The 144179-nt window shown below is 27.1% G+C and overlaps 1 protein-coding gene across 2 annotated transcripts; it reads right to left on the bottom strand.

Moving 5' to 3' along the window:
• Window positions 1-27417: 27417 nt before the first annotated feature.
• Window positions 27418-116302, bottom strand: LOC135931997 (protein farnesyltransferase/geranylgeranyltransferase type-1 subunit alpha-like). 2 transcript variants are annotated; one of them, XR_010573247.1, is made up of 9 exons: window positions 116158-116302; window positions 116003-116117; window positions 115857-115961; window positions 115705-115815; window positions 58166-58327; window positions 57850-57912; window positions 34792-34999; window positions 27886-28000; window positions 27609-27732 (listed from the first exon to the last, which is right to left on the bottom strand). XR_010573247.1 is itself a non-coding variant. In XM_065469321.1 (8 exons), exons 1-8 carry the CDS (start codon window positions 116291-116293, stop codon window positions 27643-27645), a joined length of 990 nt encoding a protein of 329 aa, XP_065325393.1. In that variant the 5' UTR covers window positions 116294-116302; the 3' UTR covers window positions 27418-27642. The 2 variants fall into 2 exon arrangements, 1 of the variants encoding a protein (XP_065325393.1); XM_065469321.1 differs by lacking the exon at window positions 27886-28000 and having other exon boundaries at window positions 27418-27732.
• Between the last annotated feature and the right edge of the window lie 27877 nt (window positions 116303-144179).

Genomic DNA, 144179 nt, shown 5'->3' with positions numbered 1-144179 from the left:
TGGGCTAAAATAAGCATTGCTAACATGTTTAAATAAAATTTGAAGATGTACCCTAGATAAGTGACAATTGTCATAATCGTTGTTTTTAAAGTTTTTCGAATTTTATTGACGTAAATGGGCTAAAATAAGCATTGCTAACATGTTTAAATAAAATTTTAGTGAATATGTACCCTAGATAATTGACAATTGTCATAATCGTTGTTTTTAAAGTTTTTCGAATTTTTTTGACATAAATGGGCTAAAATAAGCTTTGCTAACATGTTTAAATAAAATTTTAGTGAAGATGTACCCTCGATACAGGGTTTCCCATTCAAAAAAAGAAAATCATAATATTTTTTAATTTTTAATTTTTCTTAAACTTTTATTTATTTTAGTTATTCCTTTTTAATTTATTTCTAAATTTTTGCGATTTCTTTACGTTTTTTTTCTTACTGTATCTTTTCTCAATTTATTTCTAACCTTTTGCGATTTTCTTTACTTTTATTTTTCTTTATCTTCTCTCAATTTATAAATATAGGTCCATTTTTTTAACAATTTACGTTTTTTTTCATCATACATACAGATATAATATTCTTTTTATGATTTATACAATTTCTTGTTGGGACTGTGATGATTGTACAGCTGAATATAAATAACTCGAATTAAAATCCATGGAAATATACTTAAAAAAATTAAATTTATTTAGTCTGTCTTCCCTATTGTTTTAAATAATAAAAATTTTCTAATGCGTTTTAAAAATAAGAATTTAAAAATGATTATTTTTTATTAATTTAAATATCGTTTGGTATTACAGTTAAGGTAAACCAAACGATTAATATATAATTTAGCAATTGTAATTATATTGTCTGCCAAAAACTTTAAATATAATTTTAAAAAATAATTATCAAAAATGAGAAGAAAAAATAGATAAATGCTTAAAAAAATATAGATTAAAAATGACCAGATTGAAAAGGTTAAAAATGTATGCAAAAGATTAAAATGTATAAATCATAAAAAGAATATTATATCTGTATGTATGATGAAAAAAAACGTAAATTGTTAAAAAAATGGACCTATATTTATAAATTGAGAGAAGATAAAGAAAAATAAAAGTAAAGAAAAATAAAAGTAAAGAAAATCGCAAAAGGTTAGAAATAAATTGAGAAAAGATACAGTAAGAAAAAAAACGTAAAGAAATCGCAAAAATTTAGAAATAAATTAAAAAAATAAATAAAAGTTTAAGAAAAAATGACAAAAAATTAAAAAAATATTATGATTTTCTTATTTTGAATGGGAAACCCTGTATCTAGGGTACATCTTCACTAAAATTTTATTTAAACATGTTAGCAATGCTTATTTTAGCCCATTTACGTCAAAAAAATTCGAAAAACTTTATAAAACACGGATTATGACAATTGTCATTTATCTAGGGTACATCTTCACTAAAATTTTATTTAAACATATTAGCAATGCTTATTTTAGCCCATTTACGTCAAAAAAATTTGAAAAAGTTTAAAAACAACGATTATGACAATTGGCACTATTCTACTGTACATCTTCACTAAATTTTTATTTAAACATGTTAGCAGGTCCGTGAAGTTGTAGGAACGATGTAAGGATCAATTACCAAAACCTATGTCATTATTTGGAGTCTTAATTGATCCTAATTGATCTTCAAACCAGACATCAGCGGAATCAAAGGTTATTGAGTTATAAGCAAAATAATGAGAGTGCGAAGATTTGCAGCTGTAGGAATGATTTGAGGATCAATTACCGAAATTTATACCCGTTAATTGATCCTAATTGATCTTCTATCCGGAAAGCAGCGGAATGAACCGTTACTGAGTTATGAGCAAAATAAGAAAGTGTTGGCACTTTGCCAAAACCGAAAATATAAAAGATCACGATCTGAAACTTGGCAATTATTTAGGCTTTAATTTGTGCGTTAATAATTTCCAAAGATAACGATATCACTAACCGCCACCGAGTTATGACATGTTTTTAAAGCGTGATGTTGTAGGAATTTTTTAAAAAGTGAGGATCAATTACCAAAAACTATACCAAATTTTGGTGCGTTAATTGATCCTCCAGAATCTTTAAACCGCATATCAACGGAATAAACCGTTCCTGAGTTATAAGCAAAATAGAAAAGTTTTGGCATCTTGCCAAAATTAAAAATTTGAGCAATCATTTTTTTAGTTGTAGCCAATATTTAGTACCTTATTTGATCCTCCGTATTCTTCAAACGGAATGTCAAAAAAATTTAAGGCTATTGAGTTATAAGCAAAATAATGAGAGTGCGAAGATTTGCAGCTGTAGGAACGATTTGAGGATCAATTACCGAAACTTATACCATTGTATAGCCCGTTAATTGATCCTAATTGATCTTCTATCCGGAAAGCAGTGGAATGAACCGTTACTGAGTTATGAGCAAAATAAGAAAGTGTTGGCACTTTGCCAAAACCCAAATAATAAAAGATCACGATCTGAAATTTGGCAATTATTTAGGCTTTAATTTGTGCGTTAATAATTTCCAAACCGGATATCGATATCACTAACCGCAACTGAGTTATGACCTGTTTTTATAGCGTGAAGTTGTAGGAATTTTTTTAAAAAGTGAGGATCAATTACCAAAAATCATGCCAAAGTGTGGTGCGTTAATTGATCCTCCAGAATCCTTAAACCGCATATCAACGGAATAAACCGTTCATGAGTTATAAGCAAAATAGAAAAGTGTTGGCACTTTGCCAAAACCTAAAATAAATAAGATCATAATCTGAAACTTGGCAATTATGTAGTATTCAATATGTACATTAATAATCTGCAAACCGCGTATCCGTATCACCAACCGTGACCGAGTTATAATGGTTTTAAAAACGTGAAGTTGGCGGAATTTTTCTTTAAAGTGAGGATCAACTACCGAAATTTATTCCAAAGTGTTGAGCGTTAATTGATCCTACAGAATCTTTAAACTGCATACCAAGGGAATAAACCGTTCGTGAGTTATGGGCAAAATTGAAAGGTTTTCGCATTTTGCCAAAATTTAAAATTCGAGCAATCATTTTTTAGTTAAAGCTAATATTTAGTGTTTTAATTGATCCTCCGAATTCTTATTTCAAGGTCAAATTTCGACCCGACAAATTATGGATATTATTAAATTTTATCGATTTAAAAGGACAATGATAAAGCTCGAAAGCCTATTATAAAGTATATTCCTTTTTTATTGATAGATCTTAACTATTTTAAAAAATTAAGTAAACTTGAATTACAAGTAGCTATCTAGAAAAATTATGTATTATTTAATTTATCCAAGTATATCGGCCTTTATGGCTTTTGTACTTGTCGTTATATTTTAATCTGTCGAAGATTTTTTATGTAATATTATAGTGAAGGAATGGTGAATAATATTATGTACGAATAGTAATATATAAATCAGAAAAAGCAACAACAGTATAATTTGTTTTAATCACGACGATATATATTTATTATAAGCGTAGGGGCGTTGTGTTCTAATTAATTAATGTTGTTAAAATTTTTCGGCCATAGGAGATATGTGGAATTGATTGAGATTTCATCCAATCGTCAGGTTGTTATTATTTCGACTGGCTTTGAATCCGAAGAGGGATATCTCTTAGTTGGCTTGATCACTAATTTATATGCGCAATAGAGTGCATAGGGATTATTAAGTGCAGCGCTGCATCTGTAGCGATATATTATCATAACCCCAGTAGTACGATGAAGTCATTGGAAGCGTCAACGTAGACAGTGTTTAGGTAGTGCGATTTTAGCTTAATGGGATGCTGAAGGGCACCAATCATAACTTCCTATATTAAAATAAAGTCGTAGTATATTACATAAAAAATAAATATTGTAAAATATGTATGGTAACTACACTTTATAACGGGCCGAGCCCCAGCCTTAAATTTTTTAAGCACCAGACTTGGGTCCAAATACAAATATTTCTGCGGTTACAAAAGCAAGAAACGTAGTACCTCTTATTGTCAAAATATAATATAAATATATTTTTTGTTAGTGAAGACTATTTTACTATATTTTTAAAAGGTATTAATTATATTAATAAGTAGGGATTAGTAGAATTAGGGATAGTCAATTAGATTAACCTTACAAACATTATTTATTTTATTCTACTTATTAAAATAAAAAAGTATTTATTACCATATATGTATATCAATTCTATATAATAATGCAATAGAATTACATTAATGATGATTTTGAAAAAATTGCGCTCTATATCCCTTACTTTTATGTCAAAATATCGTTGCTACAAAAATTTATTAGTCCAGACAATATTTATTTTTAAAAAATGAGCCCGCCCTTGGTTCAGGCTAGTTACCCGGTACTTTAGCAATTATTTATTTACTATCTTTGTTACTAAGATTTACATTATCTGTGGGGGGGGGGGGGGGTGTTATTCTTTACGTAACAAGAAATTACTCTATTTTTTTAAATTTACATAAGACAATAAATTATTTAATATATTTTGATTTATAAGCCAAAATGAAAGGTTTCATTAATTTAATGTTTAAAATTAGGGCGTATTCATTAAATACAGTGTGAGCAGTTAAAATAATTACCTTTGTTTTAAAATAAGTGACACAAAATTCACTTTATTTAACTTTCACTAGAAATTATATTAAATATAAATAATGATATATTTACTTCTTTATGTATTTCCAAAATATCTAAACAATTATTTCTGTTTTGAGACGCATTGTAACGTGTGAAAGTGATTACCGTGAGATTTCGAATTCTCACACCATCAAAATCTCACGGCTGACACCGTGTGAAAGTGATTTCATGAGATTTTGATTTTTATCGCTTCAAATACATTGGGGGCCATTTAAATCATCAAAATCTCACGGCTATTCAATATTTCAAAATCTCATGGATTTTTTCAAAATCTCATAGATATTTTTAAAATCTCGCATTATTAATTTAAATATACTTTTAAAACGTCAGATTTGAATGAGGCTGTCAAATTATAAATATTTCTATATAATACAATTTAATTTGAAATTCTTTTTCATTATGAAGTAACAATAAATATCAAATCATTTGCTTTTTCATATTTAACTTCAATTACCAAAAATTAATTTCTTTTATTTACCCTTCCTCTATTAACATGCCATTAAATAAAAAATTAATCATCTACTCTCTCAACATGCCAGGTTTGCTCAGTAAAATCACAATTCTAAGAAAACTCTTGAAAAATATGATATTAACATAATTATGACTCAAGAAACATTAATAAATGACAATATAAAAAAAAAACTAAAAGGCTATACTGTTTTTAATTCTAATCATCCCACCAACCACAATGGCGTCGCTTTCATCATTAAGGATTCTATTCTAAAATTCATTACAAATTTCATACCTATAAATGACAGAATCGCTTCTATCACTTTAATCTCCAAAGGTAAAAACATAAAACTAATTAACATATACGGCCCTGCTAAGTCTACAGAATATCCTGCTTTTATCTCCTCCCTAAACAACCATCTTAAACAAACTAATCCTAATTGGAGGTGATTTCAATATGAAAATAGGTAATGAAAATATAAATAAAATCATAGGTTTTTGCCGCCCTCAATCAGAAAACAAATCAAAATGGCCACAAAATTATTGACATCTAAAATAAATTTAATCTAAGAATTACCAATACCTTCTTCAAAAATAAAAATAATGACTACTGCACATACTACAAACCTAACTCATCTTATAGTAGTCAATTAGATTTTTTCCTTACCAGTATTAAAATGAATTTCTATATTCAAAATGTATCCATCCTTAAAGAAATTGATTTTCTTTCTGATCATCGTCCCATTGCCCTAAACCTCTTTATTAAACCTTCCCTTCTTAAAAACCTCAATATCAAATCTAAACAACCAATCCCCCCTCCAACAAAAAAATACTATATTAATAGCTTAAACAACCCTTCATTAGTCAATAAATTCCAAACCAGCCTCAAATCTATCAATAACAACTCTCCATGGAATAATATTCAAGACTCAATCATCAATTCTGCCAACCTCCATCTTAACATCAAAATAATCTACCCTGATTGGATTAGTTCCCACACTTCAAACCTTATCAATCATTACCAAATAAAAATAAAAAAAACTAAGAAAATCAAATTTCATTAAATCCAAACTTAACTTAATTAAAAAATCCATTAGGAAAGACAAACGTAATTATCTTACCAACAAACTCAATAATATCTCAGAATTCAAACGTAACAATGATCTTTATAATACCTTCAAATCACTTAAATTTATTACTTCCTCAAACGACAAAAAAATTAACAACGGCCGTCTAACTATAAAAAACCCTGAAGATCAACTCAATATCTTCGTCGATCACTTCAGAACTATTTTCAATAATAAAATCCCCCGCCCTACTTCTCTTCTCTCACATCAACTCATTACAACCCCCCCCCCCCTCTTTTATCCTTAATAAAATAGATTTTATCAATATCATTAAGAAATTAAAAAACCATAAAGCCTCCTTAGGCTCTATCAACAACGAAATTTTAAAAATTTTCCCTGAAATTACTACTGATCTAATCTTCCCTACTCTCAATAATATATGGAATTCTTCCATCATTCCTCTTGAATGGTGTAAATCCACCATCATTAACCTTCCCAAAATTTCCAATCCCACCTCAATCCATGATTATAGAGGCATTACCCTCACCTCTCCCTTTTACAAAATACTTACTACCTTCATTTTCAATCTTATAATCAAAGACATTGAAAAAAACACCCATTACTCCATCGCCTCCTTCAGACCAGGTCGTAATACCAAAGAACTAATTACATCTCTTAAAATTAGGCTTGAAAAAGCTACTATCTATAAAACCGATACTTATGTAATATTTATTGACATTTCAAAAGCATTTGATTCCATCAAACACCAATACCTATGGAATACTCTATTTAAATACAATATCAATCCTCATTTAATAAAAATCATTATGTTCATATATGAAAATAGCTATATCAACATTAAACACAATAATATTCTCTCCTTACTTTAAAATAAAATGCGGTATCAAACAAGGTTGCCCTCTCTCCCCCCCCCCTTCAATTTAATAATTAGTGATCTAATTAAACTTTGCAATCTCCAAAATGTTGAATGGCTATGTTATGCAGATGACATTTGCATCATAACAGAAGATTTCAATAATTTAAATAACATTCTAACCACAATTTCCTCCAATCTTCAGCTCATGAATCTAAAAATCAACTTCAATAAAACAAAAATCCTTTCTAATTCTTCAATACATCACAACTTTTCCTTCAACAACATAAACATCCAATTCTCTTAAATACCTAGGCATCACCTTAGATTATAAAGGCTCCATAAATCCTAACACTACCACCATTCTCTCTTCAGCTACAAAAAAATACAACTCTCTTAATAAATATGGCACACTAATCTAATTTCTAACAAATTCAAACTTCAAATCTTTAAAATCTATATCCTATCTTCACTAACCTATGGTATTGAAACCTGGGACAATTCAAATTCAAACTTAAAAAAAACTCAAGTTTTTATCAACAAATCTCTAAAAAATATTCTCAACATTAAATATCCTTTAATTATCTCTAACTTTAGTCTTTGAAATTTCTGCAATATTCTTCCTCTATATAGACTTCTAACCTACCGCAAATTGGAAATTTTCTGTCATTCCTTTAGACACTCCCATCAAAGCACCATATCTTTCGCTCTTAAACACAAACCTTCAAACCAAAAAAATAAAAAAAATATCACACATATCAAAAATCATGGTTTGGCCATGCCATCAATATTCTAAGAATAAATAATGTTAGCAATTTATTTTTAATAAATATTTCCCAAAATAAATTAGACCTCAAATCTTGGCTTAATTAAGCCATTCTTGATTAACTATGAATTATACTTTTTTTTCCTTTTTTCTTTTTTCATTTATAATTTTTCTCACCTCATTATACAAATAACATCAAAAAACATTATAAAAAAAAAATAAGAAAAAAAATAAAAATAAAAAAAAATAAGAAAAAACAAAACAAAAAAGAGAAAACAAAACAAAAAAAATAAATAAATATATTACAAATTACAAAAACTAATTCTTCTTCCTCTTTACTCCTTAATCACCCCCTCCCCCTCCACTTTTTTTTCTTACATATTCCTATCTTATCTTTTATAATAAATAAACATTATTTACAATGTGGATCCTGGCTTATCCACGAGTGGTACCCGTCATCCCACTCAAATTAAACGGGACCCTGTCAGTAGGGTAAATTACTGTCAACTTTGTGGATCCTGGCTTATCCACGAGTGGTATCCGTCATCCCACTCAAATTAAACGGGCCCAGACAGTAGGGTAAATTTTCTGCCAACAGTGAATGCAAATTCACTGCACTGGAGATGCCCTCTATGGGGTGGTGGAGTGCCCACTTAATTGTGGAATGTCTCCCCAGTGTATGATACGATACTATGAAGTAAATTTTTAACGGAAATATATTTTTATTTCAGAAATATTTTAGCTCAAATTATAATGATATATATGACTTCCTTGTATTCTCTAAAGTTCCGGTGAATGTTAATAAGGCTAATTTTCTAAGAAAGATAACCGCCTTCAAGATTATAGAAAATCAATTATTCTATGAGGAAAGTAAATTTTAGATATGTCATGATTAATTTATTAAAATTAGCCATTATAAGTTAAATGGAATATATTATTTTTTAACATTGAAAAATGCTCAGGCCATTTATTATTATCTTTTTTTCATCTAAAATTAATTATAGCTGCAAATGTAAGTGTATATATATATATATGTAAGAACATTTAATAAAATTTTACATATATGCATTATTAAATTCTATTTTACAACTAAAATTTAATTTAGATTATCACATAAAGATGAAAAGTAAATGTTAGATACTTTTAGGGGAAAGTAAATTTTAGATATGTCATGATTAATTTATTAAAATTAGCCATTATAAGTTTAATGCAATATATTATTTTTTAACATTGAAAAATGCTCAGGCCATTGATTATTATCTTTTTTTCATCTAAAATTAATTATAGCTGCAAATGTAAGTGTATATATATATGTAAGAACATTTAATAAAATTTTACATATAGTCATTATTAAATGCTATTTTACAACTAAAATTTAATTTAGATTATCACATAAAGATGAAAAGTAAATGTTAGATACTTTTATTATAATGTATATTGGGCTTATAAATGATTGCATAATTAATTTATTAAAGTTAGGTATTATAATATATACAACTAAAATTGTATGACAAAATTAAGTGCAGTTTATTATTCTAGCCATTGATTATATATATTTTTTCTGCATCACAAATATTATTATATATATAATTTAATGATATTTTAGAAGAAAGAAAAGTTATACTGACAGGAGATGAACAAAAAAAATAATTAAAACAATACATGAGGGGGGTGTATCTACAGTTGCAGGTATTGCTATGGGAGGGCATCTGGGGATTAAAACTAATCAAATAATAGCTAAAAGTAAAAATTTGCAATATTCTTTTAATTATTTTTTTTAGGCTTTTATTGGTTGGGGAGTAATAAAAGTGTTAGAGAGTTTATCAAATCCTGTGAGGTTTGTCAAAAATCAAGCAGTCGTTTTGATAAAACCTCAAATGTCTTACACAATATTAAAGTTGTGCCAAAGTCTTGGTATCAAATTGGCATCGATTTAATCCAGATGCCAGAATCCAAGGAAAAATACAAATATATTTTATGTGCCATATGCTATTTTTCAAAATATTTAATGGTTATTCCTATTAAGGATAAAACAGCTAAATCTGTTGTAAAAGCCTTATACATCATTGTCAACACCCACCAATGCTATGAAGTAATAAAATAAAAATACCAATTTTAACTGAATGTTATTATATTAATATATATTTTTTTAAATTTAATAAAACTAAAATATATATTTATTAAAGATTCAGATAAATGATCAAGGCAGGGAATTCTGTAACAATGTTTGTACAGAATTCCATAAATATTGTGGGATTGTCCAGAGAGTAACCTCAGCCTACCACCCACAAGCAAATGGTTTGGTTGAGCGAGTTAACAGAACAATCCAGAACCGAATAGCAAAATCGGTTTTGGATATCCCAACTGACTGGCCATATGCTTTGGTAGGGGTGTGTGGCACCTACAATTCTTGCATACACTCTTCTACGGGATTTTTGCCCTATGAACTGATGTATGGTCAGAAACCACGACGCCCTCTTACAGTAGAAATAATTTTTAATGTTATATTTTTAATTATTATTTAGTTACAAAACAAAATTGAGGATGTATTAGCCTTGCCAGAGGTTATGGCAAAAATAACAATTGATCATTGTTTAAAAGAAGAGTTAGAAATTAAAATGGCTCATCTTAAAAAAATAACCGAACTGGCTATACAAAATATTGGTATAGCCCAGCTTAAACAAAAAAAGGATTACGAAAAAAGATCAAATGGTTCTAAATCTTTTATTTTGGGACAAAAGGTTCTTGCTTGGAACCATAAAAGGTCAGATAGGAAAGGGGGGAAAATGTTGAACCCCTGGATAGGCCCTTATTTGATCAATAAAATATTTGATAAGGGTAATAATTTTATATTATATTAATTATTACTGTATATCAAGGTGTATATGAATTAATAACCACGGATAATCTCATATTAAAAACAAAATATAATTTATCCAATTTAAAAGAATTTATTGTAAGAAACCATGAATATCCAGATGAAAATGGTAATGATTTTTAAAAAATTACATTTTTTATGAAGTAAAAAAATATTTTTAGATACAAAAATTAATATTTAATAACATTATAATTATTTTTAAATTAATGCATTGCCTTTAGATAGTAGTTCCCAAAATGGCCTTTATGATCAAATTATTCCACTTGCTATGGAGTTTGTTGATCCAAAGTCTCCCAGAGGTATTGTATATAGGATATATTTGAATTATTTTTTTGAAAATAAAGCAGCAAATGTGTTACCTATAGATAGTGGTTCCCAAAATGTTGAGTTTGAAGATAAAAATATTCAGCTTGACAGGGATTTTATCAATCCAAAGACTCCCATAGGTAATGTTATTTCTGATATATATTTGATTTATTTTTTAATTTATTACGTATACAGAATTGGATGATGATATTTTGATGATAAATAAATTAGAAAATATCTTAGATATTTTTTTCCTACAACAAAGGTATGGAAAAAATATCTGCTAAAATATATGGTCTAAAGCCTCCCAAACGTTGTCGGGATGTAGACTATGGGAAACAACTTGGTGAACCCACCATCCTGGTGCAAATTGAAAGTGATGGGAATTGTTTTTATAGGTAAAACATATTAATATAAAATTTTATTTTATTCTAATTTATATAATTTAGGGCGATTATAGAGCTTACTGGAGCTCAAAATTCCCATGTTATTCTCAGGCAATGGTTGGCACAATTTATGCTAACATCCAAGATGGGAAAGGTAATTGAAAATTATCTTTACGAGACGAAAAAAAAATAGACATAAAAACTTATGTCTCAAATAATGTAATGACACAGCAGATATGGGCTTCTGACACAGAAGTCAGGGCGATGGCCACAATGTTAAATACGGCTATTTTTACTTATATTAAATATAATGATAATTTTGTATGGGCCCGATATGACCCATTTTATATTCGCGACAATATTAAAATATTTAATTATAATTTTATTTATATAAAAAATGGGGGGAGTCATTTTGAAAATGTTTTAGATTGCGATTTATCTTCCATCTAATCACTATTTATTATTTTTATTAAAAAAAATTTTTTATATAAAAATATATAAATATATTTCATTCATATTATAATTTATCGCCTTATATATATATTTTTTATGAAAGTTGTAGTTTATAAATAATGTTCAATTACATTCTGATATGCAATATATGATAATAATTATATTTTTCCATCATGTTTTTATTAAATTTAAAATTATGTATAAATATTTATATCAATAAAGTTCTTCGTCTATTTTCTTTACTAAATAAAGTTTTATCTAATATTTGTGACCCAATTCAGTACAAAATAATATAGAGATGTATTATCTTTAAAACATTATATTAGGTAAACAAAATAAGCATACGATTAAGCCATTTAAGTTAAGAATTTATCTTACTGTTTCTTTGCAGTGATTTTTAGAGGGTTGGGTAGAAAAGGCGGTTTGCCTCTAGTAAATTTTCTGTCATATATGAGCTTTGTCTAAATTAATGTCTATCGAGAAGATGTTTGTATAAGAAATATCATGGGATCGGAGTATTTGGTTATTTTATAAATTTAATGTTCTGTAAATTAGCATTTTAGTAAGGATCTCTTCCCTACCTAAATATTGCTAAACTTTAATTATGATATTGATTGGAGCCTCCTATCAATAATCTGAACTAGAGGTCTGGATTGGGTGGTTTTTTCGCCCGTACTTTAAAAAAAATATTTTCAACATTGGGCGAGAGGGTTAAAAAATTTGGGAGAATTTGATATTTTTCAGGCAAAATGAGCAGAACAGTAAATAGTTTTTCATAATATTCCATATTATATGTTTAATTAAAAATACATTAAAATAAATAAAGAGCCAAACCAGCCATAAAATAATTTTAAAACAAAATATATATAAAAAAATAAGTGAGAGCGAGGGCAGGTTAAATAAATCTTTTCGCTAAAAACCCGCCCATTACAGACCTCTAATCTGCATATCTTATCACACACTATTTGGTATGATATGCAGACTAAAAATATAAATTTAAAACTATAGAGAGGCGGCGACTATTTAGATAAGATAGATAAAAAAAAACATTTATAAAAAATGTACGCTACATGGATTTGAACCCGCAATTTGAGGATATGTAATGTAAGTCTTACTAACTAGACTAACCACCACACCTTATAATACTTAATTTTATTTGTTATATATAATCTACTTTTAAATTAAATTTATATATATCAAAAAGAGAAATTTTATTATATTGTTAACTTTAATGATGTTAAAATAAAGATGAGCTCTTGAAATGAAACAATATATTTTACAAAGCATTACTAAAATATTATTTTAAAACATAGATTATAATTAAATATTTAGGTGTGATACCATTATTGTCTCTATATTATATTTTATATCCTTAACTTTAATGATGTTCCTTGATTTTACAGCTCTCATTATTCGACTTAATCTTAAAAAAATAAAGATGATTTCTTAAAATGAAACGATATATATATCTTGCAAAGCATTATTAAAATATTATTCTAAAACATAGATTATAATTTAACAGTTAGGTTTTATACCATTATCGTCTCTATATTATATTATCATTTAAATTCATGTCATGAAAATTTTTGCTTTAGATTTATCGCTTCAAAAACATTGGGGGCCATTATCATCAAAATCTCACAACCCATCCGTGCAATGACATATATAATACCTAGACTGACGATTCATTTATTAAAATGCATTTTTATGGGTCTTTGAATGCAAATCAGCTGGACCCGCCATTTTAGTAACCCATATGATAATTATTCTCATGTTAACTACTATTAAATTGATAACTTGCTTCCTTATTACCTCGATGATCAGGTAATTCTTTAATAAAGTTTGCATCAGATATAGGAATAAATTAGGCTCTCGTTTAAAATTTTAATAATGATTACTATAAGCAAGATGGCGTCCCCAGCTAATTTGCATTGATGTACACTTTTAATGAATGAATCGTCAGTCTAGGTAATATATATGTCATTGCATCCGTGTGAAAGTGATCTGTGAGATTACACCGGGCCTGAAATTTTTTTTTAAAATACCCGTGCCGGGCCTGATAAATATTTTTTAAAAAACAAGTCGGTCCTAAAATGAATTATTATATTCGTCAATAGATATGGTTATAATGATTATATATAGTTATTATAAATATAATGTTCTCAAAACGAGCCGTTTAACAAGATTAGCTAATATGCCTGCTTATTGAATGATAATAGAGCGGGGATGGTTGGACACTTTTCGTTCAAACCTTAATAATTTAAATATTAATAGACTAATCTGAATAATTAAAACATCTTCTGAATCCCAGAAGTATTGGCTATTTGAAATAATTAATATATATTTTATAAAGATTATATTTTTTTAGAAAATTTAATTTAAAAAAAAATTTTTTTTTTGCAACAACCATGACAGACTCTGTGTACGTTGGGACACACATATGTGATAGTTGGGACACTCGTGAAATAGAGGTCTAAATAAATTTAAAAATTTAAAATCAATAATCCAGTAAGACTAGATATAACAGATATGATTTTATTGATAGTGTAATTCATAATCAATAACTATATAAAAAAAATTTAGCAAAATTTAGGAAATTTATTTTGAGAAAAAAAAAATTGTAAAAAAAAATTTCATTTAATCATAAACATAGTGAAAGATAAGTATTTAATTATTCATTATTCAAAATACTAAATTAATAATAAAATTATAAAATGAGCTAAAATGGCGTATCCCAGTTATACTATGACCAACTATGACCAACTATGACCGAGCCCACTAACTTTATAAATATCAACCAAAATCATATTAATTCATGTTTATTGATTCCAAAAGTTTGCCAGATTGGGAAATAGGTTTAAAATTTCCTAAAATCTATTTATTATGATTTTTGAAACTATAAAGGCAAATATTTTATATTAATTTTGGTATGCCAAAACTTCTTCTGTAAAAATTAAAATACTAAATATTTTTCAAAATTTTTTTAGCTAATCATGTATGACGTAATTATCTATGTTAAGCTCAAATTTCCAGTCTTATAAATAATAGCTCAAATTATAATCAGAGTGTCCTAACGTTCCCTTGTACTAAATGTACCCATATAATTTAAAAAATAAAATTTAAAAATCTTACCAAATTTAATTAAGATGGAATATTTATTTATGATTTTTAAAAGAATTTTAGTAAATGAAAAAAATTGATTTATTAACACATCTGGTTAATATTTAAAATTAATTAAACATTATAATTAATAAAAAAATAATTTCTAGGATATTTATTAATATTATAAAATAATGATATTAATCACAACAACATTAATTAATTAGAACACAACGCCCCCACGCTTATAATAAATATATATCGTGATTAAAACAAATTATACTGTTGTTGCTTTTTCTGATTTATATATTACTATTCGTACATAACATTATTCACCATTCCTTCACTATTATATTACATAAAAAATCTTCGACAGATTAAAATATAACGACAAGTACAAAAGCCATAAAGGCCGATATACTTGGATAAATTAAATAATACATAATTTTTCTAGATAGCTACTTGTAATTCAAGTTTACTTAATTTTTTAAAATAGTTAAGATCTATCAATAAAAAAGGAATATACTTTATAATAGGCTTTCGAGCTTTATCATTGTCCTTTTAAATCGATAAAATTTAATAATATCCATAATTTGTCGGGTCGAAATTTGATCTTGAAATAAGGATTCGGAGGATCAATTAAAACACTAAATATTAGCTTTAACTAAAAAATGATTGCTCGAATTTTAAATTTTGGCAAAATGCGAAAACCTTTCAATTTTGCCCATAACTCACGAACGGTTTATTCCCTTGGTATGCAGTTTAAAGATTCTGTAGGATTAACGCTCAACACTTTGGAATAAATTTCGGTAGTTGATCCTCACTTTAAAGAAAAATTCCGCCAACTTCATGTTTTTAAAACCATTATAACTCGGTCACGGTTGGTGATACGGATACGCGGTTTGCAGATTATTAATGTACATATTGAATACTACATAATTGCCAAGTTTCAGAGTATGATCTTATTTATTTTAGGTTTTGGCAAAGTGCCAACACTTTTCTATTTTGCTTATAACTCATGAACGGTTTATTCCGTTGATATGCGGTTTAAAGATTCTGGAGGATCAATTAACGCACCACACTTTGGCATAATTTTTGGTAATTGATCCTCACTTTTTAAAAAAATTCCTACAACTTCACGCTATAAAAACAGGTCATAACTCAGTTGCGGTTAGTGATATCGATATCCGGTTTGGAAATTATTAACGCACAAATTAAAGCCTAAATAATTGCCAAATTTCAGATCGTGATCTTTTATTATTTGGGTTTTGGCAAAGTGCCAACACTTTCTTATTTTGCTCATAACTCAGTAACGGTTCATTCCGCTGCTTTCCGGATAGAAGATCAATTAGGATCAATTAACGGGCTATACAATGGTATAAGTTTCGGTAATTGATCCTCAAATCGTTTCTACAGCTGCAAATCTTCACACTTTCATTATTTTGCTTATAACTCAATAGCCTTTAATTTTTTTGACATTCCGTTTGAGGATCAATTAAGGTACTAAATATTGGCTATAACTAAAAAAATGATTGCTCAAATTTTTAATTTTGGCAAGATGCCAAAACCTTTCTATTTTGCTTATAACTCACGAACGGTTTATTCCGTTAATATGCGGTTTAAAGATTCTGGAGGATCAATTAACGCACCACAATTTGGTATAGTTTTTGGTAATTGATCCTCACTTTTTAAAATAATTTCTACAACTTCACGCTTTAAAAACAGGTCATAACTCGGTTGCGGTTAGTGATATCGTTATCCGGTTTGGAAATTATTAACGCACAAATTAAAGCCTAAATAATTGCCAAGTTTCAGATCGTGATTTTTATATTTTCGGTTTTGGCAAAGTGCCAACACTTTCTTATTTTGCTCATAACTCAGTAACGGTTCATTCCGCTGCTTTCCGGATAGAAGATCAATTAACGGGCTATATAATGGTATAAATTTCGGTAATTGATCCTCAAATCATTCCTACAGCTGCAAATCTTCGCACTTTCATTATTTTGCTTATAACTCAATAACCTTTGATTCCGCTGATGTCTGGTTTGAAGATTAATTAAGACTCTAAATAATGGCATAGGTTTTGGTAATTGATCCTTACATCGTTTCTACAACTTCACGGACCTCATGTTAGCAATGCTTATTTTACCCATTTACATCAAAAAAATTCGAAAAACTTTAAAAACAACGATTATGACAATTGTCACTTTTCTACTGTACATCTTCACTAAATTTTATTTAAACATGTTAGCAATTCTTATTTTAGCCCATTTATGCCAAAAAAATACGAAAAACTAAAACAACATATTCTTATTATAATTTTGTTCACATTAATCATTTTCCCAAAATTTAGCAATTTACCAGATTTTATAAAAAAACAAAAAAATTGAGCAGACCTAACGAGTCCAATACACGAGCCGACTACATGCGCCGACTAAGTGAGTCGGCTCATTCGGCTCCTTTATCGGCTTGAGTCGGAGCCGTTTCTTACGACTACGACTCGAGTCGCAAGTCGTAAGAACTCGACTTTTTAAGAACACTAGTTAAAACATTAATATAGGATCAGTAGAAGAGTGTATCTTAAATACAGATACATTTATAATCCAAATAAATGAATTTTTAATTCATCATGCAGCACTTACTAATCTGCAAATATTACTTCCACAAAAGCCTTTCCAACCTTTTTCAGATGGTGATAGAAAAAAAAAATATTTGTTGGATTTTTATTATGAAGATGTTAAAGTATCTTATGATGCCTTACTAGCTGAATAACTACGTTTATAAGATTAACAATGGTTGATATAGTCCCAAAAAATGCTTTGGATGCTCTGCATTATTTCAAACACATTTTAGATTAAATTCCCAATGTATTAAAAGGGTTTATAAACTCTTACCATTAGTAAACTAATGAGAGAACATTCTCTTTTTTAAGAAGAATAACAGAGGCCTGCAGAAATACCATTTGCAGGGCACGGCCCGGATTTTTTACGGCCCGGCCTAGATATATTTTAAAAATTTTAGGCCCGACTCGGCTTTTTTTAAAAAATTTTCAGGCCCGGCCCGGCTTTTTTTTAAATAAAATTTTCAGGCCCGGCTTGGGTGTTTTTTTAAAAAAATTTCGGGCCCGGCCCGGGTATATTTAAAAAAATTAAAATACTGTCCAGCCCGGGGACCGGGCCTCCAGGTCTCTGAAAAGCATACCAAGAAGTGAAGTACAACATCTGAAAGTAGATTGAAAGGTTTGGATCTTTTGAATATTCATAGGCATTTGACGACAAGCAAGGATGAGATAATTGAAAAATTAGCTCAATCACAACGAAGATTGGATTTTACATTGTAAATATATAACATATAAAATGCAATTATTCCTAAGAAACTTTTTGTGTAAAGGCTCAAAAAATTCAAATTTCTATTTTGGGGCATTTAAGTGATTCTTTACATATAATTTTTTTATAATTCACATAAATTTAAAATTGTGTATTAGAAATAGTTATTAGTCCTAATAAATTTATGCTTGATATTTTTAAAAAACAATAATATTTCTTAAAAAATTTTATTATCCCCCCCCCCCCCCCAGACCAAATTCCTGCATACGCGCCTGGAAATAAATGATAGGAAATAATTGGAAAATGTCATAAGTATGAACTATTTTATAAATATGTTATTTGTTTGAGAAATATTAATGTATTGGATATTTTATGAAATTAAATTATGGATAAAGATAAAATTATGGTTGATAATGAATTTAAATTAGAAAATATATTAATGGTATATGAATGAATTATGATCATGAAATCTGATATTGAGATAATTATGAAATGAAACAATTATATCTGATTTAAAATGAACAAAATAATGAATTATAATAATTGGTAATGAAATGTATCAAAATAATTGGTAATGAAATGTATCAAAATAATTTATTGAAAACTATTAATTTAATATGATATATATATGTTTTTCTATTTTTATAAATTGTAATAAATTGTAGCTTTAAGCAAATATAAAAAATCAATTTATTTAAATACATTACAGTTCTCCCCACTATAAATTGAATTCATCATAATAACGTAATGGGGGTTTCGAAACTCTTTTTTCTAGAGTTATATTTCCATTATGTTCTGCAATGTCCAAATCCTCAGTCATTGTTATGGGTGTTTCTTTAGCTTGTACATGAGCTTCCCTCAGTTGGTCGGTATGCTTATTTTTTACAATACCCTCAGACTCAACATCATACAATATCGCACTTTTCCGTTGAACCACTGTTCCTTCATGCCATCCCACAGTCCTTTCGTTTTTTACCCAAACCTTTTGCTTCTCTTTAAATTCACGGGGCTCAACGTTCCTATCATAATTTTTTTGTTTCCATAACGCGTTTTTAGTCCTTTCTCTCGTAGATAATTTCCATTGATCTAACGTTGTCCTGAGCGGCCTTCCAAACATCATTTCGGCAGGGTATTTACCGGTAGTTGCGTTTAGAGTATTTCGGTGTGTAATTAAAACATTCGCTAAATTTAACTGGTCCGGAATCCCACTTTTCCTTCCAGCGTAGAAACGTGTCTTTATCTTACGTATATAACGCTCAGCCAAACCATTCGATTTGGGGCTATAAGGGGTCGATCTAAAATGTTTTATATTATTTTAAAAAAAAACGTTTTGAATTCAGATCCAGTAAACTGAGTATCGTTAACTGAAATGTAACGAGGTAAACCAAATCTAGCGAAATAATTACGCAGATTATTTATTACACTAGTCGAATTAATATGTGTTAAAATTGCAACTTCAACCCATTTAGTGAAAGCGTCTACGCAAATTAACCAGTACTTTCCAGACATGGGGCCTGACAAATCAACGTGTATTCTTTCCCAAGGTCGGGTAGGAATATTCCAATTGTATAATGGTACTTCTCTGGCTCCCGGTCTTCCTTGCTGACAACTCTTGCAGTTTTTGACGAATTCTTCAACATCTCGATCAAGATTTGTCCAGAAGACCATAAGGATTTCATCCTTACTATCCCCGGATGTCCTTGATGGATAACATTCAAAACCTCTTTTTTTAGGTTATCAGGAATGATGATTCTATCATTATAAAATAATAGCCCTTCTTCGAAAGAAATATTATCTTTAATTAAGATGAATATTTTTAAACTTTCCGAATAATTATTCATATTATCAATATGCATGATTTTTTATTAATTTAATGATCTCTTTTAGATTTATATCATTGATCGTTTCACTTATAACTTTACTTCGAGTGAACGATAAATCTTCTATTAAATTTATCTTTACTTCTCTAATTTCATTTTCAAATTTTTTTTTTAACTTCATTAATCTTCTCTCTCTCTACCCCCAAAAGGGATAGAGCGTCGGCGCATCTGTTTTGATTACCCGGCCTATGAATTATCTCATAGTCGTAATTTAAAAGCTTCGTGGCCCATCGTATTAAACGGTTATTTGTTATTTTATTTAGGTCTCTTTTATCACCTAAGATATATTTTATGATCTGTAACCAAAATAAAATGTCTTCCATAAACATATCGATGAAACTTCTCGATAGCGAACATGATCGCCGAAGCATCCCGATCAATAGTGGCGTAATTATTTTCAGCCGCCGAAAGTGCCCTCGATGCGTAAGCAATCGGTTTCTCCTGGCCAGTAAGAAATCGGTGTTCAATAACAGCTCCTAGACCATCTTCGGAAGCGCCACAAGAAATCACGACAGGAATATCGGTTGAATAAGGAATTATTGTATCTTCTTTTGATAATATTTTTTTAACTACATTAAATATTTTATCTTCTTTAGCTGACCAAAACCAACTCACATTTTTACTCGTTAGTCAACGTAAAGGTGCACAAATAGAATGTAAATTTTTAATAAACGATTCATGATAATTTACCATTACCAAAAACGAACGTAATTCTTTAACATTCAATTTTTTTATAGCATTAATCTTATCTTCGGTCGGATGAATTCTAAATTCATCAATAACATGACCTAAATAAGTAACTGACTTTTCTCCAATTTTAATTTTATCAGTCGTCGTTGTCAGTCCAGCCTTATCAAATCTTCTTAATACTTCTTCTAGATTAACTATATGATCAAAATTTATCTCGCCTGCAATAATTACATCGTCTAAAAAATACACTAACCATAGGAATTCCCTTTAATAAGTTTAGCATAAAACGTTGAAATATTAGTTAAAATAATTTATATATCTAAATTATTTGGAAAATAAAATTTTTTAATTTTAATTAAATTTTCAGTGCCTATATAGGCCAATAATAAATCTTTTTTTTTATTTTGGTCGAAAATATTTTTTACCTTGAAAATGAGTTCTATATTATATAGGTAATCCTGAATATTAACTATCTTTTACGAATTCTGGAATATGAAATTGAGTAGGTGTTGATGTTTCTTCGTTTTTCTTCAGAAATATTTTCTTTAGAGTCTTCGTTAGGGTATAGTTTAATCTTTTTATTTAAAATAATTCATCGTCGTCAAAAATGACTTGAAAATAAATCGTCGCTAAATGAAATGTATCAAAATAATTTATTGAGAACTATTAATTTAATATGATCAGATATATATATATGTTTTTCTATTTTTATAAATTGTAATAAATTGTAGCTTTAAGCAAATATAAAAAATCAATTTATTTAAATACATTACGGTGACAAACAAAAATTGGTTGACGAAGGAATTTGCAGAAAATTTTATAAAAATAGTTAATTTGGTAAAAATGAAAAGTTCATGCTGATTGATAACTAATTTGAATAAAATTGCAAAAGAATAAAGCAGAAAAATTTTGAGAAATGTGAATCTTTGGAAATTTGTTGATAAAAATTTAACAATCATTTGAATGTATATGAAAATATGGTAAAATCTATTACTTAAGGGCAGAGTTGTTAACGCTCCTTTTTAAAAGTAGCTAGCTCCCGCTCCAAGTAATTTAGTGCCACTCCGTAGCCGCTCTTTTGATTTTCATTTTTTTAGAAAGTACACGAAACCAAATCATATTTTTTTATCAAAAAAGTTTTATTTATATTTAATGATATATCAAAATATTTATAATCTTTTATTAGCTTTTAAAAGTGATAAAGTTTCGAAATTAGAATCTAACAAACATCCCGACTTCGCCCCTAAAACCTATTTAGCAATACTAAACAGGCGCATTAGAGGGAAGCGGGGTATTGCATTTTATAAAAATATTTTTTAATTCAGGAAATTTATCAAAAATAGTAATTTTGAAATCATTATTTAAAAAATATTTGTGCAATATATTCTTCCTGATGATCAATTTCATGGAATCCTAAAAAATCTTCTAAATCATTGCAAGGTTTCCATGAACTAGTAGCTATTTTGCATCAAAAATTTGTTTTCTTAAAAAAAATTAATTAATTTTTATTTTAGTTCCATATTTTGGGTACATTTTGTCCATTCCCAATTTAATTTGAATGCAGGATGGATAATAGCCGAAATGATATTTTGATCATTATAAACATTTTAAAATCTGCAATAAAGGTATTTAAATAGATAATTTATTTTTTATTTCGATTTCGATTTCTTCTTCTGATGTAAACTATTTTTAAATTTGACTCACGAAATTTTCCAAGAAATTTTCAATATAAAAAGAAAGAAAAACTTGATGTTTAATATTTTAGATTAGATGAAAAACCAATATAAAAATCGGCTCAACATTTATTATGCATAAATAAAATAAAATTTCATTTTTATTTAATTTTAATTAATAAATAGATTTAAATTTAAAAAATAATTTAATTTATACATTAAATTTAAAAGAGCGGTGGAGCCCAGCCCTAAAAGGAGCTAGCTCCTGATCCTGATTTTTAAAAGGAGGTGCAGCTCCAGGTATTTTTTAAAAAGTGTAACGCCGCTCCTTAACAACTCTGCTTATGGAAATGTGGTGATTGGTGGAAATCGATTATTCTTAGTGATGAACATTATTGGAACAATTATATGGGAAAACATGGGATTATTAATGATAAAATATTGGAAAAAAAGATAACTGATAAAAGAACCTGGCTTTGGATTTTGAGAAAAAGGTTACTGATAAAAGAACCTGGCTATGGATACTGATAAAGATACATGGCTAATTAAAACATAAAGATTTAAGGACGTTGGGCTCTCAAATCACGTGACCTATGAAAATTAATGTGGCTTCCGTATAGGTCTGCAATGGGCGGGCGAAGGGTGGGTAAAAATATTTTCGAGAATGGGCAGGCAGGCAGGCGGGCGGGTTAAAAAATTGAAATTATGGGCGGGCTGGGTGAGCGAGTTAAGAAATTTAAACAAAGGGCTGGCGGGTTAAGGAAATTTAAAATTTTTGTTCAAAAACAAACTAAAAAAAATAATTGTTTAAATGATCTATAACAATATTTCTTTTTTTATTGTACCAATCGTTTTTTTTTAAGTGAAGAACATTAACCATATTATGTAATAAACACAACAATAAAACTTTTTTCTTAGAATAAATAAACATTTTTGTCTATTAAAAATTTCCTTTTATGGGAATGTAATAAAACTTTTCTAGTGCTTCTTCCGAACGCGGATTTAGCATTGCTAGAAGATTTTTAGAACAAAGAAGAACGTGTTTGAATCCAGAAAATGTCGATTCATTATTATTTTTGCATTATAATTATATATAATATTAATTTTACATTTATATTTTTTTCATAAATATTCAATTTGATTAAATAAATTGTCCATAATTTACATTGATTATTTTTATACTTAATATTAATTTCCTAAATTATAAACTTTTTGTAGGTGTAATGCTGAAATATTTTTATTAGATGCTCAAAAAAAATGAAAGAATGACCATAATTAAATTTTATAAGCGGTCTTGGGTTAAAAAAAATTTTATAAATGGGCGGGCGGGTAAAGAATTTTAGACAAATGGGGGGGGGGCGTGTGGATATATATTTTTTTGAAAACTATGGGCGGGTTAAATTTTTTTTAAACATTGGATGGGCCGGCTTTTGGTCCAAAAACCGGCCCAATGCAGACCTCTATGCTTCCGTGAGCCAGTTGTAGCCGTATATGGGTTAAAGAACTAATAGTCACTTCTTGTTCGATGTAGGGATATGATCTCATAGGCCATCCAAGGATGATAGCGATCTATTGGCCAGCTCTAAAATAATAGTGATCTCATGGGCCATCCAAGGATGACATCACTCTCTTGGCCAGCTCAGGATAACGGTGACCTCGTGGGCCGTTCAAGCACAATGTCGACCAATCTATAATGGACTTGGTAGCAATTACGGTTGATACTCTAGGTATGTCAATAAATTGCTAAAAATAGACCACGCCATTTTTTACCTCGTATATTCATTCTATATGTTGACACTAGGTTATACCACAGATCAACGCCATCCATATTGGAATTATATGAAGATTTGGTTGTGTAATTTTTATTTTTGCGAAAATCTTAAAACGTTGCATAGATGGCTAGGAGCTTTACATGTTGTTGGAACTGTCACCATTGAACTATCATTACATCGAACTACAAATATTTCATATGACTTTTCAAATCGGTAGTCGTAATAGCCCCTTTCTTTTTTTTGCCATAATTTTAATAGTTTCTAGGGGAGAATTTTCTCTTAATGTCCCAGTTGCGAAAAATCCAAGATGCTTCAAATGTGATAAAAGCCTTAGAGATGTAAAAAAATATAGAAGTAAATAGAATGCAAAGAAGGTACCTGGATAACTTTGAGTAAAATTGTAACAACCGTACCTCCTAATCCAAGATTAGAAGCTATTGGGCTTTTATTTTCACCTTAATATATATTAACTGAAAATATATCCATTGGAGGAAGCAAAGATCCATAATTTATATCCATTGAAGGAAGCATAGGTCCATAATTTATATCCAAATCGAATTGGTTTACCTTTGATAAACATTTTATAGGAATGTATTCCTCGATCGGTATCATTTGCTTATCTGTGTATAAATTATGTGAAAATATACCGAATTGTTGATAAAGATTATCCTTTTCATCAAAAGTTGAGTTACTACATAAATGTAGATTCCTTTTGATATCGCGAAATGTATGCTGTGAAATTGAATTCCTAATGATTGGTATAATAATATCATTGTCATTCCACTGATACATTCCTTTTTGTGGTAGGAATGATATAGTTAGCGAAAGAATTCCTATAAATTTTTTCATCTCTGACTAGGTTGTGATAAAATTTGGTCTATTGTTTTGTTTGGAATAAATATATGATTGATCTACATTAATTAAAAATATTTCTATTGAAGTTTTTCGATCAAATTGGAAATTCGATAACACCTTATCATTATCAGTAGGTCAAGATGTGTAAATTGGATCAATTTTTTCCATTTAAAATTATTTCGAAAATTTAATTTGTAGATATTGAGGATTCCGAGACAATATCAATGTCTGCTAGATTATAGATTTCGATCTCCCCTGCAGTATCTAGAGGAAAATTAGGTGTATCGGTTAGATCGTTCATCGAAATCTTCTTCCTAATTAAAGCAGCATTAGGAGGTATAATTGCAACCATCTGTTTCATTCCCAGGGCCTTCATCGAAAAGCATGGATAGAGCTTTATCAACTGTAGAAATTGTTTTGTCATAATAATATTCTAATATTATTTAAAAATTTGGAAAATGAAAAAATATGAGAATTACAATAAAATCGTGAATTTTCAATAATTTTTTTTTATAAATATTAATATGGAAATATAGTATTTATGTTTAGTAAGAATATAAAAAAAATTTATAATAATATGCCAAAAAATATTACTTTTTTTGAACCTTTATGTGGCAAAGTTGGATAAATGGTACAGTAAGAAACATATGATGATGGGCCAACATTAATTAGAATAGGTTAAGGCATCTATAAGGAATAAATTTATGTCAATTGTATTTAAAAGGAATAAAGACTCTTACAACGAGGGAGGAACATATGGCATTTTAGTAGTCCAAAATTGTCGAACTTCAATGTCATCAAGCGCACTCAAAAATAAATTTTTTAAAAAAAGGTTTTTCGTACAATCTTCGAGCTATAAGAATCATATGTGAAATTATTTTAATTCAAAAAATTTATATGTGAAAAATCAATAAATAACTGTTGCAGATATGGTACGTTGACCATTAATTGGTTAAATCAAAATTTTATCAAAAATGTTTTTTTTCTGATGGTGTAATTTGATTTTGGAATCAAAGTGAAATGACATTTTTGTAACAGCCCACATAGGAACAGAGGATAGTCTGAGACGGATGTTTACAATCCCATGTGAGTCAGGCACATCTTATATGGGACTTGACTTGTGTCTCCTCTTTCCCATCAGACAAAAATTCTAGTGAAAAAATATTTAAAATTATCAAACTATGTCTTCACTCCAAACATATTATCACAAACAGGCATTTTTCTCCCTTAACATACAAATTTTTAAAACTTTTAAGCTCAAATATAGGCATTTAATAATGAATCAAGAGGATTTCTCTTTCTAGGCAAAAAATGCAAATTGATATGTTCAAATATAACTATGACTCTTTTGGTTATTTTTATATTATTATATGTTTGATTTTTATCAATTTATGTATATATTTTTTTTATATAGTTTTTATATTTTTAAAATTTTTTTTATATAAAAACTTTATTAAAATAAAATTTAAAAACTATATAAAAAAATAAGATGTATTAAAATTTTAAAAAATTTCTATGAAAATTGCATAGAATCGTGGATTGATAAAAATTTGATTAACAATTTTTTAAGTAAATATTCTGGCCCATATGTAAGTATTCTTTAAGATCGCCAGAGAACTGAAAAATTTTTCCCTATAGATTTTAAAGAGGTGAGAGCTTCATGTCCGCAATTGCCAAGTGTCGTGGCGATCATGGAAACAAAGTGAACATGTTTAGCAATGATTTATATTTTTTCCTGTTTTCAGCTAGAAAAATAAAATTTTCATGTATAATCCCAAGAAGAAAAAGTCCTTTATTTCAAGGTATCAGAGTCAACCCATCCGGCGTTTTACAAAGAATTTATCTAAGGAATATGGGATATTTTAAAAGCTTTTTCAATGATATTGTTTATGGCGTTACTTAATGAAATAATTGACAAAAAAGGAGGGGAGAACTATAAGATTTCAGGGGGCCAGCCTATATTGTACAAATGTTACCATCGACCTTGTCCAACTCTAATTCGGTATGCTAACCCGGATAAGGGCGCCCACCCTAATAAAATTTTTCACGGATATAAAACTCTTATTTATATTATAAATGTCCAACAAAAATAATTAACATAATCAAATTATTTAAAAACCAACCTATTATTTTTAACAGGCAAATTAGTTGCCTTTTCAGGTAATTAATTACTTTACTATTGTTTTCTTCTTGGTAAATTTTTCTAAAAAAATTTTTATCTTGTAAATTAAAATATTTTAGATGGCGTTGATATTTTTGATTTCATTGTAAATTATGGCTTCAAGTGTTGTTATTTATACAATTTTCGGGTTTTATTTGGAAGGGGGAGAGGTATGATAAATAATTTGCAAAACAATGATTTTTATAAATGATTAACATATAAGAAATCCATTTTGTAGAAATTTGCTTGCCTTTATAAACATCAAAATAACTAAGCAAATAAGACCAGTTGAAACCAAAATTAATTTATAAAAAAATATGTTCTTCAAATAAACAAATATAAACGCGTATAGTCAAATCTATATATTATTATAATTCTTAATTATATTTTAGCCGAATTTCTTGAGCCATATAATTCCAATAGTTTTTTCTAATTACATCGTATTCGTCCGCCAATTTTTGGCATAACTATATTTATTATTTTAAATTGTTAAAAAAATATATAATAGCTAGGATAATTAATGTTAGATATTATGCAACTAATATTTGTAAATATTTATAGATTTTTTTTTAAAATGAAATTTTGATTTTCTTAAAAGTTATATGGAATTGATTGCTTACTTTACGATGTTAATTATATAACGCAAGAGCTGCACCAATATCAAAAATAAATCGAATCGCCCAGTACATTCTCTTATGATACATATCACCAGTATAGGCTAATATCGAAGGATTTCTTTCAGAGTTTAAAAAATAATCTAATTCGATTAGATGCTTACTTCATAATCATAAAAAATTTAAGAATTTTTTGCAATATAATAATATACTTGACATTAAAATGATCGTTTCATTTTAATAACTAATTGTTATTTACTCTCTTTTACCGATAATTGTAAATATATCTATCTTATCTCTAACTAGATTAAACCTAGTCCATGAGATAAACTCTATTATAGCTGGCCATACTGCAAGACCTCGTAACTGATATTTTTTCGAATTTCTTTATAATAAATAAGTTTTCTATTATCATTTTAAAACAACTATCTTAATAACGAATAGAAACCTTTTTTTATAAATTTAATTTTATAAGTTATTTTATCTCTTCAGATACATAATGTAACTTCGAGGTGTTGCAAGTAACCAGAGCGGTTGGTAGAGCCTTTCACTTGGAGGGAAGTGAAGGCAGCAAATTATTTGAAAATTGAATTTTAGAATAATATTATGAATAAGTATGATACAATCTATAAGTGATTGATAAAATTTGTTATAAAATTATCGATCATAAGCATTAGAATTAAATTTTATTTTCGATTATCTTATATCGATACATATACTCATGCTCTATCCTTTTGAGTGTTATGATTATAAACGGTACATAAAGCTTGTTGACACTCCAATTGTTAGGGCCGTGTAAAACATATAACTGTTTAAACACATGCCTATTTTTATATATAGTTTTAAAAATATATCTTGTATTAGTCTTTCGATAATCATCAGTTAATATTGGTTTACATTTCGATATTGAGACAAAGGAAGGTAGATATTAGTGCCAATTGTTCCAAGATAAAATAATTTCTTATGTACATGATTGCGTTTATTTTAAACGAATTTCACTCTTAAAATATACTTTTTGAAAAATTGAGTATAAAGACCCTATTTAGTAATTTTTTCAAAGATTTTTTTATATTATCCAAATGTGCCTCCTCGTCGTCGTTATCTCCAGTTATAAGCAGGTCATCGATGTAAATTATGACATCGTTTATGTCATCAAAAATTTGTTCCATAGTCTGTTGAAATATATCTGATCCTGTTTTAAACTAAATGGTAATCTTGTGAATCTGTAATAGCCTTGGTGTGTCGAAATAGTGAGAATGTCTCTTGAGTTTTTGTGTATCGGTGGTAAGAAGTCACAACTTGATTTTGGTGAATTTCTTCCCTTTGATAATTTTAGCAATTAAATTGCTCATACGTGGTATCGGATAATCATGTCTTTGAATTTGGCGCAATGCTATCACTTCGTAAGCAGGAGTAATTATCGATTCCTGTGTAGGGTATTCTTTTAGGTGGTATTATCTTAGGTTTAACATCATGTTTTAAGTGTAATATTATATTTGATCTCAAGATAGGTTTATTCTTTATTTTTAATTCATAATCTTTTATTAACTTTTTTAGGCCGTCATTATGGTCTAAGTTTATCATATTCATAATTTTTTTTAAAATGTTCCCAAAAGATTTTAGCCATGTTCTTCCTACAAATGAAATTTTATTGCTGTCTACAAACGCTTCTTATAATTGGGTTTGACCTATATAATTGACGTTGACCTGCATTGTACCTATATTGTTGTTCAATTACGCCCATTAGTTTTTTAACGGATTTCCATATTCTGCTTATGATGACGCTTCTAGCTCAATCATATCCAAAATTTAAGGGAAAGCATTTTGCCCGGAGAGCATCTTACCCAAAATGCTTCATTTTTTCGACCTTTAGAGGCACGTATCTCAGCCGCTGTTTGGAGTTGGAGGCGAAAAAGAATCTTAAGATTCTAAGACTCAAGATTCTAATATTATCTTTTATAATATATTCAAACTCCAATAAAAATTTTAGAAAATTCTGAGAGTCGGGTTGAACTCATGTTGATTTTATTGGAATTGGCCATTAATGTAAATTTAAGTAGAAATGGCGAAAGAGGCTGCAACAATAAAAATTATGGAAGACAAGGAAGTATACTAAAGTTAGAAAAATTCTCAATATCATTAAAATAAGAAAATAATAATGATATTTGAATATATATGTTAGCGTCAATGTGGTAGGCAGGATGAATTTTAGGCAATGTATTCTATTTTACAAATTATAAATTTATTATTTATTTGATATTAATTATTTTTATAATTAATAAATTTTGTTAGATATATTTTATAAATAATATTTTTATGATTGTTAAGGTTTTTTGATCTTATAGTATTTTTTTAAATATTGGACGGTTAAAGTTTATTTATCTTATATTATATTTTAATTATATTTTTTTGAGATTTATTTTGATGTATTATTTTATTGATATAATTAATTTTATATTGTTAAATTATTTTTTAATATATTTTTTTGAGATTTTTTGTGTTATATGATTTTTTTAAATGATTTTTTCTATATATATTTCTTACTATCTTTTGATCATTTTTAAATATAGATTTTTTTAATGTTTTCTACATTTATTTTTTACTATCTTTTGATCGTTAATATTTTTAAATTTTTTAAATGATTTTTTATATATTTATTTTTTCAGTGAAGATATACTATAGAAAAGTGACAATTGTCATAATCATTATTTTTGAACTTTTTTAAAGTAAATATGTAAAAATATGTTGCATAAACATGTTAAATTAAAATTTCAGTGAAAATGTAATATAGAAAAGTGACAATTGTCATAATCGTTATTTTTGAACATTTTTGAATTTTTTTAAAGTAAATAGGTAAAAATACATATTGTAAACTTGTTAAATTAAAATTTCAATGAAGTGTACTATAGAAAGACAATTGTTATCATCGTTATTTTTAAACTTTTTTAAGTTTTTTAAAGTAAATAGGCAAAAACATGTTAAATTAAAATTTAAGTGAAGATGTACCATAGAAAAGTGACAATTGTCATAATTCTTATTTTTGAAATAATTTGAGCTTTTTAAAGTAAATAGGTAAACATATGTTTTGTAAACATGTTAAATTAAAATTTCAGTGAAGATGTAACATAGAAAAGTGACAATTGTCATTTATTTTTGAATTTTTAAAGCAAATAGATAAAATACATATTGTAAACATGTTAATTTCCGGCTGCTAAGAAAAGTAAAGTTTAATCATAATAGTTAAATTTTTTAATAAATCTCACCAAAATTTTTATATCTCGAGTTTTTATCAAATCAAGGCATTGACGATTTGCAGGAAAATAACTCATCTATTAATTTTGAATATTGTTTTAATAAACAAGATTTAATGAAATCACGCATTATGCGATTTTCGACTTTGAAAGTGTATATCTTTAAATTTGGTTGAGCTGGCGATCTAAAATTTGGATTTTATTATGCCAAGTTTCATTCATTTTTGAAATGGTCGGCCTAATCACTGGTCGATTTGTCATGGAATAACACAAATAGCCCAATGGTTAACGGCTAAATAGTTTACAATTCATAAGATAAGTATTCTAAACATGCCGGAATACATTTCCGATACTTTAAATTTAAAAAACACTCAAAAAATGATTCAAAGTTGTGTCTGAAACGCTAAAATATATTTATTTTAAAATTTATTATACATATGAAAAAAATGGGGATAGATTATGTTTAATATGTTATATATTTATAAGTTATTTTTTGCAAACGAGATTCCTTAAAATCTGCCATCATTTTATCCTAATTAAAAAGAAGTAAAACTTGCTCATAATAGTGGCAATTAACCCACAGTCATCGAATTTTTATAATTATTAGTATTTGTAATAGAAAATGAAGATAAATATTCATGAATCATGTTGTTTATTTTCAGTTTCCTCTCACCATTTTGGAACATTTTATATTATTACCTTACAATAAAGGTATAAATTACTAAATCAAAATATCAGAGACCTGCAGAGCTCGGGTCCGGATTTTTTTTTTTAAAAAAATTTCAGCCTGTTTTGGTTTTATTATTTTCAGGCGCAGACCAGGCCTGGATTATTTTTTAAAAAAATTTTAGGCACGGCCCAGGTATTTAAAAAATAATCATTTTAGGCCTGGCCCGGATATATTTAAAAAATTAAAAGGGCTTAGGGCCGGGCCTGCAGGTCACTAAATTTTGTGATAAATGATTATATAAAAATTTAGCATATAATGACTCGAATGAACTTGATGTTCAAGTTAACAAAAAATTCCCCCGAAAGGGTTCATTTAAGAACAATATGGGTATAGTAACAAGATAGTGAAAAAACTGCTTGAATCATGTAAGAGCATTATAAAAATGTGAAGGATGAAATTTCTCCTCTTATTAATAATTTAGATTCCATTAACATCTGATTAAAAAAGTTGAAATAAAATTGATTTTTTTCAAACCTAAATCATCAAATGTATAAAAACTAATTCTAAACATAACCTATTAATATAGGATTTGGATGATTCTCTGTCAAATCGATCATCGATCTGACAGCCATTTTTAAAATTAATAAAACTTGGTGCGTTCTTGCGTTTGTCCTATATATTAAAAATTTATATAAATCAAAATTTTAAAGCTCTAGCTCAAATGGATCTAGAGTTATGAACCCTCAGTCTAGTACAAGCAGGGACGAGAACCCTCCTTCTAAAAAAAATGGGTTCGGGTTTGGGTTCAGTGAAAAATCTCTGAACCCGGTTCGGGTTCAAGTGGGTTTAGGGTTCGAAGACCAGAAAAATAATGACTTATTAAAATTAGTTAAAATAACAGAAACATCATTTTTTTTTAAATTTATTTTAATTAGTATCACCATATACTACAATATAATTTAAAAAATTACTAAATATAACAAAAACACGAAAAAATGATCAAAAAATGTTTTTTTAAAATTAATATATAAATTTTTTTAAATTAAAAAAAAAGCTTGAACCCTGAGAACCCTAAATTTTAAAAAAGGGTTTGGGTTTAGGGTTATGTTCAGCAAAATATTGAGGGTTCAGGGTTTGGGTTCTCGTCCCTGAGTACAGGTGCGATTTCATTTTCAAAATTTTTAAATTACTTAATAAATATTTGATCCAAATGTATAAATTATATATCATTTTGCAGCCCTTAAAATTCTCTAAAATAAAATATAGAAATATTTTTAAAAAATTTGACAGTTTGTATTCCCGATAATATAAAAATATGTTATTTTAAGAAGGCCTCACTAAAAGACGATGTAACTCTCAAGAGGTTATAAATATCTAGGTAAGAATTATTATAGAATAAATAAGAATTCAAATATTATTTCGTTTTTCATAATTTTGGGAATAAAAAAACTAAATATAGAGAGCGCTATCTTTAAGAAATAATTGTAATAATTTTTTTTTATTATAATCCTATTTTTTATCGCAATTCAATATTGTAAAAACACCCATTACAATTTTCTCAAGATATCTAATGTGTACATGATACACTTACAGATACGCTTATCTATCATGGATGCCATTGTTAAAAATAAAAACAAGCCCCTTCCCATCGGCCTTGAAATTGTCATAATACTTGTGGATTAAATTTATCCTGTTTTAAATGTAGGGGTCGATGGCATAAAGCCGTTGAATGCCCAAGTGGTGCAAGTATTCCGCAACATGGGATTTCTAATGGTCATGGTACTCAAATGTGCGTCTTAAATAGTCAAGAAAGATGGCAGTCTAGTGGTCCACCAAGAAGGATTATGACAATTTCGGTGAGGTATAGAGAAGGGGAAATGTTGAAAGGACTGATACAAAAAGGGTCTCAACGAGATTCCATGATAGGAACAGCAATCTTTACAACAGGGAAGAAAATCTCCGGAGCTGGGGCAACAATACCGAGGATAACAATCCGAACACGAGAACAACAAATTCCATGAAACAGAAACAGCAATCTAAAAACAGGGAAGACAATCTCCGGAACGGGGGTAATACCCAAGATCAGGGTTGACCCGTTTGGCACCTGGTGTGATGATAGGCATAGACGATGGGAATTCGCCAATGAAGGAGGAGATACAAAGCCAAATGGAGGAAATGTTGTTGAGCAGCCCGGGAGAGTGAGTTTAGGTCTCATATTTTAATCCATTTGTAGTTTTTAATATATTCGTCATATTTAAATTGTAGTTTTTATATTAATTGACTCATATTTTAATCCAGTTTGTAGTTTTTAATATATTCGTCACACTAAAATTTTAGTTTTTTTTATATGTGGAAATTAAATTGTAAAGGGAATCTCAGGGAAAGAGGTGTTATAGTGGAATATACATATATTGGTGTTTTGTAATTATGTATTGATTTTTTGGGGGAATATTTTATATGTATATTAATGTATTTATTATTTATAAAAAACAAAGATGAAAAAAAAGGGGGAATATATTTTTTTCTCTTCAATTTTAAAAAAATTGCGCTTTTTATTTCTTTATTTAAAAAATATTTGATTGGATTAAAATTTAAATACAATAAAAGAAATAAGAAAAAACCCCGTATCCTGTGTCTTATTCGCTATTATATCAATAAGGTGATAAAAGTTGATTCCCCCTTTTTCTTTCATCTTTCTTTTTTATAAAATAATTAATACAATATTATAAAAATAAAATAATTCCAAAAAAAATCATTATTACAAAACAACAATATATGTATATCCCACTATAACAATGAAATCTAGTGTATTTAATATCAATCCTTTTAAAAAATTTCATAGGCTAAAAATTTAACAAATCAGCTTATTATGGCTATTTTTTTATATATTGCGAGGGCAAATCAATAAATAATATAAGTGCAGCCCTAGCATTCATTTACGCGCATCTAAAATCAATTTTATTGCAAAAGAACTTATAGCATATAAATTACATTTAGAATATGCTTCATAATGTCGGCCTTATCCGATATGATAGAGGTATTGATCGAAGTATTTGGGCCAATAGACTTGGTTATTTGATCTTCGTAATAGTAGAGCATAAAAGCCAGAAGGTGGGGCGAATTCGACTTGAGTCTCATTTCATTGCAGAAATCTATGATGTTAGTAAATTCCTTGGATACGCTCCGCTTAGACAATATACTATTTTTTATTAGATTATGAGTTTAGGGTGGATATATGAACTATTGTTTTGAAAATAATTCTTTTTTTTATAAAAGAATTTGTCGATATGAATTTAAACCCAAATTAATTGTCAATTTAGAGTCAACTAGTGTTCTGTCCTTTTTTATGATATCACTGGCAACTGCAATTTACCTAAACCTGAAAATAACTTTTTATTAGAATAAGGATGTAAAAAAACAAAAATATTTGTCTTTTCAATCATAGAAAAAACAGAAAATCAAACTTATATATCAATTTAACGAAAAATTTTTGAAAAAAAACTAAGTTAAAAGGTCAAAAAATATAATCATTTTTAAAATAAGGCCAGACCAATTTTTAAATAATAAATTTAAATTATATCAATTAATCAATTGGAAAAATATATAATGAAGCGTTTAATATTCATTTACTGCATATATTCAATTTTCCCAATGAAACAGGCAAAAAAGATCAAAAATAAAAATCCGAGCTGTGCCAAAATATTTCTTAAAAATCCCGGACATAGCTTAAAAATAACTTTTTTTCAAATCAGACAAGCCAGCCTAAAATTTCGATCACAGCCGGTCTCTGGCTCACTCGGGTATCGAGATAAGATGGGTTCACGCAAATGATTAGTTTGTTGTATATTTTGCAATAATGCTGCAAACATTTCTGAAAAATTGAATTGGCCCAAAAAAAAAGGAGCGTGTTCAGGTTCGTTCAAAACTTTACAAATAAATACCGTATATTTTTTAACACAATATATTAGCCATATTTAAAATTAATAGTTTTATTTTAAGTCAATAAAAAAATATTTTTATTATTAAAAAAAAAGTTACTATTAATTTTTAATATATAAAAACTTTTATATATATAATATATAATTTAATTATTTAATAATATATTTATCATAACGTTAAATTATGCTGTTTAAATATAAAACCCTTGGTAATCATACTAAAAATAAATAAAAGAGATATTAACATTTTATATATTAGAGACCTACAGAGGTACCATTTGGATGGCCCTGTCCGGATTTTTTTTAAAAAAATTTTAGGCCTGAGACGGCCAGGGTATTTTAAAAAAATAAATTTTTTATCCTGTAAAATATCAATATTTTATGATTTTTACTATCTATTATAATAATCATAATAATTTAATAAGCATAAGAAATACAACAATATAGAATAAATTAAACAGGATACTTAAAATAATAAATATTATAATAAAGTAATGATTTTATACTTTTAGGACACATTTTACATTTGGTAAGAATCGAATTAGTTTATTGAATATATGATATTACTATAAAGTATTTATTATATTTAAGCCATGGTAATCTTAATTCATTTGATTCTGAATTTTAGAATCAGATAATTATGATAAAATAACAACATTCATAATCTATTAATAATAATATTCAATTAATAAACTATATTATGGGACATAAATAGAGGCTGGTTAAAAAAAATCAAATGCGAGAAAACAACCGATTAAAAATTTTTTCTTAAAAAATTTGGAATAATATTAAGTTAATATTATTTATTTTCAAAATGTTAGTCAAAAATAAAAGGAACGTTCATCATTTTTTACAAAACAACGAACTTGTTTATGAAGGCGTTCAAAAAATTCATTGGCAATAATAAATGGAATATACCGAGTTTCCCATTCAAAAAAGGAAAAGTCCCAATCAAAAAGGAAAAGTCCCAATCATAAAAGGAAAAATCCCAATCAAAAAAGGAAAAATGTCAAACATAAAAGAAAAAGGTTCAATCAAAAAAGGAAAAGTGTCAATCAAAAAAGGAAAATTCCCCAAAGGAAAGGGAATGTGTCAATCAAATAAGGAAAATCGTTATTTTTTAAAAAAAATTTCTTGTCAATTTTCTTAAATTTTTATTTATTTTATTATTCCTTCTTATTTTATTTCTAACTTTTTGTGATTTATTTTTCTTAATCTTTTCTCAATTTATTTTTTTTATTCATTTTTAATAATTCTTTTGTCTTTTTAAAAATAATTTATAAATTTTCCCTGTTATTTTTTTTCACTTCTATACACCATTTTTTTTAACAATTCTTTCTTTTTTTTCACCATACATAACAATATTTTGACTTTTCATGATATATTTCTCCTTATAATGTTATCTTTTACATACATTTCTAACTTTATCAATCATTTAAGTCATTTTTATTCTTTATTTTTCTGATCTTTGCTCAATCTTTATTTATTCTCATTTTTGATAATTTGTAATTATTTTTAATTGTCACTTAATTTTTATTACTCAATGGCTGACAATTTTTTTATTTTTCATATCATAATATTTAATTACAATTGCTGAATTAAATTCATCGTTTGGTTATAATGTATCTTTTTAAAATTAAATAAGTTTGAACTGTAATACCAAACGATATGTAAATTAATAAAATATAATCATTTCTAAATTCTTATTTTTAAAATTTTATTGTCTGCCATTAAGAAATAAAAATTAAAAAGAATTACAAAAAAGAATTATCAAAAATAAGAAGGAAAAGATCAGTTAAATAAAGATTAGAAATGACTTAGAGATTGAAAAGGTTAGAAATGTATGTAAAAGATAACAATATAAGGAGAAAAAATCATAAAAAGTCAAAATATTGTTGTATGATGAAAAAAAAAGAAAGATTTCTAAAAATGGTGTAGAGAAGGGAAGAAAAATAACAGGGAAAATTTATAATTTGTTTTTAAAAAGATAAAAGAATTATAAAAATGAGAAGAAAAATAAATTGAGAAAAGATAGTAAGAAAAATAAGGTATAGAAATAGCAAAAAGTTAGAAATAAAATAAGAAGGAATAAAAAAATAAAGGAAAATTGACAAAAATATTTAATAATGATTTTCCTTTTTTGAATGGGAATTTTCCTTTTCTGATTGACACTGTCCTTTCCTTTTGGGAATTTTCCTTTTTTGATTGACAATTTTCCTTTTTTGATCGGGCCTTTTCATTTTTTGATTGAATCTTTCCTTTTATGATTCACCATTGAAACTTTTCCTTTTTGAATGAGAAACCCTGTAAATATGATTAAATTTCTATTTATTTTTTACTTTTATTTTAAATAAATTAAGTTTTTATTTTCAAAAAACACCTCATTTTACTGTATTTTGCACATTAGTTTTAATTAATTGCTAAATTTTATTATAATAAATGATGTCCTGTTGTGTCAATCCTGAAATTATTTTTTTGGTATAATAAACGCCTATTATATGCTGTTAAAGGATTCGATTTCTAAAACAGCTAACCCAATAATTAGCCGGTATGACTAAATACTGCATTGCTAAAATGCGTTGCTAAAAAGTAATTAATCATAATCAATCAAAATTATATAATATAGTCTTTTTTTTAATATAATTTTCAAACATTTTTTTTAAAATACATTCAATTTTTTTAAATTGAGATTAAATATGAAATAATTTATAATTCATTTTTACTTAATATTAATGGAAAAAATATATTTACTAGCTTATTACAACTCAATTTTATTTTTCAATCTTAAAATTTAACAAATATATATATCCATAAAGGGCTTTAAATGTATTAATGAAAATATCATCTTAAGAAACCAGAATGATTATTGGTTAGCACTTTTTATAAACCTAAAAAAAATTTAATTTCTTAGACATTTAATTTATGTGTAGGTTTAGAATCGAATAGTAGAAAACTTGTAAGGAACATATTGCTAGCGTTATTGATCAAAATCTCTTCATTTTTGGTTTATATGTGTACATTTAGGTGTTCTAACATATATTTTGAAAATATTATGATTTGACTAAATGCCGAGCTCAAACCGACCACTTACTAAATATTCGATAGAACAAATTTGCTAGTAATATCAATTGAGGTCAAAATATATCTCAGAGACCTGCAGAGGTACCATTTGTACAGCCCGTCCCGAATTTTTCTTTAAATTTTTTTTCGGCCCGGATTTTTCAAAAATTATTTTTGGCCCGGCCCGGGGTTTTTTTTTAAAAAAATTTTCAGGCACGGCCCCCGATTTTTTTTAAAATATATTTTATTTATTTTTGATTTTTATAGCAAATAATGGCGATTTCAAATATTTGGTTTTAAAATATACGGCCCGGCCCGGGTATATTTAAAAATATTAAAATAAGGCCGGGCTTAGGGCTTGGCCTGCAGGTCTCTGATATATCTATAAATACATTAAAATTAGCCCAATGTTTAAATACTGCATTGTTGGCGTTATCCATGGAAAATTCTTTATTTTTGTACATGTATATTTAGGTGTTAAGCATTATTTTAAAAAATATTTTGAAAATATTATTATTTGACGGAATGTCGAGCTCAAACCCGATCACTTACTAAATATTCGAGTGACCAAATTTGCTAGTAATATTCATTGAAAAATGTTTATTTTTGTTTTATATATCTATACGTGTAAAACATTATCCCAAAAAATATTTTAAAAATATCATGATTTGACCGATAACCCTTTTGAAACTGACTCAATGACGAAATACTGCATTGCAATGCGTTATATGGAAAATTCTTTATTTTTGGTTTTTACGTGTACATTTATGAGGTGAGCACTATTATAAAATATATTTTGAAAATATTATGAGACCTCAATTGATATTACTAATTTTGGTCAATAGAATATTTAGTAAATGGTCGGTCTTGAGCTCGACATTCTATCAAATCAAAATATTTTCAAAATATTTGTTAGTATAATGCTTAACACCTAAATGTACACGTATAACCAAAAAATACAGAATTTCCCATGGATAATGCCAGCAATGCAGTATTTCGGTTTCAGATTGGTGATCGATCAAATCACGATATTTTTTTAATTTTGTTGGGGGATAATGTTTTACTTGTACTTATAGAAAAATAACAAAAATGAACATTTTTATATTGATATATTACTAGCAAATTTGATGAATCGAATATTTAGTAAGTGGTCAGTTTTTAGCTCGGCATTCGGTCAAATCATATTATTTTCAGAATATTTTTCAGAATGCTTAACACATGAATGTATAAGCAGGGTTGGCATGTCGGTCAAATACTCTAAAATATTATTTAAATATTTTAATAAATTAACTAGTATGCATTAAAAGCATGTTTATCAATCTTATTAAGTTACAATTTATTTTAAAATATATTTGCATCATAAATAATCCAAAACAAAAGAATTTTTTTGTTACTAAAATAAATAAATACAATAATTTAGCTGTCATGGTTTATTATGAATTTAAATTTATTTAATATTTCGCCCAGAATAAATTATATTAAATCTCATTTGTTTTACTTCCACTTGCTACATTTGAATATAAAAATTAATTTTCTTTTTATTTGTTCCGGTCAGATTTACAAAATAATTTATTCAATTCTGGTAAAATGTTATATATTTTATTATATATATATTATATTATAACATGGGCGTAGCCAGGGAGGGGGACAAGGAGAAATTCCCCCCCCCTTCAGAAATTTATCACTTTTTGTAAATATCATTTTTAGCTAATAAAAAATATCCCCCTTAGTCCTCCCCCCACTCCCTGACCCTCAAATATGTATGCATATATCTTAAATAATAATTTAAAAGAAAGAATGTAAAAGTTGATATTTTTTTATAAAACTATTCATCATAATTTATAGATTTTTGGGAAAATAAATTTATAAATATATAAAATGAACCAAAAATGCCAAATTATTGAAATAATTAGCGATAATTATAAAATAATTAAGTTTGATTAACTTTACAATAATCAAAATCTTTTTTAATTAAATTTCCATATATTATAGGGATTATGGTCAAACCAAAGCATCAAGTTTGGAAACTTTTTAAAGTACGCGATGGAAAATCAGTTAAAGTGGTATGCAGGTTTTGTAAGATGTCCTATATTACCCACGTTGATAGAATGGTCAAGCATTTATTAAGCAGCTGTACTATGTGTACTGCCATAATTAAGGAAAATTTTTTTTCAAATTCCAAAATTTTAACCTCTACAAAAAATCCCATAAATGTAGTCTGAATTCTAGCTCTGATGAAGAAAGGGGTGAAATTATCGAGAATGATTATCAAATTGACAATATTTTGTCTTGTAACTCAAGAAAATTTGATTCCATTATCTTCAATCAATCTACAAACAAGGCTTAAATGTAAATCTCAATCTTGTATAACCAGTTTTATAGATAGAATTAATCCCAAAGAAAAAAATGAGCTAGATCAATTGCTTGCAAAGGCTGTATATGCGAGCAATTTACCTTTCCACATCACTGAATATCCCTACATCCAAGAATTCTTTAAAAAATTATGTCCTATTTACACTTTACCCAGGCGAAGGCAGCTGACTGGTTATCTTTTAGACAAAGCGTCAGGAGATATGGAGGCGAGAGTTGCAGATATAATAGAGAAATCTCCTCACTTATCAATTGTATCAGATGGCTGGAACAACATCAGAAACGAGAATATTATTAATTTTATAGTGATGACGCCTGTTCCAGTATTCTACAAATTTTTAAATACTGAGGAAAGTCGTCACGGCAGATTATATTGCCAAGGAATTTGAAAATATAATTCATGACTTGAATCCGGTAGTTACTGATAATGCCGCTAACATAAAAGCAGCCTGGAGAGTTCTAAAATCTGAATCTATTTATAATCATATACAATGTTATGGTTGTGCAGCGCATACTTTGCAGTTATTCTTTCGCGATTTTGAACGATTGAACGGCTTCAGTTACCATATTTCAATAATTAAAAAAATTGTTAAATTTTTCAAGAATAAACACACATCTGCAGTATTTTCCCGTAATAGGAATCAACATGGTATACCATCTACATTATGTACACTTAGCCAAACAAGATGGGGATCGTCAATAAAATGTATGGAGCGAATACAAATATGTAAGAAAGCACTTAAAGCATCAGTTGTTGAAGAATCTGTATGTGATATTTGTCCTATAGAGATTACAAATAATATATTAAATGAAGAAATATTTTGGGCAAAAAATTTATAATTTTTAGATATACAAACCTTTAGCTACCTCATTGTTGAAAGTGCAAGGGGATAAATGTATTTTAGCTCATCTAAAAAACGAAATGCTTAATTTGGAAAAACACATAATACAATCATGCCATGATTCTATATTTTCTCCATCTGAAGGAAAAAAATTAAAGTTATGTTTGAAAAGAGAAAAAATGATCTAAATACATGTGCTCACAATGCTGTTTATTTATTGGACCCTTAATATCAAGGGGAGCATCTTACTAGCACTGAATTTGATGAAGCATGTAATATGATACAAGAATTAGGTATTTTCCAAGGTGGTGATAATCAAAATATTTTAAGTGATATAATAAATTTCAAAAGTAAAAGCGGCATATTTAATAGCCAAAATATGTGGAAAGTGGTACAATCAGATTTCGCCCTCAAGTTGGTGGAATGCACTTTGCCCATTAAGAAAAGTAGCTAATATATTACTAACATTTCCTAGTTCAACTTCTTCATCAGAAAGAAATTGGTCGGTTTGGGGAAATATTCATACGAAAAACAGAAATCGTTTGAAGATTTCTACAACAAGAAAATTGGTAAGAGTATACCATAATTTAAGATTGATTAAAAATATTAGAGAAAATAATAATATTATCTATGAATCGGAACAAGACTCTTCTATGGAGGACGAAACAACTATAGAATGAATTAAAAAAATATTATGAAATTTAATATTACATACATTTATTATAATATTATATATATACAAAATAAAGTTAATAATGGCGTAAAAAACATTTATTTGAATTTGACCGGTCAAATATTGGTCAATTGACCGAATCGTATTTGACCGGTCAAATGCACAACCCTGTGTATAAGTATACACCAAAAATAAAGAATTTCCATGGATAACGCCAGCAATGCAATATTTAGTCATTGGGCCGGTTACAAATCGGTTATCGGTTAAATCACGATATTTTTAAAATATTTTTTGGGATAATGTTTTACACGTATTCTTAGATAAATAAAACAAAAATGAACATTTTTCAATTGTTATTACTAGCAAATGTGGTCAGTCGAATATTCATAATATTTTCAAAATATATTTCAGGATAATGCTTAACACCTAATAAATGTACACATATAAACCAACGAAGAGATTTTGATCAATAACGCCAGCAATATGTTCCTTACAAGTTTTCTATTTTTTCGTTCTAAACCTTATTTACACCCAAATATAAAAAAGCGTTAACCAATAATCATTCTGGTTTCATTAGATGATATTTTCATTTATGCATTTAACGCCCTTTTATGGATATATATTTGTTAAATTTTAAAAGTGAAAAATAAAATTTGAGTTGTAATAAGCTATTAAATATATTTTTTTCCCATTAATATTAAGTAAAAAAAAAGAACTAGAAATTATTTGATATTTAATCTAATTTTTTTATTTGATTTACACTACCGGCCATAAATGACTGCCCACCCTGCATTTTTACATAAAAAATTAATAACTTAAAACTTTTTAACTTATTTGGGTAAAAGCGAATTGATTAATTAATTATTGATATGGCAAATACTATCATCTATCCATGAAACGAAAACATTAATTTTTTAATTATTTTTATCATTCATAAAATTAATCCAATTACTTACCGACTAACGTGAAAATCATTTCTGTCTCTTTGGCCCATCATTGCCTAGATGTGAAACAATGTCAACAATTTGCAATATTTGTGCTAAACTAATTAAAGTGACAAAGGCCAATCTTTTATACAAACATAGTTACAAAGGGTCAACATGTCCTTCCTCTCAAAAATGTCCAACCAATGAAATTATAACAATACCCAAACCCTTATTAAATATTATTGAGCCTCATCCTCCCCCTATTAACACAGATTTTCTTGAAAGATTTTTTGAGTGGGAAAAAGGGCCCACTTTAACACATCTACCAAATAAATCTAGAAACATAATTTCAAATTTTGTTACTAAACTTATCATAAAAGTTAATGATAACTTAAATTGTTTAAAATCATGGGAAGACTTATTAACCTTCTCTAACAAATGTCTTATACGTCCCACTAACAAAGAGACCCCATTACATGAACAAATAAAATCAAACATTGATAATTTTGACACTATTCAAATGATTAAGTACAATCATAATGTTAAAAAGCAAGTAGATGATATAACACACAAATGCAAAATAATATCAAATAAAATAGATCAAGGTGACATTGGTGGTGCAATTAAACTTATATCCTCAGATAACCATCTTTCTCTTATCAATGAAGAAACATTACAACTATTGAAACAACTACATCCTGAAGCTTCCACAGATAATCTACCCATCTCTCCAATCCACCAGACTGTAATTTTTACCAGTTATGAAATAGTCAATGCTATCAATTTTTTCAATAAAAACTCAGCAGGTGGACTTGATGGTTTCAGACCCTACTATTTTCAATACTTAATTAATTCAAAAAATCCTTCCCATAGTTCTGTCATTAAGGTTTTAACAACTTTTTGTAATAACATAATTAATAATGATATTCCAATACAAACTCACCAAATCCTTTTTGGTGCACGTCTAATTGCTTTATCCAAGCCAGATGGTGGTTCCCATTGCAGTAGGCTCCTTTTTCAGAAGATTAATAGCCAAAATCATAATCGAACACATTAAACATGATGCTGTCAACATTTTAAACTCTTATCAACTAGGTTTTGGGATCAAGGGCGGCTGTGAAATAGCGGCTCATACCTTAAGAATTTACTTAGAAAACCCACCACCTGATTCTGTAATATGTAAACTAGATTTCAAAAATACCTTCAATAGCCTACATCGTACCTAATTTTTAAAATTCTTCTATGAAACTTTTCCCTGTTATTCTAAATTTATTGAATCCTCATATGGCTTTCAGGCGCCTTGGATCTTTTCAGATTTTATCCCAAGAGGGCATCCAACAAGGGGATCCATTAGGACCTCTTCTTTTTTGTTTTGGAATCCATCATTTCATCCACCAAATAAAATAAAATTTCAACCTAAACCTTAATCTATGGTATTTAGACGATGGGACCATCTGTGGCCCTTCAGCTAATGTACTAAGCGCCTTAAAACACCTGGAAATCAATTCCCAAGCTATCGGCCTGGTACTCAACATAAATAAAACAGAATTATGTTGCTTAAACAATAAGCCACAAAAGTTGGAAGGATACAAAATCATTGCTACTGACAGCTTAACCTTACTTGGGTCCCCATTAGTTAATGCGACCAAGTCAGAAGATATCCTCCATAAGATTTTTAAAAGATTTTACATTATGGAGCACATTCTAAGTCTCCTTCCAGCACATCAATCTTTATTTTTAATACGCAAATGCCTGACATACCTAAATTTTTGCACATTTTCCGATCGAATCCCGGAAAAAACCCCCAGGAAAAAAAACCCCGAAATTTTTTTTCGAATTTACTTAAGATCTAATAATATCGGTATATTTTTATTTGGATTTATATAACAAATTAGTATTTACGAAAAAAATATTATAAAAATATAATTTAATAATAAATTATATACATAATAATGATTTATCAATAAAATAATCAGATTGCAAATTTTGTCAAATTTAATCTACATAATATTAAGGATGGATTTTGTATTTATTACTATAGCAAAAATTTTTACGAAAATAAGTAATACATGAGTTATTTTACTGGGATATTTTTTCCCCAGTACTAATTTGAACATCAGCATTTTTTATTATTTAAGCACTGCGATTTTGTTTATGGTGTCCAACTACCTACACGCCATCGTTCTAGTTTGGTTTTATCGACAGCCACCTCGCATTTCATTTTTTTAATCAATACCCAGATTAATGGGTGTTTATTCCTAACCAGATTAGAAAAACGATGATTCGAACCTTCGTATTGATTATTTATGAGTTATTCGTTGGATAGAGTGCTCTGAATCGCGTTCCAAGTTTCTGGAGGAAATCGAGGCCCAATTCAACCTGTCTGGGATTGAGAATTGCTTCTTGTGACCTCCCTTAATACTCCATTGATGTAATTTTTATCGAAATATTCAAGAATATCCTTACCATTGCTCGGAGTAACCGATCTAAGGAATGCCATTGCATTGCCCATATCACATAAAGGAACAAATGCTAAGCCATCCATCATGCCAGAAAAGAAGCTTAGGGCTTCATCGGTTCTGTATTGGCTTAGACCTAGCTTTAGAATTTTCCTATGAGTACTTTGACACAAATGGTAAAAGCATCCTCTGATTATGATGTGATCCCCTAATTGAAAAAATAAATATAAATAATTTAACATATTAATAATAATACCAATGACAGTTTTAACAGCGCTCATAGCAGACTATTCGAAATCCATGTATATATAATGGATCAGGAAATAAATCCCGTTCTTGACATTTAGACATTATTACTTTGAATATTTTTTCGTAAGTATTTTGTGTTTTTTTTGGAGTTTAATAGCTGTTAATGATTGTGGAATTCGCTTATAAAATTATTTATCAATATTAATTATTGCTAGGTTTTACTAAAAAAAATTAAGTGAAAATTGAGAAGAAAAAAATTGAGAAAAGATCAGAAAAACAAAGATTATAAATGACTTAAAGTAAAAAAGGGAAGAAAATAATAAATTGAGAAAAAAATTTAAGAAAAATTGACAAGATAAAAATTTTAAAAAATAACGATTTTCTTTTTTTGTTTGAATTTTTTTTCCATGAGGTTTTTTTCCGGGGTTTTTTTCCTATTACCTTTCTGTTGTGTTTTAACTAGTTTATAATAGTTATTATGTATTTGTTCCAGTGATATGTTTTTATATTACCATTTATATTTTTATTTTCTTTATTCAATTAGAAGTGATGTGTTTTTTTTTCTCATTATCATGTATATCTTTTTTTTTCCTTTGTTCACGTATACCAAGCTTGTTTTGATTTCATCCTCAAAACTGGTTCTAGCCAGTTTTCGAGATGGGCCTGCATTACTAACATTCTTTTTTTTATTATTTTATTTTATCTATATAAAGACCACGAAAAATGAAATTCGGGATAGTGAAATTTATATACATTTTTTTTTGATTAATTATTGGATAAGTTTGATTTTTTTTACTTTTGCTTTGTAACTCCGACTTTAATAAACTTTGAAAATATTATTTCCACTACGTTGTCCGAGTCATATTCCCCAAAGAACCATACGCGATAGAGCCCATAACACCGTCCTACCAACAGCAACACCAAATCGTGACCACTATCACCAACCTGCCCCAAGCCGTCAATGACCCTATCAAAATGATCAACCCCCGAACCCCACTTTTCTCTGCAATAGAATTCCTCAATTTCATCACTGAGGTTGAGAAAGAACTCTCAAATCCACCGACCCAAAGGGCAAACCGTAGCGACTCCGATCAAGCAAGCTCAATAATTTACGAGGAAGAACCTGCAAACCCGTCAGAAACCCTTCCCGGGGGTATCATATTTTAAGCGGGGAGGAGCGTAGAAATCTCACGAAACACCGTTTCTTTTTTTATCGCCCACTAAACTAATAGATGGTTGACCTGATGGTATGACAACCATACCTTGGGCCCTCGGCAAATCACTCATATGGGACTACATGTGTGTCTCATCATTCCCTTCAAACATAAATTTCAATTTAATAACACAGGCAGAAATTAAAAAGACCAACAAATACAAAAATTTTAAAAACTTCATATTCACTCCAGTAGTGACTTCTACTAACGGGCATTTTTCGCCTTCAACATTTATGTTTTTAAAAAATCTGGGTAATAAATACGACTTTTCACAAATGAACCCAGAGAATTTATTTTTATTCGACAAAAAATGTAAAATAGAAATTTTTAGACACAATTATAGTTCCTTTTTGGGGACTCAATTATAGAATTTTATTTTTAATTATATAATTATAAATTTATAAATTATAATTTTTTTAATTAGGTTTTATGTAAAATTTTTTTAATAAAATAAAGAATAAAGTAGAAAAAAATTTAATATGTCTAGACATATTTAGAATTAAAAAACTCGGAAATTCTAGTGCCGATCCAGATATTTTTCATCGATCCGATCCGATTTTCCCGATATTGCTTCAAACCAGATCTGATACCGATCCGATATTTTATTCTTATTTTTAATCATCCCCGTTTGAACCAAATGTAATTAAGAAATCAATATTTTTTATGCAAAAAATCGAATTATGAATTTAATTTAATTTTTTTATTTCTACAATTAAGACTATAATAAAAAAATATATATTTAATAATACATCCATTTTATGTTAGTATGAATTATATAATATTTCTATAATTCAGATACCATATTTAAAAAAATTCTTTTATTTAAAGTATAAATAAAAAAATTGGCGTTATTTAAAAAGATTTAAAATAAATAAAACTTTGGATGTTCCTTTCTATTTTTATAAAAAAAAACTTTTAAAATACTATAAATCTATTTTAAAAAAAAAATAAAATTTAAAAAATTATTTAGAAAATATTATATTCTATAAATTTTTCTATGAAATTTTAGCCTTTGAAAACAACATGTCAAAAATGAATCAACAATTTTAAGTTGCCCATTTTTTTTGGAAGAAAGTCAGTAATCATATTCTAATCTGCTTATTAATACAATACCCATTTTTAATTATTTTAAAAAAATTCCTAGATTTTTTTGTTTAAAATCATTGTTTAAAGAAACTTTTAGTCAGAGTTGTTAACGCTCCTTTTTGAAAGTAGCTAGCTCCCGCTCCTACCTTCTCAAAAGGAGGTAGCTCCCGCTCCCTAAAATTTATGAATTAATTAGCACAAGAAAAAGATTTTGAAAGAGCCCTTGGTATGGGAAATTATTATTTAACAAAAAAGTATGAATGATGTGACAAAAATTCGTCATGAATGGGACCAGATATTGGACGATCAACGTAAAAATATAATATTAAATGTGCTTAACATAGTACAAATATACGAAAAAAATTTACCTCGACATGTGGTGGATTGACATTAATTCAACCTACAGGATCTAAAAAAAACCGTGTCAATCTAAAAGATCTAGATCAGATAGAACTAGAGCCTAGTTATTATAGTTCCTACATAAAAATTAACCAGTAGGCACTAATTTATTTCAGAATTAATTTATCCAAAGGCCCTTTTTAGGGCCATAACACCCAAAGGCCCTTTTTAGGGCCACTCAACCAAAAGTTCGCTACAAAATCCAAAGACCCTTTTCATGGTCATTTAAACAATAAAATTATATTACTATAACGATTAACTTAACAAAACAAAATTTGTAGAAAAAGAAATACATGGACGCTTAACCCACCAACAATTCTCATTAGATATTCGCCGACGTTAAAACCCCAAGTTATTATATCTCAGAGCAAATCAAAGTCTTTCGAAATCAATTGAAAATTCGAACAAATAACTTAAAACCAATATATCATTTTACAAATAAAATATAACGACATTTATAAAATTACCGGAATCCCTTATCTAAATTATATATTTCCCCTAAAAATGGTAAATCTTTATACATTATATACATTTTTATGCTAGGTGTAAAATAATCTTTTATAAACATTATATTTTCGATAAAATTTTTCTGTGATATCTTATTTATTAGAATGATATTATTGTATGGTAATATTGTAATTGTAATAATGGCAATAAAAACAAAGTGGCTATTTATAGAAAAGATCAATATCAAGTATGCAAAAATTATTTTAAAGAATTAATTTATCTTACTTTAACCATTAAAATGTATAATATGTAATTTAAAAACCTATATTTGTTCTTGCAATTTTTCGAATGATAGATAATATATGGAATTTAGCTTACTTTTTAAGTAATAATACAATATTAGAATATAATAAAACAAAAATAATTTTAAATTTTTTTAAACTAATAATACGCCATCTTGCGGATTTAATATTATTGAAATTTAAAATTTAATTATTAATATAATTATATTAAAAGATTAAACGATTTATTATGAGATAAAAGATAATTCAACTATTAATGTATATTTCTTTATTATTGAATATATCTAAAAATTTAATTTTTTATAAGTCTATATCATAGGAAAATGGATCTCATGACAATTAAAAGATAATATATAGGTTATATATGTTCTAGTTATATCAAAGACGAAATTTTAACCAGGGATGTGAACCCGGAACCGGAACCCTCGTATTTTAGCTGAACCCGGACCCTTTTAAAAAGTGGAGGGTCCAAGGGTTCAGGGTGTTAAAAATTTTTAACTTAAATTTTTTATTTTAAATTAATGTAAAAATATAATTTTTAAATAATAATATAAAATTTTTCTAATTTTATTAATTTTTTTCGTGGAATCTCCATAAAAAATAGTCACTTTTAAACTATAATTGATAAAGCAAGGGATGTTGTAAAATATTTAAGAACTCCCACAATTGTTAGAATATTAAAATCCATGAAAAGGTAAATGGCAATTTTAGATTGCACAACACGTTGGTACTCTATGTGTATGATGCTAGAGCGATTATTAACATGTGAAATCATTTTGTGAGAAGATGATTGGAATCAAGTAAAAGAGCTTGGAATCAAGTAAAAGAGCTTGGAATCAAGTAAAAGAGCTTACTAGTGTGCTGGTTCCTTTAAAAATAACAACATTAAGAGTGCAAGCTGAACAATTATGTTTATCGGATTTTTATGGCATATGGTTAAGATGTCGATTAGAGTTAGGGAGATTAACAAGTTCTTTTTCAAATGAAGTATTAGAAAATACGAAAATAAGAGAGCAACAATATTTACAAAATAGTGTTGTATATGCTTCGATATATTTAGACCCGTGATATCAGGTTTTATTAAGTAGTGAGCAAAAACAAATGGCTATAGACCATCTTGAAGATTTATGTCATACCCAAAACTCTATTATTTACAATACATTGGTGGTTACAACAATATCTACTGGTTGTAGCGATAACAATGATAATGATAATTGATGATCTGGAAATTTTAATATTAGATAGAGAAAAAAATTAAATTATCATCTGATAGAAAGGAGCAAAAAATATCTATTGTATCTTTAATAGAAAAGTTCTCGGAAGTTATGAGAATAAATAAAGATGCAAACATTTTAAAATTCTGGGAGGAAAATTCTTCAATATTTCCAGAATTATATACCTTTTCTAGAATCGTCATGGCTGTACCGGCGACACAAGTACAATAATTTATGTATTATAAAAATGACTATCTATTTTAGGTAAGCGTAGAACGTGGATTTTCATCGTTGACTAATTTACATGGAAATCTGAAGAATGATATTTTAGAAGATATCATGATTGTGCTATTGAATAAAATATTTAAAATATAAATTATCTCATTTCGAATTATAAATGTGTATATATTGAAGTATAATAAAAATGAATGAAAAAAGTCTTATTTTGAGTCATTATTTTTATGTTTCCTCTGAACCCAGACCCGAACCCTGGACCCGGGTCGTTTTTAAATTTATTACCGGACCCGAACCTGGACCCTTTGTCGAAGGGTTCACATCCCTGATTTTAACATTAGTTGTGATATTTAATAATGGGGATTAAAGGTAAAAAATCGATTTTTTTGTGAACGTTTCAATGCGATAAAAGGCTACCGTTTAAAATCATTTTCATTTTACGATTATTTCCAGGCAAAACGTTCTTACAAAGCGGTTTTCTAGGCATGCTTCCCGTAAATCCTTATTTATTGTTAGGATTTGGTTTGATTTTTATTAAAGATTAAGTGGTGTCTGGGAGAGATTGCAAGGGATTTTTTTTTAAACATTGTAATTGTACCCGTTAAGCCCAAAAAATTTAGGCTCGGCTTGCAGGCTCCGCTGTGAAAGTCTCCAAAATACGGGATAAATGCTTTTATTGATTATCAAGAGAAATTAATTAATAAAAACGATTTCAATTTAAAAATAAGATACAATATAAACTAAATTAAAATAAAATATATTTTAAAAAAAATTAAAATTTTATAATAGAAAAGTGTTCAAAAAAACGTGATGGCGCTGTGAATTTATATATAGTGCGAAATAAATATTTCAATCAAAATCCGTTGCCGTATGTAAAAAAATGAGGATTATCCGAAATTAGGAGCATTTTCTGGAGAAGTGTTTTGAAGAAATCCCTGTCTCTGGATCCGAATGGGTATTAAGGTTATATAAAGAATATCACTATATTTATTGATTTCGGGTATAAGTAAAGAATTAGAGCTAAAGGATGGCGAAAAACGATCTACGCATGTGTAATCTCAAACTAGCGGGATTCCGTAGGCCCATGGAATGGGTGGCATTCCATCAGGTCTAATATTGTCTTCGAAATTAAATTCTACGGGTTCACGTTGCTGGAATATTAGCTGAGAGGAGAACTCTAGCAATAATCGAATTTACTATTTGGTGGCTGCTTTTTGAGCGGCAATGAAGAGGGTGATGGCCTAAATTGTCGACGGGGAGATGACAGAGTTTGCCAGGTGAGGGTGTGACGATATCACACACAGTAAAAACGAAATCAGAAGTTCTTTGTTGGAAAGAAGCAACCCAAAGTAGAGCCTTGAAACATTCATAACCTGAGTTGAAATTTTGAAGAAGAAATCACCTTTGATCTATTGGGGAGATTATATTGGTTAAAGATAGAGAAAAGACCCTTCAAAGCAGCGTTCGAGTAAAGAAATTCAACGGAATGCTAGATTAGGGATAAATCCCAATCTTTATGTTAGACGATAAAGGCAAGGAAACATTTGAGGCGTTTGACAGGTCTAGAGCCAACGCGGATAATTGTTTGACTTTTGTGTATGACGAGAGAAAAGCTGTATTACTCAGTGAGGCAGGGGATAGAACGTCCCAAATTTGCTAGGGAGAGCAACTTGGATCCATCAACTGGACGAGAATTCGGGGCTGAGTAGTGATTAAGGCTGTGCCTATCCACAAATTTTTTGTCGATCCCATATTACTAAAAATTCGATATCGATCCGATGTTTATATTGAATTTTATTTACCATTCTTTGAACCAATGTAATAAAAATATCAATATTTCCCATTATAAAAAACCAAAAAACTTTCACGAATGATTAAGTTTATTTTATTTTATTTTTCAAAAGTTAATAATCTCTTTTAAAATATTTGCAATGTTTTTATGGCTTATGGGTATGTAGTGTTGTTAAACAGCTTCACTTAGTCGATTTTTGCCAATAGAAGTCTAAACCATTCTGTCACCTGTGAACAAAATAAATAAGCTTGAGTAATTTATGTGTGACCAAAATTTTGAGTTAACCGTTTATATAAATTGGTAAAATCGAGCCTTTAACAACACTAGCTTAAGTGATTTGTTAAATATTTTAAAATCCTTTTTGAGGATAATATAATAAAAAAATTTGTAACTTTTAACCAGGGATGTGAACCCGAACCCTTGTATTTTGACTGAACCCAAATCCGGACCCTTTTTAAAAGTGGAGGGTTCAAGGGTTCTAGGTGTCATAAAAATTTTAAAAATAAAAAAAAATTTTTTAAAAATAATATAAATTTTTTTAAATTTTATTAACTTTTTTTGTGGAATCATTTATTTTATCTTCGCGTTTTTCTTTCAATTTTCTTCCTGGACTTCTATTTTATTTAAGATTGATATCATTAGTTTAGGTAATAATATTTTATTATGTAAATTTTTTAATATGCTATGTTATAGAAATACGTTGATTATTTTTAAAGTGAATTATGTAATAATATTTTAATTTTAATGATAATGATAAAATATGCACAACACGTTGGCCCTCAATTTGTATGTTTCTAGAAAGATTAGTAAGTTTGAAAGATTTCTATAATGATTTTATTATAGGAGCATGTGAAGTCATTTTGTCGGAAGATGATTGATGCCAAATAAAGGACCTTACTAGTGTATTAGTTCCTTTAAAAATAACAATATTAAGATTATAATCAGAACAATTATGTTTATTTGAGTTTTATGGCATATGGATTAGATGCCGATTAGATTTAGAAAAATTTACCGTCCTTTTTATACGAAATATTAGAAAACATGAAAATTCGAGAGCAACAATATTTGCAAAATAGCGTTGTATACGTTTCTATATATTTAGACCCTCGATATCAAGTTTTATTGAGTATTGAGCAAAAACAAATGGCTAAAGATCATTTTAAGGATTTATGGCATATGCAAAACTCCATTATTTACAATATATTGGAGGTTACGACAATACCTACTGGTTGTAGTGATAATAATAATAATAATAATGATAGCAACATTGATGATCTAGAAATTTTACTTTTAGATAGAGAAAATAAATAAAATTATCATCAGATAGAAAGGAGGATCAAAAAATGTCTATTGCATCTTTAATAATTAAGTAAAGTTCTCAGAGATTAAGAGAATAAATAAGGATATAAATATTTTAAAATTCTTAGAAGGAAATTCTTCAATATATCCAGAATTATATATCTTATTTAGATTCATGGCTGAACTGGTGACACAAGTAAAATAATTTAATAAAGATAATGATCTATTTTAGGAAAGGGTAGAATGTGAATTTTCATCTTTGAAATATTTGTCTACTTTACGTGGAAATCTCAAGGATGATATTTTAGAAGATATTATGATTGTGCGATTGAATAAAACATTTAAAATATAAATTATTTCATTTTTAAATTTTTCATTTGAGTCTTCATTCTTGGTTTGAATGGGTATGACTTGGTCTGGGTGTGGGGAGGGGGTGTATGGAGGGGGGTGTAAAAATAATTTTTTTTGATATGGGTATCAAATAAAAGGTAATAAAAATATTTTTTTATTGTAATAATAATGATCCCTCATATAGAGGGCGGGTCTAGGTCTTGGGGGGTCAGGAATATTTTTATCACCACAAAATATCGATATGAGTATCAAATAAAAGCTAATTTAAATATCTTTAGATTGAAATTATTCATTTTTTTGTCTTGATGGGTATGATTGTCAGGCTCTCAACATATTAACAAAATGTCTAGTTGGATAGAATTTAGAGAAATAAAAGAGAATGAAGAGAAAACAATTTTTTAAATCTTTTTTCGGTTTCACAGTCATACCCATCAAGACAAAAAATGAATAATTTTAATCTAAAGATATTAAAATTAGCTTTTATTGATACCCATATCGATATTTTGTTGATAAAGATATTTCTGACCCCCCAAGACCTAGACCAGCCCATTATGGGGGAGAGATTGACTTCCAGTTGAATAGATCTTTTGATTAGCTATCGATTGATACCCTATGTTAGACATATCTTATTTGATAAGGCCAAAAAAAAACATCATTGAAAATTAATGAATAACAATAAAATTAAAAAACGAAACGAAACGAAACGAAACACGCGAAAAATGCCTTTTAAAATAAGATTCTTCTATATCATGGTTCAAACGTGATAATGGCATGTAGTTCTTTATCCTTTAAAAAATTGAAATTTTAAAGGGATCCCTTTAAATCCAGTGAAGATCCCGGATAGTTATGATCCCTTTAAAAATTACGACATATGTATGATGAAAAAAAAACGTAAAGAATTGTTAAAAAAATGGACCTAAATTTATAAATTATTTTTAAAAATACAAAAGAATTATCAAAAATGAGAAGAAAAAAAATTGAGAAAATATATAGTAAGAAAAATAAATTGAGAAAAGATACAAATAAAGTAAAGAAATCGCAAAAAGTTAGAAATAAAATAAGAAGGAATGACAAAAATAAATAAAATTTAAGAAAAATTGAAAAATTTATAATTTTTTTTAAAAAATTGCGATTTTCCTTTTTTGAATGGGAATTTTCCTTTTTTGATTGACACTTTTCCTCTTTAGAGAATTTTCCTTTTTCGATTGACACTTTTCCTTTTTTGATTGGACCTTTTCCTTTTTTGTTTGACACTTTTCCTTTTTTGATCGGACTTTTTCCTTTCTTTTTGGGAATTTTCCTTTTTTGATTGATACTTTTCCTTTTTTGTTTGGACCTTTTCCTTTTTTGATTGAACCTTTTCCTTTTTTGTTAGGACCTTTTCCTTTTTTGATCGGACATTTTCCTTTTATGATTGAAACTTTTCCTTTTTTAAATGGGACTTTTCCTTTTTTGAATGGGAAACCCTGTATTACATTATATGAAAGAGTTACATATTTTTTAAATAATTCCACAACATCTTCAACAGCTTGTTCCAAGTGATGGACGCACATATGTCGTAAGGTTAGTTTTAAGGTCCAATATTTGTCAGAAATAAGAATTTTTCCTGGAGAGGGTTATTATGGCATACATATTATATTTCAAGAAATGTATATTATCTAGATCCTCATTCTTGCAGATTATATTAAAACCCGTTGCGAATATGGGCCAGTTTATGGTATCGGCTATTATGATATAGCTAATACAAAAAAATGATTTACAAAATACCAATCATGTGATATCGTCATATCCTCATTTTGCAAACTCTGTCAGCTCCCTGTGACAGTCTAGGCCATCACGCTCTTCACTGCCGCTTTTGAAAAGGTTGCCATCCACGCCACTAAGAAGTAAATTCTATTACTAGAACTCTCCGTTCAGCCAATATTTCATCAACTTTGGAACCTTTAGGACTTAATCTAGAGGACAATGAAGAGAAAATATGCGTGAAGTAATATAAAAAAATAAGAAAAGAAATTAAGGTGGTTAGTAAATTTAAAAATAAAAAAATACATTTTAAAAAAATAAAAATTAATAGTTATTTTAACGAATTTCCATCAGTTTTCGGCTAGGATAAGTTGTGACACATTATGGTGAACAGAGTAGATCGATTAAACTGTTCTTGGACATACTGTTGTACTTGTGGAGGAAGTGGGGAAGAGTTGATACCAATTAAAATGTCAACTTGGACATACTCAACTAAATGAGAGAAAATAGGAAGATGTGAAGAGGTTGAGAGTAGAAAGAGCGGTTTCATCCAATTTTTACGAATCTTGAAATTATTAAATTATATTTCTTTTTTTAAGAGCGGGATAATGCTAACGTAGGAAACAGTGAATATAGATTTATGAGACAATATGAGCGAAATGAATAAATCCGTCCTTTTCATAATATTCATTCGAAAGGTTTGGGGAATCAAGTGCATCAATAAATGCGAAGATGAAATTATAAGTTACCTATATCAAGTAACATGTGACGCGGAAAATGAGAAGGTGAGGAACGGAGAATATAGATTTATGGAACAATATAAATGTGCAAATTTATAGTCATCTTCATAATATTCATGAGAAAGTTTAGGGAATAAAGTGAATCAATAATCCGTGCAAAGATGAATTATAAGCGCGAGATCGAGGATTCAATGGTATATTTTAAAAAATCACTTAGATTAAATTTATTACTTCATATTTATATACATGTGTTCACAAAAATTATATTAGATTGTATTTATATGTATCAAAATAAAACTATTAATTTTAAACATGGCTAATTTAACAAATATTAGGCATTTATTTGTATTAATTAAGTATTAAATGAAATTGTAAACAAATTAATTTATCATAAAGTTTTAAACGAACGTGAACGCCCATTTTTTAAAGGTGAACGTTGAATGCGTTCGATTTTTGATGAATGTTGAACGCGTTCAATTTTTTTAGTAATATTTAAAGCGCTACTAATAGTAATCCTCAACTTAGGCATATTTTATAATCCATAACTAAGCAACCGCGCAATTATATATGTATTTTAAAATTAGATTTTTTCAAGTAAATATTTGTAAAATGTTTAAAATACACTTTTTCATGTATTTAAATTAAAATATGAAGGTATACCTCTTTAATATGAATAATATATCATGAAAAAATGTAAAGTTTAAAATCTACCCTCTAAGATAGTTCCACGAGCTTTCATTCTCTACAACTTTTGTTATCATATTTTTGGTGAAACTATATATATTTAAAAAGGTATATAAAATATAATCGAATGAATATTTTTTTAAGAATACTATTTAAATTTCCTAATATATTCAAAAAAGGATAATTTAAAAGATTCGTATGTTCAGAAATCTGTAAAAACTAAACATTGTTAAAAATAATTTAATCATGCCTAATTGATAAGATAAAAGATTTATTATATTTAAAAATCACATTTTTATAATAAATTTTATCATATATTTATTGTTAAAAAAATTTTTTAAACTCAATTTCCTTGATGAGAATGTCGGTTAAGAACCCAGTAGTATTCTTGATAACAAAATATCGATGATTCCAAGCTGAATTATTCCTAACATCATCTTTGATCATTTGAGCAGTGTATTCCAGTTCACCTTGCCACATATTAAAATTTTTAATCACCCATTGCCTATTTATAATAAAAATTATTTGTAAATAAAAATGTTACTATATTATATGATCGACAAATTATATAAAAAATTTACCGGATCCCTCAAATATAAAATAAATCACAATATTCCATATAAAAAGAGTCAATCTAAAATATATCTGACCGAGGGACTAAACGCCAAGTTTACTAATCTAATAAAAAAGCAATGTTTTTTTTTGGCTAAATTATTTATAAACAACGTTATTCATCTTTTTTTGGGTAAAATGTTTAATTATTAATTTATCATTTAAAGATGTAGAGGTTAAAGGGTCTAGCATATAGATCTTGAAGATTAATGATAAGCTTTCCGTGGAATTATATTAATTGTATAATTCCAAATAATATATTTATCGTTAAAAAACACCTGAAGGAATGTCCCAGTCTCCCATATACCTTATTTTTATAATTAAATCTATATATAAAAAAGTTATATTGTTTCAATAAATTTTAAAAAGAATATTAAAAATAATTGTGAAAAATATAAAAATTTGATAAATGAATATGATAAAACATAATAGATTATAAGAATAGACTTAAGATCCAATTATTTTCATAGAACAGATTGAACCTCATTTAAATTTTTAATTCGGTTTCTAAGTTGGGCAAGTCAATCATAATATATGTTTCAATTAAATTTTCGAAAAAATTTTGAGTAAATAATTGGAATATATCAGAGCCCTGCACGAATCTATTGGAGTATGACAAAACCGAACTTGAGTGGCGGACCCCTGACAAACATTTTATCGGGCTCGGTTCAGCCAGACGTTGATTATAAATTATATATCTAACAAGAATGGATTCAAGCCTATGAAAAATTTTAAATTCTTTTATATTCAAAGCTTAATTATATTTAATATAAATTGAGTGTCGAACAGAATCGAACTATTTATTTTAAAAAAAAGGAGCTAACCCGACCCTTTATAAATCTATAAATAGGTTTAATTATGTTCATATAGGTTTTATTTTAAAAATATTAAATAATGTAATTTAAAAAAATTTACAAAATATTTTTTTTATTGTTTTATCTGTCTTTTCTTTAGCATATTTATCTCTAGGTGGTATATTTTTTAAAACTATTATGTTATGACTTATATTATTTCGTTCAGAATAAAAACTGAAACGCTTTGAATTTTTTCCTTCAATTGCTCAGAATTAAAAAATACATAAAGCTATGAATTTTTACTGTTTTTCACAAATTTTTTTCTTATAATCTAAGACAATTTTGCTAAAAATTTTGATTTACTAAGAAATATTAAATCACTCAGCAATTTTTGCTATTTTATTTTAAGAGTATTTAGTTAGCTTAAGTGTTTATTATAACTTATATTATTTGCACATTTTTTGAGGCGAAATTATGCATTAGGGGGTCAAGGCCTGTAATTTCTATATATATCAAATTAATTCTAATCAAAAGAATTTTTGAGTTTTATTAATCTATGCCCTCGAGTCAAGGTCAAAGAAAGAGGAATGAGAGCAAGCATTTTATAATATGCCGAAATGGTCACGAAAGCTATTATAGAATAATGACATGGGTATCAAATGAAAGATAATATAAAGATATTTTGAATATTGTAAATTGTGAAATATACTTTTTTTTAGATAATTTACATATTTGTTTTATTATAATTTATATTGTAATTCATTATAATTTATGAGTATTTGTTGAATATATTTTTATATTTAGTTGTAAAATATTATTTTATTCCCAAGATCATTATTAGTATATAACGTCCACTTTAAATTTTTCAATTTTTTAACTTTATATTTTTTTAATTTATAACTTTGGTATGGCTTCTTTTAATTTTTTTATACTATGAAATAAATTGAGATGAACTTCCAATTATTAATTATTTTTATTTATAGGTACTTTAATTTAATTAACAATTGGTGCTGAATTATGAACTATTTATCATAGACCCAAGATCGGAAATTCTAAAAAAAGGGTAAGAAAATACACAAGTTATTTATATATTAATATAAGAAGATATGGTAGTAGTATTCTAGATATAAATAACGTTCTTTTATATAAAAAAAATTTGATTTAGGAGGAATATCAAGTTAAATTATTTTTTTTTAAAATCGTCTAAATTCTGGAAGAGAAGTTATGAAAATGTTAACCCTATAAGTTCCCTCATAAAATTAATATGATGCAACGTATTTATTATATTTATTTTATTGATTCATTACGCCCAAAAAAAATTTTAATTTAAATTTGAGGCGCTCTCTGGTGGTTTAAAATTTATATAATTGATATTTTATGGAAACATTCGAAACGGTTTCTATTTCTATTTATACATAGTGATATGTTGCATAATTTGCACGACCATCTTGTTCTACCGAGATTTAACTTTGTAAGGTACACCTCTGGGATGTTCATTTCTGAGGTTAATGATCTGAGTTTTTAGTCTAATTTCTGGAAGGATATAAAGCTTATTATTTTTTTCTTTGCATTGATATATAATTTATCATTCTGAATATTATCACCCCTATCAACATTTTTGCAGTTTGCCAATTCGTTAGAAATTATTTGGCTTGGGAATTCTTTCGATGAGAGTTTATGGCTGTAAGAATTTTGTAGATTATGAATGAATTTATAATGGCCCCATCTATCCGTCAAAAGAATATTGGCAATTTCATGTAAAGACTTTAAATGGTCAACAGACCATAAAAATTCCTTATATTTCTTTATCATCTTTGGACATTTTACGCTAAATACTTCCCAATTTTATTTTTCTCTTCACAGTATCCTGTGATATCGTATCAATATAATTGGGCATTATAAATGTCTCGATCTCGCCATTTAATTACACTTATCGTAATATGGCACTTCTCTAATCAAACTCACCTCATATTAATTTTGTTTCCATATTCTTCATGGGCAAGTATCTCCTATTTTTGTTTAGTGTTCCAGTAACATATGTACCTTTGTTTTTTAAATGGGCATTAGAATATAGCTGGTAAAATAATTATCAATTTTTTTTTATGATTCAAGTCCTTCACAAAATTTTGTTGCGACATTAAAACCAAGAACACTTTAAACCTCTTTATCTTTCCCAATATAGATATCAAAATAATTAATATATCCGAAATTATCACATTTCATCCAAGCCCAAAAATAATAGTTTATTCGAATTAAATGACAAAATTCAAACATAATCTTGAAACAGCGTTTCATGGGTTTCTTAGGCAGATATTGATTAAATCCTATATGGCATTTGACCTAATCATTCCTTCGTCAATTGCATGATATTCCGAAGGAAGTGTGGAAGTGAAGGAGAAAGAAAAAATTTGAATATGTAATTTTGATGAATTTATTTGAATAAACGATTATTATTATTTCTGCGGTGAGAACTAATATTGTTGAGTGCAAATGTGATGTTATATAAAAGTTGAAAAAAAATTTATAATTTAGTATTAATTTTTTTATATATTCTTTTGCTTTTGTATTTTTTTAATAATTTGTTTTTATAAATTAATATAGTCCCATTAATCTGGTTAAATAGTTGATATTTAAAACAGGAAGAAAATATTTTAAGCAAGAGAAATGGATATTATCAATTAATGGCCTTATTTTGTATAATTTATCAAAATTATCACTTCTCGATAGTTCTAAGATATTGTCATTTATATGGCTGTGGCCCATATAACGTTTTTATGGATGAAACAAAATTTTAATGGAATTCTGGTTTAGAACTCAGATAATTATTGTAATTCGCCATCGTTTTAATTCCAAGAATTATGTGAAGACATAAAAATTTTCTTATTTCAGTAAGAGTTGTTAGTTGATATTTAATATTTTTTTGTTGGGCATATAAATTGGTATTGAATGTATTTGTATTGATTAGAGAATCATTAATAATTTTCGTCAGTTTTTAAAGATGATATTGGACCCGAATTTTATCAAATTCTAATGCTTGTTAATCGACTAGAGGACGAATAGTTCTATGAACTTGAACCGTCGACTAGAGGAAGAATAGTTCTATGAATTTGAGTCGTCGACTAGAGGACGAATAGTTCTATGAACTTGAGTCGTCGACTAGAGGACGAATAGTTCTATGAACTTGAATCGTCGACTAGAGGACAAATAGTTCTATGAACTTGACTCGTCGACTAGTGGACGAATAGTTCCATGAACATGAGTACTAAAGGACGAAGATTTTATAACTTAAGATTTCCAACTTGAGTCGTTATACGAAATATAATATACTAGAGTCGATTAGAGGACGAATAGTTCTATGAACTTGAGTCGTCGACTAGCGGACGAATAGTTCTATGAACTTGAGTCGTCGACTAGAGGACGAATAGTTCTATGAACTTGAGTCTTTGACTAGAGAACGAATAGTTCTATGAACATGAGTCTTTGACTAGAGGACGAATAGTTTTATGAACTTGAGTCGTCGACTAGAGTACGAATACTTCTATGAACTTGAGTCGTCGACTAGAGTACGAATAGTTCTATGAACTTAAGTCGTCGACTAGAGGACGAATAGTTCTATGAACTTGACTCGTCGACTAGTGGACGAATAGTTCCATGAACTTGAGTACTAAAGGACGAAGATTTTAAATTAGTTATTATTAATAAAACATTTGTTTTTTATTTTTAACTTAAGATTTCCAACTTGAGTCATTATACGAAATATAATATACTAGTCGATTAGAGGACGAATAGTTCAATGAACATGAGTCGTCGACTAGGGGAAGAATAGTTCTATGAACTTGAGTCGTCGACTAGCGGACGAATAGTTCTATGAATTTGAGTCGTCGACTAGCGGACGAATAGTTCTATGAACTTGAGTCGTCGACCAGAAGACGAAGATTTGAAATTAGATACTTTTGTCGACTGTCGTGATTATGTAGATAGTTAGACAATATTATTTTATTTATGCAAATATTTCTTGTTATGAGTTCGTTTAATTATATTATAATACTTATCGATATATTCAAATTTTTCTTATAAGTACGTTTAATTATATTATAATATTTGTCGATATATTCAAATTTTATTTTGTGTAATTTTCATGTTTAACGGTAGATTATATTTATGATAAACAGAAAGAAGCAAATTGAAAAGAGATTTGAATATTTAGTTTTTTTTAGTTTATAAATTGTTTAAATATATTTTTGAATAGCGATAACTGTAAATAATTTAATTTATGAGTATAAAAACTCTAATTTTTTACCATTCGATATAATTAAATTTTTTATATAATTTTTTCTAAATTTTATATTTTATTCACTATCGATATAAAATAGTCAAGTTCATTAATTCGTTTTCTTTTTATATTATATATATATTTATCCTAATTTATTTAAATATATTTTATTCTTTCTTTATTTAGATTCCACTATAATAAGAATTCTAAGTGAGAGATCTAATTAACATCGATAATAAATTAATCAACTTTCTATACACAACTTCAACTCAAGCTTGCACTCACGCAACAATTGGTGCCGAAGAAAAAAGTCGAACCCTGTACCTTAGATCATCAGTCTAATAATTAAACCATTACATAATATTTCGGGGAACTAAAGCGTTAAGAAAATTCAATCTAATTTATACCAGGATATTTAAGGTAAAAGAAATTATATTCATGATATATTTATTTTACTTTTTAATTATAATATTAATAATTGTTTTATATTTAATTAATTTTGGTAGGATTTTTAAATTTTTTTAATTAGATATTTATTAAGCACGTTATAATGTATATTAATCAGATGAGTATTTGGAATTTATTTTTAGAAAATATAATTTTAATAGTTTTTGTGGTTATGATTTTAGTTTTTACATTAGGTTTAATCATAGGGAGAAGTACAGCATATATTAAGATAGAGAAAGAATTAGAAAAGGTAAAGAATATATTGAGAGATGTAGAGAAGAAGATAAATATAGATAATTACAGACGGACAGATAATTATAGACAAATAATTTGTTTTAGTTGGGGCCAGCCGGGTCATATGTCGCGACAATGTGATTTAACGAAAGATTTAAAATGCGCGAGATGTGGCAAGAATGGCCATGTAGCTATTAGATGCAGATTAGACAATTTGATATTAAGATATAATACGTGTGGTCAAGATGGACACACACAAGAGAGATGTAAGAAATGACTAGTAGAAGGAAATGTTAATTGTAATGATAATTTGAATGATAATTTTAATAATATTTTGAATGATAATTTTATTGATTATTTTTATGATAATTTTGGTGATAATAATAAATTTTTTAATTTTGTTAATTATAAATCAGGTATTAAGAGAAGTAGAGATAAAATGAGAGACATAAAGATAGAGAGGAGAAATTTTGATATATATAAATCGAAAGATGCAACTTTGGTAGACGTACGAAAGGTTGAATTAGAGGATTTTTTAATGAAAAATAGATGCCCGAGAATAAAGATAAAGATTGAGGGAGCTGAAATATGTTTTTTATTAGATACAGGAGCAGAAATTAGTTTGATGAGTATAAAGGATTTTAATAAATTTTGGCCAGGAAAAGAATTTGTTATAAAAAAGATAAGAGCCAAACAATTAGATGGTAGCGTAGTGAAAATTTTAGGTTATTACAGAAGATTACCTGGAATTAATAGAGGTATAACTTTATGGATAACTACTTTGAATATTGAGCCAATTTTAGGTTGGGGAGATATAAAAATATTAGACCCGGTCTTTATTGAAAATATCTTGAGAATGAATGATGAAAATAAGGAAACGATAGAGAGTGATTTCGATAAACTTAAGTTGCATAATATAGTAGATAAACAAGATGTAGTTCTCGATAAACTTAGAAATCGAACTCCGGAGTTTTTAATTGAATATAGAGACGAAGAAAATAATAGTTCTAGAGGTATAAATTCTATTGAGGCAACACCAGTTGAAATCTGCAAGCAGAGAATTAAGAAGATAACAGAACAGGAAGAGATTGTTGAAGATAAATGCAGCCATGAAATAAGTATAATTTTAGATCAATACATGGAGGTTTTTAAAGAGGAGTTAGGTACGCTAAAAGATGTTGAAGTAGATTTAAGATTATTAAGAGACTACCAGCCTAAATTTTGCGGAGTAAGAAGATTACCGTTTTCTTGGATAGATGAGGTTGATAAGGAATTAAATAATTGGTTGAAGAAAGGTATAATACGACCTATAGTGCATAGCGACTGGGCGACACCGTTAGTCCAAAGCAGATAATAGTTTAAGACTATGCATAGATTATAGAGTTTCGTTAAATCCATGGATTATCACAGTTAGTTATCCATTACCGAGGATAGAACAGTTATTAGCGAACCTGAGAGGAGCTACTTTTTTTTCGAAGATAGATTTCTCGAATGCATATTTACAGATTAAAGTGAATGAGAAAACAAGTAGATTGTTAACTATTAGAGGATTATTTGCTTTCTGTCGTTTACCGTTTGGATTGAAAGTTTCAGCTGCGATATTTCAAAGAACGATGGCTTCTTTATTTCAAGGTTTAGATGGAATGTTTTATTTAGATGATGTTTTAATATCAGGTAGAACCGAAGAAGAACATAATACTAGATTAGTTAAAGTATTAGATATAATATTAGAAAATGACTTAAGAGCTAATATGAAGAAAAGCGTTTTTGGAGTACGAGGAATAAGGTATTTAGGTCATTTTATTAAAGGAAATAAAATTACTCCAATTTCGAAGAATATAGACAAGATAGTGAATATGAGAGCGCCAAATAATAAATCTGAATTACAGTAGTTTTTAGGGGCTACGAATTATTATCATCGTTTTATACAAGATTTTGCTGAAATTGCTACACCATTATATAATGTATTGAAGAAAAATAATAAGTTTGAATGGGGAACAGCCCAAAAAGAAAGTTTTGAAAGATTGAAGATAAAGATGATAAGTAAACCTATACTAAATTGCTTCGATGAGAAATTAGATATTGTTCTTGCAGTAGACGCTTCTAATGAAGGTATAGGAGGAATTTTATTACAAATAGTTGACAATATAGAAAAGCCTATCTTATTTGTGTCAATAGCAATACTGAGAAGAATTATTCAACAATAGAGAAGGAAGCATTAACTGTCAAGTTTGGTTTGACCAAATGTAGAGAGTATTTGTTAGGCCGAAGATTTTTGTTATATACTGATCACAAACCTTGAGTAGGGCTCTTTAAGAAAAATAATAAGGAGTTGATGATTTCACCAAGGCTACAGAAATGGCTTATATTGGTAGGGAATTTTGATTTTGAAATAAGATTCAGAGCAGGTAAACAGAATTGTTTACCAGATATTTTATCGAGATTGTTTGATAAGGACTTTGATGACAAAGAGCCAATGATATATAGTTTAGAATATAGTGAAGCAGAGGGACTTAATAGTAATGTTATAAGAGCCTTAAAGATAGATACAAGAGAAAGGCACTTTAGAGCTGGTAGCTAAGATTTCTCAACAAGATGAAGAATTAACGAATTAGAGCTTGTCTGAAGGGAGATAAAGAATGGAAAGATGAAGATCAGTCCTTTAAAAACATTAAGAGTGAATTGAATATAGAAGACAATTATTTAATGAGAGGATATCGCTTAGTGATACCAAGTAAGTTAAGAAGAGACCTTTTAACAGCGGTACATACAGGACATCAAGGTATAGAAAGAATGAAGAATAAAGCAACAGAATATATTTGGTGGCCAAGAATGAATAAGGAAATAGAAGAATTAGCTAAGAGCTGTGAAACATGTAATATGTGTGCTAATTTACCGGCAAAAAATAAGGAAGATAAATGACCAGAGACAAATGTGCCATGTGAAAGAATACACGTAGATTTTTTAGAATTTGAAAGGAAAAAGTACTTTATTATGGTAGATGCTGGTTCAAAATAGATAGATTGTCAACAGGTATTTGGCCTATCTACAAAAGTAGCGTTGAATAAGTTAAAAGATTTTGTAAGTAAATATGGATTAATGAAGACATTAGTATCTGATGGTTGTCCAGCGTTCAGAGGTAGAGCATTTGATAAGTTTTGTGATAGATGGAAGATTGAACATTTATTATCTCCACCACATTATCTAAGAAGTAATGGACAAGCTGAACGAATGGTAGCTATCGTTAAAAAAAGAAAAATATGGAGAGGGAAAATGGTGGTTATTATTATTAGCATATAACAATACTAAGACTAGCAAGGGGACTTCTCCAGCAGAGATGTTTTTAGGTAGAAAAACAAGAACTGAATTATATTTTTTGAAAGAAAAAGTAAAGCAAAAGGATATTTCTTATTGTGAGAAATTTAAGGTTGGTAGCTTAGTTTGAATACTACTTTTTGATGGTCCAATTAAATGGGGGAAAGGTATAGTAAGAAGAAATATAGGAAGAAAGGTAGAAGTAGAAATTGAAGGACAAGCCGGAGTATGTTTCAGACATATTAAACAATTAAGACCTAGAGGGGCAATTATTAAACGTGGAAATTTTAAAATGGAAGATAAACATAATCGATTTGTCTGTGGTAACAAGTGACAATTATGAATCTTGATTTTAAATGTTGATGATATACATAAGTGAGGTTAAACAACTCTGGTTAAATTATGAGAATCAAAACTGTGGAAATTTTAAAATTGTTGATAAACATAATCGTTTTGTTTGTGGTAACAAGTGACAATTATGAGAATCTTGATTTTAAATGTTGATGATATACATGATTGAGTTGTTGTTAAACAACTATGGTTAAATTATGAGAATCATAACTGTAGAAATTTTATGATTGTTGTTAAACATAATCGATTTGTTGGTGGTAACAAGTGACAATTATGAGAATCTTGATTTTAAATGTTGATGATATACATGATTGAGTTGTTGTTAAACAACTCTGGTTAAATTATGAGAATCATAACTGTGGAAATTTTAAAATTGTCGATAAACATAGTCGATTCGTTTGTGGTAACAAGTGACAATTATGAGAATCTTGATTTTAAATGATGTTGAAGGACATTATGATAATCATATACAGTAACAAGCCAATAAAGTTGCAATTGAGAGAGATATCATGAGTTAGGATTATAATAATAGTGAGGGTGATATATATATATTGTTATACATGTATAATTAAATTCGTTTATATATGGCGTCGTATTTTAGAATTGGGAATAAATACATTAAAATAGAAATTAGAGAAATAGACGGGACGGTGGAATCCAGAAGATGGTTAGACGCGGCTAGGGAAGAAGCTCAGAATCGTTACGGTGTGTTGCTGTCAAGAATAGCTGACAGGGAAAATGCGAGTTTGCCTGTCACTATATGTAGCTAATGACAGTTCGGTAGTATCCCGGCCCATTTAAGAAGAGGTTATTAAAGGGAATTTAGCTGAAGAGTCAATAGAATAGGAAGGACAAATTTAAGGAGGAAGGTGTCGTGATTATGTAGATAGTTAGACAATATTGTTTTATTTATGCAAATATTTCTTGTTATGAGTTCGTTTAATTATATTATAATACTTATCGATATATTCAAATTTTTCTTATTATAAGTACGTTTAATTATCTATATTGAACGTTTTCGTATATCCTTAATGTTAATTTTTATTTTTCTCATCAACTTTCCTATCTTCTTAATGTTAATTTTTATTTTTCCTATCAACTTTCCTATCTTCTTATTGTTAAATAAATCGATGGAGACTATATTTCTCTGATGTTAAATTTTAAGAAAATTTTTTGTATACAACGGGATTCGAACCCATGACTTAACGATTTAAAGGCAAGCGTTCTTCCCGCTCAACCACCTTCTATATTAAATTTTGTAATATAATCTTTCTTATATACTTTATTATTTTGCTATTATTTTATATTTTTATTGGCTAATTAATCTTTATTTTTATTGGTTTATTAAGGTTTTATTTTATTAGTTTAAATTTATTTTCTATCTATTTTAATGGTTTAAATTTATTTTCTTTGTTTTATTAATTAATAATCAACCATTTTTAATTAACGTTCTTTTAATGATTTTTAAGAAGATCACAACCTTTTTATATTTTTAAGAAGATTTACATTCATATTTATTGGAATTAAAATGATCAAATAACCATAATTATTAAAATATCAATGCAACAATTAAGGATTTATTATATTTAGCCAAATAAAAACTAAATTTAAAGAAATAATCCGTATAATATAGAAAATATTTATAATTCCCTTCAATCTAACCCTATCAAGTAGAATATTTATCTTTACAAATAAACTTAATAATTTTAATTTAATTTTTAGTTGGCCCCTATTATTTAATAAATAATCATATCATTTAAGTTTCCAATTTATTGGAATTTAAATGCTCAAATAACCAACGCAAGTAATTATCAAAATATCAATTCTAAAGATATATTATTTTAGCCAATTAAAAACTAAATTTAAAGGAAAAATCCGTATAATAGTGAAAATATTTATGATTCCCCTCAATCTAACCCTCTCAAGTAAAATATTTTTCTTTACAAATAACCTAAATAATTTTAATTTAAGTTTAACTATTATAATCCTTCTTTGTTTTTTCTTATTAACATCATGTTTGATAATAAAATTTATTTTTTATACTATTTTATAAAACATTTAAAAAATATAAATTGATTTACATTAAAAAGAATCATTAAATTTTTTGCAAGTCAAATAATTTTATTTATATATAAATTAAAAAATATTTGAATTAAATCTGCACAACACTATAAATGACTATAATTTTTATTAATATTGTAAGGCATTTTTATGACTTAAATTAATAATCAACAAATATTTTTGTTAAAAAGAAGAATAAGTGTATCTTATAATAAAAATATTATTTTTTTATCCACTGATATAGCATAAAAGGTTATATTGGTGCCTCTCTGATTGGAATCCAGGAAAAAACCCCAGATTTTTTAAAATTCATATTTATAGAATTTACTTAAGACCTAATAATATAGGTATATTTTTATTTGGATTATAATAGATATACTCATATTTATAAGGTATAGACAAATTAGTATTTTATAAAAAAAATATTATAAAAATATAATTTATTAATATGCTAATTTTTTTAGGCCCTAATTCATTATTTAAAGATGACTCATATACCTTCCATAAAAAATGCATAAAGATAAAATATATTCAAATTGGTACTGGGAATAAATACCCCAGTAAAATAACCCATGTATTTTTTATTTTCATAAAAATTATTTGCTATAGTAAAATATCCTAATTATGATATTAAGTAGACTTAATTTGACAAAATTTTGTAATAAAATATATATATTTTATTGGTAAATCATGATTATGTATATACAAATTTAATAATTTAGAATAATAATTATATGGGTTGACATCGAATATTGAAGAAAATCGCTATTATAAAATCTAGAAGGCTTCACACCCCATCACAGTATTCCTTGCAAAGTTTCTTTAACCGAATCTGGGTATTATTACTCTGCGATTTCGTTTTCGGTGTCCAACTAACTACACTCCATCCTTCAAGTTTGGTTTCATCGTTAGCCACCTCACATTTTATTTTTTTAATCAATTCCAAGATTGATGGGTGTTTATTCCTTACCAAATTTGAAAAACGTAATCAAGAATAACCTTACCATCGGATTAACCGATCTCAGGAATGTCATTGCATTGGCCATCATATTACATAAAGGAAATGCTAAACCTTTCATCATGCCACAGAAGCTTAATTGGCTTTCCTTACCTAGCTTCTGAATTTTTCTATGGGTACTTTGACACAAATGGTAAAAGCATCCTCTAATTTTTTTTCCATGGGGTTTTTTTGGTGGTTTTTTTCCAAAGGGTTCTTTTAAGGTTTTTTTCCTATTCCCTTCTTTTTGATATAATTAACCTTTATATCAGAGACCTGCAGAGATACTATTTGTATGGCCGATCCAGCTTTTTATAAAAAAATTATTATTGGCCTGGCCTTAATTTTTATAGCTAATAGATTTACAAAATATATGGCCTGACCTTTAAAAATTTTTTATGCCTGGCCGGGTATTTAAAAAAAACTTTTTTTACCCTTCAATCTAACCCTATCAAATAAAATATTTATCTTTACAAATAAATTTAATGATTTTTAGTTGACCCCTATTATTTAATAAATAATCATTTTAATTTAATCATATAAATTTACATTCAAATTTATTGGAATTAAAATGCTCAAATAACCAACCCAAGTAATTATTAAAATATCAATGCAACAATTAAGGATTTATTATATTTAGCCAAATAAAAACTAAACTTAAAGAAATAATCCGTATAATAGTGAAAATATTTATAATTCCCTTCAATCTAACCCTATCAAGTAAAATATTTACAAATAAACTTAATAATTTTAATTTAATTTTTAGTTGACCCCTATTATTTAATAAATAATCATATCATTTAAGCTTCCAATTTATTGGAATTTAAATGCTCAAATAACCAACGCAAGTAATTATCAAAATATCAATTCAACATTTAAAGATATATTATTTTAGCCAATTAAAAACTAAATTTAAAGAAAAAATTCGTATAATAGTGAAAATATTTATGATTCCCCTCAATCTAACCCTCTCAAGTAAAATATTTTTCTTTACAAATAACCGAAATAATTTTAATTTAATTTTAACTATTATAATCCTTCTTCGATATGTACAATGGAATTTTTGGGCATTGAAATAATTATTGTCACGAACAAAAGTTACAAAGTCTTTATATCCTTAAAAATTACAAGGCTATTAAAAAATTATATACTCAAAATATAGTATATGACTAAATTATTTAAAAAATAATTATCTCAATTACTGTTCAAATTTATGGAATAAAAATGCTCAAACAACTAATCCAAGTAATTATTAAATTATCAATTCAACAAATAAAGATATCTTATATTTAGCCAATTAAAATTAAAATACCATATAATAGTGGAAAAATTTAAGAATCCCATCATTGTTACCTTCACAGTAAAATATTTACCTTTACAAATAAACTTAGCAATTTTAATTTAATTTTTAGTTGACCTCTTTATTTAATAAATAATCATATTGCCAAATTAGGCAAAATTGTGAAATAATGAGGAACTAGGAATGAATGAAACATTGCAAATAATACGGTGATTATTAACGGTTTTTAAGAAGAATGGAAACTAGAAATTCTTCCAAATCAAAAAAAGTTTATTTATTAATTAGTTTTTATAAAAACTTTCATTATTTAAGGAAGGTGATCGTAAATTGCGTAATATTCATAAATTACGTCATAAAAAAAAATCTAAAAATAACAAACCTCAATTGGTTTCATTACCTACGCCTCAAAATGCAAATTTAAATCAATCTTTTCCCACTTATTCATCAAATAAACTTTGATTAGTACAAACGCTACCCATACGCAAAAGTCGAAAAAAAAATCTAAAATTCCTTTAACAACGACGCATAATAAAATAATTAATTCCATCCAAACAAAAGTTTACCTATTAATTAAATTGTATAAAATAATAAAATTATTTTAAAAAACTATTAATGAAATGCGTTATCAGATAAAATCCAAATATATCAAAACTAGATTAGTTTCATTACCTACCACTCTAACTACTAATTTATATTTACTGATTTATCAAATAAAGATACTATGATGCGTGCATGCGCTGCCCGTTTTAGGCAAAAGTATAAAACAAACTTCCCCAACACTTATATTTCTAAAATTCCTTTAACAACGACGCATAAAAATATATACAATTCCAGCAAAAAAAAATTTACCTATTTATTTAATTGTATAAAATAAGTAAAATTATTTTAAGGAACTTATTAATGAAATGCTTAATCAAATAAAATCTAAATATATAAAACCTCAATTAGGTTCTTTAACTCAACCTTAAAATACTAAAAAATCAATCTTTTCCCATTGACTTATCCAATAAAACTGTTATGATTCGTGCATGCGCTGCCCGTTTTAGGCAAAAGTATAAAACAAAATTCCCTTACACTTTTATTTCTACAATTCCCTTAACAACGACGCCTGAAAAGATAAATATTTCTAGCCAAACAAAAGTTTATTTATTTAAGATCTACATATATAATTAACTTATTTTAAGGTACGAATCCATGAAATACGTAATCAAATAAAATTTAAATATATCAAACCTCAATTAGGTTCTTTACCTCAACCTCAAAATGCTAAATTAAATCAAACAAAAGTTTATCTATTTAATATATATAAAATAATTAAATTATTTTAAGGAACTAATTCTCACAGAAGATTCTCCTTTATTTAAAAAAAAAAGGTATTAAAAAAAAATTCATATAATTTTCTATTCCCGTCATACTTGACGGGTTTTCAACTAGTATTATAATATTTGTCGATATATTCAAATTTTATTTTGTGTAATTTTCATGTTTAACGGTAGATTATATTTATGATAAACAGAAAGAAGCAAATTGAAAAGAGATTTGAATATTTAGTTTTTTTTAGTTTATAAATTGTTTAAATATATTTTTGTATAGCGATAACTGTAAATAATTTAATTTATGAGTACAAAAACTCTAATTTTTTACCATTCGATATCATTAAATTTTTTATTATAATTTTTTATAAATTTTATATTTTATTCACTATCGAAATAAAATAGTCAAGTTCATTAATTCGTTTTCTTTTTATATTATATATATATATATTTATCCTAATTTCTTTAAATAAATTTTATTCTTTCTTTATTTAGATTCCACTATAATAAGAATTCTAAGTGAGAGATCTAATTAACATCGATAATAAATTAATCAACTTTCTATACACAACTTCAGCTTGCACTCACTTGCAACATAGAGAAAGAATAAATTATTGGGAATGGGGAAGTTCGTGATTTAAAACAATTTAATATAATATAGCAATACAATTTATATTAACAAGATGTTTATTATAAAAATCGCGAGGAAGGGGGGGGGGGGGGTTACTGCTTAAAACCTATTCGTACTGTGAATTGCAGACTTTTTTTAGATGAACCAAAGCTATGTCAAGACAAACTTTTATCGTGATAATTTTTTATCTCAAAAAAATAATTAATGCCTGAAAATTTTTTCAATAATTAATATAATTTGAATTTATTTTCTGTTTCTTCGAAACACTCCCTTTTTCCTCTTTTTAATAATATATTATTTGTTTTCATGGTACTTTTAAAATAAATCAGATTTGTATTTTATTTTATATTTTTATTTAGTTATAATAAAAAAAAGTAACATATTTTATTGTTTTATTTATAAAATCAAATATGTTTTCATATAAAATAATTTTAAATATGATTGTGCAAAAAAAAATTATTAATAAAATATATTTTTATTTAGTTATAATAAAAAAAAGTAACATATTTTATTGCTTTATTTATAAAATCAAATATGTTTTCATATAAAATAATTTTAAATATGATTGTGCAAAAAAAATTATTAAAATATAAGAAATAATTAATTAAAATTTTTTAGTAACCCCCCCCCCACACCTCAATAATAACCAATCCCTCCCCTTGTTTCTTTCTCCCAAAATAAATCTATCTCTTTCAAAATAAATTTTAGGCTATTTTAAAAAAGTTATAAAAAGTAAAATTTTCTTGTTTTTTTCACCATTAACAATATTTATTTTTTAAAAAAATTTTTTCTTTTTAAATATATTATTGATATGTTCAAAAGATTTATATTTTTTAATAAAAAAAGAATAGTAAATAAATCATATATAAAATTGCACAAATACAGTAATAATATGATTTGTTATAGTTGTAACACATTTCCATAATGTGAAAAAACATTCTTATATAGTTAAATAACTTTCCATAATTATTGTAAAAACATTTTGATAAAATTTTTAAAAAAATATTATTGATATAATTTTTTTAATAATAAGAGTTTTTGAACTTTAATGAAGATTAACGTCAAAGTTATAAAGTTATGAATCGAATATAATTTTTTTATGTTTTGGATCCAAGTTTAAGTAGGAAAATGAGAATTTAAAAAAAATTTTCTAAGATTTTTACAATAACATTTTTTTAAATGCATTATAAATTTTTTTAAATTTTAATTAAAAACGCGTCTAATTTTTCGGGTCTATATTAGCTCAGCCTATTTTTTATAATTTTTTAATTTACTAAATGTTCTCTCGCAATTACCCCGCAAATGACAAAATTAAAATGTATTCATATGTTAAAAATAAATTAATGTTTGCACTTTTGTGCATATTGTAACTTGTTATGATTTCATACACGCCTATTACATTTATTATCAAATCATATTGTGATATTCCATCTTCTTCATTTAACTCCTCACTTGTACATATGATATCATCATCCATTTCATATAATTCTGCTATCAAATCTTTGAATATACTGGTAAATGAACACAACTCGTTATGTAATTTAACGCTCAATATATTTGCGAATTGTGCCAGTTTTTCCAAGGCATTTTCAGAAACCTTTACTATTTATTTCATCAAAATGCCTCATTTAAATTTTTTAACAGGTCCACTCGCACTTTCTAAAATCAATTGTCATCTTTCTACGGTACATCTTCCCTGAAATTTTAATTTACATGTTTACAATATCTATTTTTACACATTTTCCTTAAAAAAAATTCAAAAATAATTTTGACAATTGTCATTATTCTATGGTACACCTTCACTGAAATTTTAATTTAACATGTTTACTATGTATATTTTTACCCATTTGCCTTAAAAATTCAAAAATAACGATTATGACAATTGTCACTTTTTTATGATGCATAATCACTATTTAAAAAAATAACGATGACAAATGCCAGTGCATTAATAATAGTAAGTCCGAGCATTATAATTAAAAGAAGTTATAAATAACTTACCCTCCCATAATTTTAATATCTACTAAATGTTATTATAATATTTATTGGAGTCAACCCTAGAAGTCTTGGTCGAAAAAAATGATCAGGATAATGGGTGAGGTGAAAGAAAGTCCCCAAACCTTAGATCGTCCTTTAAAAAACGACCCATATTTTGGATCGGATCGAATAAAACAACCACAACTTTGAGTTGAAGTCGTAAAAAACGACCCGTTTGTGTCTGAGTTGAAAAAACGACACAACTATTCGTCTTCTAGTCGATTTAAGTATATAACTCGTATAACGACTCAAGTTGGAAGTCGAAAGTTAAAGAAAAATGTTTTATAAATTAATAATAACTAATTTAAAATCTCCGTCCTTAAGTCGACTCAAGTTCATAGAACTATTCGTCCTCAAGTCGACTCAACTATATAATTTGTATTCACGACTCAAGTTGGAAGTCTAAAGTAAAAAACAGAACAAATATCTTAATTAATAATAACTAATTTGAAATATTCGTCCTCTGGTCGACTCAAGTTGACGGCTCAAGTTAGAAATATTCGTCCTCTAGTCGACTCAACTATATAATTTGTATTCACGACTCAAATTGGATGTCTAAAGTAAAAAAAATGTAAATAACAGAACGAATATCTTAAATAATAATAACTAATTTGAAATATTCGTCCTCTAGTTGACTCAAATTGACGACTCAAGTTCATAGAACTATTCGTCCTCTAGTCGACTCAACTATATAATTAAATTTATATTCACGACTCATGAAAGTCTAAAGTAAAAAAATGTAAAATACAAAAAATATCTTAATAATAATAAATCTGAAATATTCGACTAATGTAATGACTCGAGACTCTGAGTAGGATAAACTCGACTTTTTAACAACACTACTTGTTGTGAAGAATATTTTTTGGACTAGATAGCATAATTATGGTTTCAATGATATGCAAATCGACCATAAACATCTCGTTCAGTATCATTGTTCACTTCCAATTTGAACGTGTATCCTATTCATAATCATCTTCAATAGATGAGTTGTCTAATGAAGAACCTTCAGATGGAATATCCAGATAATCATCGATATATTATAACAAACTAAAAATATTGCTAAATGGCAAAATTTATCAATTATTTAAAAAATATTGTAAAATATTGCTGAAAAATGGCAATGGTTAGTTTATACCATATTAAAGATCATAATATTATACAAATATTATTTATTTGAACAAAATTAAATATTAGGAAGATAAACAAAATAGTCATGAATATATATATTTAAAAATATATTTACTTATAACTGTTTAGAATTTTAAGAAAAATCACTATTATTTTTAATTAAATGCGCGGAAAAAAATTAAAAAACACATGAAAAAGTAAGTATTTTAATATTTGCATTACCGCGACCGAAAGAGTTGAGATATATATTGTAAACAGATTATTTATTAAATAAGGAACATCTCGACAATATTAAATTGAAAAGATAAAAAACATAAAACAAATCAAGGGAGAATATATTTTAACAATTTAAAAATGTTAATAAGAGAACTACTAAATGAGATTACTACAGGTTGAAACATATAATAGTGAAAAAAATAATACAATAATTATTAAATATGGTATAGAGAAAGATATATTTATAAAAGAACAAATGAATAATAAGGAATCTAGAAGACAATTTTTATGCTATTTTGAAAAAAGATTATTAAGGCGTATAAGAATGAAACAATTGATTAAAGATATAAAAGATAACTAAATATGGGAACATAATCGTGAGATAGAAGATCACTAAGAGTCAGCATCTACATGACAGGATTTTCACTGGATGCAAACCCCCTTCAAAAACCTTTGCCTACCCCACTAAAAGATTTTGCCACCTTCGGCGGCGGTGTCTCCCCATTATTATTTTCACCTTTTTAATTATATTGATACTCTTTTCAGAGAATTTATAAAGGATAACTTAAATTAAGCTATCTCTACTACCAACTATCGATATTTTGTGAATATAAAGAATTTATTTTTTAGATAATAAATTCAATTAAACCTCCATTATTTACAATGAATTTACAGTAAATTTCAAGATATTGTCAATATAAGTACGACGACAAATAAGATAGAAATCCTGAAATCCCTATTTCCCAACCTCATAGGATTTCTATCTGCAATGTTTGTCGAGGATTTCAGGATGTCTCCCTAAAAGAATGATAAACATAGGATGGAAAATCCTATGAGGTTGGGAAATAGGGATTAATATTGCAGATAGAAATCCTGAAATCATAGGAGCAAAAAGAATAAAATAGTTGGACATTGGGTTTCATATAAATATTTCTCAAGAAGAAAAAATGTTAATAAGATTAAATATGATAATTCCTCCTACCCCTAGAAGTATTAAAGGAATTGATAAGTTTCAGCTATAATGAGATTCTATAAATTTTGAGAGGGGTGTAATTTCCTCAAAATTTATAGATTTTAAAATTCGAAAAGAGTATCCAACTGTTAAAAATACAGATAAAAAAATTAGGGCTCATATAAGAAAATGATTATTATAATAGAATCTTCCTTAGAAAAAAATCCTATAGAGCAAGGAAAAGCTATTAATGATCAGGAGGATAGAAAGGAAGATTGTGAAGTTAACTTACTAGAATTAATAGTGTTTATTCGAGTTTCTTGAGAGTTCTTATTGGAATGGAATACTCTTCCTGCTCTTATAAATAAATTACTTTTAAAAATGGCATGAGATATTAAATGAAAAATTCTTAGCTGCTTCAAATCATGCTTTAAGTGATATAAGCTGAAATATTTTAAACCAAATTACATTTAAAAGGTTAGCAGAAAGTTTTATTTGGAAAACAATGTGTATGATTGTTTGCAATATATAGATTTGGTCGATGAATTGTATTATAATAATTCTATAATAAAAGTATTAAATTTTACAGCAATAAATTTTGCCTATTTCATCTCAAAATTTAATAGATAACCCCCCAAAAATTTATCCTACCTCCATTAAAACAGCCCCCCCCCCTTAAAAAATAGGATGCCAACTTTTCCTACCCCTCCCGCTCATGTAGACGCTGCTAAGAGTTACAAAATATTAAATATATGAATAAAGAGGTTGAAAAAATAAAAACATACTTTATGCGTTTTGAAAAGTGAACATTTTTGTAAAAAAATAATAAAAAGATAAAAAGAAGACATGCTTTAATGCTTGAAAAGAAAGATATTAATAGAATAGGCAAGAAATACAAGGTTCTCGTGTTAGCTGATGTTATTGAGAAATAACAAACGATTAATAAAAAATGAGATGAGATAAAGATTTGAAAATTATAGAAAGAAAACATGGCATAAGATTTTTCTAAAATCGGCATTCTAATTATATAAGAATTTTAGAATGATGGTGATAGTGCAATAAAAGAATTTTAAGATTTGGTTAAAAAATAAGATAATTGAAAATATTTCAGAGAATAAAAAGAGATAATTGCTGGGTAGCAACCCTAAATTAAATTATTAATGATTCGATTCAAATCGAATATGTAAATGAAAATATTCGTTTTATTCATTATTTTTTATTTTTTCAAAAGTAAAGTAAAAATCAACTTTCCTAGAGAGTGAATAATTTATTTCCATTCGCTTTTCTGTAATTTCGTGTGCCAAATAGAACAAAGTATGAATTGAATAAAATTATTTAATTTTATCAATGTATATCATTAGCTATTACTTAAATTGATTCAAATTTAAACACATTTTCATCGAATGTAACATGGATCTTGAATGAGAGATAACGGTAAATATATAAAGATATTTGTGGTAATGACATTGAATTTATGAATGTTGATTGGGATACTGCATAAAGCCCTTACAGCCATTTATATCCATAAATTTATAACTTATGATCAATCTGAAGCGGAGCTTGTTGCAATACGAAAATTGATGCTATATTGAATCGCTATGTTCCAACATATATATATATATGCAAATAATAGCGACGTCTATTCTTGATAATTTTATTAAAATTAATCTACAAAGATTATCCCTTTGGTCCTCTAAAATTAAAAGTCTCTTGTGAAATACCCTTCCAGATATCTCACCCTACCTTTTTTTAAAGCCAAGAAAAAATTCCCCATACCTGAAAAATTGCCTCAAGATTCCTAGGTTTCGACGGAATAAATCGTTCAGATTCACTTTCCAACTGAGCTATTTTGAATCGAACTCCTTCCCCCTTGACGCACCCAGTCTTAACTAAGCTATCACCCGATCCATGTCCCATCGCTTGAAAGAACCCCTAGAATTCCTTCGTGGAGAACTAGGACAAAATGGAGGAAAACAAGAACGATTTAGTCAATTCACTTACCGTAATGACGCAGACCATGGAAATTAGGATGATGATAGAGGCCCCGATGAATAATCCTACCCAACTGCCCACTATATCCAACCCACCTTCACAAGGAAGATTTCCTAGCCATTTCAATGTGATAAGCCATCGGTTGGTCTACCACCATCACGGAAATAAGATGTCATACATATCCTACCAGCAGATGAAAAGCAAATGTTTATGACGTAGAGAGGGCAAGAAGGTGAATACCATGGAGAAAATTGATAAAACAAAGTTTATCTTGGCAACGAAGCATTGCTCTAATGGGATAACATATGCGGAGCGACATCCCAAGTTTCTTCCTCTCCTTTCAGACGCGTATGAAATAACGTCAATCAAGCTTATGGATCAGGATATGTCTACATAATGGTTCCAACGTATGATCCGTAAACGTCGCGTCAAGAGCTTAGACATGCCATGAGAAAAATATTGGGACCAGATTGGGTGACAGGAAAGGCCAACTATTTCGCTCTGAAATTCCTGTGAGGATCGCCTACACAAGTCACCATTGGGCTCTTTCGATCAGCCCCTACCTATAGCAGATGATATAGGGCGTCTCCAGCTAAACCACAGCCTCTCGTGGTCTACCAACGCGAGGTATCAAGTCACGCCTTTGTCTACCTGTGAGCAACAACCAAAATTCCAGCAACCAAAGTCCAAAGCTTACATCCCGAGGAAGTCTAAATCCAAACGCTCTTATCCCGATTCAGGAAATTATAGATAGGCTCCCAATCTCCGCTAGAGACATTAATATGAACCAAATTCTGGCGCCTTGGGTGGAACGTTGAATCAGTGTTATAGATGAAAAAGAACTAGCAATCTGGATGAGACCTAAGAAGGCAGAAATTCTCACCCAACACACAAAACGACAACGAGGATATATCATATGTCCAGTTCGAAAGGCAGTGATAAACCTAGCACTTACGTTCTCTTCAATACCGACGAGCTACCACTGGCTGCATAGATGAATGTAGGAGGCGACCCTATAATCATCGCCCGTATCTTCTCAAGGAGGACCGCCCACTACAACGCGGCTGCCACGCCTCTACTAGAGTTGGAGTCGACAGCGCGACCACGGGTAACTTCTATAAGTTGCTAAGACTTATGGGGATGAATACAAACGATGCCTCAATTATCGATCTAAACGCAAGATTAGGACTCTCTGCCTCAACTACTACACTCATCACAATAGTCTTTTCCCAAACGAATAGCCATGAAAGGTTTATGTCCGAAATTTTATCATCAGGTTATAAAGGGTAATAAGGGCTACTTTACCCACCGGTTTGTCAGAAGGTGGGGAAATACGCATCTATCAATTCCCAACTCACTAAGGTAAAAGTTATCGAAGTCATCGATATAGTCAAATGTTCCTGCCTGTTTTTAACCGAAAAGAGATGGCGCCCAACGCGCTTATATCAAAATTTTCAGAATATAGAAAATTTTATCCAATACCAGTTCAGGTTGAAGACCATTCCCATGATTGCAAACATGTTAATCATGGTCAATTACGCGAGATCGATCTCATATCAGCTTTTTAATCAATCCTATAGGCCCAGAGTAAGCGATATTTCTGATTTGTCATGGGAGTCACGCTAACGATATAAAACTCTCCCCATGTGGTTTTCTACCCTTAAGCACTACAAGATGTAGTACTAGACCTATGCAGTAAACATAAAAAATGAAAATTTCTCGGTTTACTTAGATGATATCATCTTCCAAAATAGCCTGGAACTACTTACCAAGACACTTTATCCTTCATCGTATGTCTGCAGCCTGGGGCTTAGCAATTAATGAACAGAATCGGTGCTCAGACCAGCTACTCGAATTCCATGCCTAGGAATCTATATTGATTTCGCCATAAAAACCGGCGATAGAGAAAGAAAATAGGGCTAAATTACGGTTCTGACAGCTTATTCCATAAAAGTGAGATGTAGCCCTGGAGGTGCTCGGAATCCTAAACCATTACGTATATTCTATCACCTGGTTATCCAAGGTGATCGCTCCATATTATAACAATATGGTGCAACTTTTTGAGATCGCCCGATCGATCATTTACAACCTATCCCAAAGCAGTAGCAATCACCGCATTAATGAAACTTTTATATTAACATTTCCGGTCAACGCATGTCGAAGCTTAGAACAGGCCTATCGGCATCGCGGACAGACCAACCATCAAATTCTCCTTAACTTTCTACGAAATAAAAATGCTTCTTGCATATTCAATCTGGTCACCCCTCTCCCAAATCAACCGGTAGGAACACCTAGTCATCGGAACAGGAGCGTGGTAAGCCAAAAACAAATATGGAAAAATATCGTTCATCGTCATAGATAGCCAAGTAGCATTCAACATCGTCAAAAAAAGAAGGCTCCTAATCTGAGCAATAGGTTCCAGAGATTTTATTCAACTGGCCAGAAATATCTCAAGGATCGAATCCGAAAATAATTAAGCCCACAAAGATAGCACAACATGTTTCACGAATGATCAAGCACATGCATTCATACACAATATTGAACTTCAGAATTCTCATCTACCCCGGAAGAAGCAGAATGGTTAAGAGAGTTAACTCCTATAAGAGCCCTAGACGAAATCGATCAAGGCCCTGGGGCAATAAAGAGAATGGCGGCCGAATTTGACCCCACAGTCTTTGACAAACACTAAACATAGTTGATAAAACTTTCAGTATACCGCCCCCCCCCCCAAACAGGCTCTTCCCCACCTCAAAACAATGACATGTCACCATAATTTCACACCCCATAGAAACATTATCGAGCAAGTAGCTCCTTATGTAATTTAATTATATATATATATACGTATACTTAAATTGTTGCCAGTTGGTCCCAAATTGCTTCTTTTATCATTTACTAAACATATATTTTTAGTATATAGTTTTTTTTTAACATATCCCGTTGTCATATTCACAAAATATTACTGTAAGGTCGTAGGGAACCCATTCCAAGCAAGGATCGGTGCCAAAAAAAAGTCCCACATGTGTATATATAAATGATGTATTAAACGATGCCCATTCTTGATAATTTTCTTAAAATCTAATAAAATTAATTTACGATGATTATTCCTTTAGTCCCCTAAAATTTCTGAAACGTCAAATATTGTATAATACCAGATTATTGGTATATATGTGTATTGTGTGAAACGTAATTAATAAAGGAGAACTACATAAGTGGTAACACCAAAATAGCTCATCCCAGCATTTATATTAAGACAGAAACAGCAAATTATAAGATATACAGAAAATAAATTTAAGAAAAAAAATATATTCTGTCCTAACCAGGGTTGTGCATTTGACCGGTCAAATACGTTTCGGTCAATTGACCGATATTAGACAGGTCAAATATGGTCAAATTCAAATATATGTTATTTAAGTCAATATTAACTTTATTTTAAATATAATAATAAAATGAATCTATAATATTAATTTTTTAAATTCATTGTCATTCAATAACTAACGTTTAGCTCTCTGTAGCAGAGTCTTGTTCTGACTCATCAATATTATCATTTTCTTTAATATTTTTTAATCAATTTTCCTGATATCGAGATCTTTCGATTTCTATTTTCAAAAAAATTTTAACCCCAAATCAACCTATTTCTTAGGAATTGTTAGTCTCTTAATGGCATGATGAAATCTATTAACTTGAGGTCGGAATTGATTGTTTCTTGTGGAAATTACTGTTTTCCACATAATTTGCTATTAAACATGCTGATTTTGCTTCTGAAATTAATTATATCACTTGAAATATTTTGGTAAACACAACCTTGTAAAATGGCTAATTCTTGAATTATATCATATACTTCATTGAATTAACGACTAGTGAGATGCTCTTCTTGATATTGGGGACCCACAACATTCTGATCACATGTATTTATATCGTTTTTTCCTGTTTTAAACATATTTTAAATTTTTTTTCTTTAAATTTTTTTTAGAGTATTTGACCGTATTTGACCAGGTCAAATACTCGTTCGGTCAATTGACTGGATTTGACCGGTCAATTGACCGACTTGCCAACCCTGAATCAATTATAATAAACAATTTTATCAAAAAATTTAATAATAATTCAATAGAAAATAATTTTACCGATTTTGAAAACAGAAATAACAATATCAAGTATTGTTTATTAAAATTTTTGAAATAATATCGAATTTAATAGTTAAAATAATAATAAATAATACAAAAAGACAAATTAATTTTACAAATGATATATGAATCACAAGTCCTACTCATGTACCTTATTATTTTCGGCTAAAAACTTGTTTAGCCAATTTTTTAGCTAGTTAAAAATTTAGTAATTAGTAGTGCTGTAAACGTTACTGTCACATATATCTATTTTTTGAAGTTAATTTTGCGCATTCATTGTTATTTTTATGATTAGAGATGATTACTAATAAATTTATATTTATTTTTATAAATGTGCAAGATATAAAAGACATTAAAAAAATGGTAAAATCATCATTATATTATTTTGTTTAAAATTATTATATTATTTTTCTCCAGAAATAGTGCTTATAAATTATTCTCTCATAAACTTGTTATTTGGAAATATAATCTGTAAGAAAAAATAGTATCAATAAACAAGTTATCTCAGACTTAAAATTGTGTGTTATCTTTATATATTAATATTATTATAAGCACGAAGGGTATAAGAATTGCCAAAGTCCTATTAAGTGAGGCGACTGAATATTAAAAAAAGGGATTATTACCTAAGTCCTCTTAAGTGAGGTGGCTGAATATAAAAAGGGAGTTAACAAGTTCTTTTATCTGTAGGCAATCTTCGTGCTAATTTTTACAGTAAGACCTGACGCATGGCAGTGCTGCCTGATTTTTGTTATATTTTACAGTATGCCCTGTCGCACGCGAATGTTGCCGAAATTTATTTTACAATTATTCAATTAAAGAAACTCGTAAAGTAAAAAAAGAAACTCGTTACGTAAAAAAAAGGAACGCGTTACTGTTACCCTGTGAAAAAATGGAAGCGTTACTGGCCATTCAGAAAGTAACGCGTTACTGGAAAGTAACGCGTTACTCGTTACTTGAAAAATTAAATATTATATATAAAAATTTCCTATAAATAATATAAATAAAATTATACAAAAATAATATATTATAAGATGAGATCTTTTTATAATAATATTTTTTCTTATATATAAATAAATAAAATTATACAAAAATATTGTATTATAAGATAAGATATTTTTATAATAATTTTTTATTTATTTTTAACAACAATTGATTTTAACAAAATATTGATCAGATAAACAAGAGGTTGCTCAACACATCTTGATCGCTATAAACCTACCTTCAACTGGGGCAGAAAATGGGAGGGTTGTATTATATTTCATAAATAAAAATTTTAATTGGGGGAATTTATTAAAATTATAGAATGATCCTTATTTGGAAAAAGGCTAAAATAGATAATCTTCAAAAGAATCTTCATTCAGATTCTCATCAAAAAAATTTATATCTTTATCAGAAAATAATCTGGTATTTGTGTTGTTTTTTAAAGGAATCAAAGTCTGCTTTTTCTTTGTCAATATATTTTTTCAAACTGGAAATAATTTCAAACTTTCTAACTAGTTGACCTATAATTTTATCCAGGGCTAATCTAATTTATGTAGCAGGTGAATTATTGCCGATAGTATATATTCATCTTTATAGATAGATGTGTTCGAATCTATTGATAATATAATCAAAATATAATTGTAAACAATATTTCATCTGTATACCTAGTGTTGTTAATCGACTTAGCCGAAAACTGGAGCCAAATTTTGGGTCAAAAAGTTGTGAACTAGAGGAAGAATATTTCATAATTACCTTAAAATAAAAAATTCGTTATTTTAGAAATAAAATTAAGAATCTGGAAAGACTCGCCTAGCTAATATTTTGGATAAGAACCTGCGATTTCTTATGTGATAAAAAAATTTAAAAATGTTTTATTAAAATCTAACAATCATTATTTTTGTTGTAGTAAAAGAAAAATTATATATCGATTTTTTATTTTTGATAAATATATATATCGATTTTTTGTATTTTGGTTTTTAAAAAAAAAAGTATATTATTGATTTTGTATTAACATTATTCGCGATTTTTATGTAAAAATTTAAGAAAAAAAATATATAGTTTTTTTTTTGTTTTTGATTTTAGAAATTATGTAAAAGAATAAAAAGAATTTTATTATTGTATTTCTTCGGATATAAAAAAAGAAATATTTTTATTGAATTGAAGAAAAAAATAAAATAGTTTTAAAAAAAAGGAAAATTTGTCATTTTTTGAATCTTACCACATATTTTAGAAAATAAAATAGTTGTAAAAAAATAAAATTGGTAATTGAGCCATTACCACAATTTTAATTATATATTTATATATAGATGTGATATCAACTCAATAAATTTTTTAGCTCAGTTTCTGTATCGAGATATAGATACGTTTTTAGATGTATCTAATGATTTTAAAAACGGCTAACTCAGTATTTTATCTAGAAAAATATTAACAAGCCTGAAAATTTTGCTCATAGATGGCAAATATAGTTTTGACATTTAATCTTGAAATCTCGAGGCTTAGGTAATATCCAGCGAAAATATTTAGTTAACCATTTTTAAATTCAGCTCAATGGGGATATTTTGCATACTATATGTATCTATATTCAAATCCATTTTAAAAGTATATTTTAACAACTCTGCTAATCAGTAAGGACAGGGTAGCATAAAAAATAGTATTCCTATTCGAGATCTGTAAAATATGGCCCGGCCGGGATATATTTTTTATATAATTTCGGTTCCAACTGGGTAGGCCCTAATATTTTTTAAAGAGTTTCGGCCTCGGCCCAAATTTTTAAATATATCATTACTTTTAAATTGATATTTTTTATTCTTGCATGAATTTGGTAATCGGATTTTAGTTTTAATGCTACTATTCACGTATTTGCTCACTATTTTAAAAAGGATTTAAGCCATACTACTTATATTTAAAGTGTAGTAACTCTTAGTTCAGTCCAGGAATTTTTACAAATATTAGGAGGTATAATGTCTATCTGTAAAAAAAGAGAAATTTTTATTTTATACCCATTTCCGGTTTTTGGCAATACTTATTTTCAATAAAGTAAATTTTATATCATATTAAAGGGCTATTTTATAACTATTTAAAATCATTTAAATGATGTGTTTAACTTAATTACTCTTTGAGATATTCAAAATTAAATAGAGTGTATTGGAATTTTCACGTTTCTAAAAATGGCCATATCTCATGAAGTTAGCCGATTGGAAAAGTAAAATTTTTATTAGTGTATATACTACCAAAAAAAAATCGAAATTTTTAAAATATATTTAATTATATTTATACATTAATTTATTATTATTATTTTAATATATTAAATAAAATATGAATTGCATTGGTATACAATAAATTGAAAAACTAATCAGGCAAAATTGTGTTTTGATGTAGTTTGATGCTATAAACAATAAAGTGATGGCTGATTTTCTATATTAAAAAATAAATTGTCTAAAATATAGAAATAAAAGATAATTGATTCCTCATCAGAATTGCCTTTTAAGATTACAATCTAAGTTTTTTGTTTGAGGGAAAGGGACTCGTTTTATCCCCAGTGCTCATTGAAATTTTCTTACCCAATTCAATTGTTTTTAAAAAAAATTGGATTGGAGACCGGGGTTCCACAAAACACTAAAGATTAGAGGTATAAAAATAAAAGCGAAAACACGATATAAATTGTAATTTTTTTTCTTGAACATGATTTTTGGATGAGGAACAGGATCACTTAGTTTCTATGTGCTATATTTCAGTTCTACTGTTTACTGTTCCTTACTAGTAATTATTTTTCTTGGGCATTTCTTTTGTTTAACCAAAGCAAAATCCTATCAAAAATATAAAAAGGATAAAAACAAGGAAGGGAACAAGAATAATCTTTCTTCACGGATAAAAACAAAATTTCTTGTTAGAATTTTTCTATTACCTAAATATAATTTTTTTCTTTTAAAATACCAATTTCTGTTACTACTTAAAACCTCTTCTTACCGTGATGTATTATTTACAGTGTTGTGATGACTTAATGATACATATTGACGATTAAATTAAAAATCATCCATATAAAATTATAATCTTTGCAAAAATAATTAAAATATAGACAAAGCATTATTGAAATTTCTTTTATTATTCCTTTTGTTATTTTAATTATTTTTGCAAAGATTATAATTTTATATACAGTGTTGTGATGATTTAATGTAACATATTGACGATTTAATTTAAACACATGCATATATAATTATAATCTTTACAAATGTACAACAAAAGAAATAATATAATTATATATGGGCCATTCCACGTCAAACCAATCACGATTCGGCCGACCCCTTTTAAAATTGTTAAAAATTTCTGGAATTATTTAGATAAGTAAAAGAGTGAGAAAGCTGTTTATTTTAGCTCGCTAGCACACCTGGTTCTCGAGATATAGGGGCTCAAAGGTACAAAAAAGAGCCACTTTGGAATCTGTAAAATTTTTAAAATGCTTATATTTCAAAAACTATTTATAGTAAAAAAATTATAATATATCATTTTGTAGGTAAAGAAATTCTCTAATGGGCTAACAAAGAATAATCAATATTGGCGCCATTAGGCTTTTAACATCCGGTTTACCTAAATTGCTTTACCTGTTTTTTAATCAAAATAGTGAGTTTGTTTTCGAATTTTTTTTATTGCTTTTATTTAGACGCCTTTGTTAAATATATATACAATATCAAAACCTTGGCGAAGCTATCGACTCCAAAAATTGATAAAAAATAGATGGCGCTTTATGAAATTATGGATTATGGTTAAAATTTTGCTTCTAACTTATCAGTAACTAAATATTTTCACTTTTTATACTAAAAAATTTTGATTTTCTATTAAATATGCTAATTAAAGGAGCAGAGTGGGCATATGCCCATTAGACACTTAATAATGTAACAAATTTCCATTAATAAATATCTTTCATATAATTTTTTTAATTTTTAAGGTATCTACAATTTCATCGAATTTTTTATCATTTGATGAAGATAATCGTATAATTTTAGTCGTTAACACTTTTTTTACTCTAGATATTTTTTTCTTCGAATATTTCTTTTCACATATGCATGTGTTTAGATTAAATCGTCAATATGTTACATTAAATCATCACAACACTGTAGATGGGTTTTAATTTAATCGTCAATATGTTTCATTAAATCATCACAACACTGTAATTGCTGGCTTTTTTGGATGAAATGTGACGCTCAGACAAACATATGCTTATTTTTGATTTTTTTACCGGGATAATTTTTATCCCCAAAATTAATTTAGCTATCTCACTATTTTACAAAGAAAATTTATATTTAGATACTTAAATAGCTTTATTAACTAGTCTTTTCAAAATCTAAATATGCAGTGGTTAAAAACGCTTTAAATTAATTTCAATTTTTTATTTTAAAAAAAAGACGCTACTTTTTCTTTCTTTTTTAAACAAAAATTCCACCATGGCACACGATTATATAGAAAGCGAGTATTCGTACGATGATTCTGCTTCAGAAATATCTGTTTAAATTTTTACCACTCCCTCTATTGTAAGAATTATTAATTATTTTTTTTGTTATCTTTATACTTTAACAATTTTAATTTTTTCTTGGGGGAAAAAGGTAACTAATTTATGTTTTCTATTTTAGGAAGTGTCCTAAATATAAAAAATACCCAAAAGTTTTGAGAATTGCATAACTTTCGTGAGTTTTGAGAGATGCATAACATGTGGCAAATCTTTTAAAATTTTCAAAAGTATAGTTACATTCTCCAATTAAAAATTTCCAAATGTTTTATGTGAATGATTTATTAATTCTATATTTATATTCTCACAAAATACACAAATTACAAAATTTTAATGATAAAATTTTCACAATTCGCAAAATTTAAGAATCACAAAACATTCGCGAATTGAATTTACATAATTTTTGATATTTAAGAATTTTCTAAGCTGAAGTGAGGCCTTTTTTAGAGAAAAGCTAAGATTCAAATTTTAAAAATTAATTCACTGGTTAAACTTTATTTTAACTTTAAATAAAAATTATAAAATATAAATTAAAATAATAATAAACTGATATAAAACTAAAAAATGTTTATAGGCAATTGACTAAAATCTAGAACCAATACTTTTATATCATCATAAGTAACCAAATATTCTAATAATAAAAGCTTGTCTGTTATTGTTGAAACAACATTTATATATCATTCCATAAAATATTCCCATAGCTATATGTCGGCTGATTGTTCAAGCAAGCTATTTTACACACTTTTTCCTGACTCTAAGATTGCATCAATATTTTCATGTGGCAAAACAAAAGGCTCTAAAATAATCCAAAATATTTTGGCATCAGAAACAACGGCAAATATTAAAAAAGATCTAAAAAACAATCACCCGTTAATACTAATGGATGCATCGAATAAAGGTCATATAAAAACATTTCCCTTATTACTTAGATACTTCAACAAAAAGAATGAAATAAGTGTTAAATTGCTTAAATTATTTTCATCTGACAGTGAAACCTAAAGACATATTACTAGAAAATTTAAAAATAGACTTAATATTGCTAATGTAACGTTGTGCAGGTACATATCTGTAAACTTTGGGAAAAATCAAAGTATTTGGACGAAATTGAAATTTCACATTCTTCATAATTCGTTTAAAAAGGCCATAATTTTCTGTAATTAAATGCTATAATCAATTTAGCAACTCGACAAAAAGAGTTACAATTTTAAAAGAATCAATATAATGGAGCAATTTGAATGGTCAGAATTACTTCGCCACGTTTCAATATGCTTGCTTACATTAATCCCTGCGATTGAGCGAATGTTTAAGTATTATCAATTACAGAATATTTTTTAACATTATCAGCAACCCCACCATTTTTAAAAATATTTTTTGAAGATGATTTGGCAGAGGCATATTTAGGTGTTGTCAATAACGATTGCACTTTAGTCGATAAAATAAATTTACAATTACAATCCGAAGATGTCTTAGCAATATATATCACGCTATTATATATAAACAAAAGAATTCGTTAAATTTAAAAATCCAGCAACATATTTATGGGAGCATTTCCAAAAATATTTTACAACATAATAATGACGAAAAAAAGACTTTAAATTTCAAAAATGAATCAAAGAAGTATATAAGAAATATTATAGGATATATAGAAAAACGGTATGATATTATAGATAATATAGGGAAATATCTTACCCTATGACATTAGAAAAATGTCTAGCATTTGAACAATTTCAAAAAATTATTATTAATTATAAAATACTAGTGCTGTAAACGTTACTACAAAAAAGAAACGCGTTACCGTTACTCGTTACCATTTTACAAAAGGAACGCGCGCGGCTTTTCAAAAAAAAACGGGCTACTCATTACTTAAAAAAATTAAATGTTATATATAATGCAAAAGAATATTTATTTTTTTCCGACAATATATAATAAAATAAAAATATCAATTTTTTATTTATTTTTAACAATTGATTTTCAAAATTTTGATCAGATAAACATAAGCGCTTAGTACTCAACACAGCTTTCGCCGTGCTAAACACTCGTTCAATTGGCGCAGAGGATGGGAGAGTGGTGTTATATTTAATAAACAAAATTTTCAATTCGGGGAAATTATTAAAAATATTTAAGGAAATATCTTTATTTTGAAAAAAGCTTGAAAGATCATCTTCACAGAGATCTTCATTCATTTCCTCATCAAAAAAAAATTTATCTTTATCTGAAAATATTCTAGTGTGTGTGTTGGATAAAGGAATCCAGCCTGTTCTTTCTTTATCAATATCTTTTCTCAAACTGGAAATAAGTTCCAGCATTCTTCCTTTATTGACCTCTAATTTTATAAAGGGCCAATCCAATTTAAATAGTGGGTGAATTATTGCCGATAGTATATATTCATCATCATAGATGTGTTTGAATCTATTGAAAATATGATAGTCAAAATATAAATTATACAATATTTGAACTGTATACCTTTTATCTATGGCTTCCAGTATTGAATCAATAAACGGTTTACAAAACTTAACATTATTTAAAGCCAATTTTTTAAGTTTTGATATTATAATGGTTATAGTGGGAGTGAGATATCCCAAATGCCGCTCTCTAAAATTGAAAGAGCTGTAGCTATCAAATACATGGTTAAATAATAGTGTTGTAAACGAACGCGTTCAAAATGAACGCGTTCGTGAACAAAGTTCGTTTTTTTGAAAAAAGGTGATGAACGGCGTTCCTTTATTTTTGACGAACTTTGAACGTGAACGCGTTCCTTTTCTATGATGAACGCGTTCAATTTTACGTTCGTTCAATTTTAAAAACACTTTTTATTTTTATTTATTTGAAAAATTAATATTAATCCGCATTTTTTAACAAAAAAGTTTTATATTTTTATTTATTTGAAAAATTAATATTTAATCCAATTTTTTAACAAAAAAGTCTTATATTTTTTAATCAGCTGTTTTTACTTTTTCCTCTTTCCTCTTTCATATTGCAATTAACGTACCATAACGTGCTACTGCTAGAGAAGATAAGATTAAAGTTTATTAATTTGAATATTTTATATTTTAATTTAATAGATTAGGATTTGCGAGGATATAAATATTTCATCATCAGATTCTGAAAATAAAAATTCAATATTAGATGAATTAGAATTACCATGGCCCTATCAAAAATATTTCACTGTTTTAAAATCAATTCCGAGATATCCTTTTTTTTGACGAGGAAGAAGAGGGCAGATTGGAGGTTGATAACATAGCTCAATTTTTTGAGACAATGGATAAAACATTAAATGTTTTTTATAAATTCCCCCTTTTAAAAGAATTGTTTATCAAGTGTAACACCGCAATCCCTTCATCTGCCCCTGTTGAGCCAGTTTTTAGTATAGCTAACGCTGTATTAACTGCCAAGCGTTCATGCCTATCAGATGAAAATTTTGAAAAGCAATTATTATTAAAAATTAATAAGAAAAATTTTTTATAAATTTATTTTTTTATCGCTCTATTATATTGTATTTATAATTATATTATCAAAATAAAACTATTATTTTTTATCATGGCTAATATATTGTGTTGAAAAATATAAGGCATTTATTTATATTAAATTAAATTTTAAAAAAAATTTATCATAAAATTTTGAACGCATGAACGCGTTCATGAACTTGAACGAGTTCCTTTTTTTGAATTTGAACGTGAACGCGTTCGATTTTTGTCAATGAACGTTGAACGCGTTCGATTTTTTTAAAAATGTTTACAGCACTATTAAATAATAAGATTCTATATATATAGTATTTTAATAATAAATTCTATAATGAAATTAAATAAAAAAAATTTAAATCATTTCATGATTAAGTTTTTATATGTTTAAAATAATTATATATTAATTCATTCTTTACATTCAAATGTTTTTTTAAGTTTGAGCTACTTGACATTGACGTTGAAATATTTGGGTTGGGACATAATTTACATTTACAAAGTGTAGACTTAGTACCATTAATTTTCTTAATTGGTTTAAAATATAATTCAAATTGGAGCCAGGGAAGGGTTAAATCTTCTTCATCTGAAGAAGTAAGTACTATTTCTTTTAAAATAAATTATAAATTAATTAATAATATATTATATTTACTTTGAATTTTGATTGAATATTAATTTCGACTGATAATTTAACAACGAGAATTTAAAAAAAAATGTTGGAAGTGGTTGATATGAATTAAAACTCGGCTTAAATTATTAATATTAAGAATCAAAAAATAAATAAAAGTAATTTTATAATACAATAAAATAAAATATGTTTTTCTTTTTATCCTCCTAATAAATAACCTTTATTTTTCATCATCCAAAACAAACAAAGAAATCAATTTTTTATAAAACAAAAATATATTATTATAATATATAATAATACTATTAAAAAAAAAGAACGGAGATGGTGTGGCGCAGGGAAACAAAAATGAAAAAGAAACGTAAGTGTTGTTTAGGATAGCTCTTTGGCTAGAAGACTACCATTGAAACTGATATAATTAGCTTTGAGAATCGCTATGGATAGTCGTTGACGAAGAAAAAAACCCTCTCGAGGTTCTTCTGAGAGTTTGCTGATTTGTGATCCTAAGTTTTTGAAAAATGCTAAGGCGAGTTTGCCGAAGGTGCCAAGAGTGGTTGATATGATTGGGATAAAGCAATGATCGTTCATTATTTCTGTGTATTTAGAAGTTTTAAGTTGTTCCTTCTGGTCAAGGATGTTGATGGCGTGGTTGGATGGGGCCAAGGGGTCAATACAGGAATAGTCCCATACCAAAAGTTGGCCTCTCCTCCATGGGATTTGAGAGATCCCGTCAGGACGTTTACCGTCAGATCTAAAAAGACCCTGTGGTTCTAGAGTTGAAGGAATTTGGGCGGATTTCAGAGCATGTTGGATGATTGTATTACATTGCTTGTGTCTGATGAATCGTCCATTGCAGGAGCGACAATGTAAACTATGTCTACCCTTCGAGTCAACTGGCGAGTTGCACCCTGAGCAGATGTGAGGGTGAGTGATGGAACAATTTAGACGAATGCCGATGGCGTGGGTAAATTCATTGTTAGATAGTTGAAGTTGAAGATTGGTAGAAGGGATGGCCTCAAGAAACTCATGTCCCGTACCATTGAGCAGGGAAGAGAATAGGGTGCGGTCGGTAGATTGCATGCTAGATAAGAGTTTCAACGCAGCGAGCAACCACTGGTGCATCCCAGTCTTTCTGTCTATGGGTTGTGGGGGGATGAGAATCAGCATTGATCCTTGTTTTCCAAATATCCATAGCCACGATTAAGGAAAGGTCTTCTTTAGAATTATGGGCGGTGGTTATTGGCTTTGTCAAGAGACTACTCGATATGAAAGTAGTTATTGCTAAGTCATGTGGAGATCTGATGCCGAGACCACCAAATTTGGTTGGAAGAGTTGCTTGGGCCCAAGCGGTTTCGTTGAATCTGATATTTACTATTTTTTCGGTTAAGTCCTTTATTCCTTTTTCGTAAGTTTGGAGAGGAATAGGATATTTAAAAATTGGTGTTGACCGAAGTGCGTAAAGAATCCTTGGTATAAAAAAGAAATTTTTTAGCAAAAAAAAGGACTTGTGTGATGGAAGAAGTGTAAAGATGTCCTCCAGTTTAAGGAGTATGTCAAATGTGGAATGAAGAAAGGTGCTTATTGCCTCGTGTCTTCCTACAGGCGATCCTAGATGTGTTAATTCAACGCTTGATGTGAGTTTGAAATCGTGAGTTTGGGAGCATTAGAATTTAAATGTGAGAATTCAGATTTGCTCTGGTTAAGCGAAAGTCCAATGAATGTGCCCATTTCTTTAATTATGTTGACTGCTTTGGTAATTTCACTACAGGGACCACTCAAGATTCCATCATCAATATACCAAGCGTGGAGCGATAGAGTACATGAAGAGTTTATTGATTTTATCATGTCATTGATTCCAAGACTAAAGAGAAGGGATCCGAGAGGGTCACCCTGTTGGATACCCTCGACAGAAAGTATCTTTTTGTTGAATTATAAGATTGTTGGTGATTGGTAGCAAGAGAAAAGAAATTTGGTGTAAGCGGGGAAATGGAAGCAAGTTGAATGTAAGAACGTGTTGCGCGAAAGAGTGTTGTAGGCGTTAGAGAAGTCAATTTTTACTAGGGATTCGTTTTTTGGGTTATTTTCAAGGTGAATTCTTGTTAAGTGCACAGCAGCTTCACACCCACCAGGTATCCCTGGTAGGGGCTTAGAATGTGTGCGGCATCGTGTTTGATTCTAGATGCGATTAATTTAGCGACCAATCTACGGTATGTTGAACCAATGGCGATGGGCCGAATGTCCTTGTTTGGTTTTTGGAGTGCGATGAGTCTGGCACCGAAGAGTAAGGGGGTAATAAAGCTGGGTACGACTCCATTTAGGATTTTGTTGACTAAGTTTGTGATTTTAGTGAGAATTGAAACCTGTGTACAGATCACAGGAGAGGTAATATCCTGTAAAAAATTTGGTCTAATCCCATCTAGACCATGAGCCGAATCCCGATGAAAAGATAGGATTGCTTTCCTTACTTCTTCCTGTGTGAAGTCTGCTGCACAATGGGAGTAGGGTTGGGGCAATAGCTTAAATGTTGTTGTGGGATGCTTTGATCGAAGCTTAATTAAGGTATCTAAATTGGATTCCGCCAGAGTGTCATTGGTTGAAATGAGTTTGAGGGCCCCTTTGATGTTAAGACTATCAATTTTCTTCGAAATCAATGAGGCTTTTTGTTGAAGTGGGGTTATTTTTTTTTGTTTTTGGGATGTCTGGAGATTTGGGACTCATGAAGAAGAGTGTTGATGTTTAAACAGGCATCTTTTATTTGTTGAGTTAAGGATTTTTGGAGTGATATGTCAGGTATTTTGAAAGTATTGTACCCGAAGTTTAGAAATTTTAACCATTCTTCTTCTTTGTTAAAACTTTGCAAAAGAGAAGATATGCAGTTGCTAAGAGATTTAGCTACTTGTATTCTCGCTCCTTTGGGTATTCTCGTTATGATACTTGGTTTTGTGGAGTTAAGAAAAATACCTGAGAATGAGGCACCAATTTCTTGGTTTAGGGGGGGGGATCTATGAAAGGGAGGGGAAGCGAGTAAGTGATCTGAGAAAGAGGCGTGTGTTTTGAATGCGGACACCTGTTAGAGATTGGTCCATGAACAAAAAATTCTCCATCATTTGTTAAATGTATTGGTTTCAGGCAGGATGGGCAGATTTTGCGTTCATGGGGATGGCCATAGGTATAAGAAAAAAATGCAGCCAATAATAAAGCAATAGCGCCTGTGAGAGGTCTGTTGATTGATGAGCAAAAATAGCGAAGGAATGATGAATATGTATGTCAGAAAAATCGAGCAACGAGCGAGAAAGATGCTCAATATGAGAGGTTTCAAATAAAAAAAAGGATTAATTATTAAAATAATATATTTAGAAAAACAATTAATTTTTTTTAAAGTTCATATAATTTATTGATATTTTTTAAGAAAAAATATAAAGTAACGAGTAAAGTAACGTTTTGCGTTACGGTTACTCAAAAATAGAAACGCGTTACCGTTATTCGTTACCTTTAGGTGAAGGTAACGAAGGGCGTTCCTTTTCTGCAAAAAAAACTTTTTTGACGTTACTTCACAGCACTATAAAATACCAAATATAGATACAGATATTCTCTTTGAGGAATATTCACATTTTTATTCCTATTATGAAGATAAATTATCGAAAAACAATCACATGAATGCACAAGAAAAATGGATGGATTTCCCTTCTAATAAAAACTCACCTTTGATAGAGAAAATATTCAATTTTATATTTTCTATTCCGCATTCAAATGCGTCATCAGAGAATATTCAGCCTAATGACTACTGCTTGGCGCTAAAGTTATGGTTAAGCAAACTTATAACTATTCATGAAAAGTGTTTTAATGCCTATCTCCACTTGCTGTTATCTTCATCACTTCTAGGTATGACATTTTAGTATGAAAAGATGTGGATTAAAAAAGATAGGGAATTTTCAATATATAATCATATAAAAAATAATATTTAGAAGAGCATTCTTTTAAATTAGTGATCTTTAATTTTATATGTGATTATGTAACAAAATATATTACTATTAAAATATGGGTTGTTGCCACTCTCGGGGGGTATATTATTTTTTTTTTATATTTTTTTTTATCAATTTTTTATTTTTGCCTACAAATTTAATTTTTTTTTGTGGTAAAATATAGGAATTATTAATTCCGCAAATTTAAGATATTTTTAGAAGAATTTTGCCTACAAATTTAATTTTTTATTTAAGTCTACAAATTTTTATTAATTTTGTATTAGGGATAAAATGACCCCACCTAAATGATTTTTAACCTTTCTAGTGAAGGGTTAAATCGAATTAGGCCTGTTCAAAAATGATTCGAATAATTCGAATCTAATCGAATAATTCGAATCTAATAGAATAATTACGAATATGAATAATTAATTACTTGTTTTATCTGAATACGAATAATCATTTATTCGATTCGAATAAAACGAATTATTAGTAATATTTAATAAATTGTTTAATAAATCTAACATTTGTCATTTCTATTTGTTGACCTACCAATCTGACAGGTGATGTGTTTGTGTTTATAAAGATTCTAGCACAAATTTAAAAATTTCTGAAGTGAAAATTTAAATTTTTAATTGCCACATTTTTTGAATCTCACGAAAATTTTATTTTTTGAATCTCATAATAAATTATATTAAAAATTAAACAAACCAGAGGTATATAAAAATATATTACATCTCTAACAATAATTATTGTTAGCTAACCTAATTATGTTAGAGGAGAATGCTTCTGATAAAATTATGCTTGATGTTGAAGATGAGAAAATTTCCTCACAAAAGAAAGCAATCATATGGGATCAATATCAAATCCTTAAAGAAGGTGATTCTTGCAATCATTGCAAGGGTATTATAAAATGTAAAGGCAAAACAATCTCTCCTCTTATTAATCATTATAATAGGTTTCATTCACACCTTAGTAAAAAAATAATAAAATTGACATTTTTGAAAGTCTACACCAAATTCTTTAAAAAAAAATTAATTTTAAGGATAATTTATTAAAATTATTGATAAATAATAATATACCTTTTAAAATTATTAATTCAAATGATTTTATAAGTGACCTTGATTGTTCTGTAAAATCATTATGCTCCAATACTTTAAAATGGAAAGTGTATAATATATTTGCAGATAAAGAACACTTGATAAAGGAAAAATATATAAAAATAAAAGTCAGTTTAATTTTTCATCTGACATTTGGACTAGCAACACAGGTTCCTTTTTAAGGTTAACAGCCCATTTTATTGATGATAATTTTAAAATAAATAACATAATTTTGGATGTCAGTCCAATAAATGAAACACATTCAGGTGAAAATATATTTAAAGCCTTTGTTAAAATAATTAAAATTTATAATTTAGAGAATAAAAATTTTTATATAACTTTTAGATAATGCAACTAATAATAAAACATTTATTGTTTTCTTTAAAATATCCATTAATAAAAATAGGGCACATCCGATGCTTTGCCCATGTAATTAATTTAATATCCAAAGAAATTTTAAAAATTTTAGATCCTTCAATTCTAAAACTAAGAAACATTATTAGAATGATTCGTATGTGGTGGAAGGCAAATGCATATCGGATCCCCATGCTCTCGAAAATGGCAAGGGATTATCTATCTATACAAGGAACATCAACTGCTTGTGAAAGGCTTTTCTCAGTTGGAACTAATTTATTGTCAAAAAACCGCATGTCATATAAGGAAGAAAATAAAAGAAAAACTCTTTGCCTTAAAAATTGGCTTAAATTATAAAATAAATTAATAATATACATTTTAATTTTGTTTATAACTTGATTATATATTATTTATTATCAGATTATTGATTACATATTATTATTTTTTTCTATTTAAAATAAAATTTGTAATAAAAAAATTTGTCAATATATTCGAGTATGATTTATTTTATTAAAAAAATTAATTCGAAATATTCGAATAATTCGAATCGAATACAAATAGTAAATTTTATTATTCGTACGAATTCAAATAGAAAATTATATTCGATTCGAATTCGTTTTTGAATAGGCCTAAATCGAATATAGTACGCAATTAAATATAGTATTAAAATTTATACATGAAATATAGTATTAAATACCCAATTTTATTCATTAAATTGAAATATATTATTGAAATTAGTGATTTATAAAATGAATAAAAATGTCAAAACGATTTAACAATTTATATTTTCTAAAATATCTATATTCAAGAAGATATTCATGAATATTATCGCGATCCCCATGTCTTTTGTAGTTAGCTTTTAAGTCCCGCCACAGCCTTTCGACTTTTTGGGTGTGGATGGATCTGTTATTATGATCAACAAAATTTCGCGAATGATTGACCAATTCTCCTAAAAATAACTTAAATATTTTACCACAAAAAAAATTAAATTTGCAGGCAAAATTCTTCTAAAAATTTCTTCACAAAAAAAATTAAATTTGTAGGCAGAAATAAAAAATTGATAAAAAAAATATCATAAAAAGATAACATAAAAAAAATAACATAAAAAAATAACAAAAATAAAATAAAATAATATACGAGAGTGGCAGTAACCCAAATTTCTCCCCCTTAAAATTTCCGATTAATATGGCTCAATCAATTCTTATTATTCAAAAAGTTTTTTTTTAAATCTGGGCTGAGAATAAAATTTTAAAAAATTATTTATTTATAATAATAATTAAAAGAAATAAAAAAAATACAGATAATAATTTTTATCCAAGTTAATAAATAAAAAATAAATAGTAAACAGGTCTGTGAAGTTGGCCCCACAATTTTTGATTTTCAATAGTTTATCAGTTGGTGTGATTAGTACCCGATTTGTGCCGATTTGTACCATCACCGTTTTTGAGATATTCAAAGAACAAAATAGGGGGGGGGGCAACTTTACGACAGCCCCCCAACTTTTGAACTTAAAAATAAAAAGTGAATAGGTCGATAGAGAAGGATTTGTACCGTTTTTAGTTCGATTTGTACCATCACCGTTTTCCAGCTATTGACCGTTGAAAATATGGCGCCAAAAATAAAAAGCACTCAATATTATTTTTTTTAAATTTTTTAACGTACAACGGTAGAGAATTTTTTTCTCTTCCTAATGATGCCTTAAATTAAGCTTTATCTTCATTATTTATTTCGGAAATCAATTTTAAACCTTATATTATAGCGTGAAGTTAGCCCCCCCCCCGATATTCAAAATTTGAGATTTTTCAAATTTTTAAAACGGGATTGATTTGTACCGTTTCAAACTCGATTTGTACTATTACCGTTTTCCAGCTATTGACCGTTAAAGATATGGCGCCAAAAATAAAAAACACTTAAAATTTATTTTTATTAAAAATTAATGAAGATAAAGCTTAATTTGAGGCATCATTAGGAAGAGAAAAAAATTCTCTACCGTTGTAAGTTAAAAAAATTTTTAAAAAAATAAATGTTGAGTGTTTTTTATTTTTGGCGCCATATCTTTAACGGTCAATAGCTGGAAAACGGTAATAGTACAAATCGAGTTTGAAACGGTACAAATCAATCCCGTTTTAAAAATTTGAAAAATCTCAAATTTTGAATATTGGGGGGGGGGGGCTAACTTTACGCTATAATATAAGGTTTAAAATTTGATTTCCGAAATAAATAATGAAGATAAAGCTTAATTTGATGCATCATTAGGAAGAGAAAAAAATTCTCTACCGTTGTACGTTAAAAAATTTAAAAAAAAAATAAATGTTGAGTGTTTTTTATTTTTGGCGCCATATCTTTAACGGTCAATAGCTGGAAAACGGTAATGGTACAAATCGAGTTTGAAACGGTACAAATTAATCCCGTTTTAAAAATTTGAAAAATCTCAAATTTTGAATATTGGGGGGGGGGGCTAACTTTACGCTATAATATAAGGTTTAAAATTTGATTTCCAAAATAAATAATGAAGAGCTTAATTTGATGCATCATTAGGAAGAGAAAAAAATTCTCTACCGTTGTACGTTAAAAAAATTTTTAAAAAAATAAATGTTGAGTGTTTTTTATTTTTAGCGCCATATCTTTAACGGTCAATAGCTGGAAAACGGTAATAGTACAAATCGAGTTTAAAACGGTACAAATCAATCCCGTTTTAAAAATTTGAAAAATCTCAAATTTTGAATATTGGGGGGGGGGCTAACTTCACGCTATAATATAAGGTTTAAAATTTGATTTCCGAAATAAATAATGAAGATAAAGCTTAATTTGATGCATCATTAGGAAGAGAAAAAAATTCTCTACCGTTGTACGTTAAAAAATTTTAAAAAAAAATAAATGTTGAGTGTTTTTTATTTTTGGCGCCATATCTTTAACGGTCAATAGCTGGAAAACGGTAATGGTACAAATCGAGTTTGAAACGGTAAAAATTAATCCCGTTTTAAAAATTTGAAAAATCTCAAATTTTGAATATCGGGGGGGGGGGGGGGGGGCTAGCTTCACGCTATAATATAAGGTTTAAAATTTGATTTCCGAAATAAATAATGAAGATAAAGCTTAATTTGATGCATCATTAGGAAGAGAAAAAAATTCTCTACTGTTGTACGTTAAAAAAATTTTTAAAAAATAAATTTTGAGTGTTTTTTATTTTTGGTGCCATATTTTCAACGGTCAATAGCTGGAAAACGGTGATGGTACAAATCGAACTGAAAACGGTACAATTCGATACAAATCCTTCTCTATCGACCTATTCATTTTTTATTTTTAAGTTCAAAAGTTGGGGGGCTGTCGTGAAGTTGGCCCCCCATTTTGTTCTTTGAATATCTCAAAAACGGTGATGGTACAAATCGAACTGAAAACGGTAGAAATCGGTACAAATCAGGTACTAATCACACCAACTGATAAACTATTGAAAATCAAAAATTGTGGAGCCAACTTCACGGACCTTAGTTAAACTATAAATTTTGTATTCCAAATTAAATCAACCAAAAAACGAAAACGATTTTCAACCCGACCCCCTTCGATTTTTTAAAAATTTTGTGAGTATATATGTTAGCGTCAATGTGTTTTTTACGGCAATGTGTTATTTTTCAATTTTAAATTATTTTTTGAGCCCGTTTTTAATAATGTAAAAATCTGATTTTACCGGAAATGTAATTCCATCATGTTTGGAATACCTAACCTACCCTATGAATTTAAGACAATTTTTCCATTGAACTTATAAATTTAAATAATTTATAATAGATTTTCCATATATTTTTTATATAAAATTAATATGATTCAAATGTTAAAAGCGAAATTGTTTCCAATTCATAAGATAGGTTATTCCAAGCATGATTATTCGGTACAATCCATAAATTTTTAAAAAAAAGTTATATCTAAAATCATTTATTTTTATAAATAAAATCGAAATCCATTTTTATGTATATTTTTTTAATAATAATAATTAATTAATAAACATTCTGCCATATTGTTATTTTTTTTAAGCATTCTGTTTATAAAAGTGTGCGACAATCTCTTCAGAATCTGTTTTTAGTGACGCTGGTGATATAAACAGTTACCATCGCCGCAGGCTTACCTTTGATAAATTGGAAATTTTGGTATTTCTCAAAAGAAATCTCCGATATATTAATGTTAAATATTTTTTCAAATTTCATAATATATTTGTTTATTACTTATTATCAGAGTTGTTAAAGGATCGAATCAAAAGATCGCCGATCCTGGATTCGATCCTAAATTTGTCAATTTTCTCGGATTTAAGATCCTGACCTTAAATTGTGGATCGTGATCGAGATCATTTTTTTAAATATTCGATCCCGATCCTTTTAAAAATTATTTTTTTACTTAAAAAGCAATAAATAAAATAAAAATTTTGAAAATTAAATTTAAATATTATTTTTAAAAAATATCTATCTACATCATATTTTATCAATCACCATTCCACCAGATTTTATATTTCAACAATTTCCCAAATTTTTTGTAAGAAAAAGTTATATTTATTTATTAATTATATTATAATATAAATTCTAGGTTTTAATAATGTCCTCCATTATAGATTTAGAAGGTGATACATCTACTTCTATTGATGTGACAGCAGATATAAGTGAGAATGAGAATATTTTACCACATCATAATTTACATAAGAATTTACTTTATGTGAAACGGATGGAAGTAATACAATGATCTATGCAAAATGCTCTTTATGCAAAAACAAAATATCTTCTTCAAAGATTAGCAGTTCAAACCTAAAGAGGCATTTAGAAGTAATTAATTCTTTTAAAAATACAATTTTTATTATTTGTGTAGATCATAACAATATGCATATAATAAAAATTATAGATTTCCTTCACTATATGATGACAGTAATATATTGACATCAATAATTCACCCAAAATATAAGCTCAATTGGCCTTATATTAATCTGCCACAAAATTTGTTACTAAAAGAAAGGTTACCCATTTAGAAAATAAACCGGGTCAACCATATGCAGATCCTTAAATGAATGCATGGATCGATACCTTTTTCAGGAAAAACTCGTCACAAAATGCTTTTTCCATTAATAATTTTTTTTATTCTAATGATGATTCAGTGAATATTTTTAATATTTATGTTAATTAAAAAAAATCATTTAATGAATATAACACCTTTACCAGCGCTCCGGAGCGCTTGTTTAGTAAAGCTAAATAAACATGTATTTAATGAAAAACTTAGTTGTTTAAATGATGATAATTTAGAAAAAAAATTATTATTAAAGGCTAATTTAATTATAAATAAATATATTCTAATTGTTATACTATTATATTATTCAATTGCAATAAATTTATACCATATTTATTTATTTTTTATATTAGTTAATTTTGCATCGATCAGAAATTTAAATAAGAAAAGGATTGTGATCGTGACGCGATCCTTTTTTAAAAAAAAGGTTGATCCTGGATTTCGATCCTCATTTTTTCAAAAGATCGTGATCGGGATTCGATCTTTTTAAAAGGATCGATTAACAAGCCTGCTTATTATGTATATAGATTAATGGATTAATGTTATTACTTATTATATAAAAGAGACTTAACAATAAAAATATTTTATATACTTTTAGAATTGCAGTTAAATTGAATATAAACTATAACTGATCATTATAATATATTTAAATGACATGGTATAGTTAAATTATAGATGTTATACTAATAAAAAGTACATTAAAAATTGGTATCTTTGCAGAATACAAAATTAGATATTGTTGTAGTTTTGTATTATTATGATATATATTTGTACATATATATTATAAAATGTCAATCAAAAAGAATATATTTTATTTATTAGTTATTTTATCGAGAATTGATATTCAAACACTTGGTATTTTTTTTTGTTTACTTTTTTTACTTTTTACTTTTGATAAATATATTATACGAGATAAATTATGATAGTTCTTTTTTTATTGAAATGAAAAGAAAAACTTTTATGAGATGGAAAAAATTTTAATTTGATGTTGATTTTGAAAATAAACTATTGGAAATATTGTGATTTGAATGGAAATAAAGAAATAGAAATTATGTTAAATATAAAAATGGTACCGAAAGACCAGGATTCGTGAACACTTAAGGGAAAAATAAGAAAATTTAAAAAAAAACAAAAACAAAATAGTGAATATTTTTGTTAAGAGTAATTTAGATATTATAAAGGAAGAACAATTTCTAGGACCGGGTTCCTCAAAATAATACTAATTATTCTGGATATATATATAAAGGTAAAAAATTTGTTTTTATTGAATTATAAATTAAACACAACGCGATTTGAAAAGTTTTTTTTGAATAAATTAATTTTTTTAGGATTTTAAAAAATTTTATTTTTGATATAAATTTATGAAATCATGGTTTATCCTTTTATTACTGTGCATAGGAAGCCTGATTTTAATAAAATTTCGATTTATAAGAATAATTTTAATAAAATTTTTAATACAAAATTTAATGAATTGGATGTGACCAATAGTGTGGTTACAGCTTTCATTTTTTTATATTGTATATATTATTAATTGGTTTCAGAAAATTAATTAATAAAATTCAGAGAAGATCAGTGAATAATAAAATAATTAAATTAGGTGATCTAAATAGTAATAAATCTTTAGATATTTCTGAGGATATCAAAAATAGTTTACATTTAATTTTGTTAGAATTAAAAATTTTAAATAGTAAAAAAAATGTTGAAGATAAATATGAGAAATATTTAGATACTGGTGAAGTATTTAATGTTCCTCAAAATATTGACATATCGGAGGATATAAATAAAAAATTAAATTCAAAATATTTAGATACGGGGAAAGTATTTAATTTTCATCAAAATATTGACATATCGGAGGATATCAATAAAAAATTAAATTCAATTGTGATTGAATTTAAAGAGAAAATTTCTGAGGTTTTAAGTAAAAAACCAGAAGAAATTTTGAAAAATAATAAAACAGATAATACTTTGAGACAAAGTACCGAGGAATCTATAATTTTAAGTGAAATTAGAGAAATGAGAGAAAATATGAAAAATTTATCCAGAGAAGTTTCCAACTTAAAAATCAAAAGTAATAATGTGATTGAAAGTTGTGAACTTTGTGGAAGAAAAGGACATATCGGTAAAAATTTATGCAAGAGACATAAAAACTAATGAGAATGTGATTATAAAACCAAGTGAAAAAAATGACATAGTGTGTCATAGATGTGGTTTTGTAGGACATATAAAAAGAAATTGCATAATGAAAGAAGTCAATTTCAAAAGTGGATTTCCGCAACGAACATCGGTAGTGATAAATCCAGTGGTTCGAAGTATACAAAATCCTATTATTAAAAATGTGGATAAAACTGAAAATTACAATACAGACCATGATAGAATGTGTTTCAAATGTGAAGAAATGGGACACATTGCCCTACATTGTATTCAAAGTGTGAGTGGGTTACAGTGACTATATGATTTGAAAGAGAATCATATAAAAATAGAAAAATCATATTTAGAGAATAATAAATATTTTGATATATTTAGTTTTATTAAAAATTTTGTGGATATATATAATAAAATTGATAGTCATTATGGGAATGATGATTATACATTGAAATTTAACTAGAATAAAAAGAGTTGTAATGTGGGAAATTTTTATTGTCATTCTGATGAAATAAAAAATTTTAAATTAACCAATAATCTGAATAAAAAGGATTATTGTAATCAAACAAGTGAGAAATATCCAGGAGAGATTTTTAATAAAAACATAAATGAGATTCAGAGATCTTTAAATTCTGAGATGAATTTAGGTATGAATATTAATTGTATTAAAAAAGAGATTAAAATAAATATCATTCAACCGATTAAAGGGCTTAAAAATGTAATAACTGAGGGACAAAGGAACAGAGTTCATGTCCTAATATTAATTTAAAATATGGTGGACAAATGGTTGAAATGTTATTTGATACCGGGGCAAGTATTTCAATAATGTCTAGTGAAAATTTTTATAAATATTGTCCGAATGGTATTGTTGAGAGACAAGTCAATATAAAATTGAGTAAAGCATAATTAAAAGTGATAATATACTGTAATAAAAGTTTTAATAAAAAAAAACATCTGGGAAGAAAAGTATTATTTATCTTAATCAGTAGAGAAGAATATTTTAATTTAAGAATTAAATTGTTATCAATAAAATAAAAAAAATATTGACTTTAATAAATTCATGTGAATAATACCATGTGGTATGGTATTAGAAAGTTCAATGAAATACAAACTTTTGTGTAGATTAATTTTTAAAAAAAAATGTATTTTTTTTTAAATTTAAAGAGACATTGTTGTGAAACAATGTAAAATTAAAAATTTTTTTTAATATTATGTGATAAAGAAAAAGCTCTTAAATAAATGTCGGTGGACCATAAAGGATTTTAAACTTTGACCTAGTTAAGAATTATGTAAAATAAAAGAGTTTTAAAAAAAAGGATGGAATGTGATGTGATGATATTGTTTATAGTTTTAATAGTTATATTTATAAAATAAAATTTTTTTTATCTATCGGCATATCTTCATATTTTTTTTTGTAACATAAATATGATTGTAGTGGCATTATATATATATTATAGTTTAGTATTTTTGCTATATAACATGTCTTAATAATTTTTTTGTGGTTCATATTATTTTCTTAATGGATATAACGAAAATATATATATGTAATTTCAATAGTGATAATTATAAATTATTTTTTTTATCCCTATTCGTATTCTTTTATTTTGTTTGTGGTCAATATTATTTGTTTTATAATTGAACATTAAGAAAAAGAAAATAATTGTAAAGGATTGTTGAATCCAAATTTATATGTATTATAAAACAAACAAAATATATTAATTATTATAATCCGCATGTCGAAAGAAGACAATGTTAAAAGTCGATGATGTTCAAAGATAAGATTCGATAAATGACGAGGAAATAATCAATGTCCTTAAAGAACGATAATTATAATGGAACACGTGGCCTATGAAGGGTGGGCGTGTTGTAGTTTTGTATTATTATGATATATATTTTATTTGTACATAATATATTATAAAATGCCAATCAAAAAGAATATATATTATTTATTAGTTATTTTATCGAGAATTGATATTCAAACACTTGGTATATTTTGTTTACTTTTTTACTTTTGATAAATATATTATACGAGATAAATTATGATAGTTCTTTTTTTATGGAAATGAAAAGAAAAACTTTTATGAGATGGAAATGATTTTAATTTGATGTTGATTTGAAAATAAACTATTGGAAATATTGTGATTTGAATGGAAATAAAGAAATAGAAATTATGTTAAATATAAAAATATGATATCGGATGGGATCGGTAATCGGTCAATATCAATTTAATATCAGGAATATCGAATCGGATCTGCCTCCAAAAAGTGGTATCGGTAAACCCCTAATAATTACACTTTAAATATAAGTAGTATGGCTTCAATCCTATATTATACCAAATATAAAGTAATTTTTTTCTAAAAAAAAGAAGGCAATATACGTGAATAGTGGAATTAAAACTAAAATTTACCATATTCTTGCAAATATATCAATTTAAATGTAATGATATATTTAAAAATTTAGGCCGAACCCGAAACTCATTAAAAAATATTAGGGCCAACCCAGCTGGAACCGAAATATTATATAAAAAATAGATCCAGGCCATATTTTAAAGATCTCTAATAGGAATACAATTTTTTATGCTACCCTGCCCTTGATGATTAGCAGAATTATTAAAAGATACTGTAAAATGGATTTAAATATAGATACATCTATTATGCAAAATATCCCCTTTAATTTAAAAATGGTTAACTAAATATTTTCGCCGGAAAAATATTACCTAAGCCTCGAGATTTCGCGAATTGTCAAAACAATATTTGCCATCTATGAGAAATTCAGGCTTGCGTAATATTTTTCTAGATAAAATACTGAGTTAGCCGTTTTTAAAATCACTAGATACATAGTTTAAAAAAATGTATCACAGAAAATGAGCTAAAAAATTTATTGAACTAATATTACATCTATATACAAATATATAATTAAAATAATGATTGTTGGATTTTAATAATTCATAAACAAAATATATAATTAAATTTATATATTGTTAGATTTTAATAAAACATTTTCAAAATTTTTATCAAGTAAGAAAACGCGGGTTCTTATCCAAAAAGAAAAATATTGACTAAGCCTCGAAATTTCGACACTATATGTCTAGACCTTTGCTCCTTCTATGAACAAAATTTTCAGGCTTGCGTAATATTTTTTTGGATAAAATACTGTGTTAGCCGTTTTTAAAAATCGGCTCAAAACGAGCCGTTTAACAACACTAAGTGTGAGTGAGATATCCCAAATGTTCTAAAATCGAAAGAGGCGTAGCAACAGGTTCAATAACATATAAAATCATATATATATACAATACATATCATATTTATTCATTAACAATAATGATACAAAATATATAGGAACGATTTGTCATTATCTGAAAATCTCTGAAATTCGGATTTATCACAAGATTCGTCAAATTGATTATTCTCTTTAATAATACTATTAATTTCATTGAGTTACAAAAAGAGTTCCATCTTACTTAAAAATGGTTGCCCAGTTTGGAGACTACCCATGTTTATTCCACAGTTGAGAAAATATCTGAGTTGAAACACATGTAAACTTTGTACCCTTCATTCTTACATTGGTGTATAAAATATTTTATATTGGGGCCAGGGTAGGTTAAATCATTTTCATCTGAAGCAATATGCACAATTGACATAATATTCTTTAAAATAAATTATAATATTAGAGAATAAGAATATAAATTAACATATCTTGATTGATTCAATATTAATTAGATTAACAATCTTAATTGAAAATTTAACAACGAACATTTAAAATAAAAATGAAGGAATTGGTGGTTGATCTATCTTAAAAACTCGGCTAAAAAAATATGTTTTTTCCATATTTTTTAAGAATAATTTAAATATTTTGCGTTATCGTTTCTCAAAAAAAAGAAACGCGTTATGATTACTCGTTACCTCTAGAAGGTAAGGAATGGCGTTCCTTTTCTTCAGAAAAAGTAACGACGTAACTTTACAACACTCGTAATTACTCAACTATAATAGGAATAGGGTCTAATTTTAATTTATTTAATTGGCGAAATTAATGATGAGCACATGTTTTTCATAATATTCGTTTTGATAAAAAATTTAAGGATTGTCCTAATTAAGATACTTAATTTTCACAATTGCCTATCCAATTCCTTTAAAATTTATTGCACTACATTGTTTATAATTTGAAAAAATCTTCCATATATTTTTTCACCAGAATGCGAGTCAATAAATGGCAAAATATCTGATAACAAGTGACCTAAGCTCGCATTTTTAATTAATAAAGGGCAGGTTTACTAAATCGTCATATATAAATATAACTGAATTCCTGCGAACCACTTATCCTGTAGTAGTTTTAACCTAAAAATGGTATTCGTAGGGCCTGATTATACCATATATATTGTAAAATTAATTTGGCTTTTTGTATTATTAATTATTTTCGCTTTCGTTATTATAAGTTTCGTTGGTATATAGGTTAATTGATGCAATAATGGGATTTAATCAATAGTAGTAAGAATTTTGAATTGTATATTTGATTTGAACAAAAATTTTAATAAAATAATGCTTGATATTATTCGTGTTTGATAAATCATTAAAATAATTATCTATATATTTATTGCTGCAAATTTTGTGATAATATCTTTTATTAAGATTGATTAGAACAGAAGTCGTTTTTTTCCTACATTAATTTCTATTTACACTTTGCTGTTTCTGTCTTAGCATATCATAAACATAATAACTCCATAAGCAGAATTTTTTCATCTTACATCAGTTCAGCTTCAAACTTATCAGAAGGTATTGATTTTAATGTGGTTTATCTGTATGATAATGAGGCTTGGCTTTTTTATTATTTTCATCAAGAACCCAAATCCATGTCAATACTACAAATTCTGAATATATTAAAAATTAAATAATTGTAAAAGCTTATCTTAATCATATTCTTAAATTCCAGATTCAGGTATTATTCAATAAAAGAAAATATATTAATAAAACATTTTAAGAAACAGCTGAATAAATCAATTCATATAAAGGCGTAATATTATTTAAAAAATTAATTAAATTATTATGCATATTCAATTCAATATTTTTACTTTGTTCAATTCTTTTTAATTTTTATAAGTTTTAGTTCACCATTATAAAAAAAATATGCAGAAGGAAATAAAGTAAAAAATAACACTAGGATTACTTACAAACAAAAAAAAATAAAATATTTATGAAAAATTCTGAATATAAAAAAATATTTACAAATTTCATATAGTGCAATTAATTTTAAATAATTTGATTGTATTTTCTTCATTATCCATATTCAATTCAAAATATTTAATTAAATAATTATGGTATTAGTAAAATAAGAATCAAATCATGAATAACGAATAATTCATTTAAGACTGTTTGGGTCAGCATAAATATATTATTCTGTATTTTATTTAATATTCAATGTTTATAATGTGATCATGAAAATATAAAAAATTTGAACATCGTGTGTATTTTATAAAGTATTATTATAATTAGAATATAGAAAAATCTTAGATAAACATTTATATAAATTCTAAAAATCGTGTTTTTGTCAAAATTTTGTTTGGACACAAAAATGTTGTTAAAAAGCCTGATTTGGGTCAATTTTTAATAACAGCCCAAATAAGATTTTAGCCAAAATATTCAAGGTTTACCTAATATTATTTTGGCTAGAATCTTAATTAAGCCATTTCTAAAAATCGACTCCAATAGGGCTTTTTAAGAACATTGGATAACAACAGAGTTGTTAAAGTAGCGAGCTACTTAGCGCGCTATCTTTTTTGGTAGCTATAGCTAATAGTGGCTACTTTTTTGTAATTATTTATTTTTTTAGAGCGCTACTTTTTTTGTACCTAATTAGCGCGCTATTTAGCTACTTTCAAAAAATATAATGAAGGTAAGTATAAACATGAAAATTTAAATATAATATCATAATTAATTATAATTTTTATGATTTATTATTTTATTTTGAAATTGAAATATATTTTCAATTTGTAATTTATATTTTCATTTGTATAATAAACCTAAATCATGTGTTAATAATTTAAATTGTCATCGCATAAGGATATCCAAATCGTTAAAAGTGATTCAGACAATGATATTAATGAAATGGAAGATATAAGGGAAGAAAATGTTCTTAATAGCTTTAATACAAATTTCCCATTCTCTAGATTTGAAAATTTTTTAAAATAAATATAAAAACCAAAATCAGCTTCAAATTTATTTGTTTAAAATGTAAAAAAAATATTTCCCAAATCACAGTTATAACCTCAAGAAACACCTAAAGGTAAATTGTCATTTTTACATTCTCATAGTATTTATTTTATAAGACTGTTCATGCCAATAGTTTTAAGGAAATGGAGAAACATCTAAATAATTTTGGTATAGGCGACTCTAAATCCAAAAAGACTAATTCAATTCAAACCAAATTGATTTTGATTTTTTTAAAATTTGGTAAGCAAATAAAGGTCAATGTAACTAAGAAATAGCCAAAATTTTAGCCTCCTAACATTTATATTTTTGAAGATATTAGGGTTCAAAGTGGCAAAAATGACGTTTTTTCCCATTATCTGCCTTCATTCAATTAAGCATATCTTAAAAACTACATAATTGTTAATAACGAATTTAATATCAAAATTACGTACAAAGATTCTACTTTTAGATAAAAAAAAATAATTTTTTACCAATTTCCGGCCATTTTATTTAATATATAAGGACTAAAAACGATTTTTTGGAAATAATACGACCAATTGGAAAAAAAATCTAAAAATTTTTTTATCTAAAAATAGAATCTTTGTACGTAATTTTGATATTAAATTTGTTAATTACAATTATGTAGTTTTTAGGATATGCTTAATTGAATGAAGGCAGATAATGGTAAAAATACGTCATTTTTGCCACTTTGAACCCTAATATCTTCAAAAATATAAATGTTAGGAGGCTAAAATTTTGGCTATTTCTTAGTTACATTGATCTTTCTTTGCTTACCAAATTTTAAAAAAATCGAAGGTGGTCGGCCGAATCGTGATTGATTTGTCATGGAATGACCCTAATACAAATGCCAATATTTCTCAGAAATTGGCTGATAGTTATTGTTGATTTTATAATTGATACAATTCAACCAATGTCTTTGGTTGATAATCCATCATTTACCATGATGATTAAAAATCTATCCACTGGTAAAACAATTTTAAGTCACCAGACACTAATGAATAAAATAGCAGATAACTTTAAAGTGATGAAGGATGCTCTAATAGTAGAGTTATCAGAGAACATTATATATATACTACAGCAGATAGTTAGACAACACAAGATAAAAACTTATAAAATGCAACAAATTACCATAAATATTTATTTTTATTACATAAAATTTTTTATAATCAAAACTAACTATATTTTAATATTTATAAATGATGATTTTTATATATTTACTATACAATAACATTATAAGCAAAAAATAAAACAAATTTTTTTCTAAATTTTTTTTATAAATAGCTAAAGCTACTTTTAAAAAATAGTAGCTAATAGCGCGCTATTTTTTGACAAATAGTGATAGCGGTTAGGGCACTAATTTTTATGATAAATAGCGATAGCGGTAGCACCCTAGTTTTAAAAGTAGCGATTAACAACTCTGGATAACAATATGAAATTATCAGATTATATTTTGAGTTATTTTCAAATATTAATATGTGGATGACAATTAAATCTGTAAAATCCAAAAGTGTGATTCTAAAATTTAAGAAATTTGCATATTCATAATTATTTTGCAAAATTTAATCCATTTTTTATAAACTTTAGAAAAAAAATTATTTTTGAATCAAATCAAATATTTGACATATCAAATGAATGATTTTACATTTGTACAAATATGAATAACAGAATATGATTAATACCATAATTAGAATCGATTGTTATTTTCATGGGCCTCTAAGGAGCAATAAATGTGTGACCAAATAATAATGAACTAATTCAAGAGAAATGAAATCTTCAATAGCTTATTATTACTAGGAAAGTCCTAATGACAGATACCCATTGGTTAAAGGAAATATAATATGCCATTCTGATAAAATATATCATAGTTTTTGAATTAAAAACAAGCCAATAATCATATTCACCCAAATAGCAACTCAATATAATTTGTAATAATTGTAATTTTATAATGGGTCACCTGGTCCAGTCATTAATTTTCTCAGATAGATAATGATTTTGGTATATCTCATAAACACATAGTATATGTCATATTTGATCTAGCCAATACCCAATTCTTAGCTTGGGTAGTCATTTTTTTTTATAAATTATCAATTAATTATTAAATGGATCATTTAAAATTCATTTATTGCTTATATTTTGAATAATTCTTACAACTAATTTACAAAATCCAAAAATATTTAAAATAATGTTTCAAAAAATCCAACCCAGCGAAGTTTGAAAATAGAAATTACTTTAAATTTTGAATCAGGGCTTAAAATTTTGACACATTCAAGTCTATTTCAAAAAAAAATATTTAAAGAGATAAGTGCCCTCTGCTTGATTATTTTATTTGCTAAACTGAATGAAATTAAAATTCTTTGCATATTTGATTTATTGTTTAAATAAAAGTTAACAAGAGCTAAAACCTAGTTTTATTCTAGCCATAATCTCTCATACAAAATTTTATCATAAAGGGTGATACAAATTTCTTAATTTTTGCTCATTTGACATGAACTACCCTTCAACTTTTCATTAATTCCTTTCCTTTGTTTTTATGAACACTTCACCCTTTTGGTCAATTTTTTTTATCTTAGTGAGATGATTTTGCAATTTTTGAGATAAAAAATTAATATATTAAATATTAGTGTTGTTAAAAACCCCGATTCTGGTCGATTTTTCAAAATGGCCCAATTAAATTAATCTTAATCGGGCCTTTTTTTAAAATTGACCAGAATCGGGCTTTTTAACAACGCTATTAAATATTAAAAATGCTAAAACCGATGTTGCCAGGCATGATAATTTTTTGGATCATCCCTAAATATTAGATGTGTAAAGCTTAATTCTTTAGAAGCATCATCTAATTTCTGAACAACAATGCTCCTGTGATGCCTTAATAAATAAAATTATTAATGTAAAATCAATTTAAATACCATAATTGATAGTTTTTACTGTTATTTTCTAATAAATATGCAGTAAACTCTAATTCTTTTTCCCAGTCCTCATTTAATCCAATTAACAATTTCCTTCTATAATGCCTAATTTTAGAAAATTTTATATTTAACAAATTATAAAATACCAAACGGTATAATTAGCAGGATTCAGTAACACACAATCTCTAGTTAAATATAATGACCTTTTACTAATTTCATTTTTAACCAATAGAGCTCTTAAATAATCATATGCATCTTTAACTATAAAATTTACGTAAAATATTCAATATTATAATATTACATTTTTCTGAATATTGAATAGAAACTACATTAATATCATCTGTATTTTGGGAAAGTGGTCTAACATCTTCCCAATCTTTGCGATCTCGATACAAAGGTTCCTCTTTAAAATCATCAAGTGTGTATGAATAATTCATAAGAATACGCAAAATATCGAAACATAAAAATCTATAGAAATCATTGCAAAATATTAAAACTTTTTAAATTCAAATTCCCTCAAAGTCCATTAGTTTAAAATCTCTAAAGAAAGTGAAATTAATTTTCTTGGTTCATCTTTAAGCAGTTTTCTAACTATGAGATGTTGATTCAAAATATAAAGACTTATTAGGACTTATATTTTAAAAGAAACTTCATACCAAAGTTTTTTTCTTTCAAAAAAATATTAATTTTTAACAAAAATTTTTCACATTTTTAGATCTTTTTCCTTTTTTTAAATTAATAAATTATTAATTTTTATGAATTTTTTAGAAATATATTATATAATATTTTAAATATTAAATTGGAGGATTTTAACTGGGATTTCTCACAATTATCCTCGAAAATGGGAGGTTTAGATTATATATCCATTGAATCTTATATCTCTTTCTTCATTTTGGCATCATGTTTGTCATATACAAAGCCAAAATGTTTTCTTTTATCACTCTTAATAATTACCTTTTAAATTTGGCTTTGACTGCTTGGATATCTGTCGCTTTACCTGATGGTGTTTTAACCACAGTTTTAAACCATCAATCAATTTTTGAACCTTTTATTTAAAAACAATTGAAATACTCTCATAACCCCTTCTTTGGAATATACTATTACAAAATGCTGATTGTACCACTGGTTATGAATGGCTGGAATCAGATACTTCATTGGGAGTAGGCAGGGGCTCGATTCCTTTAAAAGATTTTAAGTATACCACAAAATTGTGTTTTTTTTTATTATATCAAATGTTATTTTGATAATTTTGGACAATGTTAGCTAAAAAGTTTTTTGAGCCCTCTGAGATTGTAAAGGCTAATGACACTCCTGGTTGGAAGCATTACCAAGTCGTAACTAACCTATAATCAGATGAACATTAAGAGTTGCCATAGGCCACCGAATTAAAATATAGTTCAACCATATACACAGGGGCGGCCTTAAGACCATGTGGGCATTTTGAGGCTTATTTGTGGAAAAATAGATAAAAGAAGCCCATCAGAAAAAATATATTTTATATATTAAAAGTTATTTTTAATTACTTCCTTTATTTCGATTATCAAATCGTCGGTCTAGAATTGGAGTGCTCTACTCGACATTTTCAAAATTTTTGAGAAGTGATAACTTATTTATTCCCAATATATATAAAATTAAAAACTATATTAAAAAATATTATATCTGCGAAATACTACCTCATAGATTAAATGGTTTAGCGCTCTAAATATCAGTAATTAACACCAGTTAATTCTATAATTAATTAATAATCAAATTCTAAAAGAAAATACCACGTTTTTGTATTAATAATAATATATTTTCTATTTGTTCCTGGCTTATTTTTTGATATAATCTCTTAACCAATTTCATATATTTTAAATAAAGATAATATAGTTTTTTAATTAAAATATACCTCCTATCTTGTAAAAATATTTTATAACTATATATAGATTAAGGAAACCCGGGGTCTGGGGGGAAGGCCCGATAAATTTTTTATCCCCCCCCCTCCTCTCCTTAGGAAAATCCTAGCTACTCCTATGAAAGTTTGACAATTAGAAAATGTATTCAGTAAGAAATTATGTCATGAATTGCCTTCATTTGCCCGTATTTATAAGGATTTAATAGTCAGTTAATGAATATACTGATGATATAATTTGTGATAATGAGTAGTCTAATAAACGTTGTAATAATAGAAGATAAAATAAATCAAACCAAGCAAAATCAATAATTTGATGTTATGATATCACATAACGAAGATTGGGCATGTTATTTAATAAAAGTCAACATCTACCGTTATGAAATATAACGGCTAAATTACCATCTACTTAAAAAAAACATGTAACAATTACATAAATCGTTACATAATTTAAGTTAAGATTAAATGAAATAGAAAAATGCGATAATGAATTTCATTGATTCATTTTGTAAAATTAAAATAAAAAGCAATATAATAAAAAACCAAAATTAATTTATTAATATTATATTGTTTATTTTTTTACAAATCAAAAGTTATCATTTTATAACATGCGATATAGTACTAATTTTTCAAATAAAACATTATTTTCGTCTCCTATTTGTTCTTCTAATCAATTTTGCAAATCAAAATAGGGGTAAATATGTATTGTAATGAATAAATATTTATATTATTGAATATTTATGCTGTATAGATACCAAATGATGGATCGATATATACGATTCTTTGAATTTATCTTTGTAGACTACAATTGTGGAAGTAAAAAAATCATTTTTATCGGTTTTGTCTTGTATATTAATATAATGTATAATGTTATAACAAAGAATAATAATCTTTTTAAATGAAACTTTAAATAATGTGTTTTTACAATTTATCCTATAAAATTTATTATTATCAAAATAACTATAATCGTTTTCCTATGCTGAAACTTTTCCATGGCTTTCATCATTGTTAAGAAAATAAAAAACATTATATAACTAAATCCCACAATGGAAGGTTTTGAGAATAAAGAACTAACAGTTTTATTGGATTCTCTTGCTTTCTGTTAACTAATACAATCACACATCTATTTTAACATTTAATACATTATTATATAAGAAAAATTTATATATACTGTCAAGAAAAAAAGAAAATAAGGCTCTGAATTATAAAATTCTGAGAATAGATTTTTCACACTTTAAATATTTTATTTCTTTTCACAATTTTACAACATAAAAATAAATAATCACCGATTTTTAACAAAATCTAATATATTACTTTTTAATATTATTTTTTTAATCAATTATTTTTTTATATAATAAATAAATATTTATTATAATACAATATATACAAAATCCTTTTTGTCTAAAATAATCGTAAAAAATGTTTTAAAAGTAACGATAAGCAAATGTTACTCTAGTTACACAAACAAATATCACGGTTACGGATGCTCTTTGTTATATTTTTATAATGAGAGTATATGTAACGTAACGCTAGTTGTAACTTTTGGTCCAACCCTGCATACAAATTGCAATAATCTATTTTTTCTAACATATTAGTAAATTGTGAAAGAAAATCTAGTAAATTTAAACTATAAAAAAAATATACTGAGGACAATATGGGACATGATTTTTCGGTGCAATATGTTGTAATGTATGATTTAGATGTTATATTGCAATATCTAAATTTTATATGCGCTATTAATATTATTCCTTATGTCTATTTATATTTTATTATATACTCAATTGTGATGAGTTTTTTAAGTTCAATTAGTATAATAATAAATTAACAGTAAGACATATAAAAATAAAGTTAAATGTGCCTTTCTAAATAAAAAAGAAATAAAATTAAATAATAAATATATCAATTTTGAAACAATATTATTAATTTAAAGTTTTCTTTATTCATAACTATTAATTATACCATAATAAATTGTACAGTAAAGCATAAAATTAAAATAAAATAATTAAAAGAAAAAATTAAAATGGGGTTAAAACGAAATGAAATTCTAAATAAAAACTTTCCAAAAATTAGAAAGTGGTTAATATTCACCTCAATTATATATCTTTTCTTAAATAATCATCATAGTCTGTTAAATTAAATAATCTTGAAATAATTTTATTAAGCCATTTCTTTTTTGTTTAAAAGTACATCTGAAACAATTTGAATAAGACATTTCTTGTTTAATTTAATATTACAACAGTGTTTAACGATGTTGTTATTGTTCTAATTTTTATATTTTTGTTTTATTCATAATTTTGGAGTATATTAATAAGTTTTATGTTTCCTATAATTTGGATGAATATGATAATGTTGATAAAAAGATTATAATATATATTATTCGTTTTTTTATCGCAAAAAGATATATTATACTTTTCAATTTTTGAAAATAATTCTTATTTAATTTTTTTTATTTTTTTTTTATATTTTTAACTTTAATTTTTTTTTATAAGTTTTTACTATAATCTTTTATAATGTTAATTTAGTATATTCTTACTTTATAATTTGAAATTTTATAATTAATGAAGATGAATAAATAAAAATATAAATTTTTTTATTTCGATTCAATCTTCATACCCTTTTCATTATTCAATCTATTATCTTTTTTTATTTAGATTCAACTATGTTTTTTTATCTTCTACAAATGTGTTCAAACCTTCAATTTTATGGTGGTCCGAAGAGAGGATACGTTGCTGAGCCATTTTAGGAAAACTTCATTCTAATGCCAGGCAATGGTTACATGCTGGAGGAGTGGTGTCAGACTGCATTCTAATGCAAAAATTCCAAATATAAAAAGGTAAGAAAAATATTTAGAGAAATGTTATTAAAATTTAAAAGATTTTTTTTTTTAAAAAAGAAGAAAATTTATAGTTTAAAATAAAATTTATATTGGACAAGAAAGATATTTAGAGTTATTTAAATCAAATTTTAAAGATGTAGGTTATAAAAGAAATTATTTTACAGTAGCTCATTTTTTCGGACTATAATTAAAAATATTAAGATACAAAATTGTTTAGGAATATAATTATCTAAAATGAAAAACAAAGAATTGTAAAGGTAGCATTTATAGTAAGGTGATAATTTATGAAATTAACAGAGGAGTTCTTGGTAAACTTAGGAACCAACTGAATCTAATTGAGACTATAAGATATTTTAGATTTTAGAATAATTATAAGTTATTAAATAATTGAACAATAAAAAGGGACATAAATTGTGGAGATTAAATAAATTCATTTGTAAAAATATAGTATAATTTAAAATAGGCTAAGATTAAGTTTAAAAACTAAAACGAATACGAATAGTTTGATTAAAAGATATTATAAGTTAAAAGATTCGGAGAATAAGATTAGAGACTAAGATGAATATACAAATTATTGTTAGAAAATATCTTGATGTTGTAATTAAATTCTTATTAAGGATTTACATATAACTTTTATTTGAGTTGCTAATATTTAGTAAGTTGATTAACCAAAATTTCCAGGAAGAGAAACGGCTATCATTAGAAAATTTATGACGCACTAGAGCTCATTTATCATTTATAGATCGGATTTATATTTTTGATCATTAATAAGGTTTGAGATAAATTACGCAATATTCTAATAATAGCAGAAAGAAAAACATGGGTTAAAAAAAACATGTCAGTTGTTTTTCAACAATCGGTGTGCGAAAAACTATAATGATTAGATTTCATTGGTTGTTCAAAAACGTGACCGTGAAAACTATAATGATTAGAGTTTAGTGGCTGTTCAACAACGTGTGTGCAAAAACTATAATGATTAGATTTTCATTGATTTTTTAACAACGTATGTGTGAAAAGAGATATATATATTTCAGTAGTTTCTTTTAACCACCGGTGTGAGCTGTGTAAAGTAGAAGAAAATAAATAGCTATTATGCTTTAAAAACTTGAGATCCCAAAAGTGCATAAAGTATGAGAAAATAAAGGCGCAATTATATTTTTTTTCAAAGATATATATATTTATTTTGGTATAAAAATTTAGAATTAATAGATTTTTAGATTGAATTAATAGATTTTTAGATTCAACATAATCAAGAGAATTTTAGACTTAAATTCAGCTTAGGACATGGTTGGCAAAAGATGGATCAATAGCTAAAGGACGACTACAAACAATTGGTTCAATAAAGATATGAATATAGGCTTCATTGAGAGTAAAGGGGTGAATTTGACATCTATCTATAATAAATATAAACGTCCTCACACTGTGACAGTCACACTTTCACAATTTATAATATATATTTTTAAAAAATCGTTAATTTCGAATAGTGTCTGTGGCCCAATCGGCAAGACGCTTACACATCTGATGGACTTAGGTTCGAATCCCAGCAAAGATTTTTTTTTCTTAATCTTTTCTTTCTTCCTTCCTTTCTTTCTTTCTTTCTTAAAATAAATTTTTTTTTCTTAAGATGGCAAAATTAATCAAGTAGATGATACGATTCAAAGTTTGTAGCTACTTTAAAATTCAAACTATTAAATGGGTATTCTTATATTTTTAAATTTTTAATATTCTTTAAAAAAAATATTCGTCCAATAAAAATCACAACAGAATCATATCATATCAAACATTCATTCATCTTCCATTACCATAAAACCATTATATCTTATACATCATCATATATATATATATTAGAACTTACTGATATTTTATAGATATTCTTACAATCTTATATTAATATTACACTATACAATTTTACATAATTAATTCATATATAATATGTTGCGTTATATACTTTTTGTTTATGAATTCTTTTTGTTTTTGAATTTTTTATAATCTAATTTTTATTATTTGATTTTTATTATGTGTTATAATATAATTTTATTTTATAAACGGCGTAACCTTACTTTTTTAATATTATTTTACTTTTTTGTATTTCGTTTTATATTCTAATTTATATTTTAGAAAATGTATATATACCTTAAGAAAAGAAAAAGAAGTGAGTTAATAAAATATATTTTTTATTTAATAAAGTTAATAAAACATATTTATTATTCACCGGCACATAATTCATGTTATTCTACATGGTGCCTCCAGTTTTGGCAAAAGAAACTCGCCTTATAAATTTTTTTTTTAAAAATAAAATTTTTTTCCCTTTGTAAATATGGTTAATAAAAAAAATTATAAAATGGTACAAACAATTCTATATAAGATGGATAAAAAAAGGGTAAGTCATTTCAAAATTATTTTCATCAATTATGTTCGCCTTCAAACTACTAAATGTACCCCATCAAATTTCCATCTACGATATTTTATTTGAGTTAACTTATAATTCCGATGTCAACTTTTATAGGATAAACGGTACGGAGGATGTACTGTTTGAATTTATGAATTTAAGAGACATGATAAATTGTTTTGAATTATTATACGGGAAACACTATATTTACGGCGATAGTGATTTCATTGAATTAATTTGTATATTCGTTAAATCATAAATAGTTATACCAAAACTTGGATTAATAAAATAATAAATGTTATAATTGCTTATTTACGTGTCTTATTAATTAAATATGGAAATTAAACAAGAATTTACACATAAGATCCCTAAGTTAGTGGGTCCTCTTACTGAAATTTATTTAGACAGAATATTAAATTACTTTTCGACCAGTACATTATCGGACTCTATTAAAATTAATACTTTGCTTAATAATTTATCAGAAGAAGTTTTTGACGACATTAAGGCAATTTGTTCTGATACCGATATTTTAGATCTTAAAATTGTGATTAAAAAGTTAACCTATCTTTTACCAGCGCTAAATTTAAATACTTTAATTAATAAATTTAATCTTCTTCAACAAAACTCATCAGAGAGTTTTATGCTGAGGTACATTAGAGTATCGAAACTTCATAAGAAATGTAATTTTTTGGACGATAGTAGATTAAAAGAGAAATTACGGACATCTACTTTAAACGATAAAATTAAATACAAATTCTCCAAAAATTTTGACCTTACATTGAATCAGATGGTGGAATTAGGGGTGAAACTGGACTCTAGTAATATTAAGTCTGAGGATAATGATATAAGTTATATAAATAATGATAAATAGTCCGATAAATATAAAAATTTTTGCAGTAGAAATGATAATAATTTTAGAAATAATTATGATAATAGATATAGAAATAGAAATTACAATGGTAATTTTAGATACAATTATGGTAATAATAATTCGCGATACCACGATAATTATAACAATTATAACTATAACAATTATCGCTATAATAATAATAATCAATCGAATTATGGTAGAAATAATACATGGTATGATAATAATCAAAGAAAACAAATCCAATACTGTGACGGAAATCGTAGCAATTACCAACCATATTACAACAATTCAAATAATTATAGAGGTAATGATAATAGTCAGAGAAAGCAAATACAATATAATAACAACTCAAATAATTATAAAGATGGCGACAACAATAATAGAAAGCAAATACAATACAACAATGATTACAACATGAATATTGAAGGAATTATTGAAAAGAAAGTTGACTCTACAAAGAACAAAGATGATAATGATCATAATGTCAACAATTTATCTGGTGACATGATTAATGACAAAGATAACGCATTTATGACTACTTTAAAAGTGAACGATATTGTTACTTGTATGCAAGTGGACACTGGATCCAAATACACTATTATACCTCATGGTCTTGCTAAAAACTTGGTATTAGAGATCTTAAGAAATCTGAGTTACAACTCATCGCTTATGACGGGAATTTAATCAAAATCATCGGCACTACTCAAGTTAAAGTGACTTATGATGGTATCTCAAAATATTTACAAGCGGTAGTCGTCGAATCAAGTAAAAATGCCTTGTTGGGACGTACGTGGATCAATGCTTTCAAAAATATTTTTAATAAATTTATAGCAAATGTTGACACTAATTACGAAGATGAAATAAAAAAAATTATTAAAGAGTGTGAATCGAAATTGACTAATGGGCCAATCAACAAAGCAAGTGTCAAGTTACATTTAAGAAGTGATGCCCAACCTAAAATTATACCGCCTAGACGTATTCCTTATTCAAAAATTGATCTTGTTAGTAATGAACTTAAAAAATGGATACATGATAAAATTATTGAGCCGGTGAATGATGTCCGATGGGCAAGTCCTTGTACCGCTGTCTACAAAGATGATGGGAGCATTAGGCTTTGTGCTGATTTTAAGGACACTGTAAACCCAGCTCTAGAAGATTTTAGATACCCTCTACCACGAATCAATGATCTAATTGCTAAACTTTCAGAAGGAAAGAAATTTACGAAGATTGACTTTAAAAATGCTTTCTTACAGATACCAATTGATAAAAGTTGCAGAAATATTTTAACCATATCTACGCATAAGGGATATTACCAATTTACTAGACTTCCTTTTGGGCTTAAGACCTCATCTGCAATTTTTCAACAGATTATGGATCAAATCTTTGGTGATATGGATGATGTCATATTTTATATTGATGATTTACTTATAACTGGAAAAAACGATGAAGCCCACCTTAACAACATAAAAAAAGTGTTTGATAGAATATCATCGTTTGGGCTAATACCTAACTTTAATAAAAGTGTGTTCTTTAAAAACAAAGTGAGGTTCCTGGGTCATGATATTGACGCTAAGGGGATTCATGCTAATCACGACAAAATTGAAGCAATAATTAATATGCCAGAACCAAAATCAGCTGCTGAATTATCAACATTTCTGGGAATGGCTGGCTACTCTAGAAAATTTTTGAACAATTTTGCGGAAATTGCCGATCCTCTTTATAAGATTGTCAACAAAGAAAAATGGGCTTGGAACCTAGAACACTCTAAAAGTCTTAATGATCTAAAGAAGTTAATTAGTCTTCCACCTGCTTTGACATATTTTAACCCTGAATTACCTATAGGGATAGCCACTGACGCATCAAAATGTGGTTTAGGAGCTGTACTATTTCATATTGAAAAAGATGGTAAAGAAAAACCTATAGCTTTCGCGTCGAGAACTTTATTAAAATCTGAAATGAACTATACCAATATTGAGCGTGAGGCTCTCGTTATAATGTTCGCCATAAAGAGATTTCAGGAATATTTAATCGGCACAAAATTTACAATTATTACTGACCATAAGCCTCTAGTTCACATCTTCACCAAAGGTCTTAAGGATAATAGCACCATGTCGTTAAGACTCCAGAAGTGGAATATTACATTAGGAGGATATGATTTTAATATAAAGTATAAAGCCGGTAAATATAATGTTGTTCCTGATTGCCTTTCGAGATTACCACAAGAATGTCGTGATGAAACTATTGAAAATGTAACCATTATAAATGAATATGAGGATTTACCTATTAACTTTGATCAAATTCATGATGAAACTTTGAAAGATACGGAATTAAAACAAGTCATAAATGATATTAATAACAACAGACCTATAATGAATAATATTTATAAAAACATTGAATTAGAATTAAGTATAATTAAAGATTGTCTTTACAAAAGCAATAAAATCATAATTCCGTCTTCTATGAGAAAAACTATACTACAGTCATTACATGAAGGTCACTTGGGAGCAGGAAAAATCAAATCCTTAGCCAAAGATTACATGTGGTGGCCTGGTATAAATAATGATATCGTTATGGAAGCGAAAAGTTGTGACGATTATAATATATATCACGATAATCCTATAAAGATACAAAAACCATGGGTTTCGGCAACCAAACCGTTTGAAAGGATACATATAGATTATGCGGGTCCGTTCTTCACAAAAAATTGGTTGATAATAGTCGATGCCTACAGCAAATTTCCAATTATTATTCCTGTTAAAAATATTACGACTGATGTTACTTTAAAAGAAATCTTTAAAACTATTTCGCTATATGGAATACCTGAAACTATAGTTACTGATAACGGCACTAACTTTACGAGTAACGATTTTGAAAAATTTTGCAACAACTTTGGTATTAAACATGTGCTTACATCTGCTTATCACCAGCAATCCAATGGCCAGGTTGAACGCATGGTTAGAACGTTCAAAACACATATGAAAAGGAATATTAAAATAGACCCAGATATCGCACTTAGCAAATTTTTACTTAATTACAGAAATACGCGTAATTATACTACAGGAGTTACACCATCACAGAGAATGTTTAATCGAGATATTAGAATTAAATGGGACTTATTAAAACCGATGGAGGAAAAGGAGAATAAAATAAACGTTACTTTACCACGAAATAGAACTTTTAATGTAGGAGATTTTTTTTGGTATAAAATACAAGGGGATGATAAATGGTGCAAAGGTATTATCACACATAAAGAAAGTGATATGATGTTCCAAATTAAGACTGAGAAAGGTATTTTGAGGAGACATTTAGATCAAATAAGAATTAGAAACTGTTTTAACACAATTATTAACTATGACTCTAAGGATTCTTTTAAGGAGGGAAGTATGGACAAAAATATAAAAATTACTGATAATAAAGATATAACACCTATCTCTAGACCTGTGCTAATTAAAAAAAAAACCTGCTTATTTAAAAGACTATGTAACTTAAAATATAAAATAAATGTTAAATTGCATAAACTAATTTAAATATTAAAACGCTTATATTAAAACGCAAAATATTAAAACGCTAAAAATATAACAATCTTATTGATTTATCATTCTTCATTTATTCTTATGATAAACTATTATTTCTTATTCGCAACTTATTTATGATAATAACAATTTTGGAAAAATGATAATAACAATTGAGTACTATCAAACAAGCTATGATTAATGGAGACAATTTACGATATGGATATCAAGCTTGTGATTAAACAAACCTACGTGCAAAATCGAATTGATCAAACCAACGATTGGGACAAGCCAACGTTATGATGATTTGTGATACAACTTGATTACCAAAATGATAAACCACTTGGACAACAAACTCTCTATGACTTCTCCGATGAAATTATCAGAAGAGGGAGAATGTTGCGTTATATACTTTTTGTTTATGAATTCTTTTTGTTTTTGAATTTTTTATAATCTAATTTTTATTATTTCATTTTTATTATGTGTTATAATCTAATTTTATTTTATAAACGGCGTAACCTTACTTTTTTAATATTATTTTACTTTTTTGTATTTCGTTTTATATTCTAATTTATATTTTAGAAAATGTATATATACCTTAAGAAAAGAAAAAGAAGTGAGTTAATAAAATATATTTTTTATTTAATAAAGTTAATAAAACATATTTATTATTCACCGGCACATAATTCATGTTATTCTACATAATAAATAAGTTTTTTAAATGAATTTAAGGATATCTCATAGGCAATAGAAGTTAAATTTTAAAATTTAATTACTATTTTAATATATTTTTAGATTCCTGCACAAGATACCATTCAACAAAAAATACTTAAAATCAACATCAAATTGTAATAGTACTGAAAATCAAGAGCAATGTATTATTGCTTCAACATCCTTAACAGGTTTTTTTTGTTTTTTTACAAGACTTATATATTTTTCTTATTTTGATAATATTTTTTTATGCTATGATTTTTTTCTGAATAACCATTTCATGGAAAATTTAAAAATTGTTGCCATGAAGTAAAAAAATGACATAACATATTACTGAAAGCTGAAAAATATAATCATACCTTAAAATATATAATTTACTATTAACAATAAATAAAGTCAATTTACTTTTTTCTGAATCCAATACTGTAAATCCTAATTTTTATTTCTGAAGAATTGAATTTCGTTCACGATATTATTTATACATACATTTTCTTGACCAAAAAATATTGGGCAATTAACTTCGTTAATATAGCTTCGTAACTTTTTATCGATTCGGAAATGCGTATAAATAAGAAAAAATATAGCTTTTATTTCTTGCTAATACGCCATTTGGCGTAAGTTAATCATCTCCCATTGTAATTAGAAGAGTTTAAAATGACTAATCAACTGTATATTTATTTTAAATTTTATTATCATACCTATTCCTAAAAAATTTTCAAGGTCCAAATAAGTATAATAAAAAGTAAGTAAGTAGACATATAGTTTACAATCCTCTATTATATACAGTTGTTTATAAAATATTAGATAAAATGTCACTTTTATAGACGAATTTGACAGTTATAATATATTACAGCTAATATTATAATAAATTTTACTAATAAATGTTTTTGATAATAAATATAGTAACAATTTGCTTTCAATTATTTAACGCCATCTATTTAGTTATAAATAATTTTAAAAATTAAACATTTTATTATTATTCATCCTAAAATAGATTAATAAATTTGATATCTTTTCTTTACTTTTTATGTTAGGAAATCTATTCTTTTCTTTTTCAAAAAACAGTTTAGAGTTAAATTTTTAATACAAGTATATTTTTGATATTTTTACAAACTACTATTATTTTAAAATATAATATACCAACTAGAGGTGGTGCGACAATATATAAAATCTTAATTGTTTCATCATATCATTCTGGTCCTTATTTTATAGTTCCAAAATGTTTCATTTCTAATATGGCATACTTGCCGTCAGGGTTGGGCAGTATCGCGGATATTTGTATCTAAGATACAAGATACTTTTGTATCTTGTATCTTTTTTAAAATTTTGGAAAGTATCTTGTATCCAGTATCTAAGATACATATTATTTAAAAGTATTTGTATCTTAACCAAATTTGTATTCAAAAAGATACAGATACTTTAAAAAAAAATTATATTGATTAATTTAAATAGTATTAAAATTTAAAATGATATTGTTTTAAGATTTAAATGAAAAATTTAATCAAAATTTAGATATTTTAAGATAATTTTTGATATATGACGTTGGCCGTCATATAACAATTTGTTAACAATTAAAATTACCATATTTGAATCGTTTTATATCTGTCTATTTTAAAATTATGGAAGAAGAAAATAGAATAATATGTTTATCTTCGTCTTCAGATAATTCTTCAACCGAAAATTATAACAATAAATTTAAACTAAGCATACTTAATGGCAAATTTTTTGAAGTACTTCAAGATGATCATAATAAAGAAATTCATCGTGACTTTGGTATTGGCGAAAAGTTATAGCAACTGTTACAGATAACGGCTCTAACTTTAAGAAAGCTTTCAAGGAGTTTGGATATTCTATGGAAGCTGTAGAGAATGACTTTGACATCAATGATGATGAATGTATAGATTTCGAAATCATTGAAAGTATTATTTAATACTTCTTTAAAATTCATTATGATATTGTTAATTTAGTAAAAAATTTTATTCAAATAAAATTATTTATTTGTTTATTTAAGGGTCTAAAGAAGCCTCAATAACATTGCCTCAACACATTCGTTGTTTGTGCCATACGATAAGTCTAATTGCCACAACAGATGTCGAGAGAGCTATTAAGGATTCTCCTAACATTTCTAAAATTCATCATCCTGCAATAGCTAAATGTACTAAGCATGGAATAAAAATAATAGGCCTAAAACTGCAGAACTTATCAAAGCAGTTTTAGGAAAACAATTAGTTATACCTTGTTGCACTAGGTGAAATAGTTTGTATGATAATCTTCATAGTTTATTAAAATTTAAAGGCGAACTTCCTAAATTATGTCAAAAATTAGAATTTCCTAAATTAAGAGATATTGAAATTCAATATTTAGAAGAATATTGCAATATAATGGCCCCATTGGCTATAGCGATTGACAAAATACAGAGTGAAATCAACTGCTATTATGGAAAATCAGCTCCAATTTTAAATGTCGTTAAAAAAAATTACAAATTTAATTCAAACCATTCTACAATTTTGCAAACCATTAGCTATTGCCATAGAAAATTATTTAAATGAAAGATTTAAAAATATATGATTTTGATAACAATTTTAAAAGTGCATTTTTGGCAACTATTTCTCATCCCTATTTTAAAAATCGTTGGATTGATGGTGAAAAAGAAAAAAATACCTTCAGGATTTGTTATTACATGAAGTTTTAATTGTTTTTAAAAATAATATTGAAATTAATACTTCAACAAAATCTTCAATTGATGAAGATGATGATTACTTTTGCTTTAAAAGTACCACATCCAATTCTAATAATTCAATAAATGATATTGAAATAGAGGTCCTAAATTATATGAAAGATGACAGGTGGAGTATAAATATGTTAAATAGTTATAAATATATAAAAGAAATATTTATTAAAAATAACACAATATTATTCCACCTCAGCCCCCGTTGAAAGATTATTTAGCTTTGCTAATATGGTTAATAGACCAAATCGTCAAAGATTGAACGATAAATCATTTGAAAAATTAATAATATTAAAAAATAATGCTGATTTATGATGCTGATTTATTATTATTTACTAATTATATAATTATTAAATGGAATATCGCATTATCTTTTATAATAAATTTGTTATTTTCTACAATTTATTTTAAATATTTTTTTATAAATTTATATTATAGATAAGAAAATAAAGCTTTATACATTTTGTTTTTGGCTATTTAAAGTTTTTTAAAAAAGTATCTTGTATCTTAGATACTTTTTATTTAAAAAAATACAAGTATCTTGTATCTTATATCTTATTGAAATTTTTCTAAAGTATCTAGTATCTTGTATCTTAAATACAAAATTTTATAAAGTATCTGTATCTGTATCCGAATACAATTTTCTGAAAATTTGCCCAACCCTGCTTGCCGTGTAAATAACTCAAGGCTTCAATATATTTGCACAATTATTTCTTCCAAAGATTTTTATTGTTTTTATTTTCAATTTATCCAACATAATAAATTCTGATACTAGTTTACATCGTGAGTGTCATGGCTATTTGAAGAAAGAAGAAAGGACGTCCTTAGAAAAGAAGCAGGGCCGTAGCCACGGGGGGGGCACCGGGGGGAAGGGGCGCCCCCCCCCCACTCAAAAAATTTGGGCCCTCAAACCTGGCCCCCAGAAAAAATCTTTGGCCCCAATTTGAAAATTTTTTTTAGAATTGATTATTTTTATATTTTTAAAATAAATTTTGAATATTGATTCTACAAACATGTCTAGTTTGTTAATTTTTTTCTATCCTGTTTTATTCTTATTTTTACCCAATATTAAATTATCATTCATTCATTTTTCATTTTTTTTTGTTGTGTATAACATTCTCTATAGGTTCACATTTATATTATAATATATAACCAGTTATTTTATTTTACAGCGTTTATTTTAAAATTATGAAGAAACAATCAGTTATTAACTCTTATTTTAAAAGTTAAACAAATGTCAAGCAACATCACCTCTACAAACTACTAGTAATACTACATCAGAAATTACTGATTCTTCTCATAGTTAGTATAAATTTATATTATTATTTCATGACTTATATGATATTGATATAGGGCAATACCTATATATAATTATTTCATATATTTATTTTATATAAGATAAGAGACAGACATTTATTATTAATATTATCACTTTTTTATAATAATTTTAATTATTAAAATAAATATATTCACTCCTGTTGCGTTATAATCTAATTATTTATCTTACTTTTTGTTTTTTGCATTTGAACTTTTTGTAATCTAATTTTTATTATTTTTTGTAATTTAATTTTATAACTTTATTGCGTAACCTTATTTTTATAACTTTATTTTTTATACGGCGTAACCTTACTTTTTATATTTTATAATATTTTTACTTTTTTGTTTTTCGTTTGTATTCTAATTTGGACTTATAAAAATGTATATAGTGTGAAATGGAAAAGATAGTGATAATAAAGTTAAATATAAATAAACACGTTTTTACTTTCATGCACATTATCATGTTACTTTGCATGGTGCTCCATTATAGGTAAAAGAATCTCACCTAATGGATAATAAAATGTTTTTCTTTTTTTAAAAAAAAAAAAATAATAAAAAATTTTTTTTTTCTCCCTATATATACAAGAAGATTGAAAAGAAAATTCATTTTTTTATATTATGTTCTCGTTCAAGATAATTAATATCCCCTACCATATTTCAATCTATGATATCCTTTTCGACTTAACTTACAATTGTGACGTTAATTACTCCAGAATAAGTGGTATGGAGGACGTTTTGTTTGAATTCATAAATTTAAGAGACATGATTAGTTGTTTCGAATTGCTAAATGGGAAGCATTATATCTATAGAGACAATGATTTCATTGAATTAATTTGTATATTTACCAAAACATGAATAGCTATACCAAAATTTGAATTGCTAAAATAATAAATGTTATAATTGCTTACATATGTGTCTTATTAATAAAACATGGAAATAAAACAAGAGTTTATACATAAGATCCCTAAGTTAGTGGGTCCTCTTACTGAAATTTATTTAGACAGAATATTAAATTACTTTTCGACCAGTACATTATCGGACTCTATTAAAATAAACACTTTGCTTAATTTATCCGATGAGGTTTTTGACAATATTAAATCAATTTGTTCTGATACCGACATTCTAGATCTTAAAATTGTGATTAAAAAATTAACTTACCTTTTACCAGCGCAAGATATAAATACTTTAATTAATAAATTTAATCTTCTTCAACAAAACTCATCAGAGAGTTTTATGCTGTGGTACATTAGAGTATCGAAACTTCATAAAAAATGTAATTTTTTGGACGACAGTAGATTAAAAGAAAAACTACGTACTTATACTTTAAATGATAAGATTAAATACAAATTCTCTAAAAACTTTGACTTGACGTTAAACCAGATGGTTGAATTAGGGGTGAAACTGGACTCTAGTAATATTAAGTCAGAGGATAATAATATAGGTTATATAAATAATGATAAAAAGTCCGATAAAGATAAAAAATTTTATAATAAAAATAGAAACGACAACAATAATTATTTTAGACCTAATAATAATTTTAGACCTGATAATAATTTTAGAAATGATAATAATTTTAGAAATAATTTTAGAAATAATTATGATAATAGAAATAGAAATGGGAATTACAATAATAATTATGATAATAGAAATAGAAATGGGAATTACAATAATAATTTTAGATACAATTATGGTAATAATAATTCGCGATACCACGATAATTATAAAAATTATAACTACAACAACTATCGCTATAACAATAATAATCAATCGAATTATGGTAGAAATAATACATGGTATAATAATAATCAAAGAAAACAAATCCAATACTGTGACGGAAATCGTAGCAATTACCAACCATATTACAACAATTCAAATAATTATAGAGGTAATGATAATAGTCAGAGAAAGCAAATACAATATAATAACAACTCAAATAATTATAAAGATGGCGACAACATTAATAGAAAGCAAATACAATACAACAATGATTACAACATGAATATTGAAGGAATTATTGAAAAGAAAGTTGACTCTACAAAGAACAAAGATGATAATGATCATAATGTCAACAATTTATCTGGTGACATGATTAATGACAAAGATAACGCATTTATGACTACTTTAAAAGTGAACGATATTGTTACTTGTATGCAAGTGGACACTGGATCCAAATACACTATTATACCTCATGGTCTTGCTAAAAACTTGGTATTAGAGATCTTAAGAAATCTGAGTTACAACTCATCGCTTATGACGGGAATTTAATCAAAATCATCGGCACTACTCAAGTTAAAGTGACTTATGATGGTATCTCAAAATATTTACAAGCGGTAGTCGTCGAATCAAGTAAAAATGCCTTGTTGGGACGTACGTGGATCAATGCTTTCAAAAATATTTTTAATAAATTTATAGCAAATGTTGACACTAATTACGAAGATGAAATAAAAAAATTTATTAAAGAGTGTGAATCGAAATTGACTAATGGGCCAATCAACAAAGCAAGTGTCAAGTTACATTTAAGAAGTGATGCCCAACCTAAAATTATACCGCCTAGACGTATTCCTTATTCAAAAATTGATCTTGTTAGTAATGAACTTAAAAAATGGATACATGATAAAATTATTGAGCCGGTGAATGATGTCCGATGGGCAAGTCCTGTTACCGCTGTCTACAAAGATGATGGGAGCATTAGGCTTTGTGCTGATTTTAAGGACACTGTAAACCCAGCTCTAGAAGATTTTAGTACCCTCTACCACGAATCAATGATCTAATTGCTAAACTTTCAGAAGGAAAGAAATTTACGAAGATTGACTTTAAAAATGCTTTCTTACAGATACCAATTGATAAAAGTTGCAGAAATATTTTAACCATATCTACGCATAAGGGATATTACCAATTTACTAGACTTCCTTTTGGGCTTAAGACCTCATCTGCAATTTTTCAACAGATTATGGATCAAATCTTTGGTGATATGGATGATGTCATATTTTATATTGATGATTTACTTATAACTGGAAAAAACGATGAAGCCCACCTTAACAACATAAAAAAAGTGTTTGATAGAATATCATCGTTTGGGCTAATACCTAACTTTAATAAAAGTGTGTTCTTTAAAAACAAAGTGAGGTTCCTGGGTCATGATATTGACGCTAAGGGGATTCATGCTAATCACGACAAAATTGAAGCAATAATTAATATGCCAGAACCAAAATCAGCTGCTGAATTATCAACATTTCTGGGAATGGCTGGCTACTATAGAAAATTTTTGAACAATTTTGCGGAAATTGCCGATCCTCTTTATAAGATTGTCAACAAAGAAAAATGGGCTTGGAACCTTGAACACTCTAAAAGGTTTAATGATCTTAAGAAGTTGATTAGTCTATCACCTGCTTTGACATATTTTAACCCTGAATTACCTATAGGGATAGCCACTAACGCATCAAAATGTGGTCTAGGAACTGTACTATTTCATATTGAAAAAGATGGTAAAGAAAAACCTATAGCTTTCGCGTCGAGAACTTTATTAAAATCTGAAATGAACTATACCAATATTGAGCGTGAGGCTCTCGCTATAATGTTCGCTATAAAGAGATTCCAGGAATATTTAATTGGCACAAAATTACAATTATTACTGACCATAAGCCTCTAGTTCACATTTTTACCAAGGGCCTTAAGGATAATAGCACCATGTCGTTTAGACTCCAGAAGTGGAATATTACATTAGGAGGATATGATTTTAATATAAAGTATAAAGCCGGTAAATAAAATGTTGTTCCTGATTGTCTCTCGAGATTACCACAAGAATGTCGTGATGAAACTATTGAAAACGTAACCATAATAAATGAATATAAGGATTTACCTATTAACTTTGATCAAATTCGTGATGAAACTTTGAAAGATATGGAATTAAAACAAGTCATAAGTGATATTAATAACAACAGGCCTATTGTGAATAATATTTATAAAAACATTGAATTGGAATTAAGTATAATTAAGGATTGTCTTTACAAAAGCAACAAAATCATAATTCCGTCTTCTATGAGAAAAAATATACTACAGTCATTACATGAAGGTCACTTGGGAGCAGGAAAAATCAAATCCTTAGCCAAAGAGTACATGTGGTGGCCTGGTATAAATAATGATATAGTTATGGAAGTGAAAAGTTGTGATGATTGTAACATATATCATGATAATCCTATAAAGATACAAAAACCATGGGTTTCGGCAACCAAACCGTTTGAAAGGATACACATAGATTAAGCGGGTCCGTTTTTCACAAAAAATTGGTTGATAATAGTCGATGCCTACAGCAAATTTCCAATTATTATTCCTGTTAAAAATATTACGACTGATATTACTTTAAAAGAAATCTTTAAAACTATTTCGCTGTATGGAATACCTGAAACTATAGTTACTGATAACGGCACTAACTTTACGAGTAACGATTTTGAAAAATTTTGCAACAATTTTGGTATTAAACATGTGCTTACATTTGCTTATCACCAGCAATCCAATGGACAGGTTGAACGCATGGTTAGAACGTTCAAAACACATATGAAAAGGAATATTAAAATTGACCCAGATATTGCATTAAATTTTTATTTAATTACAGAAATACGCGTAATGATACTACAGGAGTTACACCATCTCAGAGAATGTTTAATCGAGATATTAGAATTAAATGGGACTTATTAAAACCGATTGAGGAGAAGGAGAATAAAATAAATATTACTTTACCACGAAATAGAACTTTTAACGTAGGAGATTTTGTTTGGTATAAAGTACAAGGTGATGATAAATGGTGCAAAGGTATAATCACACATAAAGAAAGTGATATGATGTTCCAAATTAAGATTGAGAAAGGTATTTTGAGGAGACATTTAGATCAAATAAGAATTAGAAACTGTTTTAACACAATTATTAACTATGACTATAAGGATTCTTTTAAGGAGGGAAGTGTGGACAAAAATATAAAAATTACTGATAATAACGATATAACACCTATTTCTAGACCTGTGCGAATAAAAAAAAACCTGTTTAATTAAAAGACTATGTAACTTAAAATATAAAATAAATATTAAATTGCATAAAGTAAATTAATTATTAAAACGCTTATATTAAAACGCAAAGAATTAAAACGCTGAAAATATTATATAACAATCTTACTGATTTATCATTCTTAATTTATTCTTATATCCAATATGATGAACTATTATTTCTTATTATTCGCAACTTATTTATGATAATAAAAATTTCGGAAAATGATAATAATAATAACAACTGAGTACTATCAAACAAGCTATGATTAATGGAGACAACTTACGATAAGGATATCAAGCTTGCGATTTAAACAAACCAACGTGCAAAATCGATTTAAACAAACCAACGATTGGGACAAGCCAACGTTATGATGATTTGTGATACAACTTGATTACCAAAACGATAAACCACTTGGACAACAAACTCTCTGTGACTTCTCCGATGAGATTATCAGAAGAGGGAGAATGTTACGTTATAATATAATTCTTTATCTTACTTTTTGTTTTTTGCATTTGAACTTTTTGTAATCTAATTTTTATTATTTTTTGTAATTTAATTTTATAAATTTATTGCGTAACCTTATTTTTATAACTTTATTTTTTATACGGCGTAACCTTACTTTTTATATTTTATAATATTTTTACTTTTTTGTTTTTCGTTTGTATTCTAATTTGGACTTATAAAAATGTATATAAATGAAGTGTGAAATGGAAAAGATATGATAATAAAGTTAAATATAAATAAACACGTTTTTACTTTCATGCACAATATCATGTTACTTTGCAACTCATATTTCAAGATATGAATGAAGCTAATAATCTAGAAAATGATCCTCACTACACTTAGGAGGAGGAAGATGGTAAATAGTTTAAAATTTAACCCAAATTTTTCTATTTATATATTTTTGACAATATCAATAGGAGTATGAGATTATGGTGTTTCATTATTACATTTTGATTTTAAAACAAATAAAGACTAAGAAGATACTCAATCATCTTCATCTAGCAGCTAAGTCTCTCATAGTCAAGAGGCAACTAGTAATTGATTTAATATAAAAATATTATATTTTTTTGTTAATCTTTAAAGATATAATGTCTATGACCTTTTTCTAGTTTTTAATACTGAATATAATTTTACTGATCAACTTTACTGATAATCTTCATCAGGGTTTGGCACTACAGTATAGCAAATACTTGTATCTTAAATACAAGATAAATTTTGTGTTTGTTCATTTTCAGCATGCCCTTCCTTCGCCCATCCTGATGACCATTATTATTTATGACCCTTTCCCTCATTACAATTTATTAATTATAATATTTTTATTGTCAAAAAAGTCCTCTAATGGTTCAATTCAAATCTCAGATGACCTTGGCCAGAATAAATCAAATCAAATAAAACAATTACGCGAAAAAGGATGCCAGAAAAATAATTTAATGATATTAAGTTGAAGATGTTCTTTAAAACTTTAGTAACTTAAATTATATAAATAAACAAAAATATAAGTGAAAATAATCTAGAAACTCCACTGTTGAACACTATTATTTTATTAATAAGAGGAATTTCAATCACCATAGGTAGGACGAAATGAAAATGGGCGACTATAAGTTATTACAATAACCAAGGTAAACAAGGAGGAATACATTCCTCTAAATAATAAAAAATAAAATACTCCTTGCTTTTACTTTTATTGTCCCTGAGCCTCAACCTCAAATTATCATCATGATCGGAACTAGGGATATCTCAAAAAAAATAAAAAACCAAAGAATTTTATTATCCATGGAAGGCAAAGATCATTTCAAAAATCAAGGCCGAGACTGGTTGGAGTATAGTGTAGAAGCTGACGCTGCCTTTTGTTTTCCATGTAGGAAATACTTGTGTAATCCAAGTGATGAATTTGGACAAACGGGATTCAGAAATTGGAAAAATGCGTTAGCTGCCAAGAAGGGACTGCTAAAACACGAGAGCTCAAAAGCTCATTTAAATTCAATTACAATATGGCATGATAAAAATCAAAATATAAATAAAGGTACAGAAATAACTAAAATGTTGGGAGGTGATCAAATTAATCGTAATCAATATTATATTAAATCAATATTTGATTTGATGCTATTTCTTAGCATACAAGAGCTACCTTTCCGTGGGACTGGTTCAACAAATATTACGGATGCTGCAAAAGATGAAAACATAATTTATTATTCTGGGCTATTTATAGCAATGTTTTCCTACACCATCCAAAAAGACCCTGAATTAAATAAAATTATGAAATTTCCCAAAATGCCCAGTATACATCACCACAGATTCAAAACGAAGTAATATCCATTATGGCAGATATGGTGCTTAAACATATTTCAGACAAATATAATAAAAGCGAGATGCCTTTTTTTTGTCTTAAGGCTGATGAGACAAAAGATGCTTCAGGTTGTGAAAACCTGAGCATAATAATTCGCTGTATTTTTTCTGGAGAAATCCAAGAAAATTTAATAGGAATCATTAATTTAGAGTGTCTTTCTGCTGCATTACAGATTGCATTTAGCAATTTAATGATCTAAATATTAATTCAGCTAATATAATAAGCCAGGCATATGATGGTGCAAACGTTATGTCTGTCCGAAATGGAGGAGTGCAAACACTTCTTCAAAAAATATTAATAAAAATGTTCCTTTTATACATTGCTACAACCACAAGTTGCATCTTGTGGTTCAAAATTGGTATAATAATATTGTTATTATTTCTAATTTTTTTAATTTATCAATGCATTGTATAATTTTTTCAGGCGTTTTAACGTATCCTGTAAATATACAGGCCACACCCTTAAGAGACTTTTAGACCAGAGGTGGACTGGTCATTTGGAAACATCTCGCATTATTTATGAGAATTTTGAGGCTAATGGTGAAGTATTATTTTATTTTTCTAATAGAACTCTTAATTCAGAGGTTGAAATTCATGATTCAGTCGAAGCCTCTGGTCTTTTATCTCAATGTATTAATATAAATTACATTATATTAGCCATCATAATTTATGAGATATTAATTACAATAGATCCACTAAATAAGTATCTACAATCAGTAGGTACTAATCTAGTGTATGCTAAAAATTGTATAGATTCTACTATCAATATATTAAAAAATAAAAGAAGTGATAATTCTTTTGCTTTAAGTATGATTAAGGCTGAAAAACTTTTATCAAAATTTAATCTTACTCCCCAAAAATCATCGCGGGTACGTGAAACGCCTAAAAATTTCCAAGATTTTTTAGTTGATAGAAAACTAAAATTATATTGTGAAAAAGACTCCAATTGGAGTTCTTTAAAAAGGATATATTATGAAATTATAGATAACTTTGTGGATCGTTTTTTAGACCGATTTACAGAAGATGATTTTAATCTTTTTTCATCTTTTAATACATTGTTCCCCCTTGACCCTGATTATTTTTTATCAGATAAAATGGCCCCATTAAAATCCCTGTTAAACTTAAATATGGAAACGCTGCATCATGAAATTAAGATAGCAAAAGGATTGCTAGCCACGGAAGCTAAAGAAAATCATAATTTTGAAAATATCTTACATATTATGTATAAAAAAAATATAATCATGCATTTAAAGAATTATATAAATGCTACTCAGCAGCGATAATCATTGGGATATCAGCGGCTTCTTGTGAGGCCTCGTTCTCTACATTAAAGAGAGTTTTATCGAGCAGTAGAGAGTCTATGAAGGATAAACGTTAACAAAATTTAGTATTAATGGCGTATGAAAAAAGAATAACGCAGAATTTATCTTTTAGTTCATTTATATTAAAATTTAAAAATAAAAATCGCCGTATTCTATTATAGTAATATTTTGTTTTGTATATGCATATTATAGTATTATTTTGTTTTGTATATACATATTATAGTATTATTTTGTTATTAAATTTTTAATTAAAATAGGAAAAAATTTATATGAATGCGTAATTATTTGTTTGATTTTAAAAAAATAGTGCCCCCCCCCCCCAAGTAAGCACTTGGCCCCCCTAAATGAAAATTCCTGGCTACGGCCCTGAGAAAAAGTAAAAATATTATTTTATCTCCTTTATTTCTCTTTTTCAATCTACTATTTATATATTTTTTACAAACTAAAATTAGAATATAATATTAAAAAGGTTAAGTTATAAAAATAAAAGTATCACTAAAATAAAAATATAATTTGAATAAGTTAAATGAATGCGCGTTACATAATAAACATATACTATTTAATAACCAAAATATATAATATTAATTTATTAATTTTTATAATATAACATTCTCCCTCTTCTAAAAAGCCTTCCCATAATTTCATCTAAGAAGTCATAGAGAGTTTGTTGTCCAAGTGGTTTATCGTTTTGGTTGTCAATGTTGCATCAGTCACATCTTAATCGTTGGCTTGTCCAAATCGTTGGTTTGTTTAAATCGTAAGCTTGATATCCTTATCGAAAGTTGTCTGCATAAATCATGATTTTGTCTAGCTTGCTTGGTAGTACTCAGTTGTTATTATTATCATTTTTCAAAAGTGTTATTATCATCATAAGTTGCGAATAATGAGAAATAATAATTCATCAAGTTGCTATAAAAATAAGTGAAGAATGATAAATCAATAAGATTGTTATATAATATTTTTTACGTTTTAATTTTTTGCGTTTTAGTGTTCAATTTATTTTTTGCGTTTTAGTTATTTTTTTGCGTTTTAGTGTTTAAATTTATTTTTATTTATAAATTAATATTTTCAATTCTGAGGTTAAAATATGCAAAAAAAAATATTATTCACATTTCCCTCTCTTTAAAAAAATTTTTTAATTTCACACCCTAGTTTTAATTCAATAAGTGTTTTTTTAAAATAATAATTCTTCATAAGATAATTTTTAGAAAATGATCTCCTCATCACATCATTTAAATATTTTTCTAAAATGATGATGTTTAGTTTTTACATAACTTCTTTTATTTGTCTTCAAGGCTTTAAATATCAAAAACTTTTTATCACATTTATTACTTTAGTTATTTTAGTTATTTTAATTTTATAATTTTCTAATATGCATTATTATATATTTTTATTTAATCATATGATTTTTATCTATTAATTTCTTGTTTAGGATTTTTAATGGTTTAACTTTGTAATATTTTTAATTATAAGAATTCTTCTTTAGGTAATTCAGTTAATTTACACAATTGGTCATAATTCAAGAAATCAAAAATATGAAAAATATCAATAGGCATTTCACTAAGAAATTCAAAATAACAATAGGCATTTCACTAAGAAATTCAAAATATCAATAGGCATTTCACTAAGAAATTCAAAATATCAATAGGCATTTCACTAAGAAATTCAAAATATCAATAGGCATTTCACTAAGAAATTCAACTGTTAATTCATTATTAAGTAAATATTTTTTAAGGCTTTTTATGTATTCAAATATGTCCATTATGATTGATTTACATTTAAGTTATTTTAATAAGTAAATTTACAACATGCCTTTATCTTGGCATAAAATTTTAATTTATAAAAACTTTTCTTCTTACGTGGATTTAGAATTATTAGTAAATTATCATTGGTCTCACTATATAGAATTCATAACCTAACGTCCAACTTCCATATTGGTTCTTTCTAGGTTGTCACATTAGATTAGGTGTTGGTCATCATATTGCAGTCCACCACCCAGAGCCATGACATCATGAAGAAAGAAGCTTTTGTCGTGAAAGAACGTGCTATGGTTTGATTATTGGTCAATTTCATTAGGTTAGGTAGTCATCTCATTCAAGTTTACCACCTAGAGCAGGGCACCATGAAGAAAGAAGAAGGAGGACGAGGAGAAAAAGTAAAAATATAATTTTATCTCATTTATTTCTCTCTTTCAATCTACTATTTATATATTTTTTACAAACTAAAATTAGAATATAATATTAAAAAGGTTAAGTTATAAAAATAAAAGTATCACAAAAATAAAAATATAATTTGAATAAGTTAAATGAATGCGCGTTACATAATAAACATATACTTTTTAATAACCAAAATATATAATATTAATTTATTAATTTCTATAAAATAACACTATTACTGCAAATTAACCAGCATCTTTTATTTGTGTTGCTATGAAATTTAAGATTATTACTACAACGGCGAGCATATGATTGAAAATTTTAGATAAACAATAATGGTCAACTGTGTAGTCGTTTATATATAATATATCATTTAAAATGGATGATAATCTTTTAGAATTTTAATATTTCATAATATTTTTATCGATTACTTATCTAGCTACCATCATGTCATCTAAAAGGAAGCTCTAACCACTTAATAGTTTTATGATTTGGATTGGTCGTTTATACTCTCTTCTTCAAGAATTGTTGATATGGTTTGTGCCTATAAATTTTTCCTTATTAGTCCATTCTATAAATGTGTAAAATGGTAACAGAGAGTTTTATTAGTTTGATAACCTTTTGAATTATATTATTGCATTATGTGGTTTTAAAAAACTATTATCAATTGGGGCATATCTATGAATTAATTAATCTTTTTTATCACTTGTATTCCTTTAGACGCAAATTTTTTTTATATCAGCAATCGAAAATATTTTATACTATAATAAATAGATTTTGTATTAAAAAATATTATTTTTAGAAATGTATTGTTTTAATTATTTATATGGCAGTTTATTTTGTATGCATAATACTAGTTTATTCGTTTTTTAAGAAAGATGTTACCTTTTATTTAAAAATCATATCCAATTTATATTATTTTTAACCCCCCTCCCATCCATTTAGGTCAAGTCCAACCAATGTCATTGAGTCCAACCCATTAGGACTAGGAGTGGAAACTATTTTTTGAGTCAAAATATATTTAAATGAGCTTTTACCCAATATCAAAATTATTTGTAAATATATTACTGATTACATAAAACTAACATTTAACATTAAAAAATTTCAAGCCAGGTTCAAGCTCATAATATTTGGAAAAAATTTCCAAGCGCTCGACCTTATAATTTTTAAAAAAAATTTCTCAAGCCTAGCTCAACCCATA

The sequence above is a fragment of the Gordionus sp. m RMFG-2023 genome, chromosome 1 (genome assembly GCF_954871325.1).
Source record: "Gordionus sp. m RMFG-2023 chromosome 1, tfGorSpeb1-WG-v2, whole genome shotgun sequence".
Lineage (NCBI taxonomy): Eukaryota > Metazoa > Nematomorpha > Gordioida > Chordodea > Parachordodidae > Gordionus > Gordionus sp. m RMFG-2023.
Note: the sequence above shows the minus strand (reverse complement) of the source record. Positions and strands in the feature narration are given on the sequence as shown.

Coding starts and splice junctions, on each gene's coding strand:
- LOC135931997 (XM_065469321.1), bottom strand. CDS start 116,293: ATGAATTATTCATACACACTTGATGATTTTAAAGAGGAACCTTTGTAT. Junction 57,913..58,165: donor ATTCTCATCAAGGAAATTGA/GTTTAAAAAATT, acceptor AAATATATATAG/TTTCACCAAAAATATGATAA. Junction 35,000..57,849: donor TCGTGGAACTATCTTAGAGG/GTAGATTTTAAA, acceptor AATAAAAAATAG/TATATTGTCTAAGCGGAGCG.